The following is a 144,179-nucleotide window of genomic DNA, read 5'->3' on the forward strand; positions in this document are numbered from 1 at the left end:
TGAAATGACAGATGAAAATAAACCCCAATCATCCAGAGGTGAAGGTATTGGTATATTTGTGCCCAATGGAAAAACATTGCATGCATCCCTCTCTGTTGGGCAGAGAAGTGAATTCCTGCTATGAAGGTAGCTAAATTATTGTTTGTGAATATTCTGTCTGACTAACTGTCTGTGGATAGTGCTGCAGTCTACTTAGACTGGATCAAATTAGACTGGACCAAATTTACTCTTGCCCATACTTCACCATAAATCAGTTCATATTCACATGCAGGGACAAATGGAAAGCAGCACGACACAGACGGGTGTATTTGAGGCATTTTAAGACTCCTGTGTGAACAGGAACCCACCTGTAGATCCACTGAACTTTGGTTCTTGGGTGGCGTTGACAGTACGGTAGACTACATATGCTGATCTTCGAGGTTCTGAAGAATTAAAGTAAGTCTTTCTTCCAGTTTCTCTCTCATAAGGAATATAAGAAGAAGCAGTTTGATCATCCTTCCTTTGACACCTTTGTTGGTACCTTGGTTTGACTTTGGGGTCTGAAGTGCGAATTCCTGAAAGGGAAAGAACAAACTTAAGCAACAATGTTGTGCTACTACTCAAAATTTCACCTACTGCAGGAGGTTGGAAGACAAGATTCAAAAAATGGTCTTTGTGGACAGCCCAATCCAAATATAACCAGTTATTTTTATTGACCATGTAATGTTCAGCAATGAGAAGCTGATGCTAAAGTATATTACCTCCATTTTCAGAGGATCTGCAATCTGTTCTGGGAATAGTCTCTATTGGTCCTCTCCTTCCTATAGTCTCTCCTTCTCTCTTTGTATTATTCAGTTTTGTAGGAATGGCATTACCATCACCTGGAAAGGCAACAGAAAGAAGGTTTTAGCTGCTTGTGTGTAAGCAGCACACAGAAAGGCATTGCCATTCTTCCCCCCACACACCTCGATGAGCTAGCGATTAGTTCAGTGCAATTTCCTTTAACCTCTCATTTTATAGTCTTCTTTCCCTTTTGTTAGTTATTTGGATCCTGTCTAGTGTAACCGAGAACCTGACGCTTAACTCTCATGCTTTCTAAGAAAATACCATAATGCACAGGTTGAAGATGACTGCGGCTGCAAAGTAAAGAGCCAGCTACAAACTACCTGCTCATTCTTTAGTCCCTCACTTTCCATGAATGATATTTATGAGTCCTATTCAATTGAGTTTATGGTATTTTCAAGATGCATGTCGTCATAGTACCTAAAGCCTCTGAGAACTCAGCTGAGGCAATGCTTTGGGGAAACATCTCTGAATGTATCTGTGTTTTCAGACCATCTTAAATGCAGCCCTGAACACAATCCCCTCATGCACTACTGTCCTCTAAGTGCTGACTACCTGCCCAGATACATCCTTTCTCTGCACTGCACAGGTGGTACATGGACCTCTGCAACATCAACCGTTGAGCGCATGGAGACCAATGCACCCCGAAGGACACCTTCTGGCTGAACGATGAATTACCTCTTCTGTCTGTAGCATCTAGACGCATCCTGCACACGGGCGGTTCGTGAACGTAACAAAATACTACAAATGATGCAGCTAAACTTGGAAGAGCCTTGGTTGCGCAGGTAAGCCTGCTTCAAACTACAAACAGAACTTCACAAGGGGAGTTGCAGTATGAAGCAACCACAGTGCTCTTCACCTGCCCCCTGCGACTCTGCAGGAAGACGTGGCTTTGTCTGTTCTTCCCTTTCTCCTGTTAATGTAAATAAGCGCTTTTGGTTCCCCTCAGTTCAGGCCAGAATGCAGCAGAAATTCTGTACTTCTGCTTCAGTTTGGGGGCTGGTTTAAAGCCCAAACAATCATAAATCCAGCCAAATCCAAACTCCAGTGAAATCCCAGGTGTGGAAGAATACCATGCAAAGCAAGACCATTCTTTCATCCCCTGCCGGGAGGAAAAAACTTGAACAAGAAACCCTTCTTGAAAGGAAACTGAAATTCTACTGCACAATTACTGCTTCTACTATCAATATTTGCAGTAGGCTGAGAAGTTAAAGGTGGACTATTATGAGGCTTCTTAAATATTTCCAAATAATAAATCACATAAAAGATGCTGTAAAAAGTGGGGATCACTGTATTTGTGCCCATCGGCACATCGTTGTATTCATCCCTCTTTGCTGGGCAGAGAAGTGAATTCCTGCTATGAAGGTGGGTCTATTATTGTTTGTGAATATTCTGTAAATCTTTATGAGGCTTTACATTTCCATCTGTGGATAGTGCTGCAATCTACTTATGAAAATTATGCTGGATCAAATTTACTCTTGCCCATATTTAGGCATAAATCAGTTCATAATCACATGCAGGGACAAATGGAAAGCAGCGCGATACAGACAGGTGTATTTGAGGCATTTGAGGACTCCTCTGTGAGCAGGAACCCACCTCTAGACCTGTTGAACTTTGGTTCTTGGGTGATGGTCACAGTAGGGTAGAATGCAAGTGCTGATCTTCGAGGTTCTGAAGAACAGAAGTAAGTCTTTCTTCCAGTTTCTCTCTCATAAGGAATATAAGAAGAAGCAATTTGATCATCCTTCCTTTGACCCCTTGGTTGGTAATTTGGTTTGGCTTTGGGGCCTGAAACATGGATTCCTAAAAGTGAAAGAACAAATTTAAACAATAACATTGTGCTACTACTTCAGATTTGACCTATTGCAAGAGACTGGGGGCTGGAAGATGAGATAGTCCAGCTGAAATATGGATTGTCCATATTTGACACCAAGAACAGAAATTCAAGAGGTAGTGCTAAATCATCTAACAGTTTAAAAAGCAACAATGAGGAAGGCAACTGTTTTCTCAAAATACCTTTGCCTGTTCCTGTATTAGGTGATTTTCTTGGCTCCTCAGATATCCCTTTCTCTTCCTGTACTTCTTGATAGTGATGGCTCTCTACCAGCTCAGTGTGGTTGGTTTCTGCGGGATTAAAATAGCAAGTATTTACTTCTTTAAAAAGCATGCAAAATTTTCATATCCAAAAATGCAGTGATATATTTCCTCTCGCAGAGTTCATGGTCGCAAAATCTTGAAAACAAAGTCAAAAATTGACTGTAAACACAAAGAGTAATGCTACTTTGAACTCGTACAATGGTTTTGACCAGTGCTGGCTCAGAATTCTTCTCATTATGAATTAGAAAATATTCATTAATACTGTACTCTATGCTTTTTCCTGAATGTAGCTAATGATAAAGACATATATTACAAGGTGTATTGATGTATTTGTTACTGATCCCTCATCTGTAGTCTAAATATATGTAAATACTTGTCAGAAATAGCTTATCAAAGCTATTTTAATATGAAACATTTTAGGTGTAGAAGTAAGAAGGAAATAATTCTGCCCAGTTCTATGAGCAATTTAGGCCGGAAAAAGTGTCAGTTAAAAGTGCCTGACATGGAGACAATTTTTCCATTCCCTTTTTTGTATTAGCACATCATCCTATTCAAAGCTGTTTTACATAAAACAGTATTATCAAGATTTTATCCCTGAAATTTCCATGAAATATATAACAACTATTATTTTTTTGATTAAAAGTAGCAGGTCTTATTTCTGCCCACCAATTTTTGATGACTGATCTACTGATTGCTCTGGTGTCTTGTTACCTTAAGAACATAACTCTCTCCTAACATGGCATTGTATATAACTTATTCAGTAAAAAAATGAATACAGATTTCTTTCAGTCATGTCACTTGCTCAAGAATGAAGGCAAAACCTAATGAAGGGGGTAAATATGTATTAATTTGTATTCCTTTGACCTTAATTATGTTGGATCAAGCCCAACAGTCAAAACAAAATCGAACTCTCTTGTTACTGTCTTTTAGAAGACACCTAAAGGGAGTATTTACTTAATCTCAATTTAGTTATAGAAAAGTTTGCTGTGTCACCACATTTCATCATCTAGACACCCACGACAGCCAGAAGAGAGCACGAACACCTCTGGGCGAGTGACTTATCTCACCTTCCTGTGGCACTATCTTACAACGCAACAAACAGCCCCGTAAGAGTGCCTGTCTCTCCATTTAACAACAGAGATCCCGGATGAGACATTTCAGCTACACACCTCGCCTTAGGGTGGTTAAAGTTAGACTACATAAATCTTGACCGTGAAGAAAAATTACATGAAAGACCTATGTTGTGTATCTCAGGAAAGTATACATAGAGCCCATTTCTACCTTTTCCATCTACAATCGATGCAGACAGTCACCACATGTGTGACACTATATATGTATATCTGTACGAGGGAAAATTAAGTAAATTTTTTTATGCTCTTTGTTATATGCTGTCTTTTATTGTCACTAAATTAAAGAAGCAAGGAGGACGGGCAAACTATGTAATAGTTTCTCCCTGTGACAGTAATTTAAAAGTGGTAAACATTGTCCAAGAAGATGAAAAGTACTTGCCTTTCTGCAGGTGTTGCTCAGTAGCTTCCAAGGGCAATAGCTCATTTTCCCGAGGTGCAGACACAGTTTTTGTTGATTGGTGTTCTTGGGGGTACTGAATCCCATAATACTCTCCTAAACATACCCCAAGAGGGAAAAAAAAAACCAAAGTTTACTATATTGGCAGCACTGCTGTTAGGAAAGAGTGACTAGTTTCATATTTACCAGACTTATAGCATATTTCCTTTATTGCTCTTTCCTCTTCAAGATCTGCAGCAGTCCTAGGCACCCACTCAGGAACACCTGTAGGAAATATTTTTAAAAGATTACTAGGTAGCTATACAAAGACCTTCAACAATTCTTAATAATCAAAGACCATAGTGACTTTCATTTTGGTCACGGTTGTGTTTTTTTCTGACTGTGACCTCTGCTTCTGGACAGAAAAATGATTCCTTAGTACTGGGTATTTCCAAGTGCAATGGCACTGCAGTTACAACCCATACTAAGAAGCTAATGTTTGTTGATTTAAAAGGATTCCAAACCGCCTTCAGTGCTCATTTTGAAAATGATCCTTCATTTACACCCAAAAGGAAATCTTCTGATTAAACATGTCACCAGGGAGTGCTTGTCACAAAACCTCTGCCCAAAGTTACTGTCGTGTAATGTCTGCTGGCAGAGCTGCTGAAGCGAGCGCTCCTTACCTGTCGCAGTGAAGGCTCCTAAGGCTAGCAGAGCCCTGCTTTTGGTACCATTTAAGTAAACGTGGCTTACTCAGACTGAAGCCGAGTTAGGAAGCACTAACAGGCTGCCCTGCCAGCCAACCTGAAGGGCAGGGGGGAAGCGAAAAGCAGCTTGGGGCTGCCTGAGAACTAGCACAGTAATGTGCAGAGTGCACGCGTGAGAGTAGGTCCTTCTCTCACTTTCAGTCTCTGGGAATGTGCAATTCATTCCTTCCCTATGCATCTCTGGTCTCTCAGGCAATGGTTTAATGAGATGGAAAAAAAATTGGAAAAAGAAAAGAACATAAATATATACACATTCACATTCAGTTAAACTAGTGAAGAGTTTTGTATGGGTTCTCTTTGCCAGTTTTAAGACGAACTTCCTGTAGTAAAATGAGACTGCCTACAGGCTTTAGGAAGTCAGTCGAACAAATTACTTAAGTTGAAATCACGCAACTGTCTTTAGTAAACAAACCTATGCCTCCACCTTCAGTGATGAGTGTGTACAGCCCCTGCTCAAAAGTTTGTTTCCCAGAAAAGCAGTGCCTCCTAAACCTGTAATTTGGCCCCTGAATTTTGAGGAATTTGAAGAGTATTTGATGGTCATCTGAATTGTGGATCACGTTTGAAACTCTGTTTGATGAGGAAGAGGTATGTGAATTCTGCCACTATTGAAATATACAGCTAGCCATTTCATAGGAGTTGGAAAATGTTGCCTCACTCACATGTGGTGACGAGCAGTTCCAATATTTCAGGGATTAGCTGGAAACTATTTAAAAAACTTCTCAACAACTCTTCTCTAAAAATGTGATGGTTATTATAAGAAGTCAGTTGTGAAGTACATTGCAAGAGTTGAAAAAATCCATCCTACTTGCTTGTCAAAGAAAGAAAAAACCCACTTACGATTCTCTTCCTCTTCATCGTCCTCTTCATCATCCTCTTCATCATCGTCATCATCGTTGATGTTTATAATCACTGGAGGATGAATTGGTAGTACAATATTCTTCTGATTTCTGAGTAATTCTTGACAATGCGCTGGAGGCAGAATCCCTCCTTGGACACCCTGTTGCAATGGGGCACCTGCAGAAAAGAGCATTATATTTATTTTGTTAGGCGGGAACTAGAATATCAAATTCAGGCTCAGACCAGCAGGTATAGTTTTGAAATCATTATCATGCTGGAGGAGTTGTTAAATAGACAGATTGTGCCTTTTAGGAAAAATCTTCTGTGGAGGCTGGCAAAAGAGCATCTTCCCCCTACAGAAGGTATGAAAAAACAGGTAGATATTTACAACATAGGGAAACACGTGATTAGTAATACCTGGGCTGAAGTGAGTAAGGCAGTTTAGGACCCCACCTGTGAAAATATTTTAAACATGCCAAGTAATAGGCAGGCCTGTATCCCTCCACATGGCATCAATTGTGAAGAATTTAGCAGCGCTAAGCACGGGATTACCTATTTTTGGCTTGTAAATATTTTTTTTTTTCTATTAGAATTTTCTGAATGACAACTCTCTCTCTTACTCAGTACAAAATGTAGATTTTGAGAAGGAATAGGAAGTTCATGAAAATAATGTACACTTAATTAGAAGACAATCAGAAAAGATACTCTTTTCCTTAGGAATTTACCCATAATGTTTGCCACAAAAGTATTTCAGTACTGGGATAGCATTTTGGGAGAGCCAGGAAATGCAACAGACTGAAAATAAAAATGATGAAAAATGGTGAGCCTATTTGTACTGTTCAAGCCGACCAGTTTGCAACTATAGATATAATCAGGATTGAAGTTGGGTATTTTTTCTGCTTTTAAAGAAAAAGATAAAGCATGGGCATTTTCTTTTAGTCCAGTTGTTGTTATTCTTGTGCATCTCTTGCTTGCCTATGAGCAGCATGCGTATCATATTAGACCCGTTTTAATAACGCTACTGCAGATCAGATTTGTCATATCTCCTGCAAGAGAAAGTAAGATACAACATTTTAACCTGATAGAGCCTTTTTCGCTGTCCAGAACGAAAAAGGATATTATTAGCTCTGGGGAGGGTAAGCCAAATCAAGCTTGAATTAGTTTAACAAGATTTGCAAGTATTGAAACAAATAAATGCAGTTTTAATGTTTGCAATGTTATTGTGAAGCACGCGGACTTTGAATTTATATGTACTGCAGTACAAAGTAAAAGGCTTGGGTCCATTTTCTCATTCGGATTGTTGAATGTTGCTCTTACACAGGATACCCTTGTCCACAGTGCCTCTTGGGCACGGTCTCTGACTCACACCACACCGAAAAGTGTGCCTATGTGATATTTACGACAGCGCTAGGTGCCAGGGACTGATGCTGTGGCTGTGGGAACTGTACTAAAAGCCATAGGGGCACTCACAGAAACAGCACTCAAGTTCCTGCCTTGGTCCTGTGTGGTTAGTTAGGCTCCACATGCCCAGATATGACAGGCTATCTTTTCCTGGGGGATTTTTAGAAACAGAAGGTGTTTGCTTCTGACTAGAGGTCTTTGTGGACTTCTCTTATGACACCTGTCTCCAGCACTGGCAATAAGGCCCACAAACAACTCTGGTTTAGTCCACTTGTTCATGTATCCATGACAAGTCATGCTGCCTTGCTCTCACTCCTCTTTCCACCTGATTTCTGACAGCTGTCTTGGTTCCCTGCCCTGGACTCTTACCCTATTCCAGGCTCCAGATGTCTACCAGGACTCCTGGCAGACAAGAGCTCCTTTTTGAAAGGACTGAGGGAAAAAAACATCAAATAGAGGGTTTTTCCCTAAAAAGTTGTGCTGTGTTACACACTATTACCATACTTCAGTAGCCTGCACCCAATATTTAAGCCTGAAAGGATTATTCAGAACGATGAACTGGAAATACATGTGCACACACAGCACTGTAATCTTATGTTATCTATAGAAGGGGTGTCTCATCCATGTAACATGTTGTGCTCTATCAACAGATGTTGCTGCTAGTGGCCCTACCAACCTCCTCCCCCCACCACACACACTACTTTTCATTTCTCTTAAATGATTACCTGCCTACTAAACATTTTCATTGCTAGAGGGATTTCATCTAGCAAATACCCAAGGAAAGTAACATTTTTACTCCACGGGTCTCAGCAACCTAAATTGCCACTTGTGACTTCATCTTTTACGTCCCTGATAGCTCCGAAGATCCGTAACATGAGAGCTAAAAAAATTCATGTGGCAACCCTATTCAAATGCCAATACAATTCCTTTCTTGGCCTTCAACTTGCTGGGAGAGCAGGTCATACCTGATTGATTTGCCATGGTACATTTCTGGGCCTCAATATATATTACGTAAGCACTGGAAGGACATTTTTGTGTATTTACTTGCTCTAATGCACAAATTGTTGAGAAAATATTTTTACTCACTGTTGGTAGGCGGCAAAAAAAGTCCATTTATATTACGAGGTTTGCTATGATGGAAGGCACAGTTGAACCTCACACAGCCTACGGGTTGTGTTTCCCAGAAACAGGGGACGTTGCTGTACTTTCGCTGCAGGAGAAAACAGTTTTCAGATACTGTAAATATAACAATAAAAATGGACTAAGTGGCTTCTTACATGGTGTACCGCTGTGAACACCTGATTATGATTTTGTGGGACCACGTTCTGACATTTTAGAAGATCTAAAGTTATCTCTAAAGTTATCTTAAGCTCCAGGTAGCTCTAAAGCTGTTTTGAGTTAGGCCAGTGGAGCTTTCATGAGGTACAACTCTTCCTAGACAAGAATAGGAGTAAAGCAGTGTGCTTACTGCACGGCAGACTTGTCCTGAGATGCTGGGAAGAAAAAAAAAACCTATTAGTCACTTAATGGACACGTGGTGGAGTTTCCTTTCCTGCACAATGGGATAATCAAGTCAATCTCAGATGAAATCTGCTGTACAAGTGCCAATCTTAACACTAGTGCTCTCCTACCGTTAAAGGAACCAGGTCCTTGGGAAAATAAGGAGTAAGAAACAAAAACCAGAAAGATTCCCAACAAAACCTGATAAATTAAAATTTGGGAGCTTGCAAGCCTCGTGGAGGCTTGTCGGACTTGGATTTCAAAACACGGGAGAAAATCTTTTGTTCCAGTTCCCATTGGGAATGTCAACTCAGCAGAAGAAAGTCACTTTTGTTTTCAGAATAAAAAACGTGCTTGAAGGGACTTGCTCCTTTCTACCTTTATTTCAATATCTCTCAATCTGCCAAACAGATGTGAACATCTCCCCTGTCTCCATAAGGAGCACTCAGCCAAGAGGTTTTTCACAGTGGCAGAACCTGCACCTGGAACCCTCATGAGGAATATGACTTTGTGGGTAAGTCATACTAGATCCCCATAACCTAGTGGTTGCCTTAAACATGAATCTCCTCTTTTGAAACATTTTGGTTTTGATTCATGGGGATGATGCAGTAGTTCACGTGTAACAGTACTAGGGTGACAAGCATTTGCAAGTTACTGCAAATACTCAGGATTTGATGTTGTGAGACAACTATCATTACTCTCTGCTCACAGCATCTCCCAGCTGTTTTTATACAAGACAAACAGAAGCCTCATGGGAGCAAAAGAATATCTACAAGATTTTTTAAATTATTTGTTTAATTATTGCTGCTTTCCTCATAGATACACTCCCACTGCTGCTCTCCCTCTATCGCTCAATATGTCGCCAGCTAAAAAGTCTACACAATATTGGAGAGAAACCACTTTCACAACGAGGGTCACTTTCGTTAGTCATACTTAAAATTATTTTTCTGTATCTCTGCCTTATTAAAGTTTACAGATGTTAGCGTCATCTCTGACTATGGAATTCATTTCTCCTTATAACCTGAGGTATCTTCCTCAAGCACATGATAAACTCATAATTCCAAAGAGGCAAGAGCTCATGGCCATTACCCTGAACATGCGAAGTCAGGTTTATGTCCTGGATATGAACTCCATCCCAGCTGAGTGCTGGAAATGCCAGGTTGACGGTCATTTCTGCGTGAGTTTGTGTGTGGTTTTTTAAAGGAAAACAAAATCACGCTGGGAACTATTTGAATACTTGAAGGTAAGTTTCACCCAGTTCCAGACATTAACAGCTGGGTCTCAGAGCAGCATCTCCAAAGCATGCCACTTTCGGACTGGAGTCAGTACAACCGGGCCATCCCCTGAGACACGCTGGGGTCTGGAGCCAAAGCCCACCTCCCAGGCACTGATGCCTAAATCCCTGGTGCTGAAATGGATGCAGTAACGGATGCAAATATTACATAATGAGCCTCCCTTTCAGCATGGGTATATCAAGAAAATCAAGGACACAAACCACTCTAAAATCTACAGCACTTACCTGTGCATAGGGGGAGTGAAAATGGGAATAATGGTCATTCCCAACTGCAGCCATTTTCACCTCTGGTGCTTCTTCTCCACTCTCAGTACCAGCAGAACATACATGAAAACGTTAAAGCTGGCAACATCCAGGCAAATCGTAATCTTAGCCTGAAAGCGGTAGTTTTCTTTCGAAATCTGGGCCTTCAGAACCTTAGCTGCACTTCTTCTTTGAAAAAAAACTCCACCAGACAGCAAAAGACACCTGAACGAAGGAGCTGCTGCCTTCTTCTGGCTTGCGGAACCTACGAAGGCAGTTGCTGGCCGGTATAGAATGTTAGCCTTCGGCTGTTGCCAAGGGCTCCCCCACTTCATGACATCAGCATGGTGGTGCTCTGCGACCTGTCCAGCTTGAAGATCTTCGTTTTTCTCCATTGCTTCAGAGTAAAATAGGGAAGATTGGACCTTTTCAAAGCGTCTCCCAGTGCCTCTAACGTAAACCGGAGCAAAGCCATATGGCAGGGTTTAAATAATGCCCAACTCCTTGCCGCAGGAACTGTGGTCTTGGAAACAAATCTTTGATACCACAAAGACAAATCTTACTCTTTGACTACTTTTTAACCAAAATCTTGGTGACCAATGTGTTTTTTCTTACTGTACCTCTTTCTTTGGACAGAGGAGCTTGCTCCTTCCTGCCAGTACACTGTTGGCTGTTAACTGCTTCCACTGTTGGGGTTCATTGCTTTTTCTTGCTTCCATGATGGCCACTGCCACAGCTAAAGCAGAAAGAGCAGCGTACACTTGTGTCCCTAATTAACACCTCTGTTCCCATGCAGGTCCTAGGCTGCCTCTGAACAAAAAATAGCTCGTGGGGGAAAGTTTCAGTCCTGGCAAATGGTAAGGCATACTGTCATCCCCAGGACAGGGGGTCAGATTTACAACACTGAGAGACATCGGTGACTCGGAGATGAACGCTTCAGAGCACTGTTAGACCAAAGCCTGGGAACGTTTCAAGTGAAACATCAAAGGCAGCGCAGAAAGGAGAAGGAGCCGCGAGCTCAGGAGAGAAGGATGCCATCGCTTGAAGATCATTAGGATACAGATGAAGCCGAAGAGAAGGGAGGTAGATACAAGGCAGAATTCAAGAAAGAGGAGTAGTGGTTCCTAGCACCACCAGAAGTGCACGTGACTGGTGGTTCCTTGGAAAAAACCAGCACCACTGGACTGGACGGACTCATCCCCAGAGCACACCTGTACTGTACGCCACTGGTCTGCTGGTGGGCATGGTGACTGATGAGTCCGTGAGAAGCTGGCACCAGTGACCCCGTGGGCACAACCAGTACAAGGCTGGCTCAGCCAAGATGGGGAAGAAGTATGAAGCCACTGAAACAACTGGAAGCCTCCTCATCTCTCTAGGAGCCTACCAACTTGTTTGTAACTCGAGTATCAGCGGGTGGCCCCTTGAAGACTAACTGCGAAGGGAAATACCGCACGCCTGGCCACAGGGACTTTGTCACTGGAAGAAAGGGATTTCGACAGGAATGACGTCACCAAAGTACCAAATGAAACTGCTGAAACTGCTGGAGGTGGGGAGTACTGGCGAGACCTGCGAACGGAGAAGCGATGTGAAAACGCTCCCACAGTTCGGTAAGCCCTGCAACTGACTGGATGGCACAGGGGAAGGAAAATTCAGGAGAGCAGATGAGGGCCATGAATAATGAACTGTCAGGGAGTAGGAGCAGCCAGAGGCAGACAGTGTTAACACTGCCAAGAGCTATCCAAACAGGGGCTCTTTGTAGCTGCATGGCTGTGCCTGAAGGAGGCACAGAAGAAGGTACAGTCAGGAAGAATTAATTCTGTATTGGGTTTGTGTGGCAAGGTTTTGATAGCAGGGGGGGCTACAGGGGTGGCTTCTCAGAGAAGCCGCTAGAAGATTCTCCTATGTCCTACAGAGCCCATGCCAGCCGGCTCCAGGACGGACCCACCACTGGCTGAGGCCAAGCCCATCAGCGATGGTGGTAGCACCTCTTTGATAACATATTTAAGAAGGGAAAAAAAGGTTGCTGGGACTCAAACTGCAGCTGGAGACCAGAGTGAGGGTATGGGAGAGGAACAGCCCTGCAGCCCCCCAGGTCAGTGCAGAAGGAGGGGAGGAGATGCTCCAGGCACCGGAGCAGAAATTCCCCTGCAGCCCGTGGGGATGAAGACCACGGTGAGGCAGGCTGTGCCCTCGCGGCCCGTGGAGGTCCACGGGGGAGCAGATCTCCACCCGCAGCCCAGGGAGGACCCCATGCCGGAGCAGGGGGACACCTTAAGGAGGCTGTGACCCCGTGGGAAGCCCGCGCTGGAGCAGGTTTTCTGGCAGGACTTGTGACCCCCCACGCTGGAGCAGTCTGCGCCTGAAGGACTGCAGCCCGTGGGAAGGGACCCACGCTGGGGCAGCTTGCGAAGGACTGCAGCCCACAGGAAGGACCCCACGCTGGAGGGGTTCATGGAGGACCGTCTGCCATGGGAGGGACCCCACGCCGGCGCAGGGGAAGGGCGTGAGGAGGAAGGAGCGGCAGGGACAACGCCTGAGGAGCTGACAGCAACCCCCGTCCCCCTGCGCCGCTCGGTGGGAGGAGGGAGAGAAAATTGGGAGCAAAGCCAAGCCCGGGAAGCAGACAGGGCTCAGGGGAAGGCGTTTTCAGGCTGGGTTTGGCCTTCTCGTTCCTCTGCCGGGCTTCCATCGGCAATAAACAGAACGGCCGTCCCCGAGCGAGCGGAGTCTGCTCTGCCTGAGCCGGAGGTGGGCGAGGGATCTGGGCCCAGGAGCCCTCTGAGGAGCTGCCCAGCCCAGGAGGGGAGCGAGCGGGCGAGCAGATGCCCGCTGTCCCGCCGGGTCAAGCCACCACAGACGCCGAGGCGTACCGGGGAACCAGGGGAGGCACAGGCAGAGCCGGAGAGGTCCCGGCGCCCTGGGGACAGGGCATCCCTGCCCCCGGCCCGGGCGTGCAGCATCCCGGGGAAGCAGAGAAGACATCCCCGGGGAACTTGGGCTGCCCGGCCTGGGGAACGGCCGAGGGCCAACGGTCGACAACGGCCAACGGCCTCGGTGCGGGAGCCAGCCGCCGCCTCAGGCCGGCCCCTCAGAGCACAGCTGGCGCGGCCACGGCGGGAGCCGCCGCTGCCGAGAGCGGAGCCGCCCCGGGCTCGGGCTCGGGCTCGGGCTCGGGCTGGACGGCGGAGAGCGGCGGAGCCACCGCCTGGCCGCGGGCTGAGGGAGAGAGGCGGCCGAAGAGAGGCGGCCGACGCCGCGCCCCGGCGCACACATGCGTCGCGGGCGGGCGGTGAGGGACTCCATTTCCCGCCGCGCCCCGCGGGCGCAGGCGCAGTCGCGGTTGGGCGCTGTGGCGGCCGGGCGGCCGGGGCGATGAGGCGGCGGGGCGCGGTGCAGCGGAAGGTGCCGTGTCTGTTCGTGACCGAGGTGAAGGAGGAGCCGTCGGCCAAGCGGGAGCGCCAGGTGGTGCGGGGCGGCACGGGGCTGGGCGGGGGGAGTCGCTGGACCCGGCCCGGGCTCGGGCTCGGGAAGGGAGAGTCTCTGGGCCGCGTCTGAGCGATATGTACGGCAGAGGTTTCCGCAGGGCTCCCTCCCCGCTTTCACCGCGGGAAGGAGAGGCCGCGTGGGAGCCGTTTCGGCTCCGTCCCCCACTTCTGCTGGCAAGGGGCGTCCGGGGTCGCGTGTGCTTTTCCCGAGTGTCGGCAGCGGTCACGCACGGCGAGGGATGAGGCCGCTGTGAGGGGATTGTGTGAGGGGACCGCCCTGCGAGCTTGTGTGAAACCGCCCCGCCGGCCTGTGAGCCTCGTGGGGCGAAGCCAAGCGCGTCTCTCTATTTTTTTCTTTTTTTTGCTGTTGTTTTGGCACCTCAGGCTTCCGACGGAAGGACTCGTCGGAGGCTGCGAGACGTGGAGTGCGTACCCAGGTGAAAGCGGTGGAGCCCAGTCCGAGCTGTTTCTTCCCGAGATGCAGAAGGCAGTGTTGGGACAGGCTGGGGTGCCGTTCCCCTGCCTAGCTGTAGATCTCCAGCGTGCCTTTCCCGGTTTGAGGAGTGGCTCCTAATGCTGTCTGTCGGCTGCATCTGGGTGACTTTGGCTCGCTGGTGTTTGCCTTCTGGGTAGTAGAGCTGAAACGGTTGCCAAAATGTCGGTAACTTAATTGTTTGACTGCTGGTACCAACAGCACTTCAGTAATGGTCACGTAAGGGTACCTCCCTACCCTGTTGTTCCTTCACGCAGAAAAAGGCGACGGGGGTTAGGCCTGGAAGTGGCCTATGCTATTTTCTGTGGTTTTCAGGGGCAGGCAAGGGTAATACAAGGGGCGATGACTGCTAGGGAAGAAGGGGGGTGGCGGTGGCAACGGTGGCAGTGGTGGGAGAAGCAATGGGAATGTTTTCTCTCCCCCCTGAACGTTTTCTTTTTCGTGTAATCTTCCTAAAATCTTCATATATGCTGCATCTGATTATTGAAATAGAAAACAGCCATGTAACGCAATGACAGCATGTAGAAGGTTCTTACTTTATGACTTCTGAATTCTGTTTTGAGGCTTTTTTGCCTCAGACAAGGACCTGCTTTGTGTTTTGCTAGCAGAAATAGACAGTGCCCAGCTCACAAGTCAAAGCTGGCTGGGAAGAGAGGAGGGAGGGGTGTTGGTTATCCAGGAAAACACTGGAATCCAGCCACAACTGATTCCATGTTTGCAGGGAAACTGTTAGAGAAGCCCTGTAGAAGTCCTCCTGGAAATGGGGGCTAGTTGTGGCTGGATATTTGATTTGGACCCCCGGATCACTTCTTTCTTTGCTCATCTTAAGCGGAAGCGTGTTTACTTGGCAGCACTGATACTACGTATTTAATGCCAGGATGCTTTTGCCACCTTGCATTGCACGGGTCTGTGTATTGCACTAACATGGTGCTATTGACTTTCAGCTCCAAACTGCAAGCTCGGAGCAGCTAGTCATGGTGAATTGGTATTCCCGTCGTAACAGAGGAAGGCACGTCTCAAACTTTTGTAGCGTTGGACTGGGACTCTTCTAGTTTATGTGCACTATTTGCAGCGGAAGGCAAAGACATCTCTAAATACTAATCGAGAACGGAGAAGAGGGAGAGAGTTTGCAAACAGATTGCCTTTGTTCTTTTGTCTTAGAGCATTTTCCAGACTGTTGTGTCTTGAAGAAACAATGATGTATTTCAATGGCATTAGAAATCAGCAACATAATGTGTAGTACTGGACTTAATAGAGGCCGGCTGTGAGGAGCAAGGATCCATGTGAGAAACAGCCATGATGAGGTTTTAAAATACCTGTCTTCTTTTCAGCCATTTAAAGTTTTGGCAACTGAAGCTATCACCGGGAAGGCGTTAGAGGCAGATATATACAATGCAATCCCTACTGAAAAGGTGGACGGAACCTGCTGTTACGTAACTACCTATAAAGGTAATAAAGAAGATCTGTATGCAGATTTCTTATGTTGGCTAGAAGCCTTGTTTTACTTTGTTTTCACTTTTATTGTATGATCCATTGGATCACAGCTGTTGTGAATTCCTCTGTCATTAACCACCTTGACCGCAAAATAAGAGTTACCATAAACATAGGAGGTGTTTTATAAAGTTGTTACAGATTTTACTTTCTAAAATACATGGAAGTCTGATTGCAGTGAACATGCCAATCGGGGACCTCTTCCAGTTCTAAAATTTCCTATTAGTAAAATCTTCCTTGCGCACTAGAACTTGTATAGTAAGGGGTGTCTAATTTCCTTGGGGAGGATGAAAGTTGGGAGGAAAGGAGAAGACTGTGGTGGTTCATTGCATCACTGGGGTTCATGCCTTTACCTGCAATTGTAAGGAAGCTTTGTATTACACTAGCCATGATTCTACAAATAGATTTTTAGATTCATATACAGCAGTTAACTTATGAATTTAAGTAGTGTCTTTGGATATAAAATTTCTCTAGTGGCAAATGAGAAGGCATATCGTGCCTTTTACATGGTTGATTTCAGTACTCTGCAGGGTGTGGTTGCCTCAGTAAACTGTTGATTTTTATCCCTTTGGAAACTCTAGGGCAACCCTATCTATGGGCCAGGATGGATCGAAAACCCAACAAGCAAGCTGAAAAAAGGTTTAAACGATTCTTGTATTCATTGGAAGATTGCAAAGGTTAGTCAAGATTTCTTTCCTTCTTTTTGTCAGTGTAAGTTATCCAGCTGGAAAAACACCTATAGTCTAACACTATAGTCAGTGATCCTGCTTCACTTTTTCTTAATGTCAGTCTTAACTTTACTTCAAGAGAGCTTTAAACTAGAATCAATTGGGGAAGGGGATACCAACAGGACTGCAGTAGGTAGGGGTTGGCATAGCATCACTGGAGGGTGGTGGTGCTAGTGGGAACATTTGCACCTCTCCTGGGAGCACTGAGGGCTCAGGAGCATATCTGAAATGCTTGTGCAGCACCACACGCAGTATGAGAAAAAAACCAGGATGAACTGGAAGCATTGGTCACCTCCCAGAGCTACAATATCATTGGTATTAGTGAGACTTGGTGGATTGAGTCCTGTGACTGGAGTGCTGGGATGGAGGGCTACAGGCTGTTCAGGGGGGATAGGCAGGGCAGGCAAGGTGGAGGCCTTGCACTATGCGTAAGGGAGAGGTTTGGTTGTACAGCCCTTAAGAGTTAGTGATGATTGTGGCTGAGGATTAGGGGAATGGAAAACAAAGGAGATAATGTAGTCAGTATCTACTACCAGTCGCCCAGCTGGGAGGTAAGTGCTGATGAGTTATTCTATAGGCACTTAGGATAAATTTCTGGATCAGCAGCCTTTGTCCTTATGGAAGATTTCAACTTCCCAGACATCAACTGGTAATATCATATGGCTGTGACGAGCAGATCTTGGAAATTCTTGAAGTTTGTAGGAGATAACTTCTTGACACAGGTAGTCAGTGAGCCAACTAGGAAAGATGCCCTCTTAGGCTTGCTGTTTGTGAATAGAGAATGACTTGGGGAGGGGTGTGATGGTAGGTGGCTGCCTTGGTCACAGCGATCATTAAATGGTTGAGTTTAAAATTTTCAGTGTAATAAGAAAAAAGGATAGTAGAATTTCTACCCTGGACTTCAGGAGAGCAAACTTTAAGCTATTCAGGGAGCTGTTTAGCAGAGTACCCTGGGAATCTGCTTTTGAGGCTTAGGAGTCCACGGGTGCTGGTCAGTCTTTAAGAACCAGCTTTTAGAAGCACAGGAGCAGGCAATTCCACTGTGTTGTAAATCAAGTAAGCAGGGCAGAACAACTGAACAGGGAACTCCTCGCGAAGCTCAAGAGGAAAAAGAAACTGTATGATCTCTGGAAGCAAGGTCAGGCTTTGCAGGAAGATTACAGAGCGTATATGCAGGGAGAAGACCTGAAAGGACAAAGCTCAGTTAGAGTTGAAATTTGCCAGTGTTGTTTCAGATAACAAGGGCTTTTTTAAGCCCTTGTATAACAGCAAGAGGAGGTCTAAAGGAAACATTAGACAGATACTTGTTGAAGATGGTCATCTGACTAAAAGGGACGAAGAAAAAGCGGAGCTGTTCAGTGCTTTTTTTGCCTCAGTCTTTAATAATACTGATACCCCCTGAGTTGGAAGACCACGAGTGTGGGAACAGTGACTTTCCGTTTGTGGATGCTGAAATTCTAAGGGACCAGCTGTTTCAGCTGCATGTTCACAGGTCCGTGGGGCCTGATGGGATTCATCCCAGAGTACTGAAGGAGCCATTGGATGTTACGGCAGGACCCCTCTCATCATCTACCAAAGGTCTTGGGAGTCTGGGGAGGTCCCTGCTGACTGGAACCTAGCCAGTGTTGCACCAATCTACAAAAAGGGCGTGAGAGAGGACCCAGGGAACTACAGACCTGTTAGTCTAACCTCAGTTCCTGGAAAATATATGCAGAGGATAATATGGGGTACTATTGAAAGGCATTTAAGATTAATGCAATTATCAGACACAGTCACCATGGGTTCACAAAGGGAAAGTCCTGTTTTAACTAATTTGATATCCTTCTGTGATGAGGTCACCCACCTCGTGGATGAAGGGAAGGTGGTGGATGTAGTTTTTCTGGATTTTAGTAAGGCTTTTGATACTGTCTCTCACAGCATCCTTCTGGACATGTGGGATAAGGGGGTTCATGGTGCACTAGGTGAAGAACTGGCTGAAGGACAGAGCTCAAAGGGTTGTAGTACATGGGCCTACATCTGGCTGGTGACTGGTCACCAACAATATTCTCAGGGTTCAGTTCTAGGGCCAGTTCTGTTCACTACACTTATCAATGATCTGGGTGCAGTAGTTGAATGCATTGGCAAGTGTGATGATGATACCAGACTGGGAGGTGCTGTTGACTCTTCAGGGACAAGAGGCCTTGCAGAGGGATCTAGATAGATTGGAGCATTGGGCCATGATTAATGGGATGGAATTTAATGAGCCCAAATGCCGGATTCTGCACCTGGGACAGAGTAAGGCTGGGCACAAGTATGAATGTGGAGAGGAGAGGCTGAAGAGCAGCCCTGCAGAAGGGGATCTGGGGGTGCTGGTCGACAGCAGGCTCAACAGGAGCCAGCAGTGTGCCCTGGCAGCCGAGAGGGCAAACGCCATCCTGGGGGGCATCAAACGCAGCATGACCAGCTGGTCAAAAAAGGGGATCATCCCGCTGTATTCAGCGTTGGTGCGGTCTCACCCCGAGTACTGTGTGCAGTTCTGGGTCCCAGGATTTAAGAAGGATGTTCAGGTCCTTGAATGCGTCCAGAGGAGGGCAAGCAAGCTGGTGGCAGGGCTGGAAGGCATGTCCTGTGAGGAGCGGCTGAGGGCTTTGGGTTTGTCTAGTTTGGAGAAAAGGAGGCTGAGGGCGACCTCATTGCTCTCTGCAGCTTCCCGAGGAGGGGACGTGGGGAGGGAGGTGCTGAGCTCTTCTCCCTGGGGTCCAGGGATGGGACACATGGGAGTGGTTCAAACCTGCACCAGGGGAGGTTTAGGCTGGACACTAGGAAGCATTTCTTTACAGAGAAAGAAGCCCGACGGTGTTTAAGAGGCATTTGGACAATGCCCTTAAGAACACACTTTAGCTTTTGGTCAGCCCTGAATTGGTCAGACAGTTGGACTAGGTGATTGTTGTAGGTCCCTTCCAACTGAAATATTCTATTCTACTTCTCTTGCTCTAGTTTAAATATACGGTTAGCTATTTAGGTAGCTATGTTTTGATCTTAGTTACTTTTGAACTTTTAAACTACTTAAAGGCTACTATGCTTCTTTAAACCCCCTAATTGTAGAGTGCTTGAGTGTGCCAGATCTTGGTGCTTGTACAAAGTAACTGGGACTACGGTCTGTAAAACAAGGTTTAGATCAATGGTATTTTAATACTTGCATTGAAAGATGATCAAAACATAAAATTGGCTAACAGTTTGCCATAAACTAAATGTTACATTTATATGTCTAGAATTTGTTTGGAATGTTGAAGAGGATTTCAAGCCTGTTCCAGATACCTGGATTCCAGCAAAGGACATAGAGTTCTGTAATGGCAATCCTTTGCCCGATGAGAATGGACATATGCCAGGTACCTATGATGCAGCACAGGTAAAATGGGGGGCGGCTTCAATTTTTGAAGTGAAATAGAATTAGTTCCAGAGTTAAAAGTAGTAGTTAACGTACTTAAAGGGCTTCAGCTGAAGGCATAGTTGTCACATTTGCATTCCTCTGAGATACAACAGTTTTTTCTTGTTACTCTTTCTGTTTGTAGTTAACTGTGGGTTTTTCTAATGCATGTACAGTTCTAGTACGCATTTGATAACTTCAGAAATTTACTTTGGTAAAATGCAGTGTTTTCTCATAGGTTGGGTGCCTGTGGAGAAAAATAGTAAGCAGTATTGCTGGCACTCTTCTGTTGTAAATTATGAGGCTGAAATAGCGCTGGTATTGAAACACCATGCTGATCCAGGGCTTCTGGAAATCAGTCCAGTGCCGTTATCGGAAATTTTAGAACAAACATTGGAGCTTATTGGGACTAATATTAATGCAAATCCATATGGTAAGTTTGTATGGTCTGTTCTTAAATACGTTTTTATTTAGTGATATTTTTGAGTGAAAATGATGCATTTTCTTTGTATAAGTTTGAAAAAAAAGTTCTAAGGTAGCAATGTAACCTTTTTAGGAAGGAGAGAAAGGGCTAGCTCAAAAAAACACTTACCAAAAATACTCACCTCAGAAAGCCGAGTTGTCATGAGACTGTTCATGTCTATTAAACCTCTTTCCACCTGTTCTTTACCAGTTACTATAAAAATGCTTTGCTTTATTCTTTCAAGAATATTTTGACTGGAATAGTTGTTTTAAATATTACTGTTACAATATTTTTTAAGATTGACTGTTGGTACCTTTTCTGGACTTTTTTTTTTACTTGCTCTTTTGATGCTGTTTAGTCCATTAAAGTAGAAAATTTTATTCAGCCTTTTTTTTTTTTTTTTGAGTCCTTGGAGTTAGTCATAAGTTGCAGTTTTTAAATTATTAAATATTATGTATATTTTTTTAAGGAAATGTAATTTAAGCTAAATTTTGATTGTGGATTCTCCCTTTAAAAGCCTTATAACAGAAGAAAAATTAGGTGTGAGCAAAAGTGAGTTCTAGCTTCTGAGCTTTGCTGTTAGGATAACTTGCAAGGATGGATAGGAAAAATAGTAGTTCCAGGTCTAAGCATTTTCACAGAATGTAAAGGAACTGCAATAAAAAAATCTAATAGCCGTATTCTTAGATGAAGATTTCTGTTGAGCAGTCAGTGAAGAGGCAACACATTTGTTAACAACCTGGCTTCAGTATTAATCCATGTTCCTATGAAAATATGCCAGATTTTCAGGAACTAAGATGTTTGTGCTGTGGATCATGATCTGAAGCCTGAAGAACTTAGCTAGTAGCTTTATGGTTACTGAGGAGGTAACCACAAGGACAAAAGCAGACAAATGTATCAATCTCTATGTCATGTTTATTTTATGTAGATAAAAAGTTACATGAGGAGGAAAAAGCTACATTTGACACTTAAAACCATATTTAACTGTTTTTTTTTAAAGGCAGGACAATGTTGTAGTATCTAATAGAAATCTACCTTTATAGAGTGCTTTCAAGATAGCTGTAATAACAAAAGTGAGGAAAATCATGTTGTTTCGTTTAACATAGGATTAGGAAGCAAGAAGCAGCCTGTACATCTTCTTGTACCCCATGGAGCATTTGAAATAAAGAATCCACCTACTTTGAAACAGGCTGACATAGTGTCTTGGTTTGAAGGCTGCAATGAGGGTAAAGTTGAAGGAATTGTGTGGCACTGCCGTGATGGGTGTTTAATCAAGGTAAATATATAGACAGACATGTGGAAACCACTATAATAATTCATAATATGTGAAGTATTGTCAGGTATTCATTTTTTATCTTGTTTTCCAAATTCCTTAGTAGTAAATGTTCCCCTAGCAAATCAGGTGACAGTAGAATTAGTCAAGCCAGTGAATCACTACAATGACAACATATTAAACTTTTTCATTATCTACATTATGCTACTAACTTAAAGTAATTGAGAGCATAAGAGAGTATTTTCTTGCCTCCCTGTATAGGAATCACTTAAGCTTTAAAATGTTAATTCTTTTATTTAAAAAATTCACTTCTTGTTAATGTTGACTTACAGAATAAGTATTGTTAGTAAGAATGTGATTTTTTTATTAATTAGCAAGTTTATGTTATTTCTGAAGCTGTGGAGGACACCTTGGGCCTCATTTGCCTTTTGTGCTTCATTGTTACTCGTGTGGTTCAGGTGACTGATAAATGGTTTTAAGTGCCCTAATACAGAGAAGCCTAGAATTAAACCACACACCCACACCCCACAAGCTGGGAACTGTTGGGCTACTTTATCAAAATCTCTAAACTGATCTTACTTCTTTTTATTCTAGCTCCATCGCCATCATCTTGGTTTACACTGGCCACTTGCAGAGACATACCTGAATTCTCAGCCTGTTGTAATTTCTTTTAATAGAACTAAATATGACTGTGACTTTGAACCAAAGAGTTTGTTTCACCGTTTTTCAAACTTGGATGGTCAAAGATTTGACAGACTCAAAGATATCAAGTTTGATGCTTGAAATGATTTTTCTCTTTTAAGTAAGTTAATTGTTTTACGTATGTGCTGCGTTCCTTTTACTTGTGTCTACCACAGAACTCTTCACAAATGATCTTCTAGCTTAGGCAGCAGGCTAGGTACTGTATCATTTTAAGTTTTTCCAGAATGACTGATTTTATATAATGAGAGATCTGACACCCAGAGCTGAGATCTAGCTTTCAGCATGTTTATTTGAGTTCTAAAAAATCCTGAACTTCGGAAGCCATTTCTGGAAACTGTTACAATTAAGTGTAAGAAGTATGTTGTCTAACACTGGCTGGTCCTAATAGCTCAGCTAATGAATGCAATCAACTGTCAAAATTCCACAGGTTGCACTTTTATATTTATAATTATTTTGACACTGCTATAAGTAGGATACAGACTTAGTATCTAGTTGTTTCTTAACAGTAAAGGACATATTTCAGGTGGGACCAGAATCAGTCCTGAAATTTGATATTTTCTTTTTTTTTAATTTTGGGGGAAAACTTTTCACTGTATTATTGAACTGGTAAGCTGCAGCATTATGCTATTACTTGAAAACCTAATTAAGCTATATCCTACAGGTACTTCCACTATTTTGGGACAAAAAGAGTAAATAATAGAAAGTATACTAGTTCTATTTTGGAGATGCTTAGTAATTAGAGAGATACGTGACTTGGCTTAATATACCCACTTTCAGACCATCTCAATTAGGAAACTTCATCAAGGGCATATTGAGTAAGATGGCATATAAATAATAAAGGTGAGAAAGCATGATCATTTGAGTTGGCTTTATTTTATCTGTGCTATAAAAGTATACATCCAGCTATATAAAGTATACAAAATGAAAAATCATTTATCTACAAAAATACCATTAGTTTGCCTGAAATACTATAACTTTATTTTCAATTCTTTGTTCTTGGGTTTTCTAAAATCGAGGTAAAAATAACCAGGGATGTAAGAACAGACATCCAGCACGCTGACCCTGAGTCCATAGTTTAAGAAGTATGATAGCACGAGACAGCAAGAACAAAGATCTGGAACTTAGCATACTTAGCACATTTTAAGAGTTTCTCAATTTTAGGGCAAGTCCAAGATTTCAACTTCACCTGGCACCTGTGTATTACCCATCCTACTATTCTGAATTAAAATATTGCAAAGGAGTTGGGAGAGGTAAACCTCACTTTTATTTTGACTGGTGTATATAAATACTGACCGTAATCTGTTGACTAATCCAATTCTGCACTCTTAGGTATGTGCCAAACTATTGTAACTTTAATAGACTTGTATCATTCCAAGATAAAAACAGACAAATAAATCAATATTATGTAACTGCACCAGAATTTATTTTCTGTATCAATACTGAGGATGCTAAACATTAGTCTAATCAACAGAAACGTTGCCTGGACTATCCACTTGAATGCCAAACTCTTCAGAAAGCTGCTTTAATCTTTCTTCTAAGATAATATTTTTTTTTACTTCTTCATTGTAGTTATATTTCAGGTCCTCAATTTCTTCAAAAAAGGAAGGGTCAAAGTTTTCTAGTTCTCTTCTCAGCTTTTTTGTTTCTTCCTAATAAAAAGAACAAAGGAGTACCACCTTTATCCAGAACTTAGGAAATACATATCAACAGCAGCTTTTTTTTGCCTTTTTCTTAGGGGGCTAAATGATGAGAAAATAAGCATGTTCTCCAGAGACACAAAAATCTACCCACGAACAGCACATTCACTAACAACAAAATAGGCTTCATAAAGTTAATGTTTAGCAATTGATTTTGTCATTAAATATTAGTTTAGGTATTAAACAGCTCTTTCTAGCTTACCATAATTTTGCTCATTATCTTGCCTAGGATGATCCTGGCAACTCACCTTTAATTGCAGTTTTTCCAACTCTGAGGCTTTCAACTGTGACTGAAGGTCAGCTATTTCTGTCATTAACTTGTCATTTTTATCCTTCTCTACAATTTCATTATGTCCTGCAAAAATAATGATAATTTGTTATGAAATTTAAGGTAGTGAAAAATCAATGACATGATTTTTTTACATGACTTATTACAGTAACTGCATCTCTTGAAAGCTGAAACAGTTAAAGTGTGTAAACCCAATTGGGATCAACAACCACCAAACATTCAAGTCATCTTGGCTTTTCTTTAGTTCTTGTACAAATTAGATGGTAGTGTCTTGTTCCCGTGATTGAATGCAGTACTCCAGTGGCCAGTGTATTAGCACACTTCTGAGAAATAGGACAAGTACGGTTTCTCTGAATTAAATGCAGGAAATTTGGAAATAACATAGTATAAGGATCTTGTTAATTGTATTCATAATTTCAAGAGGGTTGTTGGTTTGGTTTGGGTTTTTTTCCCAGTCTTGGCGACGTGCTGCTCTCTAGTGCTCTGCTTTTCCTGTGGGACTGATGCCTGCTAAGTCTTAAATCATTCACAGAGCTGGTATCTGGAAAGAGACATTCTCTGGCAGCTTGGAAGCCAAGGCAAAAGGGGCAGGTGAGAGGTTTTTGGTGAATGACTGATGTCTTGCAAGCAGTCTTTTGAGATTTATAAAGCAAAGGGCGGCATGAACTATGCATCTTCTTGGAGAGGGAAATCTTACAAAGATTACAGCTCCTTGCTCAAGATAATTAATTATGGAGATTTTTACTAACGCTTCTCTGTAAAAAGCTTGTATAAGTACTCAAAAATCCAAGACCGTAGTCTGCTCCAGTTTACAGTACTCTGGTGTAATATAATTCAAATAATTCCATAGGTTTATTATCATTTTGTACACACATATTAAGTAAAAATAGTTTTAGGCCTAAACTACAGGAAGATCTTTATTTTAGGTATTGAAAATGATTACCGGCTGCAGGACCTTCACTTGTATATGTGTGTACATGGTGCTTATAATCTTCCACCTGGTGAGCTAGTTCTGCTTTTTCTTCCTCTAACCGATTATTAGTTAATCTGGAATATAAAACAGTTTTAGAATCATTTAAAAAAAATTAAAATATTTTGGAATATAAAATATATAACTAAAAATCGCAATGGCTGTTTCCTGATCATTCTTATTTAATGTATATTGGCTGAGGTATTTATTTAGTTATTTAAAAGTAAATTACCGTAAAAGCTGAAGCTCCCTGATGAGGCTTTGCTGTGTCCTTGCACCTTCAGGAAAATGTTTGTGAAGCTCAACCTTAGAAGAAAAAGTAGGAAAGTTTTACTATTGAAAACAGTATCCATGGATAATGCAGTTCAGATGGAGTTCTCTTTGATACAGGATTAAAAAAACAAATGAAAATAACACTAAGGGTATAACTAAGTACTAGATTATCACAGAAAAAACCCCAAATTTTCATCTAGTAACAGTTTCCACAAAGCTAATTATCTACAGCCTTTTTAAAGTTAGTATAAATCATTGCTACATATTTCACGAAGGGTGAAGGAAAAAAGTATTCAAAAGTTAGATTTACAAAGAAAGTTAAGACACATAGCTACATTGGTATAGTTTAGACACATGCTTAAGGAAGTGATATGCCTAAATCATTTAAGTGCTTTAAAAATACTACTGATGTGCTTATTTGCATACCTAGGTGTCCATGTTCCTTTTTTAACAGAAAATGAAAAACCTGTGATTTTGCAATGAAAACCCAAATGTGATTATGTTGACTAGAAATGACCTGCAGTTGTTAGAACAGGTCCCTGACCAGAGAAGGCATTGGCCTCTGGAAATGCCTTTCAGGAGAAGGTGCAGGAGCAAAACATTAGCGGTTTAGATGTGACACTACATACAGTTTTTGAATGCAGCGACAATTTATAAATTCTCGTAAGGCTACTGTTAGTGATAGGCTTCTGTTCTATTATTACCTAAAACGGTAAGGATTTGGGGTTTTTTCGCAATCTTTGAAATGTAGTTAACCATGACCGCATCCCTTCATCAGTATTTGAGACACAAAAGAAACTGGAAAGTCTGTTGCTCCAGAGTATTTCATTATGTGATATTAATTTTATCTCTGTTAATTTTGCTGCTGGTACACACTTCATGTTAATAATGCTGACTTTAGAAAATGGAAAACAAGCAAAAACTAACAAAACTGTTTTACAGGACTCAATTCCAAGTTCTATTTATCAAACACATTTACTTGCTTACATAATATATGTGACTTCCCATATTGAAAGTTGTGTATTGGAATACCTTACACTGAGAATGGCCAGGACAAGATGCCTGGGGAGAAAACCATGCACGTATTAATAAATGAGAAGATGGAAGCTAATCTAGGTGGATGGTCACAGGGCTACATCTGGGGAGTACTTAAAGTCCAAAATTTGATACATCTTTTCAAGGGTACCCGAGTTTAAAATTCATCAACTCTTCCATGTTTAAAATAACATTTGTAAGACTTATTAGGGACTGCATGTAAGAGGCCATAAGGGAAACAGCCATGAAAATCCCCTCTAGGATGGCAAAGTCAATCCCCCAAAAAAGACCTGGAAGGAAGAGGGAAGTCCCTGCAGCAAACTTGCTCTGTGGAACAAGCTAGAAAGATTTTTAAGACCATTTGAAGCATCTGTACCTACAGGCTTTCATGGGATCAATGAAACTATAATAAAAAAACCCTACAGAAGAATACAGTAGAAAAAGATTAATTTTCCCCTAAGACTGCATAGAATATGACTATATTGATAATATGTGGTAAACCTTATTAATTGGCTAAAATATGTAAATGTACAATTAGGGCAACTAGGACTGAAAAAACCTATAAAGGCATGGATTAGAGAAAAAAAAATGTACTCTGCCAATATAGACATTAGAAAGAAATTCATTAATATTAAGCAATGTATTCTCAAAGTCATGTGGCTAAATTTTACTCACTTGTTCTTTTAGATCTTGTAAGTTTTTATCAGCCTCATGTTCACGTTCTGTTGCTTCCTGAAGCAGCCGTTTAAGGTCAGCTATGCTTTGGTTTTTTTTAGCAATATCCATTTCCATTTCCTTCATCTTGGTTTCATGCATTCTGGTAATATTTTTATTTAGAAAAAGATAAGAGCAAAAGATGATACTTTGAAGAAATAGAGATTAAAATATCTTTAGGAGATTAAATGCCATAAAATACACCCTAAAATATGTTTGAGGCATTGGCCTTGAAATAATCACTTGTTATTATTAAGTAATTATAAGTGAGCTGAAAGAAGCATAATGAAAAATACATTTTTAATCTTAGAATAAAGGCTTTTCCAAATGTTACACCTTTGTGGATCTTACTTTGTGTCTACATTTCATTAAAGGGGGGGACTGGAATCTTTTTATGGTATTGCACATAAACCACAGCCTACCTCCTGTTAAAGACAGGCACATCTCTTATTGATGTAGAGTGCACATTGGTCAGGTCTTACTTCAGTGTCATACCTTTGACAGTATTTTTCTTATAATTTAGTAATTTATGGAAGATAATGTACTGAGAAAAGGGCTAATACAGATACAGAAGATGCAGACTCCAAGGGCAAAAGCGTTCCGCAAGAAATTACGTTTACCCTAGAGTGACCGCAGTCTGAGGAGGATTGTATTTTGCTTTGAGCCATACAAGGCTACAAAAAGGTTTTTGTAGAATCATTGAAATGTTGGTTGGAAGGTACCTCTGGACATCATGTAGTCCGACCTCCCACCTGAAGTGGGTTTTCAGCAAGCAATACAATCTCCAACATCCTGCTACCTGCCAGAGAGCCTTCCGAAGGATCACTTGGATGACACCTTTGTCTGCCCTATACTTTCTATTACCACGTACAGGCTTTGGAAGATGTACTGGTGAGGTGGATTGCGTGTCAAAGTGCCCCAATGAGCTCCTCTAGGTTAGTAATGTCTTCGTGTTATTCACTTTAAAATCACTTTAAAGTAAATGCAAATAAAAGTTTTTACTCACTAGTTGAAATAGGCAAATACAATTAAGCACAACCATGTATTTTATATCTATCTATACACAACTACCTTTCTATATCAACTAAACAGAACTAAGTAGAAATGTTTTTCAAGGAGATGAAGAACTAAAAAACCCCCTATATTCAAACTACTGAGCTGATATGCTACCTGTTGAGGGCCTACCATCTTCCCTGCACGTTCCTGTCCTCCTCCCCCTGTGACTGGCAGCCAGTTTTGCTGTCCTTCCTTACGCTAAATATGGCTATCATCTGCCCTTGCATAGAGACATTTTACCTCGCTACGTAGTTAGGGGAAAGGTTAAAAAGAATGGCTTTCTTGAAGTCCCAGTGAAGTGAAATGGCTCAGCAAGGTGTCAGGGAAGCACTAGAACTCCCCCAAGGGATCCTGTGGGAGTGCAAGACTGGGAGGTGGGTAAAATCTTGGGTGTCAGCAGATAGACTGGTCAACAGTGATCTGACCGAAGCTGAAATCAGACAAGTCTCTCTCCTGTCCAGCTGATTGTCTGCCCCAATAAGGTTGCTGTCAGAGGTTCTGGTTTTGTAGATACCTTCCATCTCTGTTTACAACTATTAAAAAGTACTTTTGCAAAATGTCGTCTTATTTCATCCTGAGGTCATCCAGGACTAGGTATTTCTTCCAAAAAAATTGCTCTCTTCCATCCTTATAGAGGACACAGGCTGTTTATTTCTCTTAATAGCATAAGCATTGTTTCACTTTCTCATCCTTTTCTGAGATACGGCAGTACAAGAGATGATACCCAGTTAAAAACCCTTGCCTCAAGAGGGTTAAAATCTCCTTCCTCGTCCACTTTGATGAATCACAGGCATATTTCATGTGAATGTATCTTGTATCAAACTTCATATTCTATATCAATCTGTTCATTACTAAACATGCTAGCGTGACATATAACTAGCATCTCTGTGCATAGCTCATAATTGAAAATGGGTGTGATAGTAATGCTTTTTGGACTGGCAGTGGTTTTGGGGTGACTGTTTGCCAAAATCATTTCTTAAGCAAACCACAAAACACAGAACTAAACAGCTTGCTTCTAGCAAAGGAAGGAATGAAATCACAGTTTTTCAGGCTATAGAGTTAAGATCTACAGCCTGTATAAGTAGGTTGCCATAGAAAAAGCGTCTGAACTAATTGTGGAAGCACAGATAAATTAAAAATATATACCTAAGTTGCAAAGTAGAAATCAGTGTCATAAAACTATTTTCTTTAGTTTGTTCCACGCTGAGTGATGCAAGTGATGATACTTGAATTTTGTAACAACTGATAGGTATCTTTCAGATAACTTACTGGTAAAGAGTTGTAGACATTTATGATTATTACCAAACCAAAAATCATTTTTGATGCTGATTTAAAAGTCTGAGTTTCATCTAAAACTCTAGAAATGGCGATTCCCACACTTCATTTTATATATTGGAAAAGATAATCCAGTGCTAGTCTCAGAGCTTTTCTTCTCCTTCTACAGATAACCGAATCAACTGGCTGACTGCAGTTAGCTTTCAGGGCCTCCAGAACACACATGAAGGATCTTCAGCTATGCCTACATGTCCCAAGTAGTACAGAAATCCCAGTGGGTTTTCTAACACAACTTCTGCACGTTCACATGGTTAAATCGAGATTCAAATACAGCCAGGCTGGAAAATGCAGGTTGCTGGGTTCCAGTTTTTGTTTCAGATGGTCATCCATGTGGTAAGGTACTGAAATACTTTCTATGTTCAGCAAAAATACCAACATTATTCCATAAAGCACAAATACAATACATTTAAGCAGGAAGGAACACAAAAGTACTTCCTTTACCAGAACTACCCAGAAGTCTACAGCTCATCTGAAGAAGGGAGGTAAGTACCTGGCTACTGTATAGAAGCAGATAACAAGGCCAGTACTTAAGGATGCTAGATCTCTGCTGGATTTGTATCAGAGACCCATATACTGATTCTGCATACTAATAACGGAATCGGAAAATAAAATAAGGATAATATAAAACTGTCTTCAAAAGAGGAAAGAAAAAATCACAAAAATGAAAGTCTAATTTGTTTGCTAATATTTAAAGAGAAATTAACACTTCTGTTTATCTTCCTTACCTCATTCTCAATTCCTACCTTGTTGTAACAACGGACTTCCAGCTTTTGCTGTCAGCTCCGTCAGACTGGCTCTCAGCCAAATTGAGCCTCTTAACGGTTTCCTCCAGCTGTACAGTTAACTTCTCATTTAGTATCTCCAAGTTATGCTTTGCTATTCGTAGCTTCTCTCCACTGTCAGCTTCCTATTGTTCAATAAAAACAACACAGGTTTATGGAATACTTAACCTCACATGAAGCACAGGATTATCTAAAATGGTGGTGAGATAGGGTCAGTGCTGATTTAGAGGAAAACAGTGCACCCAAGATCACTAGCACTACAACTTCCAAACTCTGTCTTGGGCTGCTCCTTGGATGTCTCCTCTCCACATAGAACTAAAAATCCTGTCATAGCAATATCAGTCCTTAGAAAAGTGTTGATTCCATATCAACCTCTTTAAAAAAAAAAAGATACTTACCACAACCAGTAATTAATGGAAATAAAGGGATGCATTACAATGATCATACCTTTTTCAGTTCTTTACGCAGCCTCTCGTTTTCAGTAATGACTTTTTCCATTCCTTTGGTTTTAGATTCATAACGCATAGTCAGCTGGCCCCCCAGTTGAAGTTTCATTTTTTCTATTTCAGACTAAATAGGAAACGGTTTGTTAAAACACATATACATTGCTTAGTAGAAAATTTCAAATTTCCATTTTTAAAGCACAGCATAGTTACAGCCATCTAGCACAGTGAACATAACATTTCATCACATTCATTTAATCATATTTATGTATATATGCATAAATATATTATGCATATATACATAAATATAGGTATATATTTTATATATACTGAGTACCCCTTACATAAATCATGCAGTATGTTATGCTAAAATGAAGTTTTGCTTTTCTGTTCTACACGCTTCATATTTGGTATTTTTAAAACACTTTTGTGCTAATCAGTGTCAACAATAGGTTTGCTGCTCCATTTTCCTGCTAAAATGCATATAAACTGTTATCTAAATGTAGTTACTGGAGATAAATCAGTACCTTTAGCCTCTCATTTTCCTGTTCAAGACCAAGTAATTTCTCATTAGAAACCACAGCTGGAGCTTTTTTCAGCTCTTCGTTTTCTCTTTGGACTCTCTCTACAACCTTTTTCATCAAACCAATTGTTTTTTCCAATTCTGGGACTGTCTTTCCACTTCTACCAGCCTATAGAGAGGGGAAAAAAAAACTGCAAGGAAGTAAACAGTTCATCTGAACATTCTGAGATACTCCAAAATTTACTTTATTGGTTATTTTCCCATTGAAATTTATATTTATAAAAAAGATGTTATATTTTGGTGTGACTTGAACCCTAAAGTTTCTTGCATACTTAGCTCCCCAAAATGTTTAGTGATATGTTCACTCGCAAAGTCATCAGCTCCTTCATTTTCTGTCTTTCCCAAGAAAGCTGCAGTTAGTCTCAAAATCTGCTGTACTTTATGAACTAAACTAAAACATAGGAAAATAAATCAAAGTACTACTTTATTTTTTTAGCTTTTCTTGTAGAACAATTCCCTGATACAACAGACCATGCAATTGCTTGAAAGCAAATACTGTCTGAAGGGGAAAAAAAAATATTAAAAAATGGCTGGGAGCTTGAGGGAGGAAAAGAGGGCCCTTTTTTAGCAACCGTACTTCTGCTGGATTAAAGTGACAGAAGAACTGCATCTTAAAGCATGAGTAAATCTTCTCCCTTTCTCAAGGCATATATTCTCCTTGCAGAGTGATAAATAAATAAATAAATAAATAAATAAATAAATATGGAGACAAAAGCTTGTAATTTCTCCATTTTAGCTCTTGCACTATGTTCATTTATGAGGTAGAAAAGCTGTTAAAGGGTCTTCAAATGCATTTATTTTCTCATTATCTTTGTAGCAACTGTTTTCCTCTGCAGTAATAACTTAAAGATGCTGCTGTTTCTAATTCTGGGCCCATGAAGTACCTCCTTTTCTTTCTATTGAGGTAAGGAACACAGTACAGTGGAAAATCCGGGAGATTTTACTCCCTGGAGCCCTACATAAACCTATACAGTGACCAAGTTTTGGAAGTAAAAATGACTTATTCTTTCTTCTCTAAAATAACTGGAGGGATTAGGAGGTTTGTGTTGGTACACAGCAGAGTTAAAGAAAAACCTCTGTCAGATCTTGGTGCCTGAAAAGGGAGGAAGATTCAGAATTTGCTGCCTCCTCAGAACCTTTGCATGAAACAGTTCTATAAACTGAATTTCCTTATCCAAAAACTACCACTGCATTAGAGACAGGCAGATACACAAGCAGTCCATGCAAGGTACAAGTAAAAGAATGGGAAATACACAACCTTTTCCAGGTACCCAGAATTAGAACTCATTCTCCTTGTATGCTGAAAGAGCTATGAAGGCACTTAAGAGCTTTTATTAAGTCAGCTTCCATTGAAAGGTCACACAAATAGTTTGACAAGTTAGTGGCAAGGGAGATATTAGGCAGTACTGAAGCCTTTTTCTCCTGTAACTTCTGAAGTACTGCTCTATTAAAGTAGCTGACAGTAGCTAGGGTAAAATTTAACTGTGTCAGCTTGCATAGTACAAACAAAAAACTTCACTAACAATAACTTACACTTTTTAACATCTGCATCAAATAAAATCCTATCTTTTAAATCACAAAGCTGTAACTGTATTACACATTTACCTAAATACATGAATATAATTTTCATTACTAGGGCTGCAACTCCTATTTTTTTGTACAAATATGTTTCTGAAGATAACTTTAATCCAAATGACAAAATAAGACCGTGATTGTGCAAGTATTTAATAGTGTAGCTCTAGTCCTTCTAATGGTCCTATTAACTGAATTTCATTCATTTATTATAGGACTTTGGCAATAAAATAAACAAGTAAGAACAATTCCTTTTTGCTTTTGGTCGATTCCAAATAATTTAGCTTTAATAAAACATTGTGCTTTTTTGTATTTCAGTTTCATTTAATTATGATGAAAAATGCTGTACAATACTCACCCCTCTAATGCTGCCCAGCTTTCGTTCAACATCTGCTTTCTCTTTTTTGAGAAGTTCACACATTTCTTTTAAGTCACCTACTTGGTCCTAAAAAAACAAAGTAATAAGCAACTTATTTAGATTTCAAATTGAGGTTATAAGTAACAAAAATACAATGGTTTTACTTTGAAAAATGTAAAGAAAAAGCAACTTCCCATCACAATGACATTTTTCATCATTTTTACCAGCCATTCAGCCTTCTCATCTTCCATAAAACCATTAAAAACTTACAGTGTGTACAGAAAAGATATCAACTTCTTTTTAAGCAATCCCCTAACCTGTGTCAGGGTAAAGGGGACTAAAGGTAAGAAGGTGTTACCTTTAGTCTTGGCAAATCTTTATTGGCCTGCTCTAGCTGGAATCTTAGCTCAACGTTTTCAGATGACAATCTTAAATTTTCCTTTAAAAGCTCTTGTTCTCTTCGATATTGATCATCTGATCCTATTCCTGATGTCTTGAGAAAACAGAGGGGAAAAAGATTATTAAGTGGTAATGCACTAATCATTGTATCAGTTTTAGCTGATAAAGAGCAACACAGAATTAGTATTTTTCACAGAAATAAAACAGATTACAGTTGTATTGCCAGTTTTGATCTAATCTGCTCTGACTTTAACTCCTCTTACATTTTCTAAACTTGCTTAACCTTTAGGGGAAGTTTACAAATCAGTATAAAACAGTAAAAATTTTGTCAAACCAAAATTAACTCACAAACTATTGGGTAGATATTAATCTCAAAGTCTAAAAGACAAAAAAGCTACTGAGTGTAGTAAGCTGTGACACTGTACCTGGGAACAGCATCTAATTTTAAGGACATATTCTGGTATGTTTATTAAATAGTACCTATGGCATAAGGAATTTCACTTAAGTCAAACAGATCACAGAGCAAGTCAGGAAGAGTAGTATGTAACTCTAATTCTTAGTCTGTCAATTCCTACAATCTTAAGTGTTTATCCACGGAGGCCAGAAATTTCTATTACATAAAGAGTGCTTTGCATGCCTTATATTGCCAATTCAAATCATAACTATATGGTAAATTATTATGCCTGACTAGTAAAGAGTAAAACCTTTTGATGATATAATAATCAGCAGGTTTTATTTATGTAATTATGTAATTAACAGTATGATTGATTAATTCATCACTAATAATGATACGAATAAAGCATTTGCTTCAATAAAGCATATTTTTTTCTTAGTGTAAGTAATAACACATCATAAGTCTCTTAAAGAATGAAGGTCATCAACTAGCTGCATGTTTCATTGGGATTATTTGAAAACCTTCTGGATCCAAATTTTAGAATTGACAGTAGCTTACTTGTGAGCTGACATGGATGCCTATCATGAAAGTGTAAGGTTTGCTTTATGGACCACTTGGTGACTACTTCAGTATCCCTGCAGACCATGCATAGGAAATCACCGCATTATCAAGATCAAACTATTCTATTTCTACATCACTTATACAGAAGAAATGCTAGAGGACTTCTACAGTATCAAACCTCAGGCATTTCACAAAATTCTGGGGTTGTTTCAAGCCCCTCTGTACCACTTTGGTAAGTTTCATGTTTATCCTCTGCAGTACGTTGATTCATTTCATTATTCACATTTATTTTTTCTGCTTCATAGTCATTAGCTTGATTAGAAGGTTCCCCTGAATCAGACTGATTACAGCTCATTCTGCCAGTATCAGGCTCTTCTACACTTTCTTCTTCATCAACATTTGAGTGCTTGAGTATTTCTTGCTTCCTCTCCTCTTCCTCAAATTCCTCATTAAGTTTTCCATTTTCAGGTTGGGTTATATTTTCTTCTGTTTCAATGCAGTTCTCTTCATCAGCTTCAGCTACATTTTTGTTTTCTGGTTCTTCCCTAGAAATATCTGTGTCCTTGCATTTCTCACCATCTTCAGGATGGTTTTCAGGAGACGCTTCTGTGCTTGCATCTGCAGTAGCCTCATGGCCTTCGTTATGCATGATGCATGTTTGCGTGTCTGCTTCCTCATCTATTTCATTACCATCAGTAATGCTATGATTAGTCTGATGCTTGATTTCATCCCTATTTGAAATAGGTTTCTTTTGAAGGGAATTCAAATACTTTTGTTTACTGATACGAACAGACTTGGTCAGTTCACTTTGGTCACATGTACTCTGATTCAAGTTGAAGATAGAATGAAGCATGAAAGAAAAGCAGAAGACAGTAAAACAAAACAGGAAATGAAGAAAACTAGAATGTACTGTTAAATTGATTTCTTGAAAGATTAAGATAAACTAATACTGCAATATTTGCAGTATAATGAACCTTGTAAAAATCAAAACACAACAAAAACACCTAATGTAACTGAAATGCAGCTCAGTATTTCCCCAAACTCTTTGTATCCTGAATTTTCCATCATTATGGAATATAGTAGTCTCTCAGTTGCAGACTCACATATTTAAAAATACATATCCCTTATTTCTCCACATATGCTAGGATGCTGAATATTTCAGCTTCTATCTGTAGAACACAGAAACTCTAAGTTTTGGGTTTGGGGTGGTTTTTTTGTTTGTTTTGTTGTGTTTTTTAAAACCACTAAAAGCTGAGTATTTTCTATCCTGTTCTAGAATACTACCATTTGAAAGAAAACCACTTAAATGGCACAGAATACCAAATGGATAACAAATATTTTTGTTAAGTAAGTGTGATTCCTCTAGGTAATATGGCTACATTATTAACTTACCGAGGGTCTAGAATATGTCTCTCTCGAACATTGTCTCTGCAATGCATGAAGCTTTTCCTGGAGGTATTGATTTTTGAAATGTAATTCTTCTACAACAGAATCTCGTGGGATTGCTTGCTGTGTTCTACATCCAAAAAAAAAAAAAAAAAAAAAAAAAAATCAAGCCAAAACAAACAAATGGCTATTAATGCAGAAAACCATCCTTTAAGGTAAAAAAACCCATGAACTTCTGGATTACTAGACTAGACTTTCTAGTATTACTGGGTTAGTTATTCTAAATCAATGTTAGCCATACAGGCTATTTCAGCTAATTCCTGTGAATTGAAAGTACTTACTTTGGCAAAAGGAATCTGCTCTTTTGATATGTGTACAGCTTATATTACTCAGGTACACTATCCACTGTGATAGTGGATACACCGATTAAGAATACAGTCCCTAACTACAACTTAGCAGTTCCAGTAACTTTCACCAACTCTAAATTGTACTTATAATTTTACACAATAGGAGCCAGATGTTTTTCATGTTACTTAGCTTTTTAGAATAATGAACCAATGCTGCATATTCTCTGAACATGCACAATTGCTCCCAAGTAGCTTTAAGTTTGCTAATCACAGACTTAAAGGAGGATTTTTGAAATTCCCATGTTTTTTCGTTATTGAATCAGTTGCTCTAATAGAGACTTTCTATCTCTTTCCACAGAATTTTTTCTCATTTAGATCTTTTAGTTTTTATAGATTCTTTTAAAATGCCTCTCACCTCATGTGAGCAACTTCGTTTTCCAAATGTAGATTCCGTTTTCTTAGTTCTTCCAGTTCTTTTTCAGTCTCTGAAGCTTTTACTCCAACAACACGGTCAACAGTGACACCAGTAGTTTTCAGTTTCTTATGTAAAGAAATTTTCTCTTTTTCAGTCCTGTAACATCCAGTAAATTTACATTTAAAACTTTATTTGCTAACTTGCTTTCTTGAGGAGAAAACACTTTCTGTCTTAAAGAATCCACAATTGCAATTTATTTGCTCACTGAACCACAACCCCTTTTCTGTTTAATAAGGGCACGTTATAGACAGTACAGCTTTACCACAAAAAACCCAAAGCCCACGAAAAAACAAACCTGGAAAAAACAATGAACATTAAATCAGTATTATCCATGTCATATAAACCTTGCTGGTCTTGCCTGCTTTTTATGTGAAATTCATGCAAGACTTGCTAAGACTAAATGCCATTTCGAAGCAGTTTCAAACCGAATCTAAAGATAGCTACAATCACCATCACATTTTCCTTTCTTTTCTGCACCTTTTATCAGTAAAACCCTGCCATTACCGTACTGAAGTAAATGTAACATTTGCAGGGGGTTTGCGCAGGTGTTTTTTTTAAAGGGCTTCCATCTCATAATCCTAGAACTGCCAGTACTGCAGTAGCACTCCATGTAACAGTAGCACTGTATCCAATCCTAGTAATCTGATTAAATAACACAGAGGTGAGAAACAGCCTGTCTTCATAAAGCTGTTATTTGTTTCATGGGAATAACAGAACGCTATATACAAGAAGTGTAATAAAGGACTTTAATTAGTTTTATTCAGAGACAGTTTCTTCTAATAAAGGCTTCTACAGGGGAAAGGATAGAGTAGCCTGCTACTTGAAAGTTAACTAATCTTTTTAATCTCAATAGCAATATCAAATTCTAGACATCAGTCTTATAAACATAACAAACTCTTATAATTATTACGTAGCAAACATATTTGGATTTCCCTATGTCATCATTTTGTAGTGGAATCTGTTAAAACCAACTCACTTGGTATAAATTTCCTTTAATGTATTCAGCTGTTTGGCTACAGCATCTGCTTCTTTTTCCTTTTCCCTTAGTTTGTTCCGCAATCCTTCCATTCTGATTTGCCATTTTTTACCTTCTTCCCATCTAATTATTTCCTCTTTGGAGGTCTGTGAAGCACATAAAAAAATTATGTATTTCTTGCTGAATTCTTTTCTTAAAGCACAATAAGCAAACACGTTAGAAAACCAAGAATGACATATTCTTCATTTATCAATTTAAAACATGAAGCCACAGCAGGCATATATTATTTAGCTTATGGTAGATAAGGTAAATAGCAGGCCTACCTGGATACCTTAAGTATACTGTAGTGACTGGTGTATAAAGCTGATGCAGTTTAATGCTATTCCCAAATTCTTCCTTAGCTTTTAATACTTATTTTACAAAAAAAGGAGTGACACATTTTATGAAATTAGAGGTGCTAGTGCAATGTACCCTTTTACTTTGAATTACATGTTAGTAAAGACGACAGATTAAAGAAACAGAAGTGTTTTTCTATGCCAATTTACAGCAGATCTGTCTTCTGCAGCTCACCAGAAGTCTGTATGTCCCTGCTGCACAGCTGTAAAATTGGTCATTTTTACTTAAAGTTACAATTCAGTAACTATAAATTATACATCAGTTAAAACCTCTACTGATGTGATCACAAATGGCTACTGAAAAATCAGTCAATATTCCCGTAAGCAATTTTGGTTCTTTTTAATTGGACTTCTCTCTTCTCCAGTTAGCCCCTGTACTTTATTTTCTGTCTTCATTCTGAACAGTTACTGCTACTAAGGGACAGACAGAAAGCAAAACCTTGGAAAAAGGAAGTAACGTGACAAGTTTGAGAAAAGTATCTCTAGACACTGAACAACAGTCCTAGAATAGTCTGAATGTCATTATACAAGCATGAGATAATATTCCAGCATACTTTATGATTACTTTGACAAGCCACTAATTAGTTACTGAAGTAGTAAAATAACAAGCAAAAAACCAAACAAAGCAATTGGTAAAATGAACACATCTCCAATCACTCTGAAGCTCTTGTATGTGGAGATCACTACTGCAAAGAATAATCACTTACACAGATATCATCCCTTCTAAGATTCACACGTTTGCTCCTAAGTACTTCATGTTTTTATCATTGCATTGATTTTGCAAATGCACATTTGACAGCACTTCTGTAATCAATTTCACTGCTACCTATAAAATCTTAGTTTTCTAAGATTTGTAATGGATCTTTAATTCTACAAAAAGGGCAGGAAAACATTAATATACCAGTACTAAGCAACAAGAGCACTAATAAAGAGCATGGGAAACACAAAGAGGTTACACTCATGAAACTGCTTTTCTTCTGATCAAGTTTGGTTCGTTGGTTAGGTTTTTTAAAGGCGATAGGGAGAGTTAAACTGCCTAGACCTAGGCTGATGATAGTCTTTCAAAGCCACAATCTTATGTATCACCTACCTTGTCTCCTTTTACACCTTTTTTTTCCATGTCTTCAGACTTCTTCTCAAGCTCACTTTCCAACTTTTTAATTTTTTTCTGAAGTGCATCTATCATATTTTGTTCATCAGCTTTGCTCTGAAAAATTACAAACTTTTACAAACTTAAAGTTTAATTACTACTACCTAAGTATTTTTCTCCACTCAAAAAATAAGGACTTAAATTCCAAGTGGTAGAATTAGTTTACATCCTAAATGATCTTTAAAAAATTATCTTTAAATTAAAACTATTGGAATGTAACTTTGCATTCTAAACTGAATAAACAGCAGCGAGTAGCTGAATTAAAAAAAAATAAATTAGACGATTCTACTGTAAATCCTTTACTTTTCTTCTGAAAGGGGAAATAAGGACAGCCAGAAAGACCACAAAATTCCATTTTTCAAAGAAGCCTTGAAAGTGGTAATTCAACTCCTCCGACTCTTTCAAACATAGTTCAAGGAGCAAGTATTTTTCAGTCTCTTCCTTTTATTTGAGGCATGCTGCCAACAGCAAAAGCTAATAGCTCACATGTAACCTGGCTGATGAGTAAAAATAAATTTTAAAATCAAGTATAAGTCTCAATGCCTGCCAAAAGTACTTCATCTTTCCTCTCCAAACCAGCACATCTATGCAGAAGCTTGACCAAGATCAAACATATTTTTAAAAATCACTTCTACCTGAATGCTACTGCTTAGCCTCCTAATCCGTTTCTTCAGCTCTTCATTTTCTTTTTCCATTTCATTTTGTTCTCTCAACATTTTAGCAAATGCTTTTTGTTTCCTCTGAAGTTCTTGGTTCAACTCATCCCTTTCATCAGACAAAGAACTTTCCCTGGTTTTACTTATTTTGAGGTTATCTGTAAGTTTTGCAATCTGATTATTTAATTCCTCTATCTGTGTCTAGAAGAAAACAAACAAACAAACAAACAAAACAGCAAGCCCCCAAAGTCAGGATTATCAACAATACAACAATGCAATACAATGATATTACTTAGCACTCACCGTAAGCCCCTTTGTTTGCCTGTCAACAATCTCCTGGACATTCATATATGCCTCTTTTTGTGACGCAGCAGAAATAATCTGCTGTTCAGCATTAGCAGTCATTTCTGCTCGGAGTTCCAGAAGTGCTGTGCTCAAAGCCTAAAAATAATAAATTCAAGCTCTTTTAAGTGAAGAAGCTGCTAATATGAACATTACAAAACAAGAAAAGGCAATTGTATTTTACTATATTATATTAAGCAATTATATTCTACCTCCTGTTGTACTGTATGTAGAATTCTTAAGCATTAAGCAACATTAAACCTTTACATGACATAGGGATAAATTTTTGTTGACTAACTTTCTGCTGCTTCTCTTTTATGGCTAACTGGCTCTTCAGCTGTTCCACCAGGTTTTTCAGTGTTGCTGTGGGTGCTCTATAATTTGCTTCTTTCTGGACCTCCAGTTCAGCTTTTACATTTGCTAATTCCTTCTCCATCTGACATAACACGTTCCTCAATTCATTTGCTTCATCTTTTAGTTGTTCCACATCAACTGTGTGCTTTTCCTGAAGCCTAATAAAAAATAACCATTAATAGGGTACACTGCAATAATCAAGTTAGCAAACTCCAAATAAATAACAAAGGGCACGATGTTATATTTTTTATTATTGTTAAAGGAAATGACACATAGATTTGGAAACAGCAAAAAAAGACTGACTCAACAAAGGAGCCTCTACTGAATAAGTAAATTACTCAAAAAAGATCAGCAAAAGGAGATTAGAGCATTGTGCATTCTAACTCCTGGCCTCAGAGGTAAAGAAAGCATCATGCTTTTCTCCTTTTAAACAGGGGTTAAATTTTTGTGAGTTTAAACTTGTTAGGCAGCAAGCCCAAATGGACGTAGCAGGGGATAAAAAAAAAACAAAACACAAACCAGCAAACAGCACAGTAGTTTAAAGACAACTCTCATACCAGGACTCCTTGAATACTTTCTTTTCCACTGAATGGCACAAAGCTAACAACTGAAAGGCATTTTTCCAAGCCAGTTTTTCAATATTAGCCCCCCAAAAGCACTACAGATTAAAAATAATTTACAATTACCAACCATACTAACTCTTTTGAGTTAGTGTTTTCAGCCAAATCTTAAATTAAGCAAAATCATGTTAAATTCAATAGACCAGTCCTGTAGCAGCAATACATAATTGACTTGATCCAGTCCAATTGTGATTTATGTTAACAGTCTAAAAACTTACTGGGCTCTGATAGTCTCAAACTCTTTGATTTTCATTACAGTAATTTGTTTTTGTTTTTCCAAATCAGATGATGTTTTCTTTAATTTTCCAACAAGTGAAGCAAGAGAATTATCCTGTTCTGCTACTGTTTGCTCCATTTCAGCTAAGCGGAGAAAATGTTGGTTGTTGGAAAGTGATAAAGAAGTCTTTTTCATTAACTCCTGTAAAACAGAACAAATGCATGTGATGAACATTTTAAGCTTTAAATCAAATGTAAACATTACTGATGCATTTTAAACTCAATCCTGAATATAACCAAACAATATCTAACGTTTATTTATTGAGATGTGAATCTCAGTCTGCAGAGAAAGCAGTCACACTGGTTTAAAAGAGCTTTGTGTATCTAATGATCCACAGAATAACCAGTTAAATACAGGTTTCACCTTATCATAAAGTGTCAAGAGAAAATTTGTATTGAAATTGATTAGTTTAACATAACCACAGATTCAATGAAAAGAACAAAAACCAAAATATACCTCTCCTAGAAGTCTCCATAAATGAGGAAGATATGAAAAATACTCATATATACTGATGTGGTAACTTTGGTTTTTTACACTTGACTCTAATCCATCTCTTGCAAATTCTCTCAAGAATAATACAGTAAATCTGTATCAACCACCCATTTATTTTTCCCACCATCATTTCTTACTTACTTTTGACTGCAAAACTGTTCTTATGAGCAACAATTTCAAAAATTTGGGAACAACTTCACTAATCCCACAAACACACAACTCACCAAAGCAGTCTGTTTGAATTTATTAAGAGAATTGTCAGTATGCAAATTTAACTTCTGGTGTAGAACTCTAAGGTCTTCCTCATGCTTCTTTGCTATTTCCTCTTGTTCCTGTTAGTTCAAAATAAAAATACAACTCTACTGATGCACACTATTCCAGAAAGTCATGAAACTCCAGTACATTCATGTTGATTGCTCACTCATTGCTCAGTATTGCTCCCCAAAATTTTCCTCTAATTCTGGCAGTTTTTAAAATTCTTTTCTTGCTTTAATCAATAATTTTTTTTCCCCCCTTTTTAACACTATTGGAAAACCCCCTACCATTGCAGTTTTAATCTATGTAGCAAGCAATAAGGCACAACAGGACAGGAACTGGAGAGCAAAACAGTTGGTGTTGGTTCTCACCAACTATGAATATCCATATGGATAGTGATATCCATACTATGTACTTTTCAGGTCTATTTACTTTAGATTACAGTGTGATCCTGTAGATTGAATGTCTGCTAGCAGACGGAGCACAGTAGGCTCATTTTTAGACTGGTTTGGAACTAAACCAGAAGATACAAAAAACTTCATTTCTCCCAGAAGAAATAGCTATGCATGTTAAGCACAGCACACCAAGTTAAGATGATAGGAAGTCTGCTTCAGAAATATGCTCCTGACCCAAACACACCAAAACTGATGCATGTTTATTCTTGAAGTATTTCTTAGACACAAGGTTTATGCTTTAAAATATGCTTTAAGGGTATAAAGAATAAAAAGTATGCTTAGATACAAGGTTTATGCTTTAAAATATGCTTTAATTTAAAATATGCCTTAACATGTCTTTCCTGTACCTCCCGAATTCACTGCAAGATGCAGTCCAGAGACCATTGTTGCCAGTACTGGAATATCCCATGTAAATATACAATATACTGAGACCACTCATCACAGCAGAATCTTAATTTTCTTCCTGTCATACTAATTTAATTCCTAGATAGACATCATATAAATAACCTCTTGACTGAGCAAGCCAAGTTAAAAAGTTGAACTTTCTACATAAAAAATTACTAATCATCTCTGTTCTGTTACCTCTGAGGTCAGAAACTTCTTAAGATTTCACTAGCAACGAGAGAAACAAAGAATCAACTAAAACAACTTACAAGTAGAAGAAATTTTGTACAAAAGTTTAACTACCTCTCTTGCTTTAGCAAGCAAACGTTGGTATTTTTTTAACACTTCCTCCTTTTGATTTAATCTTGCTTGCATATTTGCAATAGTTTGATGAGCAATTTTTATGGCATGATGGTACTCTGGATCATCTTCTTGTTTGCCTAATTCAGCCATTATTTTCTCTCTTTCTGATGTTGCAGGTAATTGAAGTCTTAGTTCATTTATAACTTTGTCTCTTGATAAAACATTTTGTTCAGCTTTCCACAGAGCAGTTTCCTTTTCTTTTAGTTTCTGCAATGAAAGGCAGTTGTTGCATTTCCAGAATTCAAACACTGCAAAAAGATCTTACTTTTTAAAAACGTACCAGAAAGATTTTTCTTAACAGACTTGTAAACACAAAATGTTTTGCACTCGGTTCTGGCTGTATGGGATTACTATTAGATGAAAAAGTCCCAGAATATCATTACCGTGTCTTTATGTATTATTTGCTTGGCACAAGACTCTTATGCAATTCATTTTGTGCTACCAAATTAAGAATCTGGTGTTTTCCAAATTTCTTAAGAACCACAAATTATCTTCTGTAACAGATTTTCAATTTAGCAACCCAAGATAAAAGGATTTTGCTGTGCTACTCGTTAAATTTAATGTAACACTTGGTAAATTTAACTAGCTACAGTCAACTGGATTTTGTACAGCGAGAGCATCTTACCCTACTAAACGAACCATCTAAAATATTCAAAAATTTTCCCCAATAATTTGTTGCGATGGAAAAAATATTTCATTTTAGTCACAGTGTGATTATATTATTTACATTTTCTCTGTGTTAAATACTTATAAGGGATTTGACATTATATATAAAAATTAAAGGGCATAGAAATACAAACTTTGTCCCTTTATATGATAATTTATACATTTAATTACCTCCTCCAGTGATTTGCAGGTTGCCCTAGTTTCCAGGATTGTTCGAATATGCTCCTGAATCTTTCTCAAAGCCAACTCAAGTTGTTGTGGGAGTGGCAAGCTAGGGTCTGGAACCGATCCTGTAGCCTTTTCTAACTGCACAGAAAGATTCATATTCATGTAATCTGACAGCTCTGAAAAATGTGCTTATAACTCTATTTTTAGTTAATTCCGTTCATGTACCTTTACAGCTGTACTAAGTATTTCATTTTGTTGATGATCATACAGGTCTAATTGGCGCTGCAGTTCTACTTCCCTCTGGTCCCAAGCCATTTGCCTTTCTTCATGAAACTGTAACAAATGTTTGATAAAGGTATTTTATTTATTGAAGGCAATGGGAATTTTATAACCAAACCCCAGAATTTTATAACAGAAAAAAATAGATACCAAAATGTAAAATACTCAAATGTGCTACTAAAAAGAATTATGGAACCAAGATACAAACATTACGTTAAAAACCTTACTAGGAAGACTCTTCCTTTTTTAAAATCACCTAGTGAAATACGGAATAGACTGTTTTTCTAATAGCATGCAGGAAATACATACCTTGTTCTGCTGGACAATTTCTTCTTCCAGATTATTGATTGTACGTTCATATTCAGAAATTATATTTTGCAAATACTTCACCTCTTCCTTTTGCTTGACTATCTCTCGATTGAGTTTAAGTTCCTGCAGATGGAGTTCCTCCATCTTCATATGCCATTCAATTACCTAATAATGAATGACACACAGTATTGTAATTTACCAAGCCCACAGGTCAACTAGATGCAGCTACACTCTTTGACTTTGAGGCAGTATGGCACTTATCAAACCAACAGGAAGAAAGACCTTCTGCCTTTTTAAGCTTCTTCACTTCTCTTGAGTGAGGAGGCACGGCAAGAGTATGAAACTGCAAGTGAAATGACTGAAAAGTGCAGCAGACAAGTTCAGAGGCAACAGGTTTCCCCTATGCTGACAAGTGCATTGCAAATAATTTTCAAATTACCTAACTAAGCTGTACCCTATGCCTCTGTCCAGACTGAACAAAAAAAGCATGCAAGAAGTTTGGTTGACTTTTCTAAAACAGCAAAAGATTTTCAAAAACATTAAAACCTGTACGTGTTAAAAACCACACATGTACTAAGAATAACAGACATATTTATGTCAAAATGCTCTAGAAAAATATTTGAAAACTGGCTTAAAACAAAATCATGCCAAGAGCGCTACAACTATCACTTACATGCAGACATCTTTAGTTATGACAAATATAAACATATTATAAAATACACAGTGATCTGGAAGAGCAGTGAGAAAACTGTATTCAAATTTCAAGGCATCATTGTTTACACTAGCAAAATATGATTGAGTAGAATTACATGAATACAATAACGTCTGACCATGCTGCCTAAATTATTGCCCCTGGATTTATTTAAAAGGACATGGATTTGTAGTAAAGATTTCAATGCAAGCTCATGAAACAGAACTTCAGAATGCTACTCTGTTTAATTTAATTTAATTCATTATTTAATTCAATTCATAATTTACTTCAGTTTAATATAACTGAATTCATACATAGGCTCTACTTCCTATGACACTTAATTGGCCACAAAAGAAAATTAGTAAATCTGACTTTTACAGGGCAAATAACTAATGATGTATTACTTTTTTAAAATAGGAAAACAAAAAACGGTGGCTGTCATATTCTAATAAAGTGTACTTTGAAATCATTAAGTTCTACATTAAAACAGACGTTTAGGGAACAAGCTGATCTGAAATGTAATTTAAATGCAGATCAGATGAACGAAGCTATTCAAAGTTGTAAAATAGCAAACCTTTTGAGCTCCTCTTGTATCCTTCAATGCACTTATTAATTCTTCTAAACTTTTCAGTTTTAACTCCATCTCTAATGCTCTGTTTTCTGCATTTCGACGCTCCTGCTGGGCATGCTGAACTTCTTCCAGAATCTTCAGTTTGTCATTCTGTAGCTGAATCATTGTTTTAGAGAATTTTTCTTGCTGTGCTAAAGGCAGAGCACCACTAAACTGTCGCCGCAAAGACTGAACTGTCTGTTGTAGATGTTTGGCTCTATTTCTTCCTTCCAGTCGGGCAAAATATAAGGCTTGCTCTCTCTCATCAAGCTTCTGTTCTAAACGTAGATTATGGATCTCCACCTTCTGTAGTTTCAATTTAAGCGTCTCCAATTTGCCTATAGCAACAGATTCACTACCTTGAAGGGCTATGATATGTTGATGCAGTTTTGCAATAACTGCTTTTTCATCTGACTGTGCCTAAGAACAAAATTTACAGAACAAATTTATTTTTCATTTTGAATATGTCAATGGAGTGTATATGTAAATATAAACAAGTTAGTATTTTTTTTATTTTACATATTGCATGTATTTTATTCCATAGATCAGAGCGAGAATTAGCCTCTAAAACCAGCTTTTTATTTTTCCACTATTGTTTCTACATCCAGATTTTAGAAATGCACCTTTTCAGATACAGATCTTAAAAATTGTATCTTCCCAAACAAGTGGAAATGAGGAAGAAATGTATACCTGAACTTAGAAAATATGGTAACGTAAAAAGCTGACACAAGTGTTGTATTTAGAGACTTGAACCATTCTAGGACATGAAAACAAATCCCAAGAAATTCTTTCAGCTAATAACAAAGCAATTTAATAAGTCTACTGCAAGTCTTCAAGATTTACAAGTCATTGCTTGTCTTATAAAAAATGATCACACTTTCCTGTTATTATATTTAAATATTGACCATGAGCTATTAATCATATAGGAATAAATATTACCTAAATAACATGGAAAAAAGCTCAGGATCTGTAATAGCTGTACAGCCAGAAATGGAAAAAATGGAGGAGGGAATACTTAATGTAATAGAGAACTCTTGAAAGGGTATGGCCACTACAAGGCAACTGCCTTCTAAAGTGCTTTTGCAGTTTCCTAATTCACTGTAAAATTATTTCATGTCTTCTCACTCCAGGGAGAAAAATCCAAACTGCAGTGTTAATAAAGGTTGAATTTTACCTGATAGTCTAAAATTTGCATTCTAAGAGATTCCACTTCTTTATCTCTGTATTGCTGGCGTGCCTCCAGAGCTTCAACTTGCATTCTTGCTACATCAGACAGTTCTCTTAACCTTGCAGGGAAAACGCGTATTGTGTCACTTGAAACCACCGAATAACCTATTAAGTTTTCTACATAGAAGATGCTAAGAAAAGATGCTTAGTATGTTTCCTCATATCAAAACATTTGAAGACACTGTTCTTTTCAGCATACTTTTCTCTACTACTCAGAGTCCTTGTTACGAAAATTCTTCTATATTGCCTCTCAACTTTTTCACAGGATGTCTTCCTGTAAGTTACACAGAAGTTTGCTAGCAGTTAACCTATTCCAGGAAAACAATGCCATGGTTTTTACCTGAACTAAGCATCTCTGTCCTCTATTTCTTTCCCACTTCAGGACATAAATGCTCAGTTTCATTCTCAATTCCTTTCTCTGCTTCCCCAAGTCTAATCACTCATTTTCAGTGTCAAAAATCACTGCAAACATCCCCACAGACTTTGCTGGTTTAGGAGTAGAACAGGATTACATTATTTACTCAAAGACAAATGTCCATATCAACATATCTAAAAAGATCAATTTTTCAATTTATGTATACAAAGTTAATCCCTGGTAAGTAAATGGCACCCCACCCCACAGTTTAATCTTCGCTATCTATGACTCTTTGAAAGTAAGAATCACTTCCCCATATTTTTTATGAGATTTTCGTAAATTTAAGGGAGGTTGTGGCACAGAAACAAAATAAACATGAATGAATTAGTTTAAAAATACTAGTAATAACTATCTAAGTGCACACTTACTCATGTCTATCCAGGCCAGCACTTAATTCCTTGTTCAAATCAAAATGAAGCAAATTACTTTCTTTATAGTCATTTTCACATGCTTCTGAACACACTGCATTCGAAATTTGTTACTTCAACACTTACTTTGATACTTCAGTCTTGAGCTCCATCTCACGCTTCTCTAGGTCCATGATTTGTCGTCTATCTGCATCACTTACTGCCTTACTTACACTCTTTGACAGTTCATCTCTTAATTCCTGTTCAACTTTCTGTGCCTCAAGGTTGATTTTGGTCAGCTTAAAAAAAAACCAACAAAATCAGAAACAAACAAAATGGCATCCTAAGCACACAACTGCTCCCAACCTTGCAAAGAAAAAGCAGTGCCAAAAGTATCTTTTCTTTTTTAGTCATTACAAAACACTGTTCAGCTGTGTTCAAAAAACAATTTCCTTTCTTCTCTGCTTAAACATCTTTTTGTTTGCAGCACTGCATACACATAGGAACAGATACACAAGTTGGGTCAGAACAGGATTCTGAATTAAGCACAATTTTTATTAGTGAATTTTCTTAAAAACATTACCACAATCACTAGCTCTTAAACTAAAATAAGAAAAAAAGAAAAAAAAGAATAAGACTGTAAACTCTTTAGGAAATGAACAGGCTTACCTATATATTTCTGTACTGTCTAGTAGATCAGGATTGGCAACACAAGTACAGGTTATAAGTGCCAAGACTCACAATAGTGTAGTTCTTTTGTTCTTTCTAAAAAGAACTTTCATAATTAAGTGATATTCTTTCAAGCAGCCTGATTTTTCAAGGTGATTGTTAAATACTGAGTAATCAATGTTTCAGTTCAAACCAAAGAGCATTAAGAAAAGATAGATACCTGGAAAGCATGAGGCAACACAGAGAAGCCTCAGGAATTAGTTTAGTAAATACAGTTGTGACAGATTAATCTAATACCACTCCTTAATAAAATAACTATTTCCTAAACAAACAAAAAAAGCGTGGTGTATCTTATTATCTGCACTTCACATATTTGAGGCAGTACTATCTGGAAAACTAACAATTGTGTTGAAGTAGATTTATGAGTTTAGAAGATGACTAGTAGACTACTTCTAGTTACCAGTTCTTCAACCGGTATCACTTAAAACTTTCATTAATTACCTTAGCACAGTCTTGTTAGATATATGTCTCTCTCTCTCTCTCTCTCAAAAGCAGTGATGCCAGATTAGGAGGCACTGACAACAGGAGTATATAAAACAGAAAATGTATGTCCTGGAGCTACAGAAATGAGGAAAAAAGGGATGCATGGAGGAACTAATATGAAAAAATTGTGGCATTAGGAGTTCATCAACTCAGAATGAAGGAAGACCAGCATACCTAAACGTATCACAAGACAGATAATATATGCAAAAGAGAAAAAGGAAAATGTGATACTAGGGTTCATCACTTGAGGTATTTCTTAATGAAATAAAAGATGTCATGCCATCAGAAAAGGCTTTAACAAGAGAGTTGCTGAAAAGCTTTATACACTTTCAGTTATTCCATGTCCCAAATCAAAACAGTGTAACAAATACTACTAAAACAACAAACAGTGAGTCAGTTAACAGCAATCTAAAATAGCTAGGCTGAAGTCTAGCAAAACACAAAGAGGGGGCATGAATACAATCTATCAACGTTCCCGTCAACATAACTATTCTTTCTTTTCCCTTGTGTTTAAATTACAGGCCAACATTGGCACAAGAACAAATGTGTACAACTGCCTATAAATAAATTTAGACTGGAAATTATAATAATGTCTCCTACTGTTAAATAATGAATTTATGTAACAAACTTCAAATTCAAAAAGTGGGCACAAAAAAATCTAAGAAAATTAAGACTGATATGACAGGGATACTAAGGATCATCAGCTTCAATGGCACATGACTTCTCTTCTGTTCCTGTATTATAATATTTGGCATGTGACAAAGGACATAGCCAGCCAAATCATGACACTATCATTTGCAAAAGGGATGCAAAGGTCTAACATTTTTCGGAACATTGGTAATTAAGGGAAAATTAGCAGAAAAGGGATCATATGAATTAGACACAAGAAATAAGAGGTCAAGAACAGACTTTTTTCTAGCAGTCTGCTGAAAAATTAGCCAACTGTCTGTCAAGATACCACGTTTTACAGAGATTAACTAATGTTTGAAATAAACTACTGACAAATTAATTAGTTATATTTTTTCAAATGTCCTGCGCATGCGAAATTGCAGCTCTTAAAGGCAGCTGTATTTTGTATCATAAGCTTATTTGCCAGTCGTGACATAGAATAGATTAATACTTTTTGAACAGCTCAAAAATATACTTTTAAGATGCACCAAGTTATGTCACTAAATCTCAACAGATTTACCTCAGCAAATTTTGTTTCCAATTCAAAATTCCGTTCTTCTATTTGCTTTACAGTATTCCGTAAATGTTCATACATTCGTTGTGAATGTTCTGCTCTCTGTCTTTCATTTAGTTCCTTCATTTCCAACATTGTGATTTTCTTAGAAATGGACAAAATCTCACTATTGGTTATTGCTTTTGTGGCCTTGTCCATGGCATTGTCATCCCCTACATTAAAAAATATTTAAATTAGAGAATACACAAGCTGATTCAACTAATTTGCATCATGAAGCAGAACATGAGTTTTGCTTTTTCTCTGTCAGATAAACTTTAATGAAACACCTGTATTACTTTTTTAAACTGGAGGCATGGTTATCCTGCCTTATTACATGTTTGAGAAATACCTAATTTGAATAAAGTATTATTATCAATTATAAATATCTGCAACCATGGTTATTGAGACTGAGAGCTATTTTCAGTGTAGCCTTTCACTTTATCCTTAATTCAGCTGGTAAATCTTCAGGAAATTTAATTTAAGATCTGTAAAAGAAGTGGATGTGGATGAGTTCTTCTTGAATAATGGGAATGTAAATTGTACACAAAGAAGCCCCAGCTATCAAGAAAAAATACTTCGTTGCAGAGCATGACACCAGAAAAAAGAAATCATTTTCCTGACAACCTGTGAAATACTTTGGCTGATAATCAAGTTAGAATATATTGCACCTTATTAAAAAGAAACCTTAAAAAATCAGGTGATGTTGTTTTACAACATGGAACAGTTTCCAGAGGAAAATACCAAACGTGGTTTTGGTCAAACAGATAAATAAAATGAAACAAACAAACAAATAAAAATCACCAAAAAAAAAAAGACTGTTAATGAAAGATACAAAACAGTTTTGACTTTTTTTGTTGTTGTTTTAAGATACATCAATTTAAAATATTTTAAAATATTAAACAGGACATACCATTTGATTTTTAATGTTGCAATATAACTTCCATACTTGCCTAGTTTATTCATCTGTTCCCAAGCCTGTTCTACAGTGTGAAGTTTCTCTTTTGTAATCTCCAGTTCCTTATTCAATATATTTATCTGTGCTTTCAAGGATTCATTCTCACGCTGTATGACAAAACAGTAACAATGTAACAGCAAACTACTTAACTGTAGCAGACTTAATGTTTAGTATCTATAAAATCTTTTAAATTAACAGATTTTACCTATGCACAACCCATAATCTACATATATGGCAACAGAAAAGCCTAAGTTTCCTCCTAAGTGTAAAAATGCTAGTCTTTGCTCTCTATGTTGTATCTTACTGTCAACTAGTATTACTGTGAATATTTATCAACAGTGACTGTGATTCCTAGACTGTCTAGAATTAGATAAGAAGTGTATGTTTGTCATACTAAACACCTCATTAACAGTGGGAAAGAACTTCTGGAGGATATTTCATCCTGCACAGGATACTTCATCTTGCACATAAATACATATTTGAGCATATGCTTCTTTTAGTTCTTTCAGGCGTCTAAGATCATGCCAAACTTTAGTTTTGTAAATGTTCTTTTACTCCTCCAAATAGAAACACAAATTTTCACATTAACCAGTAAAAAAAATTGAATGCTTCCTATTAATTTTCAATTTCTAGTTTTCTAAATGCATTGATAAATGATTCTCTAGCTCTATGAAATTGCTGAAACAGGCAATGCAAATTTTCATACACACAAAATTTCATACAATAGAGAAAGAATCATTCTTTAGCTAACACAAATGCACCTACCTGTTCCCAAGTGCACAAATTTAATAGTTCAGTAAGTTTACCCACCACGTGTATTTAACCCTTGTCAAACACAGAAACCCAACAGACAAGAACACGACATGAGCTTTAACTACCAGTTAAACTACTACTTTCGTGGACTATTATTTCTGACATAAATGAAAAGTGGGAGGGAGTAACGTATCTTTGAAGCCAGCTTCACGGCTCTTGAAAAGAAGCTCCCTTCTACATGAGAATAAAAGTTCAAAAGAATGTTTACATATTTGCAGTCCCTATGACATTTTGCAAACACACTGTGATCTATCTTTGGTTGTTTACTTTTTTTATTGAAGTAAAATTCCAAAGATTTACTGCCTTTTGGAACTGAACATTTCATTCTTGTAAGTCAGGAATTAGTAAGAGCACTTACTTTGAGAGAAAGCTTTGAAAGTGTTTACGCTCATTCTACTTTCCTTATGACCTCCAGAACTGAGGATGATAGCAAATATTCCTTCTGCCAGCCTTGTTTCAGTAATCAAAGAACTAAAAACACTTTGTGAGGGAACATACCCAGAGCTTAACTTAAACAGCAAACAAAGAAAACAAAAAACCCAAACAACCAAACCCACCAAAACAATTAAACAAAATGCTTTTGTGTATGCCCATTGACTTAAAATCTGGGACTTTGTGTATGTTTCTTAATCCACTGAAAATACCGGGTGAGCAAATTAAAGTTTGATAGCAAGAGTAAAACTGCCTACAACATCTCATACCCACTATGGAACTGTTATAACCAGCAGTTCTAGCACTGGGAGAACCAATGCAGAACGAATGTATAATGAGTTTTTTTTCCCTTAGGGTTCAAAAATGATGCAAACATTACCTCCATGTGTTCCATGTTTGTTGTCCGTTGGATGAGCAAGTTATCTTTTTGTAACATATCTCTGTATTTAGCAGTTAATGCATTATACTGCTTATTAGCCAGTTCTAGCTCAGACAATGGCACGCTACCATCCAATGCTTTTTGCAGAGCTGCAATCTTAAAGCTAGCCATTTCCTATGAAAATAATCAACACAATGTGTTACTAAGGTCTGCTAGATCTTTGAAAAATTACTCCATGGAAAAAGACCACTTAATATAATGCTTTAGAACACAATACAGGTTTATTTTACTAAATTACTGTCCATCTTCATAAATTACTTGCAATACACATTGACAAAATTTCTCTGGTATTCCAACTCTCTGGGTAATTTTATAAATAGTTGCTTCTCAATCATAAGGCACTGTCAAAAACATATTTTATGAAGATGAGTTAATACAGGCCCTAGCAACCTGCAAGGCCAAAAAGTAAGATTTGATTTCATATGACACTTTCAATAAAAAGAACTTGTTGAAGCAACTTCATAAGGGGAAAACTGACAGGTTTCGTATTATGATGCTTATTTAAATACAAAGAATGTTTTGACAATATTTATAACAGCATTTAACAGTATTTGGGTAATGCATTCAAGAAACCAGTACTACCTCCATTTAAAAATAGTGTCTTTATTGCCAAATTGTAAAAATAAAAATGTGTACTATTACTACTATAAAACATACCTTGAATCGTTGCAAGTTTCCAATCTTCTCTATAACCGCAGTCTCCATATGTGTTATTTCACCCTTTAGTTTCTCATTTTCTTTTCTAAGATGCCGTTCCGTTTCAAGTAAAGTGGTATACTGCCTTGTTAGTGACCTTTCATTAACTCTTAAAACAGTTATTTTTCTATTATTTTCTGCAAGCACTTTTTTTGTTTCATCAGGATCCAGCTGAAGTGCACTAAGTAAATTCTGTAAAATGATTTTTTTAATAAGAACTTTGTACATAAACATGGTAAAACTCAGCTATGTAGACAAGCTTTCTAGTACATTTTTTAATCTAGGTGTAACAATTCTGTTCAACTGTCTGAAATAATTTCTTTTTCCTAATAAAACATATACTCACACTCAACACATGCATAGGCATACAATATTCTATTATAACAAAAGAAAAAAATTAAATCTTCAAAATCATTAGTTTCTGAGGAAAAGAAACTAAATACATCTAGCTGACTAATTGGAATTTTAGTTAGTGCTGAAATGTTCAAAATTTAGAATAAAAATAATTTCATGCATTCATTGTCATCAGTCTTCCCCCCTTTTACTAGAATCAAAACAAATGTATTGGAACAATTTCCTAAACCAAATAGAATCGCTATGGCTCCTAACAAACACTAATAACGTCTTACTGTGAGGACCAAACCAGTATTTGTAAAGTAACCACAGGACCCCTCCTGTGGAAACATGTATGTTTGTGTGTATGTGTGCACACACATGTGTTTGCATGCACGTATAAATCCGAGGAGGGGTGGCAGGGGGAGAGGGAACTACAGCAACTCAGGTTGCAGAAGGTGTGTGAGCTTTAGCTTTGCTGTCGCACACGTCAGCTTGCCAAGGAGGCAGGGAGTAGAATTGAAGGTGTAGAATCCCAGATTCCTATGAGACTAATGAAGAAAAGGGAGCAGGTAGCTAGGAAAAAACTCCAGAGTCCTGGAATCCTGAAGGCGTGAAAAAAATCTAGTTCTGTGATAACTGGCAAAGATTTGGCTTTTCTGATCAAGAAGCCTCTTTTTTTTCTTAAGATTTTAAGAGCAAGCAACACATTTTCACTGATCATTCACAGTGAACTAATTTCAGAGAAACGTTTAGTCTGAAAATGTTTACCTAATTCTAATCAAAATTACATACTAACAAAAAATAATACTAAAAGTACATATTTCTTATCTTTAGATAGGGTGTGTTTCTGGAAACAAAAGCTATTGGGAAACAGTAATTTCTTAAAAGATCTCAGCAATACTTTGATAGCACTGCTAACATCATAAAACTCCATTATATTTTAAAGACATTTAAAAAAATAATCCCAGAAATATCTTAATCCTGCTACAATCTACTCCTGGGACTTTGGAAATGCAGAATAAGATACTGGACAGATTAAGTAAAATGGCACTCTCTCTATCTTTCTTTTGTTTTTTTTAAACATGCAGTAGAAACATCTGCAAAACAATTTCAACTTCACTTTTCTGGAAATATATTTAGACTTCATTTCCTTAGGATACAATTATTTTGCAAATCAATTACAGTTATGAACATGATTATAAGCAGGACCACGTACCACTACAGTTACCACTCAGCAAAAGAAAAGGGTTAGAACTCGTCTGTCCAAACTTAGGCATCTGCAGTCATGTTCAACACCTTGTGATGTCCTTGCCCTGTGCCTGCTTCTCTAAAAGGACATGCGTGTCCCACATGTCTTCTGTCGTATTTGGCAGCTTTTGGTATCTGCACAAAGACACCTGAAGCCATCTAAAATTGCACTATGTCTGTGATTAGGTGCCTGCATCAATTCCAGGAACTTTTAAATACCACCTTCTTAAAAAGTTATTTTTCAGTTTTCTTAATAGAATATTGAATTCAGTCTTGGTGGAAGTAAATCTAAATACAAAGATGAATTTTGTTTCCTGTTTTTGTGAAACACTGATACACATACAGTAACAGGTATACATAAATAAGACGTAATTCAAAGTAATAACCTTAATTCTTAGTATAAATTAATGTGTTTACCATGGGGATGCCTGCACTGTTCCTCCTCACAATCAAACAGTCTGGATAACAACTGCCATTAAGAGAGCAGCATGAGGCTAAGTAGTGTGTGTGAACAGAATACCTGAGACTGTCCAAGGGGGCATTTGCTCAAAACTGATAATGTTAAAAGAGAAAGATGACCATCAATGAGATTGAATAGTAACCATAAAATTAGAGACTTGAAATAAAGAAGTAGTCAGCTTGAAAATTAGTATAAAAGAAGCATGAAAACTTCTAACAGCGGACGCAGAGAGAGTTATAATGCAGCACTCAAAACCTAGTTCAGCTTCAGAAGTTTCCACACCATCCCTGCAGATGTGAGTGCCTCCTCCCTGCTGCACACCACGAGCCTCGGCACTACAGCTGATGGACTGGAGGTACCCAGTGCCACAAGTAGGCACCCACACCTCGCGTGTGCGTACGTGACCTCCTGGGGCAATTTCTCACCAGCGCACGGATTAGCAGACTGCAGGGAGGCACACGGGTACGCATAACACCAGAGCACCCCACATGTACACAGCACCCCGGAGCACACACACACGGGGGGGTGTGGTGTAGGAAAGGGAGGATGCGGATGTGTGGGATGAGAAATTTTGGGGATTAATTCCTGAATGGTGCTTAGAGATTTTTAGGTCTACAGTAACATTTTGTATGTGCCTTAATATTGGGATTTACCTTTTGTATTGTTGATACTGATTCTGCATGTATAGTTCACTGATTGCTAGTTATTTACATTCCACTAATAAATCAATAAACCACTTCCCTTCTGATTTGATTTGAATTGCGCAGTTTTTCCCTGCAACATTCTCCTGATCTAACAAATTACAGTATTGTATTAAACCCTCTGTTCTATGTATTAAAACCTTTTTGAAAAATGAAAGCAACAAAATTACTTACAGAATATGCCTTTATTTTTGTAGCATCCTGTTCCTTTTGCTCTTCTAGCTTCTTCTTTTCCTCTTTCATATCTTCTGATTCTTTCTGCCAGCTTTCCTTTTGACTAAAAGAGTAATTAAATATTTTCATTTAGAATGATGGAAGACTTGATGATTTTTAAAACTGCAACTGAAACAGCAACCCTGAAATATTGCAGACCAAAATACTTATTTTTAGCAGTAATGTAATTTGAAAATGACCTTATAAATTGTAGATGGATTCCTGAAAAACTATCCCCTCTGTTTAGGCTGCAGCTGGTTTACTGATGAATATAATTCTTCAGTTAAAGTGTGTTATCTCTTCTTCACATGTGTACTATAGTGCAGAGATAGAGGTGCCCTACTCCCCAAAAATATACACACATGGGATTTAATCTGCTTTAAATTACACATGTGTATTTCAAATTATTTTCTTGCATGTGTCTTTGTAAAAATAGGTGAAGTTTAGAACTTTGCAAATAAGAACATATCCACTTTTGAGTACCTCTCTGGAAACGCCAGGTCTCCCTTTTATAGGAAGGGACACAAAAATCATACTACTGGCACCTACCATGCTGTGAGTCTGGAAATGGGCGTTTTCTTTTTGAAGCAGACTACGCCCAGCAGATTTCAGCAGATATTCACAACTGTGCCCAATAATTTGGCTGATAAGATTTACATCTAGATAAAATGGCTTGACAAATAATTAATGTCTCTTTCCATAACCGGTTCCTTTGCATGAAGCTCTTACACATTCATTAGCTAAGAGACAACTTGCAAGGGGAACAAGGCTTCTGCAGTTCCTGACAGACAGAATACCTAAGTTGATTCTGAAGTATTTTTAATTCATCATACAGAACGGTACAGTATCATAAGGAAAAGATTACTCGCTCATCCTGTGAGAATTCCCCACAGCATAGTAGCTAGCTTTTTCTTTAAAGGATGTTGGTCCAAATTTCCCTCAGGAAGGGGACAGAATTGAACTTAGGTTTCCCATATCCAAATTCTGCATTAGAGGTCAGACTTCTAAAGAACAGGGCAGGCAATGGCTGTAATATTACCTCAATTTTTTTCAATCATTTTGCAAATTTTTCCTTCTATTATATTCATTTTATTTCAAATGCATAAAGGACAGAATTTCCCACCATAGTTTTTTCTATTTCAGTGATAAAGAAACAAAAACATAAAAAGATTCAACCTCACTTTGGCCCAAACTTGTCTCCTCTACCCACTTTTATTCATTTATTTGGAAACAAAAAAAGACTGTGAACTGTTTATACATGTTTAATAAGGAAGTTTCTATAGACTGTGTAGGATAGTTTAGGCTAGTTTAAACAAATAATCAAGGGTATTTCAGAAGTAGTATTTTCTCTTCAAAAAGGATCTCTTAGTTTCTTCCATAAAGGAAGAAAATGGAGGAAAAGGAAAGAAAATGCTTGAAAAGTGAGTCTTTATAGGATGCCAAATCAAAGAATCCCCTCCCCTATCTTCAATCTGTAACAGGTTTGGAGAAGGAGCCTTGAATCATCATCTTATCCCTGCCATTGGAGATCTCTAATCTAGTAGTAAATGAGATAGTATATTATAGCCTTTAATATGTTCAAAAAGCTATAATTGCTAAAACAGAGATAATGTTATCTGGGAAGTCTTAACTGATTGAAAGAACAAACAGAAGGTCCTAAGACATGAAACACCCTTATTCCAAAAGCCATCCAGTGACTGTTCATTCCAATCCAAACATAAAGAGGACACAACTAACAGTCTGTTAATTGAAGAACCCAAATCACCAATATTCATCCCTATGCTCCTAACAGATGAAAATCCTGGATTTTTGACCATAAGAAAAATTTTATAGAAATCAGATTCAGTGAAGCATATAAAGGAACAAAAAGTCTGAAAGAAAACCAACTATGAAGTCCCGATGATCTGAAATTTTGAAAGAGAGATCTGTGTGACTGTATTTGGATAACAGGTTTGTTTTTTTCCACTCAGAAAAACTGTTAGGACCCATATGTGAAAGCAAAAGAAAATGAGACTGAAGACGCCATAATACCAGATTCTAATAAAATACATCAGAGGCAGAAAGCATAATGCAATCCTCATTATAAAGTATGCAATATGAAAAGAGTCCATCAGAAAATGTTTTTGTAAGAGTTTTCTGAATCTTTACAGGACTAAAGTAAATATACGAAGTCCATATCCAAGAGCAGCAGCATTTATGACATTAACCAAAGAACTACTTCAACACAGCAGCAAATCTTCTATTCAGAGTTATTAAACATTTAGATAGTTGAACTTTCATAATTCAGAAAAGAGAACAGTACCTTTGATATTCTTTATACAGTAAGCCTTGTTGATGACGAATTACTGCAAATTTTCGCTTGTAGTCCTCTACTGCATCTTCTAATTGTTTAAGTAACTTTTCTTTATTTTCCAGTTCCTAGTGATTATTTTCCAAATAAAAATATTGAAGTGATTAACACAGGTTTTAAACATGAAGGGATTAATGAAAATGCCAGTTGTATTTTCACAATAGATGCTTCTGTCATGAACTGTGTGAGCTGCAGGTATGAAAAGTGTATTTTCTTTAGAAGGAACAGATGAAAAAAAGCGCAATAAACTTTGGCATTCATATTAATAGGTGTGAAACAGTGCATTATTGCACTGTGGGTTACAGCCCTCAAAGTTCAAAACACCATGACATGTTGCTACCACACACAGAATACTAACTGAACATCTAACTGGAAAGCGATGTTTGCTTCTCATGTACCCAAATACTCTTCTACTAACATATACAGTTGAAAAATATTGTCTAATCAACAAAAGTAAAGTGATCAAAGACAGAACAAAATAATATAATAATAATAAAAAGGTAAGTTCTTTTCACTCCAGTTCTGAGAGTCAAATCTTCTTTACTATATGCTTGTCTGCTATGCTTTCTGTGGGAATCACTGGCTTTGGTTTCAATGTATTTATGCCTCTGTTTACAAATGTTGACATATTTTTGACAAATAATGGAAGGAATATTCATATGGTAAATAAATAGAGACCTTTGCTGTATAGAGAAAAACTGTTCAAGTAGGATTTGCACATGCAGACTCAGGTGTGGAATCCTGACAACAGTAAGAAAGAATTTCTCATAGAGAGTTCCAACTGTAGAAGTAGGAGCGGGCAAATATTTAGATCAAAATTCAGATTTAAAACAAAAAAATCTAAATTGTTGTCAAAAATTTAATTAAGTATTACCTTCCAGGCTTACAACACAGCAAAATACTTACAGCTTTAAAAAAACAGAATAGCCCAAAGAATTTACTGGATGTCAGAACTTCAAGATAGCTTTGGAGAGTTCTCCCATGTCCATACCTGGCATAGTACTAGATTTTGGAGGAATTAGCTATATGTTACAAATATTCTTGACATCAAGGTGTAAATGAGTTACCTGTATAAGACGTATTAAATATTCATTCAGAGAATTAATCATATTAACACTTGAAGGAACCATTCCTTCTGGAAGATTCATGGTTCGGAAGACAATATTGGCACCTTCTGACTGACGTAATAAACAAATTTCATTTTTCAGTTGTGCAATCTAAAGAAAAGAAACAAAACCATAAAGAAGTCACTCTTGCTGTTCTTGCTGTTCCATTAAAAGTCGTTATTAACAACTTAATTCACTTCCACTTGCATTCTAGAGCATTCAAACACTCTTTAACGTAACCTTTTAAAAATGCTGTGATTCCATAAATCATTAAATGCATAATTTCTTAAGCCAAATTTATCAGATGACTCCAGCAATCAGGGCAGCTTCACATACCGAGGATTCACCACAGTTTTATTCCAAATGATTTAAAACACAGTGCATTTCTATTCCTTTTAAAAAATGGAAATTTTGGAAAGAATTATTGCAGTGGTTACTTGATGGTTTATTTTAAACAAACCTTTGCTGTTTTATTTAACTTCTTAAAAGCTCTCTGGTTCTCTGTTCTAACTGTACATAAAACACTATTTTAGAATATTAGCTACTGGCAAATCTTTTTGTATCACCAAAGCTGTTCTAATAGGCAAATTTAAATTTTGCTTCTGGTAAGGTTAATATTCCATTCCTCATTTTTGCCCTGGAAGAAGCATTCCACAGAATCAATTGTACAACTTAAAACAAGAGACAGGATTTTAGAGAATAATTCATCATTTTAAAACACTTCATCTCTGTTACTTATTTATAAATAACAAATGCAAGACTAGTGGCTTTTTGAAGAAAGAAATCTGTGAGCTTTTTTGGGCACAGCTCTCCCCAAAAGATAGGCACGCTTGCTGTTTAACACGATAGGCTATTCCAAGGATAGAGTAACATTAAGACGAGTAAGATTTGAACTTAAAATGGACAAATTGGTAGATTCAATACATAAACTTAATTAAGATTTGTATAATTACACTATTAAGATAAGCTAAATTCAATATCTTATAGATTGTGTGGGTTGTTTCTAACTTATCTGAGCAGCCACTTTTCAAGTACAAAATAAATCATATAAAGTTAATTGTATACCTTTTCATTTGCATTTGCCAGCTGATTAGAGAAACTGGTTGCCTCCTTCTGAGTCTCTTTCAATTCCTGTCTTAATTCTTCATTTCGTCCTGTAAGCTGGTCAACCTGAGCTTTCAAGTGCACACTAGCATCAAAGATTCCCTCTGAATTCTTTGACTCCATTGCCTAATGCAGTAAATATTTAATTAGCAAAACAGAGAAAAAGTGCAGAAAAGCTTTGTTCTACATGAAATTAGCAAAAAGCATGAAATTGTAACATTTTAACATCTACTTTTCAGTTTCCTGATGGTATATTTGCTATAGACTGCTATTTAAATGGTTAAATTTTCCTGTAAAAACACTAATTTTTTTTGTAAGATGTTTGAATAAAGAATTTTTCTCAAAACATATCCTGCAGGTCCCATAGAGATAAAAGACATGCAAATGAACTTTTTCCTAAGCTTTATGACTGGGACAATAAACTTGTCAAAGACAGTTTTATACTATCCAGCTGAAAAATTATTTTTTTTTTTTATTTTTTATTGGCAATCTCTTCTTGCTGTATATTTTTAATTCACATTTTTAAAGAGGTATCACACTATGTACTCCTACTTGTAACTATGGAAGCATATGTATAAGGAAGCTACTATTTAATTATACAATAATTGAGGAGGAAAAAAAACCCTGTAAATTCTATAAAGCTAAACAGTACTTCAGAAAGCAAGCTTACATTAACTAAACGTTCCAGACTAGGGATTATTAAAGCTGTTTCTTCTCCCTTCACACTAGGTTCCTTCTGCATTTCCTTGACAGCTTGCAATATTTCTTTCATTCCTTGTTCAAGTTGTTTATTCTCTTCTGATAATTCTTTTACTAATAAATAAAATTGTAATAAAAATTGTAAATGCATCTAAAAACACTAAAAAAATGAGTTAAGGTTTCCTAGGACATTTCATCATAATACTTGTTGATTTGATACATAAAAAGAATGTTCATATTATATATAGACATAACCAATTAGGAAGTTAAAAGTAGAGCTGCTAGGAACATCCAGAGAGTGTATTTTCCTGGACAAATACCAAGAAAACAATAATGAAATGCTTCATGGGAACACATTTGACTTTCTTGAACCTTCCAGCCAGCAATGTTTCCTGCCACTTTTTTCACTTATTTAGTAGCCTGTCTGACTGGCTTTCACAAATCCAGAAACTGGCTATCTTGGAAATGTTTCAGTGTAAAAATGGAAGTATACAGGAATTGCCTGAATTCCTGCTGCAGACTGCGAAAAAAGAACATTTAAATTATTTGTCTGTAATAAGGACTCTCAAGACATACAATTTTCCTGCCACCATTAATTTCTCAGTGGAATTCCAGAGTTTCTGGCACAGTGCAAGAAGAAGTCTGGAAACTTTAAAAAAACAACAAACCTGTCAGTACGTTCTTGGCATCTTAACAATATGGCTAACTGTCCTGAAGACCCAGAAGTGAACTGCAAAACTTGGAGCAATTTGAGCAGTTTCACCAAGTCTATTTTGAAAAGTCAAAAAGTATTTTTAGAACTCACATTCTCTGGGAAAAAATTAAGATTCTTGTCTAGAGAAATTAGCATTATTCTTATTTCAGAGTTTGCAAGCAGTGCACTTCAGCTAACATACATATATACATAAGCAGCAAGTGGGTTTGTTCCCCAACACTTCCTTGGAGCCAGAAAAGCACTACAATTACACAAGTAACTTGTATAATTGTTGTAACTGGGATCACTCACAGACTTAAAACCCTTTTTAGGTCTGATTCAGGAAGGAAAAACATAAGAGATCCTAGTTTAATGTATTTGTGTGAATAAACTATGTTTCAGGTATGATCACTAATTTAAGTTTAAAATTAGCAACAATACGTATTTATACACATGCATACAAAAGATATACACTAATATAAACACAAAACTTTTAAAAAAACAGTCATTAATGAGAATCCAAAGAATTTCCAATTCGATAAATGCCATTTACATTCATTGTTTTGTAATCATTGTGTTCACACCTGGACCAATTCACAACCATAATTTCCACAGTTCAGAACTGTATCAGAATGATTGTATAATAAACTTCTACGTACACAGCAAATTCTATCATTTTGAAAGATACCAAAGTAAACTGCATTTAAAACAGAAACTGTGAAGTCAGATATTTGTGGTCACAGTCACAGAAACAGAACAACTAAACAAGCAAACTGTCTGCAGGTACCTGATAATATTTCCTAGCTTTAAAACAGGTTGCAACTTACATTTAGATTGAAATTTGACTATTACAGTCCTGTTCTTCTCCAAATCTCTCTCTCTCACACTTAATTCATTTGCAAGATACTCATTCTAAAGAAAAGAACAAAGACAACTCAAAAATTGTAATTTAGGAATTCTGGTATTAGAATTTTCATTACGACTGTCCTTTAAATGAGAATAAATGCCTGAAAATATTGCTAATCCAAATATACAGAACAGTGAAATTACAGTGTGTAAACCAAAGTGAGCATTTTATATAGAAGGCAACAATCAACGAAATAGCCCCATCTTCGCAGCAACAAAATTATCAGGAAAAAGTTATTTAAACCATGAATAAACTCTATATAAATATTTATCCTGTTTTGTTTTTTTTTAAAGCCTTGTACTACCTGCACTGCCTGTCTTCTGCATTTTTCAAGATTTAATTCTATATAACTATTTAGCATCAACAAATCTCCAGATATCTGCTCATTCTAAAAAAAACAACAGTAAGTTATTAGTATAGGATTCTATCTTCATTTGTATACAAAAAAAAATTATATTTCAAGGACTTTTCTTCCGCAATATAACAAAACCCACTTCTTTTCTTCTGAAAATGCAATTAGTAGGCATTATTCATTCCACGGCTTGGCTAACACAGTAGTTTAAGAGAAATCACAACAGCAAAGCATGCTCCTATAGCATGGAAAAACTGTTTTATAATTGAAAAAAAGCCTGATACATATATATTATACTTTCCATTGATCAATTACATAGCTCAATGGACTCAACAGAAATGCCACCAACTCCAAAACATTTCAGTTAAAGATAGGAAAGACCTATCTTAGATGGTTTCTCCCAGACAAAAATTACACAGATTCTAATTTTAGCAATCTAATGTTCTAATCTCAAGCTTTTTTCACATTTGGAGCATGCCTTCATGAAAATTTCCCAGTCCACATATGAATCTCCTGCCTGAAATGCAACAGCAACAGAGATGAATTCACTGGAAGAGTTACACAAGGTGTGCCCAATCTAACACTGTCTAGGGAAACGTGTATTTTTGGGTCAGGCATCAGCTGGAATGGCCTGGTACAGACCAGAAGTCTGTGAGACTCTGAGGGACTGGCTTGATCCATGCCCCAAATGCATCTCTAGCAGCCAAAGCAATGTCCTCCACTTTACAGAAAACTAACACAGTATTTCAAGGTACCAATTTAGGAAGCTACCTGTGAATAATTTTTTTACATGATTTATCATGTGAATAAAAGAAAACACAGCAAGCATCCCAAAATCAACCCGTTCTTTCACTGATTATAAAAAGTTTTCAAAAATCCTTTTGAGAACCTAGAAGATTTTATCATTAAAGATAATTTTAATAAATAATGGAATTTTTAATTGGAAATCTTTTTTTTCCTGAAAAGATATACATTATCTTTGTTAGTTGGCATGGAAATGGATAAAAGGATAGAAGAACCAACTCAGGAACTTCTTAGATGTTTCCCAGAAGGAAAGGCCATTCTTATTCTAAAAATCTAACTTTACACCCTCTGTTCTCTCTGAAGGTAGGAGACATCCTCTAGTCAATAACATATGTCTTTTAACAGAAATCTCATCTTCTATCTTTCATACCAAAGGACTGATTCAGTCCCTACTTCATTAAACTAACGCTTGTAAATTACCATTTGTATTTCTCTGTATTTATTTAAAACAATTTTTAAATTCTATTAGAACTATCCTTTATAGCTTTAATTAATAAAGATGAAAGTAAACGAACACATCTTTATTATATGAATTTATCTTCTAAATAACTGCAACAGATATAAACATACAAATACTATAAAGGTGTCTCACCTGTGATCTAAGAAGGGCTAATTCTCTCCTCAATTGCTCTATGAGATTTTCAACAGGATCTACCTGACCTGAGTGTTCTGATTCTGCATTTTCAAGTCCACTTTCCAAGGTTTTTACTTGCAACAATTCTGTTAGGCATTTCTTTCCTTCTCTGTCTTCTTGAAAGGAACTTAAATCAGAAAACTTTACTTGCAAATAGTCTTGCTTATCCTTCAATGTCATCTTTCGTGTTTTGTGCGTTATAGGCTTTCCAAGAGCAGATGCACAAGAAATCAGAGATTTATTGCCGAGAGAGAGTCCTGGGCAAAAATTTTCCTGACTTTTTTGGTCTGAATTAGAAGTTATGGACACTTGATTCTGAAAAGATGGTTTGTTTCTGTAATTTTGGTTATTTACCTCTGAGGTCTGACATGCTCGCTGATAAGCAGAAAACAAACCTGTGTGGTCTGATTTTAAGTCCTTTGACATCTCTCTATTGTCTGTATAATCTGTTATCCCTGATGACTGTGCAAATTGTAGCTCTGGTGATACGAAAAGATCGTTTATAGTAAGAGTTTCAGAATTACAGTTGTCATTAACTAGTTGCCACTCTGTCACAAGTTTTGAACCTAAATGAACTAAAGAAGTATTTCTATTTTTTTCCAAGTCATATAAATTCTTGAGAGTGCCAGAAGTTCTTCCACGTAGCTTTCCCACAGCCTTACTGTTTTCAGCTATATCTTTCTCTGATTTCAAAAGTCTAACTGATGCTTCTCTATCTGCAAGTGTGTTTCTCCCTTCCACGTTACACGAGCTGCTAGCCTATATTCACAAAATATATAGAATACTCATTAGTCTCCTAAAAAAATTACAAATTATTTCTTGATTTTTTTAAAAGCAGTTAATAAAAGCACCTGGAGAAATATTTGAACAGATATTTACAAAATAACATTATTTTTATTTTGAAAGAGAAATACAATAAATGTTTATGAACTTGCTTTACGAACCTACCTTTGCTTTTACTTCAGCAATATCATGTCCATTCAAGAAATCCAACTTCCTCTTATTCATTCTCTTCTCTTCAGTAAAGCTATCAGTTATCTGCACATCACCAGCACCCAAGCCTAATTGCAAGTAAATGTACAAGTGAAAAATGATTATGAACTTTTAATTGGTCTCCAAGCAAGGGAATATATGCCGTTTAGTATATCTGAGTTCTAGTTTTCTACCTGCAAAGTAAGGAGCTGCAAACCTTTCCATTTGAGCACATTATGCTTCCCTGGGTGGCACAGAATTGAAATTTTAAGATTTTTGAAACACATACGTTATATAGATTTACTGGAAGTCATGGCAAGATCATCCTGCAAGCCAAGAACTGCAAGCCAGTGACACAACTCTCAGTATTGCATTACTAGCCATCACAAGTCCAAAAGCTACTGGGCTGTAAAACTACAGAATATAAAACCACTCACCTCTTCCTACAGATTCAATGAAATGCATTTAGCCTTGTAATTTAAACAATGAGTAAATATAAAAGAGCTATATTAATAAGTATAGACAGCATGTTTTTGAAAGGACAGTTTATAATAAAAAACCCCTACCTATTGTCGCAACACTTCTTCCTTTCTCCTGAGCCAGCTTACGAATCTGTTTTTTCAGTTCAATTCTTTCCTCTTCTAGTCTTTCAATCTGCATATTGTTATGCACAGATCAGTATTTCATTTTGTTCAAATACATTTTTATTATGTAGCTCTTACACAAACCCAGGATTTTTCACTTGCCTCTTGCAAAAGAATCTGATTTTCAGCTCTATATTGCTGCTGCTTTAGGGCTTTGCTGTTTCTGAGTTCACTTAAATCAATCATTGTCCTTGCCTCAAGACCTAAAACACAGTATATACTGCATAATTATTCATTAAGGAGGAACATTAATGTTAGTAATTGTTAGAATGCAGTTAATTTAAATGAGAACATAGTCAAGTAGAATTAAAAAAATATGTTGATAGTTGAATATATATATGTATTCCTTTATATGTATACGTATCTTATACTCCCTGTATAATAACAGCAGAAGAAAACATAGTTTTACTTCAGTTACTCAAAAACCAAAATGCAATAAAATGCCACCTAAAATTAACTGTATTTATGTTTAGATTCTTTTATGTAAAAATAAGCCTGTCCAAAGTTTTCTCTGGGTTTTTCAGACTAGCATTACAACCTCAGTATCTTATGGTTTCCAAATACCCTATTATGAAATTAAGCAGTGTACAGTCAAAGAGGAATCAAAATTAAAAAAGCACTGCAAAACTTATTCTCCTACTTTCTTCAGTCAAAAAAATCTGTAAGCCAAGTTAGGCAAGTACATTCATGCAGTTTGTCCTAACTAACTAAAACTACTTGCAAATATTAGCAGAATATACAAAATTATTCCCAAGTAGTTATTTGGTATATTAAAAGATTCCCATGATATAATGTTATTTCAATTCTTACACAACAAATAATTGAAAACGTAACGGATATAGCATACCTAAGCGCTCTCTGAGTTCTTCATTTTCATCAAGAAAATCATTTATTTTAAGTTCAAGTTTATTGACTTCCTTAATTAATGTTTCGATCTCATGATCTCGTATTTTGATTTGCTTTTTTAAATCTTTTATTTCGGCAACAGCCTCTTCCAAACCATATATTCCCTGTAAAAACCCAAATGGAAGTAAAAACAAAACAATGAACAGAAGATGTAAGAAAATAAATTATGAATCTGTCTTTCATCATTACACAGATAAGGAAAATGCTTTGCAACCTTTATCACTCTTCTGCACTATGGTTAGTGAAAAAAGTTACGGAATAAAAACCAGATCCCACAAATCTGTCTTTTGACTACAGGAGAGCAGTCTCTGCTTATTTCAAAATGTAGTCCTCTTAGTACATGATCCTTTGAAGAATTTTATCTTGAGTGTTCAATTACTGTTCAATGGACTTCAGAAGCCCATATGAATATGTTAAAACTGACAACTTGTAAAAATTGTTAAGGATGGCTAACAAGTTGCATGCAATGACCACTAAATGTTACTATGAAAGAAAATTTAAAAAACTAAACAGCATCAGAAGTCATTCATTTAATTTCTAATCAGAACACAGTTAATAAAAAATGGAAGGACAAAATGATCTCCTAAAAATATGATCAAATACCCTGTCCACTCTGACAAATTGTTTACCAGTTCATAGCTTCTCATTCGTTTCAGAGCCTCAACGAGCTCTTTGTCCTTTTCTCTAGCATCTGCTTCTGCTAATTCTGCTGATTTCTCAGCCTCTTTAGTTCTCTCTTCTAGTATTTTTAACTTTTCTTGCATATCCCCAATACGATTCTGCTGAGCAAGAGATGAGTGACCTGGAAAGAAATACCTTGATCTGTTTACAGTTCAACTGGGAATTCTTGCTGTCAGCTATTAAGCAAGAAACAAACAGTTCAGATGATATTATAAAGGAGACCTTAATTTTCTGCTCTTTTTAATTAAGTAATTACAAAAGACTACATATAAGAGCTTTTTTTTTTTTTCCCCAGTTGCTCACTCAAACAATATTTATAAGTAAGTGCATGGAAGGGACATCAGAATTTATTCTGAATTGCATGCTACTACTCATTTGCAATTCTTGATAAAGCTGAGACCTTGCATGTTATACTCTAACCCTTAAAGACCAGGTATAGTTTTACTAGGAACTTATTACTCATAAAGCCCACCAAAATACTGTGAATAAATTTAAACTCTTCATGAATGTTCAAGAAATGGAAATGAACAAAAACAATTGGAGACTAATATTACTCAAATACTGCAAATATTTTTCTGTATTTCTAGATAATAAAGACTGCACAGTAAACTTGTGGTTTCTTACTTTCCTTTCCATAAACATTAAAATAAAACGGTCATGTTACCTGTATCTTTTTGGAGATCATTTTTTAATTCCTCAATAACAAATGCATTTTGTTCCATTTCTTTGGTATACTGTTCAACTTGCTCAGTAAGCAATCTTATCTGCGCATCTCGCTCTTGCATACCCTACACACAAAAAAACCCAGAAACTCCATTAGAGAATTCTTCTTTACTAACAGGCAAGCTACCAATATAGAACACCACACAGTAAATGAAGAAATTAAAAGTCTCTAATACAACACAATTTATAGAACATCAAATATACTGTACTTACAATATAGAGTTCAGATATTATCTAGAAGTTGGGTATATAAAGGCAAAGCAGGAAAAATAAAAGAAAGAGTAAAAATAAAGCATTCAAAACCACACAAAAAAGTAGTATTTTACTATATCAATTTTATATGGAACAGTTCTCTAAGAGTTTGCCAATATATGATGAAAAGTTTCAGATGATACGGTTTTCTTACAGCTTCCTCATAAAAAATTGCCAGTGGGAACCGAGAGATACAAGTTCAAGATTGGGAAGACTAACAATCCATCATACATGACACCTGTATTGCAGACTGCCTTTCAGCAAATCATCCAACTTTTAAAAATTCATATTACGCCTTGTTTTGCATGCATATACAACCATAAGTACACACACAGACTGCGAAAGTGACTTCTATTGATATTGTACTATTTCTGTGCTTATACATGAACTTTAGAAATGCCACATACAGCTTAATGTTATTTTTTCTGTGACAAAAGAAAAAAGAGGAAAAAGATAAAAAAAGACTTGCAAAAAAATTACAGAAAGTAATCATAATGTAAAAATCTCAAGAGTTGCTGGCCTTACTTTATACCAATATTATGAAAAACAAAAGCTCAGGCTTTCTTAGGGGACAATTATAACCACATTTCAAATCTAAAGGTAAAGAGCTTAGCAAAGCTGTAAGAAGCTAAACATAACCCCTCAGAATGTAAACGTAAACTGAACTATAACAAGCTCAGTCCATTTTGAGTTAAAACACAGTGCAGTAACTTGATTTAACTTTTAAGTGTCTGCTTTAAAAATATGCTTATTTCACAAAACTGTTGAAAATGTCATGCTAATGATGATTTTCCATAAAAGCAACTCCTGCAGCCACCTAGTCAGCTAAAACCAGACTCTACAACTACTTATCAAAGTTACTTTCAGCTGCTGCCTTCTTATGATCATCAGAGGCTCATTTGTACGTCAGTTTTGTTTTTCTTCTCCTGAGAGTCTATCTGTTCCTAGTTTTGGAAGACTGCACAAATACATCTCACCATACTGCTCAGTCTACAAGGGCCCAACGTGTAACACAAATGTCATAACACATTTACTTAAAAAACTTGAAGCAAGGCAGGAAATCATCCTGGTATACAGCATGCTTTCCATAATGCATATTTCAGGCTTCCTAATGGGCCACATTATTTATTTATTTATTCTTTTTATGTTTTTCAAGAAAGTGGGGGAATTCAAAATCATAAATGAACCATGTAATTTTGTGTGAATATGAGACATACTTCAATTCAGCTAGCTCTATCATGGGCTGAACCACAGACTTAATGTATGGCATCAGGTGAGACAAAGGAACACAGAAAATTAAACACTAGGTAAGACTCTTCCTTTACTAACAAAGTTAGAGGACAGAAACTAAGCTATAATTTAAAACCATTAAATTATGGATGCTTAGATGTTAAAGCAATCACTCTACTAATAGCTAGAAAAGATAAATATGGAAGTAATAGAACCAAATACCAACAGCATCCATGCCAGCAGTTCATACATGCAGCAAGAGAAGTTTCCTTTGTGCACTGTCTATTAAGCTAATTTTGTAGTGGAATGAATCAACCCGTCTCATAATTCTCAAGCATAAGTAATACATATTCTGGTATTTGTAAACTGTGAAATGCTAAATAATTATTTGGTCACTAGCATATTCAGTGAATGGTAATTTCTATCTGTGTAATTTCTCACATAGACTGTACCTGCTGAAGGGCCAGTATATTGCTTTTGTCTACATCAAGTTGGGCCATTTGCACTTTCTCTTTCATGTTAAACAACATTTGCTGATACTCTAGGAGTTCATCATCTTTTGAAGCTAAGATTTTCTGAAAAGAAGATAAAATACCATCAGAACACTTGAAATAATTCCTAAAAATAATAAAAAGTATTAAAAAAGTACCTTCCATTCCTCCACTTTTGCATTTACAGCTGCCATGAGTGGATCATCCTCCTCATTCTTTGCTTTCAGCTGGTCTGAAAGCTCCTGAACCTAGAAATGCCATTTGGATGAACATCATACCACAAAAAATGTTTTGCTTAAGCAATGTGAATGTACAAACACACTACATCAAGCACATACAATTTAACCGATTAGCATTACAGCAGCAAGGAAAGGTCATGACTCTTAAGAACAGTATGACTAACATTTTGTACAAAAAAAATTTGTGATCTGCAGTCAAGTTTTAAAATTTGCACCAAATTTAAAGACTACACTACTTTTAAAGAGTGTTATTTCAATAGACCATGTTTTTAACTGGATATGTTGAATGTTTTTTAATTTAAGCTAAAATATGAAAATACAGTATAAAGCTAAAAAAAATTACATTCAATAATATGAGTCAGTTCTTACTTGAAATTTGTACTGTTCTTTCTCTTTTCTTAATTGATCCATAACAATATCAGATTGTTGCACAATTAGTTTCATTCTGTTATATTCATCAGTCATCTTCTCCATTTCTTGCACTGATTCCTCAAGATTCTTCCTCATTTCTTGGTTTTGAATGTCTAACTTCTCATTAGCTTCAGTCAAATTCTGCAAAATCAAAGAAAAAGTCGCTTTTAAAAAGAGTACATCTTAATACCTGAATAAGCAGTAATTGATAGCTACCTTAAATGCAAGACTTGGAAGCGTTACATAAAGTTAGCACAGAAAAGAGTATTTCACCTCTAGATCATCAATTTCAACAAATCCTAACAGCGAATAAAAGACACATCTCCCGTTGCCAGTAACTTCATTACCTCACCTCTGCCAGATTCACAGATGCAGATAATATGCATCACATAACCCAACTGCATTACGAATTCCCTTACTCCACATGACTTGATTTTTAAATTGATGTAGCTTTGTGAAAAACACTATGGCCAGTAATAGCCTAATAAATATTCAATAGTATGCATAGATTTTACCTGAATTTCATCCAAATACTGGACAAGCTCAAAGTTCTTTTTGGATAACTGCGATCTGTAATCAGAATCCTCTCCTCTTCGTAACAGAATTGTTTCCTTTTGAGACTCTATTTGCCTCTGATAGTCAACTACATCCTGACGCAATTGTTCATTCTGCAGAGAGAGCAATCCAAGCTTAAATCTGTTTTGAGAGTTGAAGACAAAGTTGCTGCTTTTCTAGCAATCTAACACAACAAGCTAAGACAGTCAAAACCTGTCCAAATTCCTACACTCTGCTTTTAAAAAAAAGAAAAAACTTAGAAGCCTCACCTTTTTCTTTATGCATTTTTTCTTCGGATTAAAAAGGAGAGAACAAGACCAGGAGAACAAAGCACGAAACATATTAGAAATCATCTTTGCTTTAGGAAGACTAAATAGGAATCAACATAGAGACAAAATAAAATAGTTTTTTCTAGATACCCATGCATGCATGTACATGCATACACACACATACGTAAAAGGGCATTTTGAGGAATGATCCTCAAGGTTTCCCCCCAGGACACTAATTTAACTTTTGCTGTCTGTTTTATTCTCTCAGAGGCCAAGATTACAGGTATTAAAAGTTCTAAAACATGCATTTTTTTCTAAAAACAGCTAGAAAAAAATTTGACAAGAATGATTAAAAAAAATCCTAATAATAAAGAATGTTAACTCTACTTTTGCATTTACCATTATAGTAACTTTTAGCTTTTTATAATTTTATTTTAACCAATAAGACAATCTTAGCAAAGGCAGCAAGAATAAACCACATCCTTTCTAAAATCCACCAAATCTACTTGTCAATAGTATTTAAGAAAAATAGTAAAAATTCAAAACACAAAATCCAGACAAAATTAATGCACTATGTAAATTCAAATGTAGACACCTCCTGACCTCAATTAACTAAGTTTCATTGGAGCAGACATACAATATATTTGCTAAATGTGATTAAAATTCTATATTCTCTTTGTACCAGTAACCAGGAAACATTCTAAAACAGAATTAAACATCAGGGGACTCCAAAGATCATAAATACAGAAAGCTAACAATGTATTTATACATAAAGTTAAAAATACAGTAAATCAGCAGTAATTCTTTACTAACCTCTCTCCTTAATTTGATGTTTTCATTTTCAGCATCTTCATTTCGAAGAGCAAGCTAGAACGAGATGGAAAACCTTTATACGTATCACTAACAACACAAACTATGAAAACAAAGAACTCCAGAAACAAAACAGAAAACAAATGCACAGCAGTCCTACTTAATCAGTGGGGTTTTTTTAATTTCAGAGGCTCTTTTCAGAACAGTGACTTTTCAAAAGATGTGCCAGACCAGCTTTCAGAGATGTCAGGCTAGGTCCTTCTTACCTGTTCATTCACTTTCTTCTCTTTTTCCAATTCTTTTTCTGTATCTGTTAACTGTCTCTCTTTTTGTTCTAATTGTTTTTCCAGTTGGCGGATCTCATCACGCAAAAAACGAGTATCACGACCACCAGCAGATCTTTGTGCCGTCTTAAGAGCATTAAAATAACATTATAAATATAGTACAGTTCTTCAAAATAGAAAGAACTAAAAAACCAAAGCTGATGCTAAGACTAACGTTCCCAATGTTCACAAACAGCAACAGGAAGGGCTCACTAGCTTCTTTTAACAAAACCCAGAAATCTCTAAAAATAAATGGGATTAATTCAAGCATAAAAATATTCATTGTACATACAGCTCTTTGCAAACCTGATGCTTGTGAATATTCAAAAGCCAATACAAAATATTAGCTAAAATGTAGGGCCATTACATCTCTTTACTAGATTAGAATACTAGTCTAAAAATCCTCATTTAAAAAAACCCACCAAACAGGACTCTATAAACTAACAAAATTTTAAAACATACCTCTAATTCATTTTGAAGTTTCATCACCTTTGTTTTAAACAGATTTTCTGTTAAAACAGAACAGATATAGTGAATTACCCAACAAGGTAAAAGTACATAAAACAACAATGGTTAACCTTTAAATATTTGGCTTGAAGCAATTGACTTCAGAGCAGGTGGTATTTTATTCAGTTCCCTAAACTTAAAAAAACACAACAATTAAAAAATACATTTAACAAATCATTCAAGAACAGCATAAAAAGGCTTGCTTACCACATTTGGCTTGCTCTTCCCCAGCTTTTTCAACTTCTTCTAGTGCCAGCTCTACCTCTTGAGCTTTCATCTGGGAAAAAAAGTATAGTAAACAAAGAAGAAATATTTACTACTAACATAAATGAAAAGATTTTCCATAGACCTCATGTTTAAAGGGATGAAAACATTTACAAAAGAATATCGATTTTCTCTCTTTAAACAAATGAAGCCACTCCCATTTTTCCCCATATTGACAATTAAGAAGTTCAGATTGTTGAAATAACTTCTTCAGTAATTTATTCCACAGGGCTACCTAAACAATCAAAAGCATACTGCTGAGAATTAAAAAACAGTAAAAAAGGCTCTCTAAAACCAATGTACTAAGCTATGCTGCTGTTATTTCTTGCTTTCAGTACATTTATGAGTAAATACAAGAAAGTATAATAGATTTATAGGATCAGTTTTAGGATGGCAGTGTTTCTTCATTCATGGTAACATTTTTATTTACTCTAAAACATCAACCTACCACAAAAACGTCTATTAAAGTTAAAATCATTACCAAAAACTTAAAACATCTAATGAATTTTTGAGATATTTATTTGTATTTTCCATCTATAAAACTAAGGTTCCTTAACTATACAACTATGTTAGGCCTATTCACTTCCAACTGCTACATGCCATAATCCCAACAGCTGCAAGCAGATACTCTGATGTAAGCACACATTTAGCATATAAATGCTCTTAGGAGCAACCAGTGTTTTCAATGCAGGAATAGGAAAAGAAAAGAAAAAAAAGCGAGAGTAATGATGTTTTCATTTAAACAAAAAATAAACAAATGCATTTGCAGAATTGTAGAAAGTGAGGATTAATACAAACCTTCAATAGCGACTGAGTGATTTTGAAAAGATGTATCAGCTGTTCCTGAGTTTGAGTTTTTAAGTCTTTCCCATCAACCTGAGGAAAGAGACAACAATGTTTTTGTACAAACATCAACAAAATCCACAAAATAAATCATTTATGTACGCGAAGAACCAGAGACAGTTTAGGGAAGAATGTATAACAAAACTCTTATGTTCTGTTTTCCCCTTGAATACCTTGGACATGCTCTCCAGCAATCTTTCTGCTAGTTCCTCTTGACGAGGCAGAGCATCTGGATCAACTTTCATAAGCTTCTTCCAATCTAAAATGGGTGCCATATTGAATTTATAATTTTTTCCTGGAACAAAATTTAAAATAACAATTATCAGACATTATCAGTGCCAATCATTTTTATGTCAAATGATTTAAAGGAGGCTGGCCACTGAACCACGCGAGGTGTTTCTAATAATGGTTATCAATTTTGTAACATTGATAAACAATGTGTTCACATTTTGGTCTCCTGCAAACAAGATGACTACAGTAAAACTGTTTTTTCTTTAAGTTAAAATTTACATCATGCATACTCAATGAATTTCTGACACTAACAGTGAAGATCAGGACACATGTGAAACCTCTATTTTAACTTTAATATCCCTATCTTCCTCGCCACCTCTCAATGCAGTATTTTTATGTTAACAATCAAATACAGTCAGATGTCCTTTGAACCAGCCCTTGAAGAATAAACATCTCCGTAGAGTCACAAAATCATTATTTCTAATATTTAAAACACAACCAACATCTGCTTTAGTTTGATACTATGAGTATCCACTTCTTGACACTAATTTCTAAGATATTAAACTCTTGTATTAAATATCCTTTCCTTTTGATTAAAATATTTGAGTTGATAAAGGATGGTAAACAGCCTGGAAACTGACAAAGATCTGGTCAGAAAATGGTGCAAAGTTTTGTTCTGCTGCTTACCTACTGGTTGCTGTGGGCCACAGTGACTTCTCATATACCTGAAAGTCAATGCCGTATCTGAAAAGGCAGAAGGGATTGGAAGTCTTGGATTATTCTATTCTCTGGAGCCGTCTCTAGCCTTTATTATCAATATTTCAAAAAAACAGTTTCTGCCAAGTTTAAAACAGAACATTTTTTAATCTACTTATTGCCCTGCATTATGAACATGGCACAAATAATTAAGAAAATTAAGAAAGAAATAAAACTAACTAGAATACTAAATTCATTACTATTCAAAAAAAATAATGACACAGCAGGGATACATATTTTGTAGGAAAAAAAAATAAAGCTCAATCAATAACTGTAACAATAGTCTATGCTAAGCATGATATTTTGAGATCTGTTCCATCATGCACCCTCTTCATCATTTAGCAGTTTAAAGACTCAACAACTGCAATTTCCTTCCTTATTGGAAGGCTGAAATGGTATTACTTTCCCCCAAAATATGCCTAAGCAGTCTGAAAGAAGAGCTCTAAGACTTTGAAATCCAGGTGTATGCTTAAGGGAGGACAAAAATCAACCTTCCCCCATCTTTTCTGAATATGCAAACTACTTAAGAGGTCCCCTGTATTTACCATTTCTTCAGTGTTTGCTAAATGTTTTAGAAAACATGCATTCCATATAATGCATGACTTCGTAAGAATGACATCATACATACATTTTTGCTTTTCTGCTTTGTCATAGTAAAGGAAAATATGAGAAAACCACATGCAGGTGCCTACTGATCTTGGCATTCCTTCAGTTAATTGAATACTACTTGATTTCCTTGACATACTTAAGGGGTTTTTAAAACATATTAACTTTTTTCTTAAACAATGAGATGTAGGAATTATGGGTATGAAATGCCCAACAATCAAAACTATTCTGAAAGCAAATACACAACCCTACTACTGTCAGTCTTTTCCTACCTTCCATCTTCCAAATCTCTTTTTCTCTTAACTTATAAAACAACATCTTAAGAAAGTATCAGTCTTAAAATTTTACCCAAAAGGAGAGATATCTGCACATAAAGAAAATAATCCAACTTCTTGGGAGACCAGCTGTAGTAAGGTGCAGAGGGCACAACCTAAGCATATAGTATGTTCCACAGTATGTACATACTCAAGGACAATAAGAGAGAACTCATTTAATTGAAGAGTTTTCCATCATAAAGTTTAGCTGATCCCTTGCCCTCAACTAGAACCTGTGCTTCTAGTTGTGCTTCTAGATCTGTGTGGTGAAACACTGAGATCATGGCTCTACAAAAAGTGTGAAACAGATCTCCATTTGACATTAGTTATCACAAGATTTTCTTGACTTACGTAAGGACTGAAACATACATAAAACGGCCAGATGTTACAAAGTTCAGCAAGATGTTTTCAGAGAGAAAAGGCGGTCTGGTGGGCACGTTCAAGTACTATCAGAACAAAAATAACGTCCTGCGCTGTGTACAGGGAAGAAGCCATGTAGAGAGGCAGCTAAGCTACCACGATGACACCTTATCATCACAGTGAAATTAAGCATCAGTAGGAACAGCTGTTCGTTTTCCATAAAGGCGTGTATAACGTGCAGCAGCACATCGTCACCCATACTTGAGGAAGAGCAAACGCCAAGAAGCGGCACAGTCATGCGGCAGATATGCTCTGCTAACTCCGTACCAGGACTAACCCGGCCTAAGCTACTTCTGATTTTCGAGCTACATTACCCAGACCAGCCCTCATCCATCCACTAGCTCCACAGAGCGCTGGCTCTTAAAACCACAGAGCCCCAACCGAAACAGGATCTTGCGCAGGGCTCCTATTTTCTTCCAATTTGTATAACCCAGCCCCGGGAACGATACAGTGACAGACCGCGATCCCTCCGGGAGACAGTTTTGCCTCCTGACCCTGCTGGACTCATTAACAAGCCGCCTTCTGTCGCGCCCGCCTTCACAACGGGGCCCGGCTGAGGCGGCAGGCGAGAGCAGACACAGCGGCCTGTCCCCTCCTCCGGGCACCGCTGCCGGTTCCCGGCCGCCTCCGCCTGTCACCCGCGGCCCTCCCGCACCACCGCAGCGGCCCCGGCCCGCCCGTCCACGGCGCTCCCCGGCGGATCGCGGGCCGCTCCGGCCGGCGGCAGCGCAGAGCGCAGCCATTTTGGCCCCCTTCCTCCTCAGAGCACCCCCCGCCGGCCCGGACCTCACCGCTCGCCGGGGAGGGCGGCGGTGGCGGAGGCCGCTGCTAGGCGACGCCATCCAACTCTCCCGGCCGGCTCCGCTCCTGGGGACCCGGATGCTCGTAGGCGCGGGGAAAGTCAACGCTCCGCCGGCACGACGGGCCGCAGACCCGGGCGCTCCCAATCCCGAGGTATTTTGCACGGCGGTACAGGGGAGGGGGGGGGGGGGGGGAGGGCAGAGACGTGGGGGTGGGCAGGACGCCCACCGATCCCCCTCGGGCGACCCGCTTCTCCCCGCCGCAAATCGGCGGCGGACTGCGCGTCCCGGCGTGCCGCACGGCTCCCGGCCTGCCTCAGGGCCCGCCGGCCCGGGGCGGGGGGCGGCTTCCCGGCGGCGGCGGCGGCGGCGGCGGGGTGGTGCTGTGCGCATGCGCAGTGTCTGGCGGAGCGAGGTGCGGGCGGCGGCGCCCGGTAGCGGTGAAGCCGCTTCCTCCGCGGCCTCAGGTAGGGCGGGCAGCGGCGGGCCGTTCCCTCGCCGAGGGGGTTTGGGGTGGGTTGGGAGGCTTGGGTCCGGCCTAGCTGCCTCCCGCGGTAGTTCCCCGGGGCGGCGGGTGGTCCTCTCGCTCTGTCTTTCCGCTGGCCGGGCCGTATCTGTGAGCCCTCCGCTGCGGCCTCGGTCCTTGGCCGCGCTTCCCCGCCGCTTGAGGGGGGGGGAAGCATGGGCCCGCGGCCTGGCTCCTCGGCCTTCTCCCTTCCTCCGCCGGCGGCCCCCACCCCACCCCTAGGCCTGGCCTCACGTTTCCAGCTTCGCCTCAGGGCTGCGGGCAACCTCCCGCACCACCGGCTGAGGGGAGGGCTGCGGTACCGCCCGGGTAGGTTTGTGCTTCACGGGCGGGTGTGTGAGAGTCGGAGCCCCGGAGGTAGCGTGCAGAGCAGCAACAGGAAAAAGGAGGCGTCTAGAAACTACTCGGAGCCGTCGGGTACTGGTGGGCAGCGAGGAAGTCTGAGCGTTGGTAGTGGTCCGATGGCCCCAAAAGTTTGGGATCCTGTGTCTTGAGGTAAATGGGTGTGAACGCGGCTTTTCAAATAAAAACGGAGACCCAGCAACCGATCGGGGGGTGTGCATAACTTCGTACTCATTCAATAGGTGTGGAGAGCTGAAGAGGATTTGTTTCTTTCTTAATGGAAAGAGAAAGGTGGTCATCATGTCACCTTTGGACTTTTGCCGTTTCCTGGATTATTCATTGTTTTCTTTTTATTTGCTGTCTCCTGATTAGTGTTGGTATTTAATTGAGGCTGACAAGACACAAGACGCTTGGCGCTCCTTATAGTTACGCAACTTGTTCCAGTCGTGGCGTAACTCTTAATACTTGATTGAAAGCAAAGACTTTTATAACTCAGCCTGAGATTGGTTAATTACACCTCTGTACTGGGTAGGAAAAGCAAACTGTGTGGTTAGGGAAGGAAAAGAGACCGGATTATATTTCATGAATGGGAAATGTTACTAAAAATAAAATTCATTATGGTCAAGTGTAAAATAATGATTTCTTAGCAGGAGGGACTTCTATAAGTGAAGCAGGTGATCCACAGAGAGTGATGCTGCCTTGCTACAAGATGAGCTTTCAGGAAATGGATCCCCCTGTGATATAGAAAATAAAATAATCCATTGATGCTAGGATGCTTCGAATAATAACTCTTTTTTTTAATCCTCTTCATCAGGTTAATGTTAACAAGCTGTTAAGGCCAGTATAGCTATTTAATGTGCTTTATTTAATGTGCTTCAGCATTTTTTTTACTTACAGAATCAACAGAAAATACACCATTACATCTACTGGTGGTGAAACCACATCTAGGTTATAATTGTGTAGTGCAGCTAGTAAAGAAGATTGATGCAGAACTGAAAGGGATTTTGAGGTGGGCATGAAAACTTCCAAAAATGAAAAAAAGAGTGAAAAGAATGGAAGTATTAACCCCACATAAAATGAGAAAAGGTTTAAAATACAGAATGGCTTAGAGCAAATGGTTTGGTTTTTCTTTTGTTCTGCATCACATCTAATCGCATGACACCCTTTGTATAAGTGGATCTTCTTTTAGTGGGAATACCTGCTTGTGGTTCTGGAACCAAAGAACATTTTAGCTCCATAGTACACAGCTTGACCTACCCTGATAGAAGAGTTAGGCATCCATGTTAAAGCACAGTTTTGATAACACTATGCCGTTTCAAAGACCTAATACAAAAACTGCAATATGAAAGACCCAGTGGAATGTTATTAAAAATACCACAAGAAGTCATATACAGACGAAGCATGCTAAATAAGGACATGCACAGCAGAGTCTAAAGGCTGTCTTTTCAGCTTATGCCACCCATGTAGCTTTTGTTCGTTTATTCTTTGGAGTTAACAAACATGCAGTTTCTGCTGTTGTATTTCTAGAACACTGGGAGTGTTGATCAGAATTATTTTAGAGACACTATTTTTGCATCAGTGTCCTATGAAGAAACAAATCATGTTTTATGTAGTTATTCTAAATATAAAAGGTACTATTTTGTTACTGTTTGCATGTAGAAAAAACCAAAACAAAATCCTAAAGGTTTGACTTTGAAGTGTGAGGTCCTGCTAATAATTTCAAACTATAAAATACCTTAAAATACAAACCATGTCTCTGTGGTTTGTATTTCAACTGCTGTTGCATCAGTTGCATTGAACAAATTGAAGGTAAACCATCACCTAAAACAGTATCTTCATCTCGCCTGTTTGTAAATTGTTTTATGTTTTAATCCTTGTTTGTACCAGAGTACCCTGAAATGTCCCGAGTGTTAGTTCAACTGCTTGCTTGCCAGCAAGCTCTTCATAGTCTTCCCCCGGGAAATCTTTCCTCTGGCCTGCAACACGTGTGCTGACTCCATGTCAGAGCTGCCGTTCCTCATCTAGTTGATGCTTCTGAACTGTATGAAGAGAAGGCTGGGGGCCATTGCCTTGCTGGGGAATGAAGAGTACTTCAGTTTAGTCCCATTCCTCTTGATCCTGTAGTATTTGCAGAGGAAGATTGCCACAATAAAACTTTTCTTGTTATATTTATTCTGCTCTAGGATCTCGGCAAGATGAAATGGGAATCCAGGCGTGTTTTGCATTTTTCCTCCTCCCATCTTCCCAAATACTGCTTACCTTCACCTATATGAGGTTCAAACCCAATCATTTGAATCTCAGCTGTGCATCTAAGTTGTTTCATACTGGAGCTGTACGTTGGAGTGACATTTTTAGGAGAAGATAAATTTAAAGGCTGTGTTGGAAGGGAACAACAGAAACAAAATGATGATCTCTTTCTGTCGTTGAACACTCATATCAAGTCAGCAGAAACAATATTCAATTTAGCCAAAAATAAAAATACAGAAAGGGTAGCAGATAGGCAAGACAAATTAGGACATTAACAGAGCCTCAGAAGCTGAATTAAAACGCCTTTTTTAAATGATTATACTACTGGGTTTAGTAACCCATTGTGTATATCTCTGCTGATATTCGTCAATTCAGCCACCAGCTCTTAGATGAACTAGTTGCTCACCTGTTTAAAAATAAATCTAGGAGTGGTTTTAACAGTTCTCTGTTTTCTTCCATCTTTGATAATTTGATGGGTTTCTGTGTGAACTGTAAGTATGTTTTAAACAGTTCAGGACCTTCAATGGTTATCAAAGTATATGTCTCCAGAGTAAATGAGACGCACGACTATTTTTTGGCAGCTCCTTTTTGTATGTCCATCTCTCCACTGGCTTTAGAACTCCAAACAGGAGAGTGGGAAGCCCGCATTTTATGATTAGGTATGTGCATAAACGCTCATTAGTTTGTTTTCAAAGCTTTTCAGGAAACTGGCTGATCCATATGCAAATTGCCTGGTTTTTTTTTTTCCAGTAGCCTAATTAATATAACACAAAATCAAGCATAATAATTATGCTTCACATTGCACACTCAAAGCACTGTTCATCAAAGTGACTCTATGGAGTTGCAGACTGTTGCTTCACTGATGCTTACATCATCATCTTCAGAGAACAGCTGCAGTTTGATTATGGTTGAAAATGCTAACATCTTGGTATGACTGAAAAGTGTCAGGTATATTTTTAATATCTACGAATATTTAATAAAGTGTGAATGAAAATAGTCTCCAAATATGAGATGCATATTAAAAAAAGTCAATCTTTAGATTGTAGTAACTAATATTCTGTTATGGACAGTAAATAAGGTGAATTTTAAAAAAAGTTTCGTGACAGCTTGACATCAATAATATGTCAATTATGCTGGGTATTTTCAGGAGTAGTAAGAGGTTGCGTACAAAAGCTGGAACAGGTTGAAACTTTGCAATTGTGACATCTGTTTGAGGTGAGCTTTAATGATCATGTTTTTTCCTGTCAGTTTCTGTGGAAATCCTGAGCAGGATTAAGTAGATTGTACAAGCTTTTTCCCATATGGAAGTGCCATGGTTCTCAAATTCTCTATTACTGCCACTACCCATGTCTTTTTTCCTAAAGAAGAAAAAGGTGACTTGCATAGAACATTTTCTTTGAAGTAGGACTGATTCGAACAGAAATTGTTATTAATGCCCTTCAGGGTGTAAAAGTGCCATTACCCAGTAGAAGAAAAAAAATTAACTGTTATGTTCAAGTTTCTAAAGGTAGTAAGGTAGTAAGATATGTCTAATCAACACAAACATATTTGCTCCTGCAAGGGTTTGTTGTTGATGTAAGGTGGCAGATAGCATGTTTATTAGGTGATAGCTAATTATGGAGTGCTACTTAGCTGTTGCATATCTAGGGATTGCAGCTGTATTCCTGCCTAAATATGTACTTCCTAAATTTTCCTAAATTCATGTGGGCAGAAAATGGCTTCCACACTCCCAAATCTCCCAACTGAGGATACTCTTAGAACATTATTATGCATTTTTCATTTGTGTTGAATTTTTTTGTGCAGACTACTATATTTTGCAGCATGCTGTGCTAAACCATCCATAGTGTCATGGATTCGGTAGTGATTGTAGAGAAATATTTTGTTTTCCTACTTTTCTAAAAGTTTTTGGTGTTTGGTTGGTTTGGGCTGTTTTGGGGTTTTGTTTCTTTTTTTTTTTTTTTGTTATGTGTTACTCTTTTCTGTAGTTCTTGAAGTAGAAGACTGGATGAACTGGTAGAGGGTTCTCAAGAAGTTGGAAAAAAGGAAAATGACATGCTTTACAAGCCAAACCTGCTTGAGAGTTCTGGTTCTTGTCTGTCCTTTCCACTTAATGTCTCTGTATGTGCATGAAAACAGTACAGTGCAAACCGCAGATTTCTGTGCCAAACACCTTTAGAAAATTAGACTAACAATCAGGTGTTTTGCACAGCTTGGGCATTCTGTTTTTCCACAATCAGGTCTCATGATCGTGCAGTTTCTCACAAGGCTTATCTTGCTGCTTATTGTTTTCAGCTGTATATTTTTCATGACATGGTCAGATATTGTTGTAAATTAAAACATCCAACAGAAATCTTGGTAATAAAGTATGTGTCTGTCCTGATTTCATCCAGTCAAATGGGGGCCCTGTGCCTGTTCCATAGACCACAAACTGGCAGTCGTACAGCCCAAGGGGTGGTTAAGATATCTGATGGGCAGTATGGCAAGCTGTGAAGGTAGCAGGTAGGTGAGATGAAAAAATAATTTGAGGGACAGTCAATCTGTTTACATGTGTTGGAGCAGTCAGTGATGTGGTTCTCCACTACACCAAGCCAGTATTAACAAACAAGTTGTTAGGCAGCGTTTTATGGGTATTTATCAATACATCCATCACTGGGAGTGGTGAAATACTGGCACTTGCAAGACCATACTTGGGTTGATAGCAAATTTCAACATGTCAATTGGGCAAGAAGGGGAATATATCCACTCACTTGAGGACCCCAATCACACCAAGGCTTCAGCAGTCTCTTGCATATCTGTGATCTATGAGGTTCTCAGTCTTGCATACTCCTTATATGGCTTCTTACTTTCCAACATCAAACTGGTAACAGATAGTTGGCGTGAAAAGAGTGTTGGCTGCCAAATAGCAATTGCTGTTTTCTACTGAGATTAACAGCAGACATACTTTTGCCTGGCTTACCAAGTACAGATGAGGTTTTATAAGTCTCCCTCAGTTTTAGTCTTGCATTTTCAACGTGTTGATGGTCATTGCAGGTTTGAAGCTTGGAGTTTGGTTGTGGACCCAGCTGTAGTAGCAGATATGAATTAGTACTTCTGATGGTTAGCCTTCCTTGAAATCTGCCTTGTTATGCTAACATAAAGGACTGGGAAAACATCTCTTCCATATTTATGCTTTAATTCAGCAAGAACATTAAACTACCCTGTTACTGGACCAGGTGGAAAAAGTAATTTCCTAACTTCATGTATCTCTACAGTAAATTTTAGGAAAATAAGACCTTGGAATGCCAGAATGCCAGTCAGAAGTAAAGTATCCGTGCTACAGTTTTGTGCGATCTACAGATTGTATGTGGCCTTGCATTTCCCATTTTTCTCTTTCTGCTTGCCCTGGAAGCAGATTGCTGGAAAATCGGGGCTCTTCAGATATCCATTATGCCTGTCTGTTGCCAAGACCTCCTAATGCTTTTGCAATTTGATGTGTGCAACAACAAAAATTTGGTGTGTGATGCACTTGAGGTTACCAAGCTTGGCAGAGTTCAAGCAGTGTGTTCTGTGACTTGCCGCTAAAACCAGAACAATGCATTGTTGCATATGTTCATTCCTTACAGTAAATTTAGTAAGCTGTTCAGAATTGCGTGGAGTGTCTGTGGCTCAAATGTTTGGCTTGAAAGACCAAATTATAGCCATATATTTGCATGTATTTGCAATCATGTCTGTGGTTGAAATGTGCATGTAAAGGAGAGGGCAAATTTCAAATTAAAAATTGTGATGTTAAAAGTGATTTTTTTCTGGAGTTCTTAAGCAGCATTCTCTGATGGTGGGCTAGCCACTTAAACCTGACTTTGGATGTAGCTAGAAATCTTAATTTAGTTCTTTATGCCTAAGAGTTCCCTTTCATTCAAATGAAAACAGTATTTTCCCTACAGTTGGCATGTAACATAGCTCTGTCAGGGAACAGCATGGTCAGTAGTGGTGTAAAGTTAAGAGTTCTGAGTGGAAGAAATACTAGAAATTCAGAGCAAAAAGAAAGGCTTGTGAAAGCATCAGAATTGCCTTAGGATTAAGGGATAAGTAGAGTAGCTGTCTTGACATATATTCTGTGTAGGGAAAAGAGAAGTAAAAACCTAGAAAAAGTATTTGAGGAGCTAGCAATTAAGGTTGGTTAAGTTTTTCCTTTTGATAGGAAGCTATACTTAGGCATCTATATCCTTCTTTTTCCTAATTGGGTAGCAGTAGCTGTTTCTGAAATAGGGTTGTTAAAGAATTACCTCAGAATTACTCCTTGTTATGTAAAGCAGTATCTGCAAGGGCTTGCTGCTTCAACCAATACACTAAACTTACATTGTTAATAAAGAAGTCACAGATCACCAAACAACTAGTCCCTTGGAATGCTTTTTCTTAAGGGGCGAATTTAAATAAGCCTTATGGTTGGTTCTGTGTGGCAATCTTATCTTGTCCCATTAATTTTTGGAACACAGTATTTTAAAAATGTGTGTTGGAAAATCATTACATGTTTGCTGTAGGTCCTTTTCAGATGTCACTGCTTTTCAGTAGAAATAGTAAACTTCAAGAAGTAGGAAGTGCACTGTTGAGAACCTGTTGCAAACAACGACTTTCAAACTCTGTTTCTAGCAGGGTGAGGAACAGCAGTTTCTTCTTCTCCACATTCTTTGGGGGCAGAACTAAAAAACTTTGGTGAGTTGAAGTTCAAAAGTGGGCTGTCTTTTCATGTGTTCCTGTAGTATGCTTTATTTTCTTTTTAAATAAGACTTCTCTGGCTTCCAAGAAGACCATAAATGTGTTCAGACTTAACCTTGGCTTAGTGTTTTAAAGTACTGTGATCCAGCCTGGCAAACAGATGTAGCAGCAGCCTTTAACATTGTGGGTTTTTTCTTTTTTTTATTACAAAGGTGGTGGCAGCTTTGAAAAAAGGTGGCTCTTTGGTAGAAGTAACACCAATAGCCAGTGCTCCAAGTACTACAAAAGAAGAAAACACCTTCACTGCCATTATGTGAGTAGCACTGAATGGATTGGTTTGATTCCTTTTAAATGATCTTTGTCCTGTGTTGTGGTTTAACCCCAGCCAGCAACTAAGCACCACGCAGCCGCTCACTCACTCCCCCCCCATCCAGTGGGATGGGGGAGAAAATCAGGAAAAAAAAAAGTAAAACTCGTGGGTTGAGATAAGAACGGTTTAATAGAAAAGAAAAGAAGAAACTAATAATAATAATGATAACACTAATAAAATGACAACAGTAGTAATAAAAGGATTGGAATGTACAAATGATACGCACGGCAATTGCTCACCACCCGTTGACCGACACCGAGCTAGTCCCTGAGTGGCGATTCCCCACCCCCACTTCCCAGTTCCTATACTAGATGGGACGTCCCATGGTATGGAATACACCGTTGGCCAGTTTGGGTCAGCTGCCCTAGTTGTGTCCTGTGCCAACTTTTTGTGCCCTGGCCGGGCATGAGAAGCTGGAGAATCCTTGACTATAGTCTAAACAATACTGAGCACCAACTGAAAACATCAGTGTTATCAACATTTTTCGCATGCTGAACTCAAAACATAGCACTGTACCAGCTACTAGGAAGACAGTTAACTCTATCCCAGCTGAAACCAGGACATCCTGGTTTTTAGTTTAATTACACCTGCATTCCTTCCTGTACCACTGCTCCTTTACCACTAGTTGTGATAGGCGATTGTTGTGCTCTCAGGCCGAGGCTGCAAACCACAGCTGAGATTACCTATCTGAATGAGGTATCTCTGTGACCTCTTTTTAGAACATAGTATACTTAAACCTGAACACAATTAAAAAAAACCCAACAAACCAAAGCAAAAAAAAAAATAACTAGCTTTTCAGGGTTTAGGACAACAAAAGAGACTATAGCTTCCAGATAACTCATCAGCTTTGATGTGTGAGCCCTCATAGATATAAGGCTGGTGTTTTTACATATTTATGGGTCCACACTATCTGGCTAATATTAGCTGTTCTGTGCCCTTACAGATGTTAGCCCTTTCTGGTTTTGAGGAAAATGCTATATGTATTTGTTCAGTCATCTCTCCTTCTTATTCTTCCAAGGGAGAACAGTGTTTTCAAACAACCCAATACATAGTAATTTCATCTTTTGATCAGGTCACCCATGTTTTTTTTAAATAATCATAAAACTGCTGCTTAATAATGTCTAGGGCTTAGGAAGTTTATGCAAGACGAGAGAAAATAACATGATGAAGTTCATTTGTAGTGTCTTTTTTGCATGCTATTTTTCTTTAGACAGGACTTTCATGAATATTCAGTGACAATGGAGTAATGGGCGGAGTTGAGAAAAAATAGTTTTCATGAACTTCTATGAAGTATGCAAATGAACAAAGTGTGAGCTTCAATGGTAAGTTTAACTTACTATTATTACTAGTGTCCTTCTTCACCTGTTCTTGAACACCTGTATTTATGAAGTTCTTCATTTCCTGTTTGTTCTTCAGAATGTTTGAAAATTGTTTTTTTAATTGCTTTTGAAATATTTTGAGAAATACCTTTATCCTAAAAAACATGAATAATTAACACACTCTCTGCCTTTTTGGTAACTTAGTATTCTGTGTCAGTATGTTAAATGGCTCAGGGTTCTAGAGAACTTAATTTTCATAGTTTGCAGCATTCACTTGAACTGCATAGCTGTCTGCTAAAAACTACGTCACAATTTATCATCAGTCTTTTTTAGTAAAACATGAAATGTAGCAGTGTAGCTAGCTCATATGAGGGCTTTTCAGGGGTGAGACTTTTTAATGAGAGTATTTATTTTAAACACTGTGTAAGATGGATGACATTTTAGGAGAGCTTTCTGTCTTACTGATTTTTAGATATGTAGTGTCATTAACTTCTAAAATACTGGATGTTGTAATTTGACTTTATTTATCAGGTTTAGTTTTTAATCAGTAAAACTATTCAAGTTTCTGTCCATATATTTCAGCTTTTGTCCATGAAAACTCTTCGAGAAGATGGCTGATGTAAGCCTAAAGGAAGCAGCACTAATAGTTGGTGTGGTGGCAGCCTGCTACTGGAACAGTCTCTTTTGTGGCTTTGTTTTTGATGACGTTTCAGCGATTTTGGACAATAAAGACTTGCATCCTTCTACTCCATTAAAAAATCTGTTTCAAAATGACTTCTGGGGCACTCCAATGTCTGAGGTAAACTGTTTGTGAAATACTGAGACATTTAGGAAATGGAAAAAAAACCTTGAAGGGAGTTCTTACACTTCTTTTCCCTAGTGTGGTTTTAACAGAATAGTTTGCTTCTGATGGAATTTGGTGGTGGTAGTGTTTTGTACTATAAGATCACAAACAGCTGTTGCTTATATTCTTTCCTTTTGTTCAAAAAAAAAGAACTTGAAAGAAAATGAAGTCATGTATCACACTTCAAGATGCTGTGTGTTACCTAATTCCATTATTGAAATTGGTCAACTGACCATTTTGCCTTCTCCTCCTGCAAAAGCTAGACATCGACATACAAGGGTATTTACTTCTAATTGCAGTCTGGAAGGAAAGATAACACTCTTTAGCAACAAAGCTAGGAGTTAGAGAATGGGTATTGAATCCATTACATTTATTTGAATGAGTATGTTTATGTGAATTCAGAGGTTTTGCTTTGTAGCCCATGTAGAGTGGCTGTGTTTTTATCTGAAAAGCTGCATTGGCATTAAAATTGTTGATAAACATTGTTAAATGGCAATGGCTAAGGATTTACATATAATTTAGAAAGAAATGGTGCCATTGCTGAGCAAATGAATAAAAATTCTCTGACAGTCATAGGTTTTTTGCCTATCAAGGCATTCCGCCTTGTAAACTTCTCTTTTCTTATGTCTGTAACATACAGGGTTAGTTCCTTTTGAGATACTAATTGCTAGCTCTACAAGTAGGCTATGGTATATAATTTTCGTATAATACTGTAATGAAAGCTTCTAGACTCTTTCAGATGCCATCTAGTCCTGTAGTCATTGAGAGTAAGTGGTTTCCTAAACTCCTCCAAGTAAAATTTTAAGTAGCATTTTTCAACATGTTTTTAGTCCGAAAAAACCCTACCCATGTGGAGCAGGAGAAAGCCATCTCATTCAGTGTTGATTTTGCACTTAAAACTAACTGAAAGTCAGGTTAATTTTAATTAATTGCAGTCAGATTAATTTGATCATTCATGGCTTTTAAAATATTTTTTCCTATATTGTGGTTTTTTCTGTGCAATTTGGTTCCCTGTCCCACCTCCACCCCCACCCGTTTTTTCTTAGATTTTCTTACTTTGTTTTACCGACATATTGAGGAAAATATCAACAGGCTGTGGGTTGACAAATGCTTTTTCAAACAGGAAGATAGTGTTAATTGTAGTTTTCAAGAGGGTTTATGAATGGAGTAACTGGCAACATAGACATATTGACTGGTAGACATACTGAAAATATGTAGATAATACATTTAGCTGAGCACACCAAATTCTTGTTTTATAAAATACTGATCTGAAACATGAAATGGCAGAGTAATCAAAATACTTGAATAATACATTAAAACTATATGGAAGTAGGAAAAATAGTCAGAACTAACTTATCTGTTTAACATCTTAATTTTACATTGATTTTTCATTTAATTTACTAGATTTTTTTTATTTTATTTTTTTTTTTTTAGTATTACTGTTTTTCAGACAAGTCTTTATTTTAAAGGTAGATGCCTGAGAATAGAGGGGGGAATCCTGTATGCATAGATTTTTAGAAAGATATTTTGGGGTAAAAGTCCCTTTGTAAGTTGGTAGTGACTGATTTATTTATTTATTTTCTTTTAGGAGAGGAGTCATAAATCTTATCGTCCCCTTACAGTTCTTACGTTTCGCTTAAACTACTTGTTCAGCGAGTTAAATGCAGTTTCTTACCACTTCCTAAATCTGGTCTTTCATGTGGTGGTTTGTGTAGTCTTCCTCAAGGTCTGTAAGCTTTTTCTGGACAACAGGAGCAGCGTAGTTGCATCCTTGCTCTTTGCAGTGCACCCAATACATACTGAAGCGGTAGGTATAGCTGTGATGTGTTTAATTTGTTCAAGCTGTATTAATTAATCTTAGATTTAATGAGGTTTGTATTTGTTTATGTATTGTAACTCCAAGAAGTATGTGATTTTCCTTGTACTTACTCCGCCTTTTGCAATAAATGGTGGAGATAACAAATTTTAATCCTGAGTTGTTTGGTATTCCTTGCAGCTACTGAAAAATAATTAAAGAAACATTAATTTAGTTATTAAATAATGTAGGTCTCTGCTATGAACGTTGGCTTTTATGATGATGGCTACTTTAACTTAAATAGATATTTGTGTTCTGTGATAATTCATCCAGTATCATATTTTGGAAATACTATGAATACCTCTCAATTTCCAGAATTGCTAAGCTAGTCACCAAGTTTGTTCTGTCCACTTTCTTTTATGTCAATATCTTTATCTCATCAGGAGTTTTTCTAGGGTTGTTGTTGCTATGCTACATCCAGCTTAGGGCCATTCTGTTTGAACCTTCCATTTTTTAACATACCCAATATAAGAAGGAGGAAATGCATTTCTCTCCTCACATATTTACCTTTCCTTTGATTCTGAAGGAGTTTTTCACTGCTTTGAAAAGTGTTATTTATACAAGCTATCTGATTATATACTTCACAATGGTCAACTAGGCTTGCGGTGTTGGGGAGTAAATGGAGTCTTGTGATTGCCATTCATTAGATTTGTTTCTATCAGAAACACTGATAAAGCAGACCTGTGGAATTCTCTGCTGCTATTTCTGCACCACTTAGATTGGCTTTCCTAGATTCCTATTTCACAGGTGTTGCAAAGCCTGTTCTCAGTCTCTTTTTTCTTATAGTATTAGCTGATTTTCAAAACCAGAAAATGGTTAAACTTTTTGCTGTTTTGGAGGAGTTTTCCCCACCCCACCCCACCTTTTTTTGTGTGTGTGTGTTGGGGGAGGGGGAGGGGGGGAATGTCTTTTGATATTAAGAAAATAAGAAAGGTTTGCTCTTACCTTATGTTGTATTTTTTTGGTCCTGATTTGTTTGGGTAAAGAGTTTACATCTCTCTCTCTCTCGTTCTCTAAAGGCACAAATCCCTTTCAGTAGCAATTCAGTAGCCTGCATCTATTTTGTGTATTTTGTGCTAGTTTTGTATTTTGAGCTAGTATTTATAGGACTTAAGTTCATGGGGTTTATAATTGGCTGTTATTTGAGCTACTAATATGTCCTTGCTAAAAGAAGTTAGTGGCATGTTTAAAAATGCAAAACTTAAACATCTAAAAATTTTTTCTCGCTTTTGTGCTCGAAACCACAAACCCCCATAAAATCTTGGGTAAAGTAGGGGTTAAAAAATAATTTTTAAATTTCATTTGGTTTTCTCTTTCTTTGAAAAAACATGCTTTAAATTTCAAAGTTTGACTTTGCCGCTTTGTAGTAAATGCGATAGTATCTTTACAGGAGCATTAGCAGTTGCTAGTGACTTACATTGCTGGCTTGTGGCTTAGATCATCCTATGTAATTTTATCATTTTCATTGCAAATATGATGATTCTTTATCGTGTTTGACCTCTCAGATTCCGTATGAGATAACAGTAACACAGTTGCTTTTAGTACTATGCAATAGAGTTAGTAAAAAGTATCATACAAATCCTTAAAAAAATTGCATAATGAAAGCTTGTTGTATAAGACAATATATTACAAAGTTATGAAATACAGTTATGGAGCAATTTGGTAATAAGTGTGTAATCCCTGATATTGGCCACATGAGGGCACTTTAAGACTATGTGATTGGTAGAACTTGGTGCTGTACTTAAAGTACTTAAAGACTCTGAGATTGAAGTGCAATTGTAATTGAATTTCCCTGCTGTTGTACTTAGGTACTTAATGAAGAATCCATTAAGGGGTTTTCTTCCTCATTCCCCCACCTTTTTCAATTTCAGCTTTCTGCTTTTGAGAAGCAGTGCATTTTATCCTTTCAAGTGTTTGCATTGAGAATTCTGCCTAACGTGCAAACAAGAAAGGATTCTTAGAGTTGGCATTTGAGACACGCACATGTATAAAAGGCAAAACAACTGGAAGTTTCCATACATGGAAAAGAGGAGGTAATAATGACCTGTATTTTAGAAATGGGGACTTGGGTGCTGATTAACTTACTCAGACTTTAGTGAAAACTCAAAAACAGGTTTCATTCCCAGTTTTTATGTCATTTGATGACACCTTTTGTATCTTGTATAATTGAAATGTATCTGATTTGAATTCCTCCAAATTAGTCTCCTACTTATTACTTCCCTGCACAAGAGTTTGAAACAGCAGATGCAATTCATAAACATTTCAAACCTTTACCTATCTTATAATAAATGGATTTTTCCTGGAAAAGTTAGCAGAGCAGGACAAATAAAAAAATAATTTTCTGCTTGACTTCAGAGAGAAGCTGGACTCTTGTGGTGGTAGTGGATCATTTTCTGAGGAAGAATTTTTGAGGAAATGGGTTGAATAGCAGCATCATAGTTTCATTTGTCCTTGTCTTTAGAATTCCAGTTCAGTCTTCCTAGCTACTTTGCTACTGTTCTGGCCAGAGGCATGTTGACTGCCTTTACAGCTATGGGATGTGAAGTAACCTTGTGAATGCTGGAATTTTCTCTCATAAGTCACCTTTGTATCCAGAAATAGAATCTCTGTTTTGTTGGCAGGGGACTGTGGAGGCACACCAGCACACTTACTTTACTAATGATCTCTCTCAACTAATCTACAGACAAAGTTCTCTTGAATTTCTGTCTTAATGCTGGACAACTTTGAAACCCAGACCAGGAATCCTTGAAACATCTTAAGATGTTTTGGAAGCAAACACCTGTATACTATTAAAAAATGTTAACACAAACTCTGAAACATGCTTTGTCAGTGCATGATTCAGTGAGTCCTTTGGTAAACGTACAGTAGTCCCAGTGGAAGCACCAGAACATGATTTCGGATTCAGATTTGGATACTTTTCTTTACACTGTGACCTTGGATATTGAGTTACTTTCTCTTTTTTATGCTGTGCTGGATCAGTCATGCTTGACCAAGAATGTACCTAGCAATAAATACTTCCAGCTGGGTCCGGATGGCTGAAAGTCAGTTTTCAGCATCATCATAATTAAATGGTGAGCTATGAGGTTTCCTTAGCCAAATATGACTGTCTACCTTGGGATAGCATGCCATTTTTCAGCCAGCTTACTTGCAGAATTTTGGATGCAGAGGCATTACAGAAGAGGACAAATGAGGAAGAAAGGCAGGCCTAAACGGTACTGTGGTCAGCACAGTGGTTACTGCAGTGACTTGTCTTCCATCTCTGGTTCTTGGTTGCAACTTAGAGTTTTTGAAAACAGCTCCTGAAATGGAAATTAATCTGTATTTCATTGGGGATTCTGAAACAATCTTCTCCCTTATGGATTATAGCACTTCTCTAAATTTTCATAAAATCCATGCCAACCAAATTATCATTCAGAAATTCAGACCTGTAGTAAAGCTTGAGTAATTCTTTAACTCCATTGCACAGAGCTTGCCATCAATTTATTTGTAACTCTTGACTGCTCACCTAAGAGCTGTCATAGCACCGGTCAAGAGAATGCTTCTTTCAGATTCAGATCTGTTCACCCAGAAAAGGTATGAACAGGAATAGCAATCATAGTTTTATATGCCACTGTATGTAGGATGTATATATACAATGGTTTGTGTCAGGCTTCACGTAAAGCTTCTATTGATGAAAGCTAGTTTCTTCCAAGTATTATAAAGAAAGCAGTTGTTATCATGCCCAAATTCTGCCTCAAATGCTATTTGTGGCTGGTGTTACTAAAGATAAAAAAAAGTGCATCAGCCAAAGGTGGCCACCAGCCACCTGTATCATCCTGTTCTTGAATTCAGTACTGATTGAACTGAAAGCAGTCTTACTGTTCTTTGCCTTTTTTGCTTGGTTTACAGATCTTGTTTATGCATATCTTGATAGTATATCAGTCATGCACTATTCCAGTACTAGAATGGTCACTAGAAGAATAATCTTTTTTTTTCTTCTTTTTCTTTTCAGGTAACTGGAGTTGTGGGAAGAGCAGAGCTTTTATCATCTATCTTTTTTCTAGCTGCTTTTTTGTCATATACAAAATCTAAAGGGCCAGATAATACCATAGGTAAATGTTTGACAAATATATACATAACTTAATTTCTGTATCACTGATAATAGAGCTCTTAAAATGTTAATATGGCTGTACTTGTTATTCAGCAAGTGTGTACAAAAACCCCTTTAGCCCCAAGATACCCAAGTAATAGTACTTTCCATTATAAATTGCCTTTTTTTTTTTTCTTCAAGACGTAAGCACTTTTTCACTTGCTTTGTGACACCTAGAGCAGGGGACTCTTGCACTGACTTCTGTTAATGCAAGTAAGTGAAAGTATGCTGAGATGCCACAAACGTTCACAAGTAAGCTGCAAAGTTTCTGTGGAGATGTAGGAGGCTTGCCTCTTTTCCAGAGTCAAATTGACCTTGTGAAAATTCATGACTCCCTATAAAATATTCCATTTGAAAAAGTGTTCTGGTGAATTAGGAAAGATTGGGGTTTTTTGTTTTACTATCATAGATTAGTCTTTTGCCTTTCATTTAGTTCTTTCAATTTAAGGGAGGCAGTTTTAAAACTGACACATGTATATTGTTTCCTGTAGAGTAAAACTGGTCTTCTTCCCTTTAATAACAATTGGTATACCAAATAGGTTTATAGAACATAGTATGTTCAAACATGAAGAACCAAAGTCTTCACTTTTTAGGTTATTTTACTAAATATTTAGTTTTGTTGTAAGATAGAACATTTTCAATAACGTTTTCTTTATTTGCAGTGTGGACTCCAATTGCAGTGACTGTGTTTCTAGTAGCTGTTGCAACATTGTGTAAAGAGCAAGGAATAACAGTGGTGGGGATATGCTGTGTGTATGAAGTATTCGTTGCTCAAGGGGTAAGCTGTTGAAAATTAAATTGGATTTCTTCTCAGGAATTCTGTAATGAGACGTTAAGTACTTTGAAGTGTCATATTTCAGCACTGATTTTTTTTGTCAGTTCAGGCTAACTCTATAGTTCTGTTACATTTTTCAGAATATTTTTTTTTTTAATCAACTAACGTTTAACATGCATGGTTCATGGTGAGGGAATCCAATGACTTCTAAGTTGTCCTTTACATGCTATACAGAGATGTTACCAAATATACTCAGTAAAGAATTGACATGTCTTAATGAAAACCTAAGGTTTTAGTTGACTGAGGTTTGCAAAGACTAGCATGTAACAGTCTTGATTAAAGTCTCAGGTGCATAAAGATGGGAGATTATTTGGTTTTAATTCCTGTAGTAAATAGAGAACATATTATATACAAATGCATTTCATCACATTCTAATGAATAACCAGAAACTTTAGAGTAGTCTTATTTGAATCAGTAATAGCCTTATGAAATTTGTTGTTCTAAGAATAGCTTTAAATTTAACTTCTAATCTGATAGGTTTCATCTTAAGCATTGATAAGTCCTTAAGTTAATAGTAACTTCTTTTGTTTAGAGAAACAAAATGTTTTTGCAGTGAAATAGTTCTTGGCTTTTTAATCGTCAAACCATATGCAATTTAAAAATGTATGATTGCATATTCTAAGAAAATTTTCTGGTTTACTATTCCTTAATTACTTGAAGGAATATTTTGCAAAAACAGCACCAGTAAAAGCGAAAAGATTATTTGTCTTGGATTCAAGGCCAAAATACCAAAATCACATTTTCTTTGTGCTTATAGAAATACGTGTGTTTGTAACTTGCCTTTGCAAGACTAGTGAATAAGCATATAATTTTCAAACTGGATTTCTGAGGAAATCACCAGTATGTGACCATACTTTTCAATCCACTCTTCCTTTTCTTTTAGTAACTTTTGATCTCATCCTCAATTTCATGAAATTTTAACAAGTTTGTGTAAGTCAACTGAGTATAAAAGATAAAATCCAAACTGAGGCTTCTTCTGAGGGCACAGGTGTGGCATGAACTAAGAGTTTGACCAGTTCTCAAAACCCCATCAATATCTGTAGTTCAGCCACCCAGTATATGTGAAGCAATAAATCATTCCCAGCACATGACATGAAGACATAGGGAAAGAGATACATAGGGAAAAACTTAGGGTATGTAATAGGGAACTGTGCAAGATTATAATGTTCATGAGGCAGAGAGAGATGGGTTACTGCAATAAAGGTATAAAATAGAAATCCAAGGCCAATCAGGAAGTGAATAGTATTTCTACTGTTCCTGAGGAATTTTGTTTATAGGACAAGTTTTCAGAGGGGCTAATTCTAAAAATAGTGACTTCTTTTCTTCAAAACTTATTTCATGGTCATACTTGATTTATTGAAGTCTCTGAAGATGGTACAAATTTTTTAATCTGTCAGTGCAAAATACAGGACTAGAGGCATAGAAGTTCAGCTATGATAATGTTAGCAAGAATAATTGAATACAGTTGTTTTTCTTAGAATAGTGGACTTCTTTTGGGGGGTTGTCATGAAAGCTCTAAAAAGGTGACTTAAGTAACTATAGGGAGTAGGCGTTTAGAGAAAACCAAGACACAAAAAAAGTAAGGTAGCTCATATTTATCTAAGGGACTAACGAGTACACTGTCTGATTATAAACACTTTTTTCCTTTGCAGTACACCTTGCCGGTGTTGTTGGACACAGCTGTACAGATTCTTCGAGGGAAGGGCAGTATTCCTTTCTCTATGCTCCAAACACTGTTGAAGCTCATAGTGCTAATGTTCAGCACACTGCTGCTTGTGGTTGTCAGAGTCCAGGTTATCCAATCTCAACTTCCAGTGTTTACAAGGTAATAGTAAAGTGTGTCTTATTCACAGACACTGGTAAATAAGATGTGGTTTAATAAGGTCTGAATGAAATGGCCAAAAATACATCAACTTAAGTGTTTATTAACTCGTTTTAATATCGGTAAGCAATGACTGTACAATATCAAATTTTTTCTGAAATTGATAAATGGTATATATCAGTGCCTGTTTACAAGAACATCTGAAATACTGAGATATCTGAGCAGGCATTAATTTTTAAAAACTTAGGATTGTTAGTTTGTCTTAGTAATTCAGAAATTAAATGTTTTATTGGTAAAATATTTTGTATTGTCTATGTGTTTGAACCTTGGTTGAATACTCCAAACCTCTTAATAAGTTTTTCCTCTTCTGCATACAGAATATTTTTTTGGTTTTAGGTATGTACTATGCAGAAAGCATGGTTGACTTCAGGTACAATGCTTGAAGCTAAGTGTATATGAATAACGTTAGAACTGAAGAACTGTCGTTTATCTTAAAAGTGTCTGAGCAATGTAGAAATACAAGAATCTAATATTATTCCTAGAAAAATGAGGCAAAATATTAAAACCACGAACAAGGACCACTGAACCCAACTTTAGGTGTAAATTATTCTGTTTCTTCGAACTTAGGTTGACTATATCCCAAACCAGTTTCTTAAACTTGGAGGAAGCTGTCCCCCACACTAAGACGAATCATTGTGCATGGTTCCCAAGTTACACACCTGACAAATTCAGGAAGATTAGGACATGGTACATGTCTGTAGTTGGTAGTTCTAGCTATGAATCTAAAGTTTGCTGGCTTCTGAGCACAAAATGGGTCAAGACCATATCTTTTTTCATTAAAGCTCCTTTTTCTTCTTTCTTTTGCTTTAGGTTTGATAACCCAGCTGCTGTTAGTCCATCCCCAGCAAGACAGCTGACTTTCAACTACCTCCTCCCTGTAAATGCTTGGCTGCTTCTCAACCCCTCAGAATTATGCTGTGACTGGACAATGGGAACTATTCCTCTCGTGGAGTCTTTGTTAGATGTTAGAAATGTTGCCACCCTTACCTTCTTTTGCTTTCTGGGATCTTTGATTGTCTTCAGTCTCCGATACCCTGGGGATTCCTCCAAGACTGTATTGATGGTATGAATGATGCATTGGTTTTGTCCTTTTTTTAAAGAGTGTAAGTGGCTCAGGTTGTTTGGTTACATGTCTAATCTGCTGTGACCCAGAGATATTATATGCATCTCCTTTTGGGCTAGAATGAACACATGAGAAAAGAGGAAAATTGTAGCAACAAAACTGTTAAATTGCAATGAAGTATGTGACTGTGTCAGGGATGAGGAGAAGAATAGATGAGATGAGAATAAATACGCCCTTTGTTATATATTTGCAAACTGTATTGCAGCCTTTCTCAGGTATTCAGAACTCAACTAGCAAACGGGGGTTTTCAGTAGAACTTAAATATGTTTTAAGGATCGGAATGCATTTCCATCCTGCAAACTGTCTACCATATTTAGATGTCAGTAGTCATGCCGTGTATTAGCAAGATTTGATTTTCTTTGTCATAGGTATAAAAAAAAAGGACATATTTTGGCACTTAGGAATATAAGTTTTCCTCTTTTTTTTGTTGTTCTTTTAACAAAGGCACTTTTCTGTAGTCTTTTCCATACTCTAAGGAAAAAGTAATTTTGTCAACCTGTAAGATCAGTTCCTGTTTCTCAGTATTATATGACCTTAAAACTGAAATGGATTAACAGGAAAGAATAATTTGGAGGAAAGGGAAAGGAGCAAATGAGCAAGTATTTCTTTGTCCGAACACAGTCATGTTTTTGAATGCTTCCATTGCAAATTTTCACAAGATTAATGATTACTTGATACCATGTTTTTTATTAAATCAGTGGTGCAATTATGTGTACAACAAACCTGCATGCACAGATCTTAGTCTGCTTCAGAAATAATGTACTTTTTTAATATGTAACTCAGCCAACAAAAGTTTCAGATGGGTGGGAATATTTATGCACAATTTAAGACTAAGGATTGCTTCGCTGATCAGCTGAAAAACTTTGATTCATTTCAGAGAGACCTAACAGTTCTGACTTGTACGGTTTTTCTTGTCTTGTCACTGGAGCAAGGGAATTTGTTTCACTAGAAAATCTGTGAAAATGATCTATAGTATTGCCGATGAAGCCTCTTGTCCTGAATTTGGAAACTGTATGAAGAAAAGAAACTTAGGTACCTTATTGATATAATAAATGTGCAAGGTGACATACCCAGAAAAAAATGTTAGAGTTTTACAGCACTTAAAAAATGTAACAAGAGTAGTTTAATCTTCCTTCTTACATAAGCTGAAACAGTTTTTCTCCACTGCAGTGATGGCAGTAAAAATGTGTGTGGGGAGTGGTTCATTTTTTTTCTTAGAACAGCTCTTGAACTTTAAGGCTCTTTATTTCCCTAAATATGTTTACTCCCTACCCACTAAAGCTCAGAAGAGGAAAGGGTTAATGGAATTGTCAGCATACATTGTTGTAAGTCAGTTTTTGTTTGAGGGTAGGTTTTTTATATTTATTTTTTATTATTCCAAGTGTTTTTTATAGGAAGGCTCTTCCGAGATCATTCACTCAGTGTGCGAGTCTGTGTCTCTTAACAATATAATCCTTGTTTAATGAAAGTAATTTTCCTTTAATATACACCTATGTTGTGTATATAACCTTCAGTATGATGCTGGTTTTTTTCAGACGTAATATCTAAGTGCCTGGAAGCTAATTTCTTAGGAAATGAGAGTGCAATGTTTTATATTAAAAATTAATTGTTATGTACTATAACATGCAACAACACTGTAGGCCAAAACCTATTTCTGCCTTCCAGTAAGCCATTAATGTCCTCATGTAGACTGGGTAGTCTGCCAAGAGAGAGAGGGGGAGAAAACAATTTCTTTCTGATGGCTTCTCAGTCTCACTTACCAGAGAAATCGTAGTACCATCTTTAAAGTGAAGAAGGTGAATCTTTATTTAGTGATACTAATTTACGCAGATTATGGCAATGTTCCAGATAACTGTGTTGAATTACTAACTTTAAAAACCCCTTTTTTTCACATTTGGTTCTCAGTTCTGCCAATAAAAGCCTGCATTTGTGCTGGTCAAAAAAAACTACTACCCTGGCAGGTATGAATTCTGTGTGCTATCCATTGGGATGCCACATGGTATTAGTATAATGGTGGCTTCATCACAGCTGGTACCATGATTGACCTGTTTGATATTTCACAGTCTAATGAGCGTCTCTCTCAAGGAGTAATAAAGGGCTTTGTAAAGAGCTTTTGCCATTACAAATCTCTAGCATGTTTTGGCTCTTCTGCTAGCTCAGTGAGATCCTGAGGTGTCACACTGAAGCCTGATCTAAGGGAAGAGTCTCAAGTTACTTTTTTATGAGATCACAAAAGGTACAACTTTAGACCTGCTGCAGAATTAAGTGTTTATTTGGACTTTGGGAGGAGGAAAAAAAGAAAAGGCAAAGGAGAGGGATACAAAATGCAAAAGAGAAGGGAGGTCACAAGTATGCCTGAACGTGTCTTTCTGTGTTTGCTGATGTGGATATGGATTTGGTGCTGTACTGCTTGAGGGACAAGACAGAAAAAGGGATTCTTTCTCTCACTTCTTCATGTGCCAGTGGACATTTCACAGTTCTCTCCAAGTACCGTCTCACAGGATGAACTCAGTACTGGGAGATGAAAAAGTTGAAGGACTCATTTTCAGTCAGTTTTCATCTGTTTGATACCAGTCATCTCTAGAAAAAATAAACTCGGTAAGTGGGTACGTTATGTTTTATTTTGTCTTTTAATTTTTGCCATAGGTTCTAAAATTGTCTTTTCAGAATAACAGAACTAGGAGAGGATAAAACAGATAAAATGTCTTTTTTTTTTTTTAATTAACCAGCTGACAGTATTAAACTACCAAAAGATGGGATTGTATATTATAATTCAGAACACATGCTTTGACTGGTTGGTGTCATTATGCTGCTTGAAGTAATTATTCTTATATTAGTAAAGGACACGCCCTGGAAACAATGTATGAGCAGCTAAATTCTCTTATGTTTTCTGTTTACTTTATCCCTGTGAACAGTCAGATAACTTGACTGTCGGACTAAGTGGCCTTTATAAATAGGTTACACTATACATACTGAAAGCGTTGAGTACTACGAATAGTACTGATCTAAAATTACTTTGGTGGCTTTTCAGTAGGTTTCAGAATCAAGCTTTGATCATGGCCCTTGTTCACAGAATTTCTTGGGTACAGGCATTCCTTTGCTGGCTGGTGAAATTTCATAACAGCTTTTTAGTATCTTTCGGTATTTTTTAAGTGTCCTAAACAAGGGTGCTTCACCTCCCTTCTGATAAGACAGCACTCCATGCTACTTAGCTGCAAACTTCGGCTTGTTACTGTGCAACTGTCAGGAACAGACAGGTATCCTTAGGGTTCTTGGAGTAAGTTTTTAACAATTTTAAGTGTTGTACCAAGACATCAGTACTTCTAAATTTAACAATATTTATTTCTCTTACTCCCTGTGCTTGAAATGTTTCCTTGTGAACTTGTGACTGCTTACTTAGCAGTTCAGATACTCTTCATAGCTTATGGTCGTATTTTAGAGTTTTGTCATATGCTCTTTTCTTCCTGCATACTTTAATGGTTTCTGTCTTTTTTGTTGTGTGTGGTTTTTTGTTTTTGGTTTGTTTTTTTTTAGTTGCCTTGACCAGGATATTTTTTGAATGGAGCCTCTACATTTGCTGAAGGACTATGATAAAAAGAAAGAATAGATGAACAGAAGAGAAGGCATTTTTATCTGCACTAGGGCTTTGATTCCAGTGCCCAAGAAATTGTATTTGAAGGACAGCGTACTAAGGAGAGGCAAAAGGATCTTAAGAGAAGTTCGGCAAAACATTGCGTAACGTTTGTTGTCAGAGGACTTGCACAGAGAAGAACATGCAAAAATCTTTTTAGTAGATGCCTAGATCATAAGCACTCAGTGGAGACCGAGCACTTGCTATATCAGCAGCAGAATCCTTTCCACTCAAATCCAATGGAAGGAATTGGCTCTCACTATACACCTGTTGACCTCATGGAGCTATGCGACCAATGTCCTTACTGTATTAAAACGAAAACAAAAACCCCTGCATTTTTTGAGCAATAATATAAAACAATAATTTTTTAAAATCTTAAGAGGTGACTTCTTCAAATCAGTTTATCAGAAGATTTCATAAAATAAGTTAGTTAATTTAAGCCTATCTACAAGCTTTACATTATAAAGCTGGAGTTTATTCACATTGCAGTAAAAACACTTGCAGAACAGCACATTGTTAGCTAAAGCATACTTTGAACGTGCTTTTGTACTCAAATGCATTTGGCTGCTCAAAACAATGAAATACAGAATGATACCCTCACTTTCCACAATCCACCCCCAAAAGTGTAAAGGCATTTCTTATGACTAAACTAGAGGACTGGCTTGGGGATAGCATGATGAATCCTGCATTTCAAAAATCTGTCTAGAGTTCTGTATTGAGGCTTTTACTTTTACAGATTGGTAGGTGCTCTGTAAGGAGCACGTACTATAAAAATGTAAAGGAGAAAGGGAGAGGAATGTGAAATGGCATGAAATTAAATTTTGTCCTCAAGTAATCAACATATTCTCTATATTGTGCTTGTGATTTCTTCAAGCCTCAATTATGTATTTATTTTTGTGTAGCTTAATGAATTGCTGTGCATCAGCTGAGCTGCGTTAATGATCCATGCGCATATTCTTGGCCCCTTGAAATATGAGCTAAAATGTTACTTGGAAGTTTTAAATCAGTGTTGTGTTTTTATATATGAAATCCTAGACTGACTTTCAAACTGGATGTGTTAACTATTTTAGCATGGAAAAAGCAGTTAAAGTTATGTTTAAATCTAGACAGAAGGTGACAGCCAGTTGTATTGAAAATGTCTAGAAAATTCCTCTTTCTCTCTTCAAAGAAACGTTCCATTTCTGTATGGGTTTTGTTTTTTGTAACTTGGAGGCCAGATATTTTTAAATAATTATTATTTTCTAGTACCAGAGATTATAAAGCTGCTATTTAACAGTCACCTAGGACTTAAAGCAAATGGCCATGTCCACTTCCTTTGCAGCAGATGGATCTCTCTGTCTTTTAATAAACACACCTTTTGTTAGGATGTCTGTCACCAACCTAAGAGCTGCAATTATGCAGTTCTTAAGTTCATTGTCATTTTAGATATTTCAGGGTGTACTTAGTGCACTATCTAAACACTGATGTTTATTCAGTGGCTGATTCTGATTTTTATGTTACTGCTTCACGTTTTTTGCAGAAACTCAAAATGCACTTTATTGTATTTTTAAAAATAACTGCTTTATGCATCATATGAGCTGGTATAGATTTTTAATTGTTACAAAAGATAATGTCCAAGGTTCTCAGACTGTCATGGTTTTGTATGTGGAACTCTTATTAAAACATTGTGTTGAATTTGATCCTTTGATCCTAGTCTTTTGTTATACAGCTGCTCTTTTCTGTAGTATAGAAAAGCAAATACACTTGTAGGCCCTTAATTAAGTAATAGTGTCATTTGCAGGTTAAAACTTGCCATGTTCAAAATGGTCTCAATGTAAAACAGATCTTGATTTTTAAAAGAAAAAAGCAAAAACCCAAAGATCTACTATGTATGTCTGTTTTTCTGGGATTTTTTTTGTAATTGCTTCATAATTTGTTTCTTGGGTACGATTTGTCACTGCCTAATCTTGATTACTAATTCATTTGCGTTTCTTTTCTAGGCACTCTGCTTAATAGTGCTACCATTCATTCCTGCTTCAAACCTCTTTTTTCCTGTTGGATTCGTAGTAGCAGAACGAGTGTTATATGTTCCTAGCATGGGATTCTGCATTTTAGTAGCACACGGATGGAAGAAATTATCAAATAAAAGGTAAAGTGGTGTTACCTGTGACTGGTGTAACTCATCTCTCTTAATTTCATAAGATAACTGTATTTATAACTGCAGGCTTCCCTGGTAGAGCTCTTACCAGTATGAATTTATTACCTTATAGTTCTTATTCTCTTTCAAGTTCTTAACACAGAGTAATGATCAAGAAACCATTTGGCAGTCGTGTGAACAAATGACAAGGAAGTTCTTAGGAGACCAGTGAATTATTCTGAGGGTATTATGACATTTAATTAAGTATATATACATGCACATACATGTATATACATATCTATATTTTATATAAATATAAGCATACATATTAAAAAAAGCCTCAGACTGCACCAAACATTTTTAGAACGCAGTGTAACTTAACATTACACATTGCTACAAAATGTACTTTACGTATAAGCCTAGTAGTATAACCCATCTCCTTTTTTTGCAAAGAAATACAAATATTTTCTGTTTAAATCCTAGACATTTTTAAGGATTAGGCAAAAAAATTTCTTGGCCAGATTTGATTTGTACTGTATTCAAAGATGATTACTGACTGAAGTTTATATAATGCATGTATATCAGTCCACAGCATATTAGAATATCTTTTACTGATTAAATTTTCAGACATGCCATGCTAGGAGTGGACATCAGAGCCATTCATTATTTGTTAACTAAAGAATTTTTTGGATAACAATTTCTCCTTGGGAAATTCTGCTCTAAAAGCGCGTTTTGCATGCACCTCTTTTTTTCTGTTATCTTCTACATTGATCTGCATGTACCTCCCTCTGACCTGGATGCTTTACCTTTGTTACCCCAATGGCATCCTAATGCTAGTTCAGACAAATGAAAAGGCAGCAATTCCCAGTCTTATGTTGTCTGCAGTCATTAGAGGTGAGGCCTTGCAGTATAACTTAACGCTAACAGATGCTGCCAAAGCTGACAGCACTGGATAATGAGAAACTAGTGATATCTTGTGGGAGTGAGGATAAAGTATTACCACAAGTCGCACTACGAGGCAGTAAAAATAGAAGTGATGTGAAAGAAAGCAAGGAACCGGGAGAGGGCGGCTGGGGAGAAAAATTAGGCAGCAGTGTCGTTTACTACAAAATTATTGGAAATTAGCACTCTAAAAAGTCTTGAGAGAGGGGGAATGCTCCTTGCTTTAGAAATGTGTGGAAAGAAAAGACTTTCTCATAAGGATATAGATTACTGTGTATGCCAGTTCTCACTGTTTGCTTTGCTATAGTTTTAGAATTTCTCTCTTAATTCTTCTGTTCTACTTCTTATTTTTAATATCTTTTAAAACCAAGCACCATAGTCTAAGTGTGTACGGCATTTTGTATATCTTAAAAATGGAAGGAAAAAAACCCCAAACCTTTCAGTTTTTAGCAAACCCCTGTGAAGTATAGAGTGGTGTGAACAGCTGTTGCGTAAGTCAGGTATAAGAAATAGCTGGCAATGGTGAATAGCTATATGTCTGCTCAAGAATGAGATTTTTAAAAACAAAATTATATTCATAATTGTAAGGAGGCTACTGGTTATTTAATGTATTTTTTTCATAATTAAATTAGAATTCAGAGATCAAATGACCAGCATGTTAAAGCGTATGTTTTATATCTGTTGTGGTTAAAGTCAGTCACGTTTAAACTCCAGAAGAATAAACTGCACAAAATCCAGAAGATTGTTCCGGACAACCTTGTCGGAGAGGGTGACTTCTGCCCCAATGTGCAGTTTTAAAAACAAAATTGCTGAAAAGACATTAAACCTTTCTGTTGTTTAGATGTGACAGTAGCACTGGGGGTTTATTTGCTTATGGAAGATTGGGTAGTCTCCACAGCAGACCTCTCTATTAAGATGTGTTCTGCAGGGTCAGAAAGATTGGGGATGTGCACAGTAAAGAATTTGTGTTGAATTGACTGATAGGAAACAAAAGGATGGGATGATATTTTAGTTGCTTTTTTAATTTTTTTAACATTTTGTACAGTGTTTTGAAGAATCTCACTGTTTGACATCACGATCGTGTTCATTGCCTTAAATTACAGATAAGCTCTAACAGAAGTATAATTTTTGTATATTTTTTGTTTACATTGCATTATGTGGATTGTATTTGTTCTTAAGTGAATTACATAGTGATAACAAAAAACTAGGTAAATAACAAAATTAACTTGAAATTGGACATTATTTCCTTTAAAATTTTGGAGTGCACCATTTGGTGATGAGGCATATAAATTGGAATATACCGTTCACAAATATGGTCCTCAGTTTATTTGCCTCCTAGTGTATGAGATACTTATTCTAGCCTAAATTAGAATTGTTTGTGTGCTTATAACAAATCTTTGTTTTATTTAATAGTGTGCTAAGAAAAATTTCTTGGATTTGTTTGGCTGCGGTACTATTCACTCATGCCTTAAAAACACTGCACAGAAACTGGGATTGGGAGTCAGAGTACACATTGTTTATGTCAGCTTTAAAGGTACTGTATTCTATTTGAAAAGGATAACGGAAAGTTTGTGTTGCTGTTCTTCTCAAAAAGCTGCAGCAGAGCATGGTAAAAATGGAGAGAAATGATGCTTGTTTTGCCACTTTTATTCCTACATTGACAGTGTTAACATCAAATTAGTTGCTTTTGGGAATGCTTTAAAAGCAGTGTGATGCACACATGGGAATTCATGTGCAAGAAATACATGATAATTTTTTCTTGTGTTAAAGCAGTTGAATGTAATCTCATATCTGGATGAAAGCATATGTTTCAATACAAAAATCTACAACAAGTTTGATGCATAGAATAATTTCTTCAATGTGCATATGGCGGGATAGAATAGTTTGTACAACATCGCATAACAATTACAATGAATTTTAAAACGTTTGGTATATCTAGGGGTAAATAACTTAAAATAAATGGATGTCGAGCAACAAGTTCAATGTAACCATTCTGTATGCAGTGTTTTGTTATTCTTAACATATAGCAGCTTGATGAAATCTGTCATTTGCTGTGCATTTTTACATCTTTTAAGACATAGTCAAAAGAAAATCAGTTGTTAATGTAATTTCAGCTTAATACCTTATGCACTGGTATCTTTTTTCTGGTTTTAGGTAAATAAGAACAATGCAAAACTATGGAACAATGTGGGGCATGCGTTAGAAAATGAAAAGAATTTTGAAAGAGCTCTGCAATTCTTCATACAAGCCACGCAGGTGCAACCAGGTAAAAGCTTTGATGTTGCCATTGAATGGCATCTCCGCATTCCTAGTATTTCAGTATGCTTAGCTTACTTAACAAAATAGTCTCAATGATCTGTTTTTCTCCAACTGAGCATCAAGCAATGTCATACACTAAGTTAATTGATCCATAGTTTTTGGAAATAAACTCAAGAGAAGTCCTCCAGAAGAGTTTCTATCTATTAAAAGATGCAAAGACTTTCCTTTAAAACGATTATTTGGATGACATTCTTTCTGTGTAATTTCTTATGAAACATAATTATTATTTAATTTTCTTATTTAAAACTAAGGAGGTGTATAAAAAAATTTAAAAATCTAGATAGTATCAAAGTGCACATTTACTCTATTTTACATATTGTTGCAAAAGAAGTTCTAGGTAGTACTAGACAACCTTTCCTTTTTCCTTTAGAAGCCTAATAAATAACCTTCAATTTATGTGTCCCTACTATAGCAAGAGATTAAAGATAGATATGTGAAAGTATGACCTCAGATTTTTTACAATTTCCCAAGTAACTTTATAAACCATCTTTGGTTCATGGCTAAATTATTAGCTTCATAATTAAGATTTAAAATAATATAGAATTGCTTTTTGGTGGTGGTGGTGGTGGTCTTTCTGCAGTACCTGTACTTCATGCTACTCTGAAGGTATAGGTATTTATTTTTGTGATACTTAGTTCATGGATGTATTTGAATTTTCATTCTTTTCTTTATTAAGATGATATTGGTGCCCACATGAATGTAGGAAGAACTTACAAAAACTTAAACAAAACTAAAGAAGCTGAAGAATCATATATGATTGCTAAATCATTGATGCCACAGGTAATTAGTAACTTTATTTTATCTACCACCACAGGAGGGAACTCTTTGAGACCTATATTCCTGATACCTATTTTGTATTTTTCTTGAAGCTCTGTGTTGCTGTATACTTTAAAGTTGTTAGGGTTTTGGGTTTTTTTAAATCTGTCTATTAAAAGAGTGGGTTGTATACAATCGTGGCTGTTAAAAAAATGCTGACTTGAAACTTCTTCAGTAAAACTATTTTAAGTTACTTTTTATACTGCTCTGGGGGTTTTTTTTGCTGAAATTGAGGATATAAAAGAAAGCAGCAGTTAAAAATGTACACCTACAGTTTCTAGTCACAGTGGGTTTATTTTCACTTACAGCTAATACATTGATGATGACTGAGTTCCCAAGAGAAGTCTTAGATGCAGCACTGGAGGTTGGAGAAGGTAGCCACAGCAGCAACAAAGAAATTCTTTGCCTGAACATATTTTTAAAAACAAGTGCTTTGTTGCCTTTACAATTTGTTAAGTTATATTTATACCTAAGAAATACTACTTATTCTAGCTCTGTAGGAGAAAGAGAGGAATATTTTGGAGAATGTATGAAGGTAACAAAAGCTGTGGTTAAAATGAGGCTGACAACAAAAATCAGCAGTCCCTTGAGTAGAAGTATGGCATTAAAAAGTTTGTATTGTGAAACAGTATGAAGATTCTAGATGGATAAAGTATAAACAGGACAATGGTTGCAGTGTCATTTTCATCTTTCATGACTACTTTTCATCTGCTATATCAGTGGCTGGTAAAATCTTACACTTATCTTAGGCTGGAGGGTTAAAAAAAAAAAGAATGAAAATGTCTGATAGAATGTCAGTTTAGGCTTTAGGAAATATTCTTTGTCTGAATGGGGAAAGTTTTGCAAGGTCTGGTGTGTTTCTAATGCCTATCTGCACGAGCCTAATTAGGTAGTAGCAGAGCTTAATTAACTGATATGTTAAATATGATATGAGTCATATATTTCTTCATAGAATTAAAGAAGAAAAAAATATTCTGTTTATATTTTTGTATTATTATCTGGGAAAGAAGAGTTGCTACTTGTGATCACTAAGAGCCTGCACACTAATGTCCAGTGATACCCTAAAACAAATGTGATGAAGAGGAGATCTATATTAATTGTCTTTTGTATTCTTACTCATCTGTGTTTGGTACATATATTCTTTTTGACAGATTATTCCAGGTAAAAAGTATGCAGCAAGAGTTGCTCCTAACCATCTGAATGTTTATATTAATCTTGCAAACTTAATTCGAGCAAATGAATCTCGCCTTGAAGAAGCGGATCAATTATATCGACAAGCAATTAGTATGAGGCCAGATTTCAAGCAGGCTTACATCAGCAGGTATCTTTTCTAATTTTAGAGATACATATTCTTGAATAAACATTCATGTATTTGAAATGCTATGAGCAGTATTTAGTTCTTACAGTTGAATTAGTTGCTGGATTTGATTCATTTTCCAAATGAGAAGATGAAGATTTGGGGCAATAATCAGTTATGCATACAAGCCCTGTTCTTTTAAATTCCTGCTTCAAATGGTGTGTTTCCCCATAGGCTGTGTATTCAAACACTGTAGAGCAAGACGCTTCTGTTAGATTTCTTTATGAATCTCAAACTCAAATTTCTAATCTCCTAGTTTAGTTTTGAACTAAAAAGCTTTTGGTTAGTCTGAATCGTGGACCTTGCTTTATCCTTCTTTGTTAAAGGTGGTCCAGAAAATGCAAGACTTAACTATAAAGCACATAAATGACAGCTAAATAGATAAGAGTAATGTAGCTGTAGGTATTGAGGCTTCTGTTCACTTCATTTTGTTAGTTGTGATTCCCTTTGGGACTTAGGGAGGTACAAAGATGCCTGAACTATAGCTGTTGCAGTGTAATTACAGAGCCAATATCAGGAACCCTTGATCACTTTTTTTGTTTTTTGTCCTGCGTATATGTTTGTTCTAAACAGACTTTTGAGAGCTGAAAGCTTTGGGAATGGTATGTAAAGAAGGTCCTGCATTGTTTTGTGTTTGAAACAAACAAAAAACGCTGTTATCTCACGTCTACTGTCTATAGGAGGGCAAAGTTTTAAAAAAACTCAATTATTTTCATATTAGTGTGAATAAAAGTTGAAGCTTAAATCTGATTCTTCAACAGGGGCGAATTACTTTTAAAAATGAATAAACCTCTGAAAGCTAAGGAAGCTTATCTTAGAGCTCTAGAACTAGACAGAACCAATGCAGACCTGTGGTACAACTTGGCAATTGTTTACATTGAACTGAAAGATCCAACAGAAGCCCTGAAGAATTTCAACCGAGCACTCGAACTCAACCCAACGCATAAACTGGCATTATTCAACTCAGCACTGCTAATGCAGGAATCTGGTATGTTAGTTGTCCCTTATAAATGCAAGTACACAATATTTATATAGGATCCATACTATTTAATTTTTAATGAACTGGTTTAGTTTGGGAAAGCAGAAGTTTGTAGCATCATCAAGGAAGAGACTGTTTATTGTAATAGTCAGCTTTGTATTTTATTGGTGCCATAGGGAATTTGTGCAAAGTGTATGTATACCTTAGCTGATCAGCCGTTTTACAAATATAACATCTTACACCTATAAAAAATAGTGTTACACAAACATCTTCAAAATTGTTCCTGTATAATCTTAAAAAAAACATATTTAGTAAAGTACGTGTAATATCTATGTTTTGCATTTATATTGATGGATTTCATTCTTTGTTGACTAAAAAATATAGCTGACTTCTGTGGGCTTTAAATCTAGCCCTAGGAAATGTGAATGTTTTCATAGGTTCCTCTGTAATACTGCTAATTAGGATGAATTAGGTCAGATTTTCATGAGTTTATTGTTTTCATATGTATACCTTCTAGCTGTATGGGTAAGTGTAAGCCTTTTGTGAATTCAGGCTGTTGCAAAGAGTGTTTGGCAAGTGACTAGTAAGGTTTGTTTCCCTTTTGTTAGGATTGTAAACTACCCCTAAGAAAGAGATAATATGGAGTTGATTGGATCTGATGCAAATGGATTATTTCCATTTCTTCTCACATTGTAAGTTAGGTAGTACAAGAAGTGCCTTGTTTCTTGTCTGTAGAAGCACAAGGTACTTCAGACAAGCAGAAGCATTAGCTATCTACTATTCAGTTATTCATACTGGAAGGTGCAGCACTGTTTAAGGAGGTAAAAGAAGGTGGTTAAAATCAGCTTCCTGCTCCCCCATCCTTGAGTAAGTTTGTGCCTGGAATTCCTTACTAAAATATGTTCACTGGAGTATTCAGAAAAATAGCACAGAATACAAGCTAGTCTAGCTAATCCTGGTATTAACAGACAAGATTATTTTATTGTATCTTTTTCAGACTTTGAGGCAAATTAACATATGGGAGTTATAGATTTTGTTGGTTTGGTGTTAGAAGATATTTTAGCCTGGCTACCTCTGAAGTCACCCTATGTGATCTCTGTCTTTAAACTCTTTCAATCTATCTTTAACAAAATGAGATCTTCCACTCCAAGTTTGCCTCTCTAAGAGCTGGTTTGTCAGAACTGATGCCTTCTCTGCATTCCATTTGCTCAACCATACATGAAAATAACTTCTGCTAAACTTGTAGAGACACCTTTTGCATCTATTATACCAAACCTAATTATAATTCAACAGATAATAGAATAATGATGCTGACTTTGGCTACGAGTCATCTGTAAGTAGTTTCATTCTGTAAAGAAGGTAGATGTCATTTACTTTTTCTGTTACACAACAATGATAAAAAGTAGCATTTTAAACCCTTTCCCTTTTACAGTTGTATTAAAGATGTTACATTTTAATTTATATCAAAATTAGCATTTTACAGGCCTTGTCTAAAAATCCTTCAGAGTAAATCTAGAATTAAATGCATTTTCTGTCATTTAGGTGATGCTCGGCTTAGACCTGAAGCTAAACAAAGGCTGTTACATTATGTGAAAGAAGAACCACAGGATGCAAATGGGTACTTCAATTTGGGTATGCTGGCAATGGATGACAAAAAGGATATGGAAGCAGAGGCATGGATGAAGAAAGCCATAAGGTTACAGCCAAACTTCCGAAGTGCTTTGTTCAATTTGGCACTGCTTTATTCTCAGACAGCAAAAGAATTGATGGCTTTGCCCATCCTGGAAGACCTACTGAGATACTACCCCGATCATACCAAAGGTCTGATTTTGAAAGGAGATATCCTTATGAACCAAAAGAAGGATATCATTGGAGCAAAAATGTGTTTTGAGAAAATTTTGGAACTAGATCCCAACAATGTACAAGGAAAACATAATCTTTGTGTGGTTTACTTCGAAGAACGAGACTTGATAAAAGCAGAAAAATGTTTGGTTGAAACGCTAGCACTGGCACCTCATGAAGAGTATATTCAGCGTCATCTAAACATAGTTAGAAGTAAAATTGCATCACTCGGTGCTACAGAAGAGTCATCGCTTCCAGCAGATGGGACTGCAACTGCAGCTGCAGAAGAAAAAAAAAATTCCTTTCAAAATTTGAAAGAAGTAAAAAATGAGCAGAAAACCACCCAAACAACAGTTGATAACAATAAAGGGCACTCAAAAAATAAGAAACGAACAGAGAAAAACAATATGGACAAAGAGACTCCCAAAAAATCTACAAAAGAAATCAAAGACATTGAGAAAAAGAGAGTTGCTGCTTTGAAAAGACTAGAAGAGATTGAACGTATATTAAATGGTGAATAGTCTTTATCATGTCACAATAGAGTAAGGGGTGAATACTATTTTTAATTCTTGTTTAATACGTGATCCAGCTGGAAAGGGGTCTCAGTGCTTTGAAAATAGAAATAAAGTTGCATATCACTTGGCAAGCAGCAAAAGGCATTACAGTGCTTTATGTGAGAAAACTGCAACTTTTAAATATGATGGGGGGTGGGAATCGAAGGATAAAGAGAATAATCTTAAATGCAGAATCCTAATAGTGAGAAAATAGCACTCAAAAATCACTGGTAGTCAGGGATGTTCAGTAATGCTACTTTCAGAGAATCAGCTCAAGAACTGAATGGAGAATTAATGGGATAAGCCAGACACTGCTGCTTTCCCCCATATAAATCTGTTTGTATTAACATTATCTACATTTCAGTTTACACATCATCAGTTTAAATCTTTCTAGACCTCTGCTATACATGAAAAAGAGTTTATCTTTGCATTATTTGTTTCCAGAACTTAACAAAGTCATCAAAATGCCACTGGTTGTAGTGTAGGAGGATGCAACAACAGACTTAAAATTTTCAGTTGCATTCTAAATATGGAATGATATAGTAACCTTTTAATTGTTCTTTACTTACAATGCTAATGGTTTGTACTGTTTTACCTGATAGAAATCTTATGGTGCTCTTAAGATCTTTAGACTATGCTTTTACTTTTAAAGGAAATGCGTGTTTTTTCTTCAACTGTCTATCACCTGGTTGTTTTTAAAAATGATATAAAAAAGGGTGGTTTTCTCACTTTTTCCCCAGTTCGTTGAATGCTGATAAATGCACTTTTGGTACAGTAACCAGTATGCTATGCAGTAGTCCTTGTTGACTTGTATCAATGGCTGTGGATTGACTCCTTGGTGTGTAGTAAATTCTTCCTTGTTTATAGCAAACTGGCTTTACTATTTCTGTCATTGGAACAGTATTTCTATTCTCATGACTTTTTACAACACTAATGTAAGCAATGATTGCTGAAGGAAGTGTGATAATAATTAAGCCACTGAATTTGGCAATGTTTAACACAAGGAAATGTAGATAGTATCCTTCCAAGTACTAAGTTCTGTTGTTTTGATACTTTGTCATGGGTGTGTGGTTTTTATTAAATATTTATTTTGACTACTAAAATATTCCCATTTATGCTTTTCCACTAACGCATCGTTTTAATTTCTTACATGAAATGAAAATCTTTGCAATTTCAGTGTTGCTTTTATCCTTGTGCAATGCATATATTTTTGTTTAAATATACTACCGATTACCTAAACCTGATGTTTTCCTTAATTATGAGAAAGAAAAGAAGTGTAAGAGCTGGGTTCAGTAATAATTTAATTAATCATTAAATCTGACTCTTACTCTTCATGTTTGGTCTTATTTCATGATGTAGAAGTATTCCTTAGCAACTCTACTGTTTAAACTTAATCCTTTCTGTAACTGCTCAGCTTTCTGCCTCGGGCACTAATCCAGCTGTAAAATGTAGTATTTATCTCTGTGGGAGGGATTTTCAGTGGTTGAAGGCCTTGCACAGACTTTTTCTTTATTATGTATCATTTGTAATGTTACCACAACAATTGCTTGCATGGTAATAACTGGGGGGCCTGGGGGGGAAGTGGGTTTTTAAAAACATGATTTAAAAGCTGCAGACAGGAACAGATACGTGGTGTGCAGCTGTTCTTCATACAAAAGTGTTTAAGTTCTGCTTGTAGTGAAGTGCTCCCAGGAATCTATTGACCACACCTTGAAAATCGCTGTTTTATCTTGTCTGTGAATAACTCGGATACTTGTAGCTAAAATAGCTGGTATGTTGACCTTTATAGAAACTTTAACTTGCATATTAAGTCTTCCGTCCAAACCTTTGTTTTACAAAAGAATTAGTCATTGTTCTGGGTTAAACAAAGGAACATTCATTTGAAAATGGAAGGAACTAAGTAGTAAGAAAAGGTACTTTCTGATGGGGCAGGCCAGGATTCTCCTCTCTCTGGTATCAAGAGCTCCCAGAGTCCTGTTGCCGCAACACTTTTATTCGGTCTGCAAGTTGAAGAGGGGAGTAAAGGCACATTCTCGATTTCGGCGGTTGAGCCTCTGTCACACTGCTCTCCTCTTAACCATCCAAGTAGCTCTTCCTTGGGGACTAGCAAGAATTGTTAGATTTATTGATACTAAGAGGTGCCATCAGGTTTAACCAACTAAAATCATCAGACTAATATAAGCTGAAGGATGCTGGAGTTAAGTCTTTCAGTCTCTTATCAGGCACCATGCCCCTTTTGTCTCTTTTAAAGAAATTTTAGTAAAAACAAGTATTTTGACTAATGTCAGTGTGCTGAGTTGTATTTAGCCTGTTAGGATGTGTCAACCGTATTAAAATTAAACTCACGTGAGAAAAATGGTTCAGTAAATTGAAGTGGCATAACTTCTGAAAAATAATCAAAATAGCATTTGCTCATAGGTAAACTATCAAAGAGAATAATTTTGGCTTTGTCTGCTTGCAGATAGAACAGAATAATCGACAGGCATTTTCCGCTTTCACTTCAAGCTATCTTTTCTCCTCTCCCTGTCATCCTCATGTGCAAGAACAGCATAAATGTCATCCCTTTTCAGAACTCCCCATTTCACTAGTACGCAAGAACTGGAAACTTCCAAGGATGGGACAGGCATACTAAAATAATTTGTAGCCCTCTTCTCATACAATGCAATGGCAGTGGTTGCTGAAGAAACCTGAAGAGATGTCTTATATCATCTTTGCATCCATACACAAATTGTTCAAACCTACATGTACAGCTGCAATAGGCATTTTAAGTGTTATACACATTTGTGCATATAATTTCAGTGCAGATTCATGCATCTTGTCAGATTAATTTTTGGATCTTTTGCAGGTGAGTATATGCATAAAGAGTTAGAGGTAAATACGTGTAAATGTAAGGATTAATTGGATTTGCATGCATATAGTTGGGACAACTGGATACTTATAGGTAGAGCAGTTGCAGAAAGATGAGTGCAATTGTAGGTTAGTCTTTTGAGTATGGAAAATTTTTTGTCTGTATTGCACATGAAACATCCTAGGGCTTCATTTTCTAAGTATTGCTCTTTGCATTACAACCAATTAAAAACATGATCGTTCAGATCTGATTTTTTTTTTTTTTTTTTTTGTCTATTCGTTTTTTATCAGCTCTGTCAGGGAAATAGCTGGGTATTGTGAAGAATAGGAAACCTTTTCCTACAAACAGGCATGTACAGTGTTGGAGAGTGGAGTCACAAAGGATGAAGTGGGACAAATTCTTTTCGATGTGCAGTGCAGTTTGCACATTAGGCAGTACTGGAAGAGATAAAGTCAAGCAGGAGTAAACATAGAGGAAGATGACTGTGAATGGAAGGTTTCATATAAAGAAAAGCAAGAAAACATGCAACACGTGTGTTGCTGGAGCCTTTAACTGAGGGAAATGGGAAGCTTTAGATCTCTGCTCAGTTGTGGAGTTACTGTGGAAAGAACTGCACCTTATTTTGGAACATAACATCATTTTCAGTATATTTAAAAGGAAAATTACATGTAATTAGTGCAGTCTTAGGTAAGTGGGTCTCAGCTTCAACCTGTGAACTAATACCTGTGTAGCTGTAAAACCTACAGGGACTTCTCATCCAGCTCCTCGTTCCCCTCTGGCTCTCTGGCGTGAAGCAGATGGGCTCCGAAGGTCCTCCTGCTCTGAAGGGGACACAGGTTTGTTCTGTGCCCACGAGATGCAAAAGATGCGTGTGTTCTTTGTCTTCCAGGAGGTATGACAGTACGGTTACTGAGTTCCCCCAAAATGGATTTAAACTGCTGACAACAGTATGTTTTATTACTCGGCTGAGCCGTAGGCGTGTGGGGTAGGCAGCCTCAGCTTTAATGGGACTTGGAGCAAAGCACTGACCTGGGAGAAATGTCAATTTTCTGATCGAGGAGTAAGCACTCGCCCAAAGCAAAAACTGCTGAAACGTTTTGGCGCTGTGCGTGCAGGTTGTCCAGCACAACATCTCAGCAGCTTTCCTTTCCTCACAGCTCTCGAGTGTTCCGAGACCAAGGGGTGCTGAGAGCAGCACTTCAGGTGCAGTAGTTCAGCCATCTGCCACTTCGTTGTCAGATGAGGTTTTTGCAAGATCTAGCCGTGCCTCGTAGCTGTAAAGCTGCTCACATACCTTCTTCCAGGGTATGGAGTTTTGGGCTGAACGTGCAGGCATTTGTTCCTTCCTGAAGTTTTCTTTGGACAGACTTGAAGATCAAAACAATTCTGGGAAGTTAGCAGCCCGCCCCAGGCTCTCGCAAACTTTGCATCCCACAAAAGCACTGGGAAGAGTCCCAATTTGGGTGAGTGTACGTGGCTGGGCTTTTTGTTGCAGAGGCTCTGTAATCCACCTCTGCCTGGCAAAATGTCTGGAACCGCAGCAGAACCTGCTACTCCTGTAGAGTCCTGCTTCAGCCACTGCCGTGTAACCAAAATTACGCTTCTCCGACTTTCAGCCTAGGAATCCTGCTTTGCTTAGACAGAAAGCTTGAGAATGGGAAGGCTGGCAGACACCTCTCCTTCCACCCGTCTTTCACCTCACTTCATCTCCACACAAAACTAACACTCTTCGTATAGTGTTTCAACCGATCGAGAAGAATCTGTCCCCCAAACCTCCAACATAGCTTACAAAAAGGTAAGACGTTCCTGCCTGGGATCAAAATAGCATAGCTTACTCTGTTACGTACATTACTATGCTACATATTTTATTTTTTTAAATAATCCTAGATGGATACCATGTTACAGCATTCAGTGAGTGTTAGTGCAGCTAGTATTCTTTGAAAACTTAAAAACTGCTTTCTGCAGTCTAATATTTAGTGCTTGTCTACAAAAGTGGTCCTGCATGTGGGATATACGTCTCTCTTGCAAGAAGCCAGAAGTTGTTGTGTAAACACATCATCAAACAAAAAGCAATGATGACAAAAACAAAACAAAAAACCCCAAACCAAAACACAAAAAAAAACATCACAGAACTTTCTGCATAATTATCCTGGAATGGGAACAACATAATAAGCTATATAACATTCTCGGGCTAGGAAACAGTTCCAGAAAAACACGTTTAACCTTCCCTGCCACAGTGTCACATTTCCAAAGATTGGTAGAAAGAGAATTGGACTTTATAGGTAGCATATACTTTGAACTAAGGAATTCTGTTTAAAGTAAAATATTAATATAACGTTAGTACTCCAGCATAACGCAAATAACTGTTAGGTGCTACGTCCTTACCAGCGTAAGAAATATACTATCAAAAAAAAGTGAGTAAAAAGTCCCTGTTCAGCTGGTGTCTTCACCGGTGCTTGCAGAACTGTAAATGTCTTTTGTTAAACGTCCATACAGAGGCACTAGCTTTCTTTACGGCAAATTTAGAGGTTACGTGCTCGTGTGGGTGAGCTCGGCCTTTTTCAGATGGGGACAGAAACAGAGAGAGAAATGAAATGCTGGGGTTTGTGGGGCTTTGCATGCCAGACTACACCTTGGCATTGTGGAAACCTGTATATGTAGTTGCCGATATTTTAGTTACTAGTAGGTCAACGTAGCAGACAAATTGGTGTATTTGATATGTTGGAGGGTGATACAACTTACAAGCTTTATACGAGGTTATGAATTCTCTGTGTTTTTTCTACGCTGTAACTGTATGAATGTGAAGCCTTGAAGGATTCCAGGTATAACGGAAGCCAGCGTTAAAGCATGTTGTTCAGATTTCCTACAGCTATTCAGCATATATGTTTGTTCCTTACGTGTAATTATCAGGGAATTGTCTTTTTAAACGCACATACGAAGGTATTTGTAATCATATGTGTATTCATCCGTGCACAATGAGAGTAGGTGGAGGAGGAAAATACAACAATTACAGGATGTCTTACCAAAAGTAGAAGTCATAAATGTTGATTTTTTTAAAATACCATCTTGAACATGCACTCACCTTTATTTCGTTTGCAGTTGTTGACCCAGTCCTACTCTTTTGTTGTGCGCGATCGTCGTTAGAGCGCGATGCTGCGGCGCTGGCTCCCCAGTACCGAGAGCCGGAGGGAGATGGTGACAACTGGTGTTTGCAGAATGGGGCATCGGTGGTTCTCTCTCAGCCTCAAGCTGAGCTGAACGACTGAGGCTTGCTCGTTTGTTTGGGCGCACTGCTCGTTTCGTCTACAGGAATATCAGACGTTAGGGATGACTATCTGGGTTTGCAAGATGTAGTAATTTCTCTGTAAGCGCGTGCCTTCTCGTTAGCGGACAAGCAGAGCGTGGTGATAGTGAAGGCTGTAAGGGTGTAAGCGAGGGAGACCAAATGACAAGAAATGTTAAGTGTTATTGAAATCTAGTAAGATAAAAGGTATGTAATAACTGCTGTGCTCTGAAGTGATGCAAAAAAATATGATGTCTGTTAAAAAAACAAAGACAACAACTGATAAAAGAGCTTTAAAAGGAGCTTCTGAACACCCTTTCTACACTTTTGAATGAGCTTCAAACAGGTCTGGAATGCTGGGTTTTCTTCAGCTCTATACATAAACATTGATCGCTTTTCCAGTATAATAGCTACGAACAAATAAATACAATGAAAGGTATGTGAAAGCTTAAAACTTGTGAAATTCAAATACTGTGCAGAAACATAAAAGAAGCTGAATGGGTAGTATTTCTTTAGATGTATTTATATGAGTGTGTTTGCATGAAGGTAAAGTATAAGCTCTAATGATGAGTATTATTTGGATGAGCCGTACTACATTTCTGCCCCTTACTTGGGTGAATACAGTGAAGGTTTCAGTGCAAATATTTGCATTTAAATTTACCTTTCCAGGGATATTCCTGTAGCTGTTTTTACAGATATTGCAAAATAACTGATTTGCTAGAATATTCATGAAAAGCAAATATAAGGAGCGTAATTAAGGTTTGGGAGTAATTTCCTTCTGATCAATATGCATGAAAAAAGTGTATATTTGAACAAAAATACATGCATTGCACAAAGATAAAAGCAACACTGAAATTGCAAAGATTAAGAAATTAAAATGATGCATAAGGATTTTCCAAGGATTTTCCAATTATTTGCACTGGTTTATTTTGTGATAAAAATAACAAAAGGAGCTCTCTTTCCATTGGCTTCCTTTTACCTTTTGATGATCTTGCTGTCTGTTAAGACCTTTTCCCCTAAAGAACAACTTTTTTTTTTTTTTTTTTTAATTATGAGTACAAAATTGGCAGATGATCCTTCAGCTTACAAACACACAACATATTGTGACCATAGAAAAAAAAAAAAACGTAAACCAGAAAGCAACTGAAATGCAAGAAGACATCTAGGGGGTTTTGTTTTAAAACTTAATAACAAAATAACAAACACTGTTATCTTAGGTTGTCTAGTGTCTGGGTGTCCCAAGAGCCTTTTGGCTGAGGAGGAAATACAGCGAACTTTAACCCATCAATTACTGACCATCGCAGCTTCAGAGTTTAAAAACCTTTTCATACAGTTGTTTTTACTAGTACACTGCTCCTTCTTCAGCTCTAGATGAAACGGTATAAAGGGATTGAAGGTGAGATTGAATTTCAGTAACACGGTCTGTATTTCTTGAATACCTTTAGGTTCTCTTTCCTTTGTTCTCTTGTGTTCTTTTGTTTCTGCAGCACTGGTACTTCCTCGCACTGCCAGTGTTCCAGGACAGAAGGCTGTAAAGAGGAAAAAGAAAAAGGCAAGGAGCTAACTGAAGGGTTTTAAATCTTTATATATGTATTACTCATAAGCATCTTCAGTGTTCTGCTTTTTGCCTTTGATTTAAATATATATTTGTAAGGTACTTATGTGTATAAGTCACTCATGTAAGTCTTTGCTAAAGAACTGCAACACAATTATTTCAACATTCGCTTGGAAGAGTGCTCATTTTGCTTTATTATTGAAAACTATTACTATTGCTATTTGGAACAGCAGAGCAGAAAAATACCTACAGGTGGTGACGACGAAGTTACTGCTTCAGGTTATTACCTAGTATGGAGCAGTTGCATAAATCACACAAATGATCAGCTAAGTGCGGAGACTTACATAAATAAATCTATGGAGTTGTATAATATGTAGAGCATAACACCATGTAACTGAATTTTGCTGTTCTGTCTTGTGATTTGGTTTATTTATTGCTCGGGATCTGGCAGGGGTTTGAGCCGGCAGGGGTTTCTGCTTCCAGGGGCAGCGGTTGTTCAGGCTGTTGTTCATCTGCTGTCCATCGTCACTTCAGAGATGAAGGCTCTTATCTTTGTACTTGACCTCTTGCTAAGTATCTTGGTAAAGCGAGGAGCAGAAGGTAGAGTCAACAAGCTAAACTAGAACAATATTTCAAGAATATTATGATTATATCAAAACCAGCTGATCTATGGATAAGGATGCAATTAGCTAGTGTTGTTCTACATTTCTGTCCTGCATTTAGCTATTTACAGATAGTCTTCCTTGTAGTCCTAGTAGCAACTTTGGTACAGTTTAGGTCAGTAACAACACAAATTGTAAGCAGCAATCCAGGCCGTGCTCTCCGTGTGACAGGATAAATTGAGGTTCTCTGAATAACACCACTGGAAGATGTGGCCTCTGACCTGAGCAGCTTATTATCATGGAAGTATGTGATGATCTAAATTAGGACGTAAATAAAAATGACATTTCCATTCTATTTTCGGGATGAGCAATTAATCATCTAGGGTCTTACATAGTTTCTTAATTCTACTGAAATACAACAATCTTAATAATGTTGCTTGTTAACATTCCTCCAGGCCTGTAATTGTTTTCTTAAGAATTTATTGCTTTTCTGTGACTTCAGAATTAGAGGAAAAAAAGTAATTTGCTTTTAAATGTCAAATCCCCTACTGGCAAATTTTCAATTTTAATTCAGGGTGACTTTGCATACAGCCTGAAGAGCCTTTATGTAGAATTGCACTGAATAGTGCTGTGAAGGCCACGTTTGGAATATTGCAGGTACAACATGACTGGAAAGGGTTAGGAGGAAAAAACCCCATCGTCCAGGATTTTTGAACGCAAAGATACAACCAGTGTGTCAAGACGTTTTCACTCCACAGATTACTGGGTGCCTGAGTACACACTGGAGAAATGCCACTTCCAACTCGCTTTTCACTTCTCTTTTTCTAAGCGTTCTTTTCAGAGACTGAAAGTGGGTTACATAGACTAGGGTCTAATTTAGTGTGGCCGCTCTCAGAAGGAATTCTGCTGTGTACCCAAGGTGGTCGGGGGCTGTAGCATATGATGTGTGAAGAGAGGCTGAAGAAGCTGATTTCATTTTGCCTAAAGAAGGCAAGACTATAGGGGCTTCTTACTGCAATCTTTAACTCTCTGTAGGTATTTGCACAGAAGCTGGAGCCGGATTCTCCTCGGCGACGCACAGCGAAAGGTAATGGACACAAGCTGCAGCAAGGGCAATTCTAATTAAATGCAAGAAAATCATTTTTCTCAGCATTCCCATTTGCAGCTGATCGCGCTATTCAGAGGCGCCTCACCCCTTTGACATATTGCCTGCTCCAGGCTTTTCAGCAGTCACGTCCCTGTGGGAACAGGACTGTACTGGCCAACCATTTCGGCAGAGCTGGAGCAAGTCATTTTGCTGTGACAGATGCCGTTTGGGCTTACTCCAGGTATACACAGTAGAATTCAAAAAGGTACGGAGAAGGATAATAGCAACTGAATTGATCCAAAGGCATTGCAAAGGTCATGCATTACTTATGCAAGGGCTTTCCAGGGAAGGAGATATCCAGGGAAGAATCATGCAGTTTGCAGTAAAGGTGAACAGGAAATGACTTCTCTTTATTTCTCTTAATATCAGGCTGGGGGACTTAAATCAATGGAAACTTTGTTGGTGAAAAGAATGTCTTCACAGAATGCATAGTTAAATTCTAGACTGCATTGCAAGATGTTGTGGTTGCTGCGGTATAAAAGATTCCAAGAACCAAACAGCTACATTGATGAAAGTGAAGATCTATGAAATACCATTAAACAGAAGGAAATAGATGCAACTTCTGGTTTAGGGAGATCCTCATGTGCAAACTGCCAAAATTTGGTAGGATACCAAGAGAAAAAACCCATCATGTACTTGCACTATTCCTAAACTTGTTCCTAAACTCTTCTCCTAAGCACTTGGCAGTAGACACAGTCAGAGACTCCATAGCAAGCTAAATGGACTTTTGGTCTGACCCATGCCATAAGAAATATTATTCTTATCTTCAAAATCATTAGAGAAAAAAGTAGAAAAGTTTTGATTGGCTTAAAATAGAATAAACAATTATCTACTGTAATCCTAGTTTTGGCTATATAAATATAGATGAAGATCTTGTCTGTAATGTTTGTGGATAGATAAGTGTTGTGGGATCTTCAACTTTGGAGGTACAGGCTAGAGAACAAATGTTAAGAATATGGTAAGGCCTGGATTTTTGTGTGCATGCTGGCCAGCAATTTGTTAGTTAGGCTGTGAACTTGCAAAAGGTGACATTAATTAAAATGAATTTTGATAAGAATTGGGGCATTTGAGAGGATCTGGCTGTAAAAAAAAAAAAAGCTTTGTTTGGAAAAAAGCTACAAACTGATTTATTTTTAATTAAATGGAAAAAATAAGTAGGCCCGTTATTCAAATCTGGTTTTGCAAAGGGCAGATTTTTATACACAGACATACTAAGACAGTTAGAAGGATAAATTAAATGTAGAGAAAGGTGGAAGTAAAATACTATAAAGTTCTCTATGTAGATTAAGATGCTATTTTATAGTTGATATAGCAGATGAAGAAAACACTTGATAACATCTTTCTGAAATTCAGCTCTGGAGAGACTAATAGTTAAACTACAAATGACAGGAATTGATGGAGTTACTGGAGGATGGATAAAAACTATCCAAAAGGGAAAGAGCAACAGGCGGCCCTGCAATATTTGGTAGCACGTTAGTTACTAGCAATGTTCCTAAAAGAACTTGGTGAAGACCTTCTTTAATATTGTCAGTAATGGCCCTGGTAGAAATACAGTAAAAAAAGCTGATTGTATGTGTTGATAATATAGATCTGTAAGCATTGTCAATACAGGGTAGGGTATTGCGTAAAAAACACTTGTTAGGACTGGATTAGTAGAAATGGGATGAAATTCAATAATAGACAATATAAGGTGACACATCCTGGTACTGGTATCAAACCTCTGTTGGGAGCTACAAGTTTGCAAAGAACTGGGGTAGAAATGCACTTGGCTGTCCTAAATAATAGCAGGATTATAAATTACTGAAGTCAGTCAGCCACAAAATGAGATGACTGTGTTGAAAAGGTAACTCTAGTAGAAATAGAGATGTTTCTGCTACAAGACACTGGTGATGCTCATCTGGAATACTCACTTAGTTTTGATTACTTACATCCAAGAACCATAAATTCAGACTAAAACAATTACACAAAATCTCTGCTGGAGGAAAGCAGGGGGCTTACCTTCTGCAAAGAGCTTGTTATCTGAGGCTAAACAAGTGAAAAGGGCATGTGGTTATCAAGATATCCAGTAGGAGGATAAAAACTGGAAGAAAAATTACCATTTAGGCTAAAAGCCAATGTTTGTACAAGAACAAAAAGGGAGAAAACAATTATAAATAAACTTGGGCTGGAAATGAGGCAAAAGGCCCAGTCTACTGGAACAATATATCTTGGGGCTATCTTTAAAGGAGAAAGGGAGGGGGGGGGGGGGGGGGCGGGGAGTTATTTTAAGCTAAGGCTGTGAACAGTTTTGAAAGTGAACGCATTAAATGCTACCTGTAATTACAAAGAACTAAGTCTTGTGATCCAGGAGCTTCATTCTAATTTTGTGCTTCCTTAAAACACTCTGAGCTAGGAAATGATAGGAATTTCTAGCCCTTCTGTTTATTTTAGAGCCTATGTTTAAATTGGAGGTACTCCTGCAAAAGTAACAATGCCTATCGCAAACTGATGTATTTTGCATATGAAATCTTTCTGCACAGAACAATGCAAAATTAGATCATATTAAAATTGCCTGTTTTCAGTGGTTATAATATGACTGAAATCTTAAAGCGACGATGAAAATAGGTTGTCTAGACTTGTGCGTTTATTTTCTTCCTGAATTATTTTGCCATCTTACTCCTTTGAATTAAGAAGCTCCCACTATAAGTTAAATACAGTAACTTTTAAAGGGCCAACTCGGCATTAAGGCAAATCCCTTGATGTACGAAGTACCACATAGTCGTGTGTGCTGAGTTACTGGTGCAGTTTGTGGTGGAGTACGTGAGGTAACTGAAACTTTGCAGTAGAATTCAGTTTTTATGAAGATGCAAATATTGCCTTTTTATATGTTTTGGAGATGGTAGTGAAAGCCTTACAAAATATTGGAATGATCAGTATTGTGGGTGATATGAAGTTAGAGAAGAATATGCAGGTCTCTCCCTTTTTTTTCTTGTTTCCATGCCCTCTGGCTTGTAGGCCAAGATGGCACAGTTTGTTACAACCATATCTATAATAAAATGTATTTATTATACATTATAATAATAGTCAAAATGAAAAACTGGTTATAAATCAAAAAGAAATGCAAAATGCATTATTTTGTACTAGATTATATTCTTGTTTCTTAATATGACACATGGTTCAGACTTTCTATTTATATAAAAAGTAAATCATAGGCATAGGATTGTCTCCTAGAAACATTTTAACCAGTTAAGGTAATAAAGAAATACAGAACAAAAGTAGAATCTACTTTATTCTGTTATTCAGGCAATACGGAAAAAGTGGTTGCTGAAATAATTTGTTACATTTAAAGAAAAAGAAAAATTATTTCAGATACATCTTTTATATATATTAAAAAAAAAAAAAAGAGCAGTGAAAGCAATTCTAAGACCACAATGAAGCAATGACAATACCAAAGAACATAGAGAATGTATGCTTAAAAATTAAATGAGCTCCTGGACTTTCCAGGTTTTCTTTTTTAAAATTATTAAACACATTTTTGGAAAATGTGGTCTGATCCTCATCCAGACTTTTTGTGTGTCTCCTTTCTGTTTCTGAGAGCATGAGGATCTAAAGAATGTATTTGCGCTATGTTAAAAGGAATAATAATTATCTAATTCAGAAAAGATCCAAATGTAAACCTAATTATGACAAGTTATCGGTTTTTTTTCCCATCGGTTAACAGGTTTTTCCAGCAGAAGCCATATATTTGAAATGCCAGGTGAGGGTCTATCTTGAAATTTTTGTCACCTGGGAGGCATAAACACGTATTTATACTGAATCAATATTACGCCATCTTTATTAAAATTTTGGTGGTGACAATCTGTATTTTGAAGTCTTCCCTGTTTGTGCTGCAGTAAAGGTTTGACACTGCGGTGCTACAGACTTTGCTCACAAACGTGCCTGGGCACATACAGAAGCGCAGGAGCCCCCGACGCCTCTGCTGCTGCTCTGAGATGCTGACTACCATCACCACGATCCCAAACCAGGATAAATCACTGCAGCCTTGTGCCTAATTTAACCTCTAATTTAAGAGGTTGAATCCAAAACCTAGGAGCTGCCCTAATCCTCATCCTTCAGTGCCTTCTCAGTGTTGAAACGCCTCTTTTCCAGAGCTGACTTCCCAGCGGCCACAGGTGGAGACCCTGTGCCTCTACCCGCTGTGCCGGCGGCCCAACCTTCACGCTTCGGTTTTCCCAAGAAAGGATACAGGCAGTTTGTCCTCCATCCCTATTCAACAAACTTAAAAGTACATACAGCTCTACCTCAGGTTTCCCGTAAACAAAGCCAGTTTACCGGACAGTTAATTTAAAACTCAAAGCAGAACAAAAGCTTTCTCTATTTTCTATGATACTCTAGCTTTTCCCACTTCTTTCCTCCCCCTTCGCCCTTGAAAAACACGACATTTGTTCTTCTCTTGCCCGCAGTCTTTCCAGAACCCCTTGACTGCCTTCAGAACTTCGGCTCCCTCGAAGACGTTTGGTTTCCCCTCTTTCTGAGCAGCACGTACCAGACCCGTGAGGTCCATAAATACCTGGCTGGGAGGCTGAAACGCAGGTCTTCGGTAAACCTGCTCAACCATCAGCTCGTCCCGAGGCTTTCCTCGCCTACGCGGGACTCGCTGCCACGACACCCTACCCTCAGCTTCTGCTCCTTGAGTTCCCGCGGGGCTGAAGCTCCTGTCGCTACACGCGCCGGCCCGAGTCATTACGGCACCGAAGTGCTCCGTTCTCAGCCCTCAGGAGATGGGCACACTTGCGTTCCTATGGAGACTGACTCCCTTTCCCGTTCTTAAAATGCGTTGGGGGGGATCCAGCCTTGCGCAAAACGTAATTCAAGAAAAAGAGGTTTGATTTTTTTTTTTTTTTTTTTTTTTTGGTGTTTGGGTTTTTTTTGGGGGGGGTCTAACAATCTGTTATTGTGGGTATGCTTTGTATGCTGACGTTTTGGGCTTAAATCTAGCCTCTTAATTTAAGACCGCCCTCAGACTGCACAGGAGTTACATTTTAAGGTGGGCTTCTCGTACTCGCCTCTTGACAATATTCTGCTGAGAGCGGTGGGGATTTAGTTTAGTCTTCCTTGGGACCCAAGCTGTTATGAGTCAGGGGAATTCCCCTGACACTGCAGCAATTCACTTTACGTCTGACAACTTTCATCGTCTTTCGTGATGCTTTATGTCATCTTTATTGAAGATGACAGTTTTGTTGTTTTTATTTAATTCTCTCCTGTATTCACAGAGAAGAGCTTATTTGTGTGGAACTTTTTTTTTTTTTTTTTTCCCCCTGGCTGGACCGATTTATTTTGTAAAGGAAAAAAAAAAAATCATTTTTAAACAATCTAATATATGACTATAAGGATTTTTCTTTTTAAATAACTCAGAGTTCTGGCCTACAATAGCTAACTGCTTAACTATTCCATTTTGAACTCAGACACCAGATATGCCTCATATGAGGAAAGGATCTTGATTAGATTTATCCCAAGTGTGGGATAGTTGAGGCTAGATGTGGAAAAAATGTTTTCCTCCTCTTGTCACTAGTGTTCCAGAGTAGGTTTTTTGTTTCTTTGTTCTGTAATATGAATCTGGTGAAGAAAGCTGTTTTGTTTTCGTTTTCTTTTAGGGAAAAATGTATGTTCAAATAAATGCCATTAAGGGATCCCTTAATGTAGAAGACGCATACACTCAAACAATTAACCCAGGAAAAGATTTATCAGATCTATGAAAAAGATCTTACATTCTTCTATAATTATAGAAAAAAAGCATGAAATAGATTGGATACAGGCAGCCATAGTCCTGCAAAATATTTTATTAAGGTCTTAGCAGCAATTATACTTAAAAGTAATACAGTGTACCATGACATTGATGATACAGTAAAAAAGTAACAGGCAAAAGCAACTCTCAAATCTGTTGAGTCATTTTTGCTCCCAAAATATCACTGCAGTGAAATTCAAAATTAATATGAAGAAAAAACCCATGGGGGAGTAAGGAGGAGGGGAAATTATACATATATACTCATATATATTATATATGTACATGCAATATTTATATGCACACACATTATTATATATTAATATATCATATTTAATATTGTGCAATAGATATATATACATTTCTAATATATATATGTATACAAAAGTTTTCTGGCTGTTTTGTCACATTATTATTCATACATTTTATTGAGTTTCTTAGGAGAGTCCGTGCCTCTCTGTGTTACTTTTTCATAGTTCTGTTAAATTACCTTTTTCTCCCTTTTCTACATTCTTTTCTCTTAAGGCAAAAAGTACATTGGACCAGATCCTGTAGGAGGAGTTTTTGAAATTTCCAGAAAGACTTCTACTGGCCACATGGACAAGCTAGCATATGACTAAAGTAGGAAATTAAGTGTGAGGAAAGTTATGGATTTTTTTGCAGTGTACTAGCTGCCCCCCAATAATTGCTTGTGCCCGTGTTTTCATTCCATGGTAAATGAAAGGAACGTAACACTGTGCTGAAGGTGGCGGTTTCCAATCAAATAATGCGTTGCAGACTCTTACTCTGTCTTTTTCTTGCAATGAGAGAATGAGAGCCATGTAACCTGTCCTAAGTTTTGTTACAGTATTTCTCAATAAGCCATGTTACTCAAATTAGTAATAAAATAAACCATTAAAAAAAAAAATCATTGTAGTATTTGAGGAGAGTAAGTATTGTTCAAGACATGACTTTGATTAAATGGATTTTTGTACAGCTAATGTAGATTTTTCACTGTCCTCCCTATTCAAATAGCATTTCCAAAAAAGATTTTTTGAGCCATAATCGCAGCTATTCTCACAGTTACTTCATTTTTTACTATGTAAACAAACTGAAAACATTGGAAATGGAAATTGTATTTCTATTTACGCTTTGGTTGCTCTTTTCTTCCTCTTGAGTAATTACAATTGGAAATAATACTATCCAAATAGAAACACTCCTTTAATGATAGGAATTTTCACATATATTTTGGGGTAACTTGTGTAAGCGTATCACACAGAAAGACAAGTGAAATCAGATGAGGAAGCAAATTGTGTGGGATCTGGAGCAAAAGGACTTCAAGAAGAGGAGGTCCTGATGTTAAATCTCCTGTTTCGTAACTCTCACACGCATATAAACTGTTCTGCTGTTAAATCACAGTGTTTGTTTGGATTTTTAAATCTCTAATGAGTTGAAAACTCATTACACATGAAAACACATTATCCCCAGAGAAGCTCATGTGGGTTTATAACAAACTGACTATGCAAATACTTCTAAGTTAGTCAGCAATGAATTCATTTAACTTTAAAATAACCTCCTGCTTGAAGATTAAATTTGGCATGAGAATTTTAAAGTATTTGTATTTTTAATATATATGGAAGATAAGGTGATGGAGTGAATACATTTTTGACAAACCTAATAACAAATTCTGTAGTCCTAAGCTTCAGTGAGTGGGATCTTCAATGACAGCAATATATAATATTGTAATACCTTTAATACTATTATACATAGTTTTCTGTGTATGTATAGGTACATCTCAGAAATGAATCCTTCTAATAGACTGAGAATCTAAGGAATACTTTCCAAAGGGAACTGAAAGATGACTCCTGAAAATATGTTGATTCATAATTTGTTACAGGTAGCCTGTTAATAATTAATGCTGCTAATACTGCATATTTCAGAACAGTATGCAAAAAGTTAAACTCTTCAGAGTATCTTTATAACCCCTATGTTTATTTGACCTTACTGGAGATTCAACTTTTATTCTGCATTTGTAGAGTTCAGCACTTCTGGTTGTATACCAGACCATTTCTATAGTAGGTCTATAAGATCTCAGGTTGTTAGAATAAACACTAGACTTCTCTTGGATGATCAGAAGCAAACATTGAAGATGTGGCCTTCAGTTTTCTTCCTTTTTGGACTTTTATATGACCAAAATAAAAATTCTTAGCTTTTAAGGTCAAATATGTTAAAAACTTCATATGAAATACTGCACTCCATGAAAATTTTTGGTGGAATCTTTTCCAGTAGACTTATCCTTGATATGCTGGCTAGTGAACTAAATGAAGCCCAAATTATCTTTTTTATGCTGAGCAAAACTGAATTCCGTGTACATATTGTGTACATAACTTGCATTGAAGACTTTAATACTTATACAAAAAATTAAGTTGTTATGACTTTTGCCTTCAATGAATTTTAGGAGATAGAAATTTTCTACTCACAATGGACTTAAAGAACAATTAATGAAATTCCAAAGAAAACTCTGCTTTGTCTCTATTGGTGTCAGTAATCATTAGTCAAATGTTAGCTTGTGAAACTTCTGAGCCTTCAAATATTTTGGCTACATCCGTGTTTTATTTTTTCTTTCATTTTTCCATATTCCATAATTCTTTTATGTAAGTTTAGAAAAGGGTATATATTCCTGTCTACTTGTAGAGAAGCTCTCTGATATACTCAAAGTATCTTACTGCCTGCCAGTATTGCTTTAAACAATCTGACAAACAATAATTACATCAGTTATCCTTTCCTTTTCAGGACAAGCAACACAGTCAAGAAGCTTGCTATAGAATTACTGCTCTTTGTTTTTTACATCAAAGAAGATGGTATGCTTAACAAAAAATAAAATTGTGATTGTGTAAGTGAGTCTTGTCTTCAGATCAGGTCCTATCTCCTAGAGGAATTTTCCCCAGGGTTTCAGGTCAGTTGACAAGTATATTCCCTTAATTGAGTAGACTGAGAACCTGCCTTACGCTATGACAGTCCTCTTGAGCCACAGGAGCAGTTACTTGCCCTGAATGTCAGGCAGTTTTAGGTGTTCTGCCCCTATAGGCTATAGAAAAAGAATGATGAACCCTTGCATGTTCCTGATGTTTTCTATTTGTTTGTTTGTTGGTTGTTTTTTTTTTTTTTAAATGGGAAGCTGGTATGGGAGGTAGATGGTAGATCTGATCGGTGTTGAACCTGCAAAGCGATGTGCTGGTGAGGTGTGTGTAAGCAATGAGATTTTCTAGTCTAGCTGTACCAGCCAGGTGTCATTTGAGAAGAGATGAAAGCCTGCAGTCCACCTGAACGAGGCAAAATTTGGTGGCTAAACAACATTGCCAGTGACTCTGAGTATTAGTGCCAACGGTCGTCTAAACTTCTGTTTGAGAGGTCTTCTTCCTCAGCCTTCTGTACAAAGAAAGGACAGGCACCGATGTCCGCAGCTGCCGTGCTCGTAACCTGTCCCGTCATGCCGTGCGATAGCGCGCAGTTGGACGTGTTCAGGCGCACGAGTCCCTCCGTGCATCCGAGGGCACGCTCAAGTCTGGGCTTGCAGATCCATTTTGCTGCCTCTCTGGACGTGATTTGTGAGAATAGGACTGCACTGCTAACCAAAGCCTATTAAAATGGCAATGGGAACCTTTCAAAATTATTTCCTTTGCTAACCATGTTTCTTCTTTACTGCCAAGTCCAGTTTTAGACCAACGCTTTTCATTTCTTCACTGGCTGTACAAGGTCAGCATATTTTCTTTCTTGATGGTAGTGATGTAGGTGTATATCTCGGTGAACAGGAGCTGTGGATGTATTCTAGAGGCAGGTTGTAAAATATTCTGCTTGGAACCCAAGGCACCGACGTTCTACTGGACAACTGCTGTTGTACAGCAAGTGGTAGATGATACACTTAGGAAAATGAATGAATAAAAATAAGTCATCTCAATTGTAACAAATATTCCCATCGTACAACACAAAGTTGGGTTAGATTGTTGAAAAATTACTCCTATGCTTCAGAAAAGTTATGATTAAAATGAAAGTTAGTTATATCAAGGGACATAGGAAAATTATTTGTGATATTCCCAAGAGTCACATTTGGAGCAATTTGACAGTAGAATAGGTAATAAATATTCTTAAGTAAAGCATTGTTGAAAAAGACAATTTATAGAGTTTTATTGTGTTTTGCTCAAAGGAACTTTTGATGGTTCAATTCATTTTGTGGGATGTCAACACAGGAATCTCACTGGGATAGGGAAAAGCTGCCAGGATTTTTGGTGGATGTGCAGCAGGCTCAGAAAAGCTGCATTGCTGTGAGCAGCGTGGCCACCAATCTTGTAATGACCTGGGAATTGACCTTGGGAATAACCTCATAAATGACCTTGAAATGTGATCTTCTTAGGAGATTTGCTAACTCTCTTAGCAGTGAAGTAGCCAACAACATACAACGAGGAGAGTCAGGGCCAAAATCTTCCAATTTACTGGAAAGTACTTTCAAAAATTAAACAAATTCTGTTAAAGCAGAATCCTGATTTTCAGGGGGTTTATATCTTTATTACAAATAGCACGTGTGAATATCTTTTACCTTCACTGAAAGATAGCATTTAGTCATAAGTCTGAATTCTGAAGGTGCTTTAGCTGAACCATAGTTTGAAGGCACACGTGCTAGGTTCTCAGTGCTATTCAGTAAAACACAATTGCAGTATCTCACATGATATCTTGGTAATGTCAAGCCTGTCTTCTCCTTGCAGATGAAAATACTTATTGTGTTTGTACAGGTTCACTAGTTTGGGTTACATTCTTTCTTCTGAAGAAACCCAAAAGCAGAAAGTCGGAGTTTCAGTTACACTTATTTGGGCCGTTGGCAAGATTTACTTAGTAATCAATTTTAAGTATGCTGTGAAAATAAATACAGTGATGCATTATGGTGCAAATCTGAAAAAAAAAAAAATTATTAGTCAATTGTGTAACTGGTAAGAGTTAAGAAATATTTGGAAAAAAATTCCATTTCAGCAACTCAGGGTTAAATGGATAAACAAGTTCCTATCTGTGAATATAGGTAACAGACTGATGCAGTACTTCCCTTTTTGTCCTGTCTGTGCTTATGCTGTTTTGATTTCAATAGTCACATGAAATCATGGCTCAGTTTCTTCTGAGGTAAACCCATGGTATCCTGAAATACTTTGGAAGTAGTGAGTCAGAGGGAAAGATAGTGTCATTTACCAGTATTTAATTATCCTTCTCTTCCTTCTCTGAAAATCAGTGTTGTTATTATGTTTATTTACAAGTATTCAATTTTTGTAATACAAGCCTGATACTTCTTTTCCATGAAAATTAGTGTTTTATCTGCAAATATAGGAAGGTACTATCATTGATTACCACTAAAAAAAAAAAAATAAAGAAAGACTTTCTAATTTTTTACATTAAAAATATATTTATTATTTGGTCCAAACAAAGTTTCAATTACTATTACATCCTAAGAGAATTAAAAGAATACCCCAGAAAAATTTCTAAATGAAAAAAAAAAGCTAAAATGTTAACATTAAGGATGATTTATTAATTCCCACTGCAAAAAGCAAAACAATATTTTCTGCAGTAGAGGATTTTGCATTAAAAAAATGCAGACAAGAATGCAGTAAACCTTATTCCCATTACAGTCTTGAAAACTGAAAAATATTGGAGGCTATTATCTGTGTAGAACTAAGTCCTAGGAAGACCTTCCAATTTTGATGAGACCATAGAAAAAGAAGAATAATGAATCTCTGTTTTTGCTTTCTGGTTTCTAATTTACTGCTCTGCACCACCTTACCTCATGCACTTTCAGGACTGCGCTCTGTTTTCATTAGCAAGCTATAAGCAGTAGCAAAGCAACTGAAAGGAAGAAAAAAGCCATGATACAGGACCAGAAATCAACCTTTAGTTTAATGGAGGGTCTGGAACATACTAACTTTACTGAGTCTTACATATTAGCGATATGGAGTTCAACTAAGTGCTGTTAAGGGTGTATAATTTTAATTTTTCTATTAATAATTTTTAAATGAGACTAAAGTTAGCTTTTAATGCTACAAGTTTTTTAATTGCTGCACTTAGGCAAGACCTGCTATAGGTTATGGAGAAATACACTTTGGTCTTCTCTTATTCGCAGGAGGTAGGATTAATTCTTGTTCTGACATCCTGTAATCTCTGTTGGAAGACTTCTGCGAATTGGACATTCATAAAATGTCATAGAAGTAATAACTAAGATTTTGGAGTTTCTTTGTGTGTGTTCAAATTTATTTGGATTTATTTAGACTTTTCCCTTTTTTTTTAATAGTAAAGGAGTTGTTCTTAGGAGGTCTGTGTAGTTTATTTGTCTTTGTGTTGCATCCCTTAACGCTGTGTAGGTGAGGAGTGAACGCTCCCTGCCCTGCTCCCAATAGTCCAATAGTCCCAACTCCCAAATTATTTTCAGGAAATATTTTTAGCAGCCCAGCTGGCACTGCTTTTTTTTGGCATGGCCTGCCTTTTTTTTCTCTCTCTCTCTTTTTTTTTTTTTTTTTTTTTTTTTTTAAGCTATGCATTTGTACTAATGTGGGGGACAAAATTACCTGGTATTTACCATCAAAATCCCTCTTCTGTGCCACTGTGTGATAACTGAGAGCAGACCCTGAGAGCAGTGTGTAGCTATACATAGTGCATATAGATGACATTTGTAAGAGAGAAGCTGGCTCATACTGCACTTTTACAGGAACTTATTGCATGACAGTATTTGTTTTGATTCAGCTCCCAACAGATGTGCAATTCCAAGTTTTGCATAAGAGGTTCTTTTCTTTTTTGATAAATATTTATCTTCGAAGTCACTATGGACCATGTATATCTACCCTCTTTGAGTAGAAATTCAGAAATGATAGAACATTAGTTTCATTCTTCAAAAGGTTTTGCTACATGAATTTGAAAAATATCCATTTCCTTGGCTGTTCTCATCCTAGTTCAACTTTTGGATAGAGCATTTCATTACATTTTTCGTAAGTGGATCCAAATCTTACTTGAGCAAATACACCACTTTGTTTTCAGATCTTGCTTTTTCTACAGATTCTGCATGTGGTATCCTTCATTTAATTCTGCCTCTGTCTGAAATGTTCTAGTCTGATTTTTCTTCCAGAAATACTTTTCAAAATTTTTGAACTCTTATTTATTATAATGTATTTGGTTGTTGGGCATAGAAGAGATTAAATATATCAAACATCAACAGTCATCCAGCTGGATTTCTACTCTGTTCTGTGTATTCTATACAGTTTTAAAACTTTTGCATCAGGTCTAAAGCCTATTGATTACTGTTGACGCAAACTAATAATTTTCATGTAAAAGAGACAGTGAATTTGGTAGACTTTTGAGATAAGGTGAACTTCCTGCACAGGCCATTAAATCAAACAATGCACTTGATATTGATGTTAGACAGAATTAGAACACAGTATTTACATTTATGATAAAGCATTTCCTAATGTTCTGGTAACAGAACCTGTGCACTCACTGAAATATTGATCTGAAGTTCTAACTGAAAAGCAACCCTGAAATTAATACCAGTAGCAGTAACTGTGCATGCCACCTGCTTAGTTTTTGTGGTATGTACATATGTCAGGTCTGTCATACTGATCCAAAAAGTGCAGATAAAATTTAGGCAACTTTCTCAATGCCATCCACTGTATACCTAGTCTTGCTAGAAATCTAAATTACCTGATTATTCCTGGCATTGATCCATGTGCTTTTAACCGTGACAAGTATTCTAAACAAGGTAATAATTTTTCTTAGGGAAACAAAATACATTCTTTTTAAAATCTTAATTAATGATGAGAGGCCAGCAGGTATAGTTTTCTGATATCAGAAGATAACGTTCAAAACAAAAAAAGTTGAAATGGGTTGATGAATTCAGTGTTCCACATTCATCTGGCATGAAGCATACGAACACAAATCCTAAGTGCAGTGCCCAAAGATGTTACATATTGCTCAGACACTAGTTTGAGACACTAACTTTGAGGCCATGTTCCAAGGATTGTTTCTGCCTACAAGGTATAAAAGGAGCAAATCTCTGATTTCCCCCAGTCTAAGCTGGGTTGAGAGCCAGGCTCATTTGGTGACTTGCTCTGCTCTAATGCCACGGCCAACGTGTGGACATCCTCACTCAAGCTATTCTCCAACCTGTCATGGCCTTTTTCCCTTTCACCAACAAACTTAAAATTCAGCCCTGCAAGATTTAAAATGTCAGGACCTGCAAACAGAGGGAACAGAAGGGATACGAAAAAAAGTCTGCCTTTCTTGACAGCATTGTTCTACTTGTCCTGCAAGAAAGTATTAGTTGAATCATGGTGAGCCGGTTGGTGAGTACACTCACTTACCACAAAGTAGACCAACGTTTGCTTCCAAGGAAAGCTCCAGTATTTCATATTAAGCAGTCATTGGAGCAGGGACTAGAAATCACATTTGACTCATACCTCTCAATGAGGAATCCATTAATGCAGTGCATGAATACCAAATAGTGTTAACACTGTTTGGATAAATGAGTTTCTAAGAAATTTCAAGGGAAAAGGGTATTACAAATGCTACTCCATTTCTCTAAACTTTACGTTCTAAAGGACTTGGGAATTTATCTGATTTTTAGAAGGGTCCTTGGGTAGTGTGTATTTTAGTGAATGACAAATTAGGCCTGCAATAAACACAAAAATAATAGCCTGCAAATAGTTCTAATGAGAGCTATTTCTTGTAGGCCACAATTTAAGAAGGTATGTAGGAACCCTCATTAACTAAGCATGTAAACAGTTATATTAACTTCAGGAAGTTTAAAGATATGCTCAATAGAGGGAACATACTGAGCTTGGGACATCCAAGAAATACAACACAAAATTGCAGGCAGGCTGAAAATTATAATTTCGAGTTCTTGTTTCTAAGATTCTAATTTGCTTTTTTATGTTTTATTCAATTTTTAAAGTGCAACTCCCCAAAATTCCAAAACCTTTACTGGAACTGTAGAATGAAGTTTCAGATGACATTCACTTCAAATTGATAATTTGAATTCAACTGATTTTCTTTTGTTTGTCAAAAGCTTTTTGATTGTCTCAAAATAACGTCTAGTACTCTGCAAACATAATGTGTAGTTTGCCAACAAAAAGAGTGTCAGTCCCCATTACTGCATGGTGCTACCTTTTATTTTTTTCTGAACACAGTTGATCTTCTCTATGAATTTAATAATTAAAATCACTGAAAAACAGAGGTCTACATGTATTTTCACAGATTTGATTACGTCTTTTTGCACATCTTAGGTGTATTTATTTTACGATAATTATGGTAATTTAAAAAAGAACAAAAAATTTGGTTGGAACTCTTTACTCAGCATGACTTCTCAGATGACCAGCTTTTTTCAGGAATACTTAAATAGCCACGTTTGGGGTCATGAAGGATACGTGCTCTACGCAGAGTGGTAGGAAGTATTCTCTAAGGACTCCTGAGACATTAACCAGTGCGGTCCTTCCTCTGAAGGCCGAACCAGTAATCTACAAGCCGCTGACAGCATTTTTCCCCAGTCCGTGCCTAAAAAACGCTCAGCCGTGGGGTTGCGCATCCTCCCTGGGTTACCCGTGGCGGTGCTGAACGGCCTTTACCCACGGCTCAACCATGAGGAAAAGCCGCCCACCGCGGTTCACCTCACGGCTCCGCGTCAGGGCAGGCCGGCGGCTGGCCTCCCGCCGTCCCTGGGGTCTGAGGGAAGGAGGAAGGCGCCGGCGGGTGGGAAGCGGACGGCTCTTGGGGGGCAGCCCCGGGGGAGGCCGGGGGTGAGGAGACGAGCCCCGGGACTCTCGGCCAGGGGCGAGGAGATGAGCCCCGGGACTCTCGGCCTGCGGCACCGGGCCGAGCCCTCAGCCCCGTGTGGGGTGAGGCGGCGGCGGCCGCCCCGGCGGGTCTCGGCCCCGCTGGGGATACGGCCAGAACTGCGGCGTGGAAGTGGCCCAGGCCAGCAGCCGATGATGCTTTGGATTGATAATTTCATTCGCTGGGACTTCAGTATTTCCAGGACGTCGAGTCTCTGACAGGAGACGGTGTTGTGCTTGCGTACGGCGACCCTCCGGAGGTGAGCAGACTGACAACAGAGCTGAGACCCTTTTGCATCACCTGTTAATTATGCAGTAGATGGCGGTTTCTTTTTAATTCTAGAGAACGAAGGACGAATTTCGCTTCTCCAAGTTTTGAAGTAAAAACGGGTTTTAAATTTCTGGTCTTAAACACTGTACTTCACTAAATACACCTACAAAAATCCTAATTTTGGGGTGCTGAAGTTTTATTTTTCTTTTTATTTTCTATGTATTTCACCTTGTTCCTACCTGCTGCTCCCCTCTGTAAACGTTGATGACTGGATGTGTTGGGAAAAGAAGTAATCACATGAAACAGGAGGGATTTCATCAGAATTGTACCTCACGATCTTCTTCAAAAAAATCCTATGCTGTAAATTAATAATACTTTTTAAAAGCTGAGAATATGTGTTTTTTCCGAACACTATTTTAATCTAATTTAAAACGCGTCACATGGACTCCATTCTCTTAGACATATAAAAGACACATGATGTTTATGAGGAGAGCTGCTCTCTGACATAATCATTTTTAGTTAGCAAAATGACACAAAAGGAATCATAGAAACCAGCACAGATGAGGGGAAGAGAAAGGCTTTAAATCATCTTTTCACATTCAAATGCTGGCTTACGGAATATTATGAGAAGAGAATAAAAGAAGGTGGGATAGAAATACGAAGGAAGAGATATGAGGAAAATTCTTTTCAGGATTTTGACTAATTATTACCAAAACCAAATCACTTAAATATCATTAAAAAAACCCAAAACTGCTGTACTGATTATTTGTTCATTTTGTAAGGAAGGACATTAATTATTATTCTTGACATTGCTAAATTCTTCTCTCTTGCGCTCACTGGTCTTTATTAAGCTTTTTCACAAAACATGACATTTTCTTTGTAATAATAAATGTTTCAAAATGAAAAAAAAAACATTACAGTTCTTTTGTTTGCTTTCCAGGAGAAGAAAATTTAATTAAGTTTTTTTTTAAAAAAGCACTTAAGGATTATTGAAGACCAAAGGCAATATGATTATAGGAAACAAAGAATTTGTAAGCTTAAAGATTCTTCTTTGTTTTTTCATTTAGGTGTTACTGTAAGAGACTATACAGAGGAATAGATGGATGAAGTCACCTAGCCAAGGCTGAGTCAAAGGTAGATCACAAAGCTCTGTTTCTATGCTAATTAATGTTTTATTTTTTCTCCTTCAAAAATATTTCATTTTTTAATGACCATTACCTAAGCATTACAATTTGAGCCTCTTCTTACAAAACTTTAATGAAATTCAATTAATATTTAATTAAATATTGAACAATTTAATATTTCTTATTAGCCTGCAGTTAGTTTTTATACTGGTTTATAATTTGGTTATTGGGTCTGGCTGTAAATGAAAATAGGGCTCTGATTCACTCATTAAAAAAAAAAAAACAAAAACCAAAAACCACAGCCATTTTCTTAGTATAAAGCCATTAGTAGTAAGTAGTAGTACTATTATTTCAAATATGATAGTAATTTTCTTTCAGGAAGTTGTCTAGAAGCTGTGTTAGCATGGTCCCATTACTGTCGATGTGAGAGAACAGATATTTTTAGAGAATGGAGAACAGAGCGACTGCAGAAATTGAGGAATGTCTAATGGTTTCCCCCTTAAAGAACAGATTTTTTCATATGGGACAACTGAAATGAAAGTAGAACTTTCATGTGAAAATTAATCCAAATCATTTAGATGGGATGACTTATATTTTGAACATACATACGGACATACCACAGCTACATTGCTTATGCACAAGCAGTTACACAGTCAAGTGAATATATGTTAGGTATAACAGCATGGCAACAGGCAAGTTAAAAATGCCTAAATGAAATACAGGTTTTGTTATTTGCAGAAGTTAATTAAAATCTTGGCAAGATTTTTTTTCTTTCATGTTCTATACCTAATTGTTTTTAAAAATGGATACTTTTGATAAACTTCCTAGAATTGTGTCTGGCATCTTTAAAGACGCAGTTAGTTTAGTCAGTACCTTGTTCTCTGTTCTAAAAGTTAACATTGTCTTTGTTGTTTAAACACAAAGCATGTCCGTATTGTCACTTCCAATGTCAATTTTAGCTCGTCTGAGAATTAAGATGTTTTGAATTCTAGGACAAGTAGGACTTTCATGTCTGACTCCAGAGAAGGACCACCCTTACCTTATATTTTATCCACCTATACGCACTTCTGTTCATATATTGTTATTAGGTTGCAAAGGGATGCTCTTAAAATTTAGGGAATATCAGAAATAAACTTGCCTCTGCAATATTACGCCAGCCCCCCTTGTGTACTTTTCAGTTTTTAATTATATTTTTAAACTTTAATCCAAAGATGTGCTTACAATTAACTTTACAAATATTTATTTACACTTCTCATTATCATTCCCTCACGCATAAAAAGATGGAGCTGAAACAGAAGGTGTAATAGAAGGTGCAATTGGCTGAGTTAGAATTTGCCTGGGATGTTCAAGTTAACTCCCACACTTATTTCATACTTTAACCATATACTTTAACTATTCCTCTAGAACATTATTCCATTTGTAAAGAGCTTGAGGCTAAACAAGCACTAATTCAAGAAAGCAAACCTTAGCATATATATAATTCTCTGGAGTAAAAGCTTTTCTCCTATTGAAGTGTAATCCAGTTATACATAAATATATATGTGTGCATATTCATATGTGTGTGTATGTGTGTTTGTGACCTGCAAAAATAGATAAACTTTTTTAAGAACAAAGAAGGGAGTAGTTTCTATGAATCATGGTAAACTAAGACTTAAGCATTGGCACTGGTTTTATTGGAAGTTGTAAGAGACGGCCAACAGATTATGGCTGGCCAATTGAAAAGAAAGAAGCAGCTTTATTTTTGACTGTCATGTGTCTTAAAACACTGACTGAGTTGACAAAGTTTCAGTTAACTCAGGCAGAACAGACTAATGTGTTTGAATATGATAGATTTTGAAAACACAAGGAGTACTGACTTTATGTGGCAAGGTTTTGGTAGTGGGGGGGGGCTGCAGGGGTGGTGTCTGTGAGAAGATGCCAGGAGCTGCCCCCATCTTGGACAGAGCCAGCTCCAGCCGGCTCCAAGGTGGACCTGCTGCTGGCCAAAACTGGGCCCATCAGTGATGATGGTGACACCTCTGTGATAACGTATTTAAGAAAGGGTAAAAACCGCTGCACAACAGCAGCTGAGAGAAAGGAGTGAGAATATGGGAGAGAACCAACCCTGCAGCCCCCCAGGTCAGTGCAGAAGGAGGGGAGGAGATGCTCCAGGCGCCAGAGCAGAGATTCCCCTGCAGCCCGTGGGGAAGACCATGGTGAGGCAGGCTGTGCCCCTGCAGCCCAGGGAGGTCCATGGTGGAGCAGACACCAACTCACCACCCCTTTATACACAAACTGTCAGAGAGGCTTACTTTCTCCTGGTTTTGTTATTCTTGAGAGCTGGCACTGCAGTCAAGTTTAGAGAAGGGTTGATTACTGGAAGATTTGGAATTAATCTCTAAAATAATAATAAAAAAATATTAGAAGTTTTCAAACCATGGAAATCATAATGAATGAATGAAAACAGGAGAGATAGCAGTCTGATCTACTGATATATTAAAAAATTAAACCAACAGAAGCTGGAGGATGCACATTCCTCCTAAAGGAACATATGAAATATGTACAATGGTAAGTAACAAATTCAAAGTGATATATTGTAATGCAAAAGAAAAGAGCTGCTGTTACTGGCCTGGCCATGCCCCAAGTTAGTGCTATTATCAGGAGGATATCCTCACCAATCCTCACTGGTTCAGAGGTCCAGAACAGTTAAGTAGTTTAAAAATGTCTCCCAGAGAACAGAGAGGCCCTTAATAAAGAACAAAAAGGAGCTGGAAGAAATTAACACAGGACATGTATATGCAGATCACAGCGCAGCTGAAATCACCACCAAGGTGTCTGCCCTAATTGGCAAGGAGAGTGTCCATGGGAATGACAGATTATACTTGGAAATTTTTACTCGGTTTTGTTGCTTAACCCAGCGTGTTGAGAATGCTGTTGAGCAGTTTCCCCACGGACATGCAAGACAGATAAAGACTCTGAGAAAATGAAAACTTACAAAAGTTCAAATTCTCAGTCAGTACAAAAGTACAAAATTTAGTTCTCCAGGGAGGGATATGGTTCTATTCTAAAGAAGTAAGATCAAATTTAGATGTTTAGGTATTTTGAGCACTAATGAAAATTGAAAGAATAATTCATTCCAAGATATTTATTATTGTACTTTGAAACCTGCACTGAAAATGGGTGTATCTATGCTGGAAAACCTGGCCTTTGAGAAAATGGAAAAGAACAGGCCTGATGCGTCTTCCTTACTATTTGCTTGTTAGGATTTAGTCATATTACTCTTACTCTGTTTCAGTAGCTCCATATACATAAAGATGTATATAATCAGTTTGAACAGAGAACTTGATGCGTATAAGAAAATTTCAGGTCTTTAACTAAGACTGGATAAAACCGATTATAAACCACTTGCTGCTGCTGTTAAAAATGGGATAGAAAATGAATGTGGGTTGCAGACACAATCTTTACAAAATCTGCAAAAATTGCAAAGTAAATTTTTACAGCAGCATGTTTTAACCTAAATCAAAGAGTATAGCCAGTATCAGATGAAATAGGACATGAGCTGTCCAATCTGCTGCTCAATTTAAGATACTGTGGAGAATGATTGAAATGATCAGAACAGGTTGAATAGGATGGCATGCTTCCAGCCCCTAACACCAAATAATCACAGAATAACAGAACGGCTGAGGTTGGAAGGGATCTCTGGAGATCATCTAGTCCACCCCCCCTCCTCAAGCAGGGTCAGCTAGAGCAGGTTGCCCAGGACCATGCCCAGTCTGGTTCTGAGTATCTCCAAGGATGGAGACTCCACAACCTCTCTGGCAACCTGC

The 144,179-nt window shown here is 37.3% G+C and overlaps 4 protein-coding genes across 12 annotated transcripts in view; 2 read left to right on the top strand and 2 right to left on the bottom strand.

Annotated features, from left to right (window-relative positions):
• C34H12orf50 (chromosome 34 C12orf50 homolog) overlaps positions 1–10,506 on the bottom strand; it is a 13,112-nt gene extending 2,606 nt beyond the window's left edge. The window contains exons 1-9 of the mRNA XM_049791931.1: positions 10,453–10,506; positions 8,520–8,643; positions 6,033–6,209; positions 4,633–4,710; positions 4,429–4,542; positions 2,839–2,946; positions 2,419–2,625; positions 741–860; positions 348–554 (exon numbers count right to left, since the gene is read on the bottom strand). Of these exons, the coding sequence (XP_049647888.1) occupies positions 348–554; positions 741–860; positions 2,419–2,625; positions 2,839–2,946; positions 4,429–4,542; positions 4,633–4,710; positions 6,033–6,209; positions 8,520–8,643; positions 10,453–10,506 (1,189 nt within the window). The remainder of the gene's footprint in view (positions 1–347; positions 555–740; positions 861–2,418; positions 2,626–2,838; positions 2,947–4,428; positions 4,543–4,632; positions 4,711–6,032; positions 6,210–8,519; positions 8,644–10,452) is intronic.
• Positions 10,507–13,777: 3,271 nt separating this feature from the next.
• C34H12orf29 (chromosome 34 C12orf29 homolog) lies at positions 13,778–24,505 on the top strand. 3 transcript variants are annotated; one of them, XM_049792438.1, is made up of 8 exons: positions 13,780–13,932; positions 15,780–15,897; positions 16,521–16,616; positions 19,919–20,035; positions 20,312–20,506; positions 21,643–21,812; positions 22,404–22,611; positions 24,438–24,505. In XM_049792438.1, the coding sequence occupies exons 1-7, from the start codon at positions 13,843–13,845 to the stop codon at positions 22,590–22,592; spliced, it is 975 nt and encodes a 324-aa protein (XP_049648395.1). In that variant the 5' UTR covers positions 13,780–13,842; the 3' UTR covers positions 22,593–22,611; positions 24,438–24,505. The 3 variants fall into 3 exon arrangements, with proteins under 3 accessions (XP_049648396.1, XP_049648395.1, XP_049648394.1); XM_049792439.1 differs by lacking the exon at positions 24,438–24,505 and having other exon boundaries at positions 13,778–13,932; positions 21,649–21,812; positions 22,404–23,923; XM_049792437.1 differs by lacking the exon at positions 24,438–24,505 and having other exon boundaries at positions 22,404–23,923.
• On the bottom strand, positions 23,913–79,338 carry CEP290 (centrosomal protein 290). 2 transcript variants are annotated; one of them, XM_049792424.1, is made up of 56 exons: positions 79,227–79,321; positions 77,027–77,175; positions 76,282–76,403; positions 76,064–76,141; positions 75,209–75,278; positions 74,957–75,003; positions 74,438–74,581; positions 74,175–74,228; positions 73,053–73,205; positions 72,496–72,678; positions 72,046–72,135; positions 71,849–71,971; positions 70,128–70,148; positions 69,856–69,979; positions 69,140–69,312; positions 68,452–68,614; positions 67,707–67,807; positions 67,527–67,614; positions 66,937–67,049; positions 64,119–64,203; positions 62,569–62,711; positions 61,860–62,024; positions 60,756–60,905; positions 59,641–59,756; positions 57,300–57,402; positions 54,342–54,572; positions 53,625–53,798; positions 51,996–52,107; positions 51,013–51,218; positions 48,759–48,910; positions 47,797–47,908; positions 46,587–47,042; positions 45,322–45,486; positions 44,959–45,066; positions 44,737–44,871; positions 43,840–44,106; positions 42,667–42,774; positions 41,892–42,091; positions 40,998–41,211; positions 40,661–40,798; positions 40,337–40,558; positions 39,642–39,758; positions 38,157–38,302; positions 37,121–37,276; positions 36,365–36,488; positions 35,151–35,795; positions 33,977–34,111; positions 33,619–33,705; positions 31,633–31,797; positions 31,110–31,232; positions 30,624–30,787; positions 27,451–27,592; positions 25,700–25,773; positions 25,441–25,544; positions 24,457–24,563; positions 23,913–24,160 (listed from the first exon to the last, which is right to left on the bottom strand). In XM_049792424.1, the coding sequence occupies exons 2-56, from the start codon at positions 77,058–77,060 to the stop codon at positions 23,972–23,974; spliced, it is 8,121 nt and encodes a 2,706-aa protein (XP_049648381.1). In that variant the 5' UTR covers positions 77,061–77,175; positions 79,227–79,321; the 3' UTR covers positions 23,913–23,971. The 2 variants fall into 2 exon arrangements, with proteins under 2 accessions (XP_049648381.1, XP_049648382.1); XM_049792425.1 differs by lacking the exons at positions 35,151–35,795; positions 70,128–70,148 and having other exon boundaries at positions 77,027–77,083; positions 79,227–79,338.
• On the top strand, positions 79,296–115,049 carry TMTC3 (transmembrane O-mannosyltransferase targeting cadherins 3). Of its 6 annotated transcripts, none has more exons than XM_049792429.1 (17): positions 79,665–79,702; positions 86,977–87,039; positions 87,255–87,355; positions 88,623–88,734; positions 89,314–89,530; positions 91,164–91,382; positions 95,422–95,521; positions 96,222–96,337; positions 98,047–98,219; positions 99,087–99,339; positions 105,010–105,158; positions 107,502–107,622; positions 108,243–108,354; positions 109,084–109,187; positions 110,375–110,544; positions 111,342–111,568; positions 113,102–115,049. In XM_049792429.1, the coding sequence occupies exons 5-17, from the start codon at positions 89,342–89,344 to the stop codon at positions 113,920–113,922; spliced, it is 2,754 nt and encodes a 917-aa protein (XP_049648386.1). In that variant the 5' UTR covers positions 79,665–79,702; positions 86,977–87,039; positions 87,255–87,355; positions 88,623–88,734; positions 89,314–89,341; the 3' UTR covers positions 113,923–115,049. The 6 variants fall into 6 exon arrangements, with proteins under 6 accessions (XP_049648385.1, XP_049648384.1, XP_049648386.1 ...); XM_049792430.1 differs by having other exon boundaries at positions 79,676–79,702; positions 86,980–87,039; positions 88,594–88,734; XM_049792426.1 differs by having other exon boundaries at positions 79,676–79,702; positions 86,980–87,039.
• Positions 115,050–144,179: the final 29,130 nt, after the last annotated feature.

This window comes from Accipiter gentilis, chromosome 34 (genome assembly GCF_929443795.1).
Source record: "Accipiter gentilis chromosome 34, bAccGen1.1, whole genome shotgun sequence".
Classification (NCBI taxonomy): Eukaryota; Metazoa; Chordata; class Aves; order Accipitriformes; family Accipitridae; genus Astur; species Astur gentilis.

Coding starts and splice junctions, on each gene's coding strand:
- C34H12orf29 (XM_049792438.1), top strand. CDS start 13,843: ATGAGGCGGCGGGGCGCGGTGCAGCGGAAGGTGCCGTGTCTGTTCGTG. Junction 16,617..19,918: donor TTCATTGGAAGATTGCAAAG/GTTAGTCAAGAT, acceptor TTATATGTCTAG/AATTTGTTTGGAATGTTGAA. Junction 21,813..22,403: donor GTGATGGGTGTTTAATCAAG/GTAAATATATAG, acceptor TTTTTATTCTAG/CTCCATCGCCATCATCTTGG.
- TMTC3 (XM_049792428.1), top strand. CDS start 89,342: ATGGCTGATGTAAGCCTAAAGGAAGCAGCACTAATAGTTGGTGTGGTG. Junction 91,383..95,421: donor ACCCAATACATACTGAAGCG/GTAGGTATAGCT, acceptor TTTTCTTTTCAG/GTAACTGGAGTTGTGGGAAG. Junction 109,188..110,374: donor CTAAATCATTGATGCCACAG/GTAATTAGTAAC, acceptor TCTTTTTGACAG/ATTATTCCAGGTAAAAAGTA.
- CEP290 (XM_049792424.1), bottom strand. CDS start 77,060: ATGAGAAGTCACTGTGGCCCACAGCAACCAGTAG. Junction 76,404..77,026: donor TGGCCCACAGCAACCAGTAG/GTAAGCAGCAGA, acceptor ATTTTGTTCCAG/GAAAAAATTATAAATTCAAT. Junction 42,775..43,839: donor TGCTTGCTAAAGCAAGAGAG/GTAGTTAAACTT, acceptor TTGAACTAACAG/GAACAAGAGGAAATAGCAAA.